The following is a 144,179-nucleotide window of genomic DNA, read 5'->3' on the forward strand; positions in this document are numbered from 1 at the left end:
CCTTCCTTCCACTGCATGAATATTTCATATGAAATTATACTGGAGCACCATAAATTGTAATTTTACTTGGATGACTTGAAGAAGACAAATTAACTGATGAGCTGAATGTAAAAGGGGAGGGATTGGAGCCAGTATTACAAATTATTAAAATATGGCATATCATTACTTAAACTTCTCCATACCAGATTAAATCTAACTCTTGAAAGCCAGATCAAATTTAAATATCCTACAGAACTTCTCTCCAAAATTTAATGATCAAATTTTGGCAAATCTTTTAAAGAAAATAATTTTTTTTAATGCTTTGACGAGTTCTCATATCTACCCTATCACTAGCCTACTCTCAACATATGATCAGTCCAAGAATTCACTCTCTGATTTTCAAGGTTATCTTTGTCTTCCCTGTATGTAATACATTTCTATAATTGGCCATGGAGAATGCAACAAATCAAGAGGAGGAATGGATGCAAACTTTGTTTAAGCAAGCAAGTCAGGACACTCAGGTACCTGACAACCCCATTATCTAAGTGACCGTTTCTATAAATCCACCATATCTGTCTTGCTATTTTTGGAAGGACTTGCTTGTTTCCATGTGTAGAAAGCAAGGATGCCATTATCTCCTACCTCTCTTTGCGGCATGCTGAGAGGAGAAACACAATGGCTAAGCAAGGTCAGTAAGGAGTGGAATGGATTCCTCCATGGATCTAATTTTTGCCTTGTTCCTTGCTGGGATACTTGTTTTGTTTTTTGTCCTTTTCTTTCTTTCTTTCTTTCTTTTTTGTTTGTTTGTTGTTGCTGCCCTAGCCTTGACATAAGGGAGGTCATAATTCTAGCTCCTACCTCATCCTGGTCATGTGACTATGATGTCATGTGTCCTTAGCTTAGTGGATCCCATGTTGCCACCTAAGTGTTAAAAGCTGAGTCCTGGGTCTAGAAAAGCACTGGTCTACACAATAGATGATCCTAAATTATATTTACCCTGGCAGAAGTCATAGTTGAAGAAGAAGAAGAGGAAGAGATTGGATTTATACACTGCCCTTCACTCGGAGTCTCAGAGCAGCTTAGAATCTCCTTCCTCTCCTCTCTCCACAACAGACACCCTGAGAGGTAGGTGGAGCTGAGAGAGCTCTGAGAGAACTGCTTGAAGAGAACTGTGACTGACCCAAGGTCACCCAGCAACAGCATGTGGAGGAGTGGGGAATAAAACCTAATTTTCCAGATTGGACTCCACCACTCTTAATCACTACACCAAACAGGCTCAGTTGTCAAGAAGACTGAGCTGTAGTAATGCAATGAAAATTTATTGAGTCAGAAGACATATTCAGTGAAATGGTTCATGAAGAGTGGTGGTGATGGATGAGGCAGACAGAGAACCGTGGATTGGTAAGAGCCACATTGTGACTTATCATGACTTTCCTAGGCTAGCCTAATCTCATCTGATTTTGGAAGCTAAGCAGGGTTGGCCCTGCTTAGTACTTGGATGGGAGACCACCAGGGAAATCCAGAGTTGCTTCACAAAGGCAGGCAGTGGCAAACCATCTCTAGTTGTGTCTTGCCTTGAAAGCCCTATTGGGTCCACTATAAGTTGCCTATGACTTGTCAGCACTTTCCTCTACCACCATGACTTTTCACTTTAATTCAGCACGGGGAATACACTGAGCAATGCAGATGGAGACCTTGGGACAACATACAGAAGTGTACTATGTATCTATACAGTACTGTCAACTTGCAGTCAACTTATAGTACCCCAGGAAGGAGCTTTCAAGGCAAGTGAGAAGCAGAGGTGGTTCACCATTGCCTTCCTCGGCAGAGTCGTTCTTGGTGGTCCCCCTTCAATACTGATCTTGCTCAGTTTCCAAGATCTGATGAGATGGGGCACCATGCCATCTTTCCTCTCATTTCTAACAGTAGTCTTTTTTTTAACATATTGTGCCCAATATTAATTGTGCATCCTGGTTTGCTTGGTTTGAAGCATTGTAAGTTATGGAAAGGAATGGAGATGGATCAGTCAACTTTGGGTTGCTCTACTCTACAGAGTTCATTTTCAGATTCATACCACATACCTTCTTAGATTCTCCAGGCAGTTAAGTCTGAGCTGAGAAAAAAAGGACCAGAGTCCTGATCAGCTGAGGAAGAGAAGACAAAATCATTTGTGCTAGTTTAGGGAACAGTGTGGTTGACCTTCCTTCAGGATACCCAAGGGTCCTACGACACTACGAATAAAGGTTTTTAATGTGAATTACTGATAGGCTGAAAAACTAATGAAGAGGCCTAGTCTGCTTTATTTTCAGGCTGCTTCACACTACTTCCCCCCATTCAAAAATAAAACCATTCAGTGATATCTTTCTAACGTGTTCTTGCACAACAGAATAGTTGCTTGTATGTTCTTTGAGTACACAACTTGTATGTGCTTTTCCTGTATATAGAGATGATCTTTGTGCAAGAAAAATATGTTCTGATCAGGCCTCCAAGAACTATATTTTGCTCCAAGATACATACAAACAATGTAATTTTCTAAAAATGAACACACACACAGGATGATATACAAACACAGAACAGAAACTGGCAAGTGTGTGGTGTAAGCTGCAATAGCACACCCTGAAGAAATGGCTGTTCTCTTAAATTCCACCACAAAAAGGAATGTACAATGCCACTTTTGGTTTGTTGCTCTTCATATGAAATGTAGCCTGGCTCCAGCATTTAAAAAAAAAGAATGGAGAAATCTCAGAATGTGTTGCCTCGATCACATGGGGTTATTCATGTTTTATTGAATCCAGTCCTAAAACATAAAGCATTAGTTGATTATGTGTAACCAAATGATGTTAGATGTCCATGGGCAATTATAATAAAATATTAAAAGCTGTTTCATAGCCTAGGAGGAAAAAAAAGATAAAAAGATACAACCATATACTTTTGATTTAGTGGCTTCAGTTTCCCTTTTTGGACATTAAAAATGTATATAAGAAATGCCATCTTCATTGCAAGTGGATATGAAACATTTTTTTTTTTTTAAGCAAGAATATCAAGTTAACTGAAATGGGGCTGACTTGCTAAAAGTCACAGGGAGTTTGTACAGCTAAAGCACTGTAGTCTGAATGCAGTGAATCTTTTGAGTCCTCCTTTATTAAAAAAAACCCAGAGATCCTTATTAGAAAAGCATATCACTTTTGGAAATAAATAACTCTGGTGAGGCACTCTCTCAAAAAGATAGGAATGACTTACTTAATAAAGTCTAAATCGTTCCTTGGGTTAGCTAATAGAAGCAGCCGTGGCTAGAAAATTAATCAGTCCCTCCTATTACAGCAAATTGGTGAAGATTCTATTGACATGTCTTCATCTACATGTCTCATCAGAGGTGTCCGTGCCATTTAGCTACAAAACCCTGGAGGGTTTATTCTTCACAGAATCTTATAATACTTCAATTAAGGGACACCAAGCTGCCAGACAGACAGCCGAGTGTTTATTTCTTGATGACTCCTTAAGTTGTGCCACAGGCCTATCATTAAGAGAATATTTTTCACAGCATGTTGCAAAGATCCTCGCACCATTAAAAGGAATTGAAAAAGCATCCAATTTGTTGTTTCCACCTAACACAGATATTTTTCATTGCTGGAACAGCCATTAAAAACAATCTGTTTTATTGCCTTCTGAAAAGATCACAGGAAGTACACACAGTGATTTATTTCAAGGATGACAATAGTATTAAAAGCACCGTGAATCTGAAGGATTTGGAATAAATATCCAGGGAAACAAAACATCAACGAAGTTTGATTTTTATTGGTATTCATTTATCATGTGCCATGCCTGGCCTAGTTTTACTGTCACCCAGGACTGGCCCAAGATGCTCTGTTGCCCGAAGCAGAAAATCCACCTAACCATGCTCCATTGAAATAAATACTTCCCAGGATACCCATTAAAAAAATATGTAGTGTAGCCAGTCTTGGAGGACTATGATCTGAATCCCCACTCAGGCCATGAAGCTTAATAGCTGACCCTAAGAACAGTCATGTTCTCTCAGCTTCACAGGGTCATGTGAGGGAAAATGTGATAACTCCATCCATGTGTACCAACTTGAGCTCTTTGAGAATAAGGATGCATAGAAATGTGCAACCTTTTTCCCATATGTGGAATAAATGTATATACATACATGCACACACATAAATCAACACTGGGGGAAATTCTCCCATTAAAGCACCAATGAAACGAACGTATTTCAAAGAGAGCTGCGCAGAAGAAGTTCCTCTTGGATTATGCCTGTGGTTCAGTTCTGTTTGCCCTCAACCCTGCTGCTACCTTCCATGGTGCACCTTTCTCTCCAAAGACAGCCACCTACAGCAACCTCTGCTGAAATCCAGTGTAGATGCTGTTGTCCCTAAGGGACATTTCATTTCTTTTTTAAAAAAATCTTTCCAATACATGTTTGAGACAGCAAACAAAATAAAACGATAAATGTAGTTTGGCATGGGGAGAGAATCATGGTTTAATGGGTCAAAATATAGTAATCAATTAAAATAAGACACCAAACAGATAAAAAAAGCAAGCAAGACAGCTTATATATATTCATCAATGGGGACAGGCTGTGGTAATACTGACCTTGATGGACAGATGGTCTGATTCAGTATAAGGCAGCCTCATGTGCTCACTGCACAGAACAATCCAATGCATAAAATAAAAAATCTCCCCAAAAGCTTTCCTAAAAAAGAAATCTCTTATGATTGTGCCATAAAATATAGAACTGAATTCCCTACTGAGCTTCTTGAGACAGAGTGCTTTCCATTATCTTGGTCCCATTGTTGAGAAAGGCCTGATGTGAGGCTCCTAGAGCTATGTCTTCACAAAATGTGGAACAAAGTCTGAGTCCAGTGGCACCTTTAAGACCAAAAAAGGTTTATTCAAGGTATGAGCTGTTGTGTGCAAGCACACTTCCTCAGATATCTGCTTCAGACCAAAACAGCTGCCCACCTGGATCTATTCTCAAAATGTGGTTAGCCTTTCCTAGGGAGGCAATGGAAGCTGCTACAGGAGACCTGAACTCTACTTTGACTTTGGTGTATTAAGCAAAAACATAAGATGAACAGTAATTTACCACAATGTCCATAGGGCAAGCCAGTAGAGTCATTGTGGTTCTGGCATTTAGAGTGCTGGCTCAGGCCTGGAGAGGCTGATTTCAGATCCCAAAGTGTGTATCTGAAGAAATGTGTGCGCATGCACAGGAAAGCTTACACCCAGAGAAAAACTTTGTTGGTCTTAAAGCAGCCCCAGGGCTCAGACTTTGTTTTGAGACACAGTAAGACTCTGCCTTAATTTACCTCACATAACTGTTGTGAAGATAAATTGGAAAAGTGATGTGTGCCACTCTTGAACTTCTCAGAGGAATGGTGGTGGTGAGGGAAATTTAGTAAATAAATAGATAATTATATTAAGCCAATCATCTGGATTGCCCTTCCAAATTGTAAGGACAATCTTACTCATCTGTGCCTGGTCAGAAAGCTGTGGTAGCGGGCAGCTATAAATCCCACTCATCACTTAGCAGGATAGTAGACGAGCAATGTATCAAGTGGTTACTTATCATTTGTGTTCACCTCAGGAAAGATTGAGAAAAGGGTTGTGTACACCTCTAGTTATATGTAGTGCTAATTGTTTGGCTTCCGTGTGACTTTGATTTGCAGTGGACAACCAAATCCTTTAGGCTTAACCAATATACATAGCAGGGTTGGCTCCAGCCTGCTTTTCCACTCAATCTCACCTAATTCCGTTTCTTATTCCCAGTCCCCATTACATAAGAACATAAGAAAAGCCATGTTGGATCAGGCCAGTGGCTCATCTAGTCCAACACTCTGTGTCACACAGTGGCAAAAAAACAAAAAAAAAACCAACCAGGCATCATCAGGAGGCCCATCGGTGGGGCCAGGACACTAGAAGCCCTCCTACTGAGCCCCCCCGCAAGCACCAAGAATACAGAGCATCACTGTCCCAGACAGAGAGTTCCAACAATATGCTGTGGCTCATGGCCACTGATGGACCTCTTACCTTTAGTCAACGTAGGGCCCATGAGTCCCAGCACAGTGTTTTCAATACTCAGAAGCAGGCCCATAGCCAGGATTTTAAAAGTTGGGGGCATGTTAAAAAGTCCGGAGGGGGACTTAGTGGCTCCCCTTCCCTGGCTGCCGTTGCTGTGACTCATGTAAGGCTGCCTTTGAAAACTGTTCAGAAACTTTCTCAAGGTAGCAGCTGAGATGCTGGGGGTTGCCCCCTTCGTCCCCTGTGATTTAAATTGCATGGGTGGGGTACCCAGGAGCAGGGCCCATTAAATGGTGTGGGAGGGGCAGCAGCTGATCCTGAGTATCTCTCCTGTGCAATTTAAATTGTGGAGGGAGGAAGGGGGTGGCCCCCAGCTTCTCAGCTTTCACCCCCAGTGGTGATGGCGGGGGGAGAGAATGTTAGGGGCACCAACTCAGGGGGCAGAGGCCTTTGTAGCTACAGGCATGCTGAGAAGGATTCTCTTCTTTTTTCACCAGAAGAAAAACTGGGATCCAACCCACTGGTTTGTTGATACGAAAAGGTGCTTCACGTTATAACTATAACTACTACAACAATTGCAATATTCTCTCATTAAACTCACTGTAACCAGTGGATGTGATATAGAGAATGAGTACTTGGTTCTCATATAATTTAGAAGATAAAGTTAGGTAGTTCTATGGCTATTTTCTTTGGAAGGGATCCAGAGCACCAAGGGAAGCCCAACACATGGAAGTTTAGTAGACCAGGGGAAGGATGACATGGGGGAAGGGGAAGCCCCTCCCGCTTAAGTTCTGTACATCAAATATTTATACTACAGAAAATGAGACATTAAAAAGACGGCCACCTTATCTACAGTGGAAAAGACCTATCTATATGTACAGTATTCAAAAATTACCATCAGATGAATGTTTGACTCAAAAAATACAATGTGGCTGTAAAGTGCTGTCAGCAAGGGGCTTTCAAAGCAAGCGAGAAGCAGAGGTAGATTGCCATTGCCTTCCTATTCAGAGTCTTCCTTGGTGGTGTCTTTTCCAAGTACTGACTCTGCTTAGCTTCTAACATCTGTCAAGATCAGGCTGTACCAGGCCACCTTAGAACATAAGAAGATTCCTGCTAGATCAGACCAGCATCCTGTCTCACACAGAGATCAACCAGTCCCCCTGGATAGCCAACAACGGGGCATAGAGGTGGAGACCTTTCCATGACATTGCCTCCTGACTCTGGGCCTTTTAAAGCTCCTGGCCCTTTAAAGCTGTTTACTTGTGACCATCGCTACATCTTATGGCAGCGAATCCCACATTTTAATCACTCTCTGTGTAAAGTAATATTTCTTTTTGTCTGTCCTGAACCAACTGTCCATAAGCTTTATTGGATGACCTCAAGTTCTAGTATTTTTGGACTTTTCAGCCTTTCCTCACAGGGAAGATGCTCCAGCCCCTTAATCATCCTGGTTGCTCTTCTCTGTACTTTTCCAGCTCTGCAATGCCCTTTTGGAGATACAATGAACATGACATTCCAAATGAGGCTACACCACAGATCTATACAGGGACATTACAATATTGACTATTTTATTCTCAATCCGCTCCCTAATCATCCATAACATAAAATATGCTTGCACCACTGCAGAGGAAATTTATAGAAACAAACAGTGAAAATATACACAAAAACATTGAAGAATTTCTGAACAAAGTTTTAAGTGTTTTTTAAACAAAGTAACTAAATACAAACAATAGGAAAATATTCCCATAATAATCAGAACATTATTTTGAAATTTCAAAAATGCTGCTCCAAATAAAGAATATAACCGATGGTAAGTATAAAAATATGATGATGCTATATTGGCTGAGGCTCCTCTTCCTCTCCAGTCCCCTGGGGAAAGAAGGAAAGAGCCACAGCATCCTTTGCCCAGTTCCCTGGTTCTCATGGGAGAGATACAAAGAAAACACATTTAAGACCAAAGGGTACTAATGTTTTATGCATGTTTTAAGGGTTTTTTTTTAAAAAAAAATAAAATAAATTGTGTTTATCTGTGTCCTTTATAAAGTTTATATCTTTGCTACCTATTCTTAAATAGGTGCACACATGGCAGACATGGCCCGGCCCAACCCAACATGGCTGGCCCAACAAGATCTTATTTATGTCAGATCCAGCCCTCATAACAAATGGGTTTGACACCACTGACTAAGAAATGGAGGCAAACTGCAGGGACAAAGTCAGCTTGAGGTGCCTAATGATGAGGTTAAGAAATGATAAAACATTAAAATGAACCAAACCAACCAAACAATATGGAAATGTCCCCCAAAATTTATTCATCTTCTATCTCAGCTTTTAAGTAGGAAGAGGTCTGCAATAAAAATTCCCCTAACCTTGTATAAGGAGGCTGTCTAAATTGTGGTGGTAGGCTTGGTGTTCTGTTTTCACAAGAGTATGAGGAAAACTGCAGAATATTCGTAATTATAGTGTCAGCTCTAGACGCTGATCATAGAAATGTTCCTAATATGTAATATTAATATTACAGTGCCATCTGAAGGGGGTCTACTCAGAATCCCATAAAGGTCTATTCCATGGGGCTTAGTCCCAAGAAAATGTTCATAAGATTGCACCATTAACACGGTAAAACTTAGTAGCTGTATGCAAATTCTTATGATGGCAAAAACATTTTGCAGAGGAACTTGCACATTTTAAGCAGACATAAAGAAATCCCTTTTACTAAAGACACAGGTCTTACATTGCTGTTTTATTTCTCATACTAAACATGTGGGAATGTCAGTGTTTATGGTGTTTTTCCTGGGTATGTGCCAACTTAGCATTAATTAAATGTTATTATGATGTTTATGCCATCAGTGACATTTTAAAGGATGCTCTGAAGGTATTATCAAATGGTAGTTACTTCAGCTATCAATATGAAATGTTCACTTTGAATTGTGTTCTCTATAGCCAAGAAAATCCTCCCTTCATGACAGACACCAGCATGGACCTATTGAAGACAGAGCATGAAGTCTCACTCATTTTTAAACATTAAAAAGTAGCTCTAATACTATGATAGTTCCCATTACCCAACATAGGACTGAACTGAATGTTTGTATGTCCTAAAGCCATTTTGATATGCAAAATTACCCATATGCTTCTCATGAAACTAGAGTCATTGTGTTTCATTTTGAGCTAAACCCTTTCCAGTAAACGAATGTGTGTGTTTAGCCTTGTGGGAGTCCCAGAAGACCAGAAAACAACACTGGGGCTCTAGTGAAAAATCTCAGATAATTTTCTTAGATGGTTTGAGTTGCAAGCCAAGCACTTCATGTAGCAACAGTTTAGCTCAAACAACATGTGGTTAAGAGCTCATGAATACAGTGTTTCTAACAGTTTGGGTTCGCTGTTCTTCACTGTTAGTTTTGCAGAGCTGTTTGTATCACATTGCAATTTTTTTTATATTGCAACTTCAAAAGTATTTATTAATGGAAAAGAGTGGAGGTATGATTTTGTCTGATTGTTCCTCTGCGCTGCAGCTGTGCCTGCCACATGGATTCTGTCCACAAAGATACGCAGCCATTGGTATTGCCTTTGCAGGAGTCCTAAACAGCTGCTGGGAAAGGAAGAAAAAGATTCTCATTGCTCTTGTGATGGGTAGGATCCAACCAAGTGTCCTTATGTTATCTCCCCAACCCTCCCCTCATCCAGTCTCACACCCCATGAATCAGTGGCTTCAGAATACATTGTGCTTCTTTAACAGGGTGGCTTTTTACAAGTTCAGGATGACTGTTCCCTTTGGTAAGACTCTCCCACTGCTGAATTGCTTCCTGAATCATGAACAGAGAACCATGGCAAGGGACTATTCACCTATATTTTGAATCTCCTCAGACAAAAGAATAATTGTGTGCCTTTAAACTGCAGCTAATTATGCTTCTCCAAAGGAAGACATAGTAAGAAAGTCTGACTCTCTAATTCTAGAGGACTCAGAAGTGAAGGACCTGCTCCATTATCGCTGAATAAAGAGACCCAGGTAGCAAGACTTAAGAGCTACTTCATTTGTGAAATGTGTATATCTCGCTTAAGGCAGGGCCTATCTTTGAAATCTGAAATCCTACCTGAAATCCAGAAATTATCTACATATGTACCGTATACATGTAGTATCATCCAGCTATGTCTTCCTCCCTCAGTTACAATGGATAAAGCAACAACTACTCCTGAGCATTCACATTGTGCTGCAGAAACATAGAATGGGATTCAGTTAGCTTTTTTTGCTCCCCAGCAAAAAGGGGAGGAATCATCTCTTTTACCCATCCCAAAAAGGCTTTGCTGGGGATAATGGAATAGAAAAAAGCCATGTGAAACAAGAGCTGAAGTAAGGAGAACTGAACAATACTGTAAGAAAAAATTATCTGACTCCCACCAATAATGTGGAACATAGCCCTTTAGCTCCTGTGTGAATATAAACTTATCGGTACCTCAGAATCATGGCAGGGAAGGAAATTCCATATTTTGTAGGTAGTAGCACTGTTGTTTGAGTAGTAAGTACTTACCCAATCGTTTTCCTTATCACTTGTTAATAACTCAGAGTATATTCACAAATACAGTGACTGGACTGGGGCCCAGGTATGCTGTTCCCCTGTCTCCTGTTGACATCACAACTCCATATATGTTGAATAACAAATCATAATTAGAGGATCTGCAATGGGATCTTTCTTTAATTATGATCACATGCACACAGAGGTACAAGAGGCACATAAAACAATAGCTACAGATGGTATTGTTGAATCTATGGATGATGAAACCATTCCAGCATCTGCCATCAATATTTGTTTCTCAGCATTCCCAGCTTGCCCACATAATTTATTTAAAATATTTTATCTTGCTTTTCTCTTCCCCCTAAAGGGGGCCCAAATGGACTCTTAAAATTTCCAGTGATATATAGAACAATTGCAATGGAAATTCCTTTTCATTCTCTACTCCAACTAGTAATGTTGGGTGCATTCCAGGAAAAAAAAAATGACAGTCCCAGGACATCAGAAGAACTTACCAATATATCTCAGTGTTTATAGCTCATGATGGTCAAAGACACCTGGATTCAACTGAACTTATTTCATGAAAAACAACTCATGTATTTCAGAACCCAGTCCCAAATTTCAGAAACCCTGATGTGCTTCCGTTAACACCATCAGAAGAGTTTATGAGAATATAGGTTTTCCAAAGGTTCCTATCCATAATACCCTGACTACTTCTAGGTGCCCTCTGGTTTTGTGGTGGTGGCAGCTGTGACAAATATCTGCAGCAGGAGAGAGATCTGGAGAACTGAACTTCTTCCTTTTATTCTCCCTAGTGTCTTGAAAGTCAGCATCTGAAATGCTATATGTAGTTTTTTTAAGGCACGATAGTCCATAGGATTTCTCAGATTGTTATCTGAGTTGTGAAAGAACGGGGAGGGACGGTGGCTCAGTGATAGAGCATCTGCTTGGTAAGCAGGAGGTCCCAGGTTCAATCCCCGGCATCTCCAACTAAAAAGGGTCCAGGCAAATAGGCATGAAAAACCTCAGCTTGAGACCCTGGAGAGCCACTGCCAGTCTGAGTAGATAATACTGACTTTGATGACCCAGGATCTGATTCAGTATAAGGCGGCTTCATATGTTCATATGTTCAAGGGGATGCTGCTCAGTTTGGGAGACTGAGTTCCTACTTTTCCTCAGTCTTCTCTTCTGAGAGAAACGGTGCTCAACATGGCAAAAATAGAACATATATGGAGGGTATGAAGTTCCAATCTAGGATCAGCATTGGGGTAGTACATAAGCACCTAGTTTCTTTAAATGAAACTAAGTCCTCAGGGCCAGATGAATTGCATCCAAGGGTTCTAAAAGAGCTTGCGGATGTAATTTCTGAGCCTCTGGCTATTATTTTTGAGAATTCTTGGAGAACAGGAGAGGTGCCGGAAGATTGGAGGCGGGCGAATGTTGTCCCCATCTTCAAGAAGGGAAAAAAAGATGATCCAGGTAACTACCGACCTGTCAGCTTGACATCTATACCTAGAAAAGTTTTAGAATAAATCATCAAACAGTTGGTCCTGGAACATTTAGAAAGAATGGATGTGATTAGTAAGAGCCAGCATGGGTTTCTCAAGAACAAGTCATGTCAGACTTACCTGATCTCTTTTTTTGAGAAAGCGACTACCTTGCTGGTTCAGGGGAATGCTGTAGACATTGTTTATCTTGATTTCAGTAAGGTTTTTGATAAGATTAACATAAGAACATAAGAGAAGCCATGTTGGATCAGGCCAACGGCCCATCAAGTCAAACAATCTGTGTCACACAGTGGCAAAAATTTTTATATACACACATACACTGTGGCTAATAGCCACTGATGGACCTGTGCTCCATATTTTTATCTAAACCCTTCTTGAAGGTGGCTATACTTGTGGCCGCCACCACCTCCTGTGGCAGTGAATTCCACATGTTAATCACCCTTTGGGTGAAGAAGTACTTCCTTTTATCTGTTTTAACCTGTCTGCTCAGCAATTTCATCGAATGCCCACGAGTTCTTGTATTGTGAGAAAGGGAGAAAAGTACTTCTTTCTCTACTTTCTCCATCCCATGCATTATCTTGTAAACCTCTATCATGTCACCCCGCAGTCGACGTTTCTCCAAGCTAAAGAGTCCCAAGCGTTTCAACCTTTCTTCATAGGGAAAGTGCTCCAGCCCTTTAATCATTCTAGTTGCCCTTCTCTGGACTTTCTCCAATGCTATAATATCCTTTTTGAGGTGCGGCGACCAGAACTGCACACAGTACTCCAAATGAGACCGCACCATCGATTTATACAGGGGCATTATGATACTGGCTGATTTGTTTTCAATTCCCTTCCTAATAATTCCCAGCATGGCGTTGGCCTTTTTTATTGCAGACGCACACTGTCTTGACATTTTCAGTGAGTTATCTACCACAACCCCAAGATCTCTCTCTTGGTCAGTCTCTGCCAGTTCACACCCCATCAACTTGTATTTGTAGCTGGGATTCTTGGCCCCAATGTGCATTACTTTGCACTTGGCCACATTGAACCGCATCTGCCACGTTGACGCCCACTCACCCAGCCTCAACAGATCTCTTTGGAGTTCCTCACAATCCTCTCTGGTTCTCACCACCCTGAACAATTTAGTGTCATCCGCAAACTTGGCCACTTCACTGCTCACTCCCAACTCTAAATCATTTATGAACAAGTTAAAGAGCATGGGACCCAGTACCGAGCCCTGCGGCACCCCACTGCTTACCGTCCTCCACTGCGAAGACTGCCCATTTATACTGACTCTCTGCTTCCTATTACTAAGCCAGTTTTTGATCCACAAGGGGACCTGTCCTTTTACTCCATGACTCTCAAGTTTTCTAAGGAGCCTTTGATGAGGAACTTTATCAAAAGCTTTCTGGAAGTCAAGGTAAACAACATCTATCGGGTCGCCTTTGTCCACATGTTTGTTCACCCCCTCAAAGAAATGTAACAGGTTAGTGAGGCAAGATCATCCCTTGCAGAACCCATGCTGAGTCTTCCTCAATAACCCGTGTTCATCAATGTGCCTACTCATTCTGTCCTTGATAATGGTTTCTACCAACTTTCCCGGTATTGAAGTCAGACTGACTGGCCTGTAATTTCCCGGATCTCCTCTGGAACCCTTTTTAAAGATGGGGGTGACATTTGCTACCTTCCAGTCATCAGGAACGGAGGCAGATTTCAATGAAAGATTACAGATTTTTGTTAGAAGATCCACAAGTTCAATTTTGAGTTCTTTCAGAACTCTCGGATGTATGCCATCCGGACCCGGTGACTTATTAGTTTTTAATTTGTCTATCAGTTGTAGGACCTCCTCTTTTGTCACCTCAATCTGACTCAGGTCTTTCAACACCCCTTCCAAAATTAGTGGTTCTGGGGAGGGCAAAAAGTTCTCGTCTTCCACAGTGAAGACGGAGGCAAAAAATTCATTTAGCTTCTCAGCCATTTCCCTATCCTCCTTCAGTGATCCTTTTACCCCATGGTCATCCAAGGGCCCCACTGCCTCCCTGGCTGGTTTCCTACTTCTAATATATTTGAAGAAAGTTTTATTGTTGGTCTTTATGTTTTTTGCAATATGCTCCTCATAGTCCCTTTTTGCCTGCCTGATCACAGTCTTGCATTTGATTTGCCACAGCCTGTGTTCCCTTTTACTAATCTCACTTGGACTGGTTTTCCACCGCTTAAAGGAGTCCTTCTTACCTTTTACAGCTTCCATTACTTTGTTTGTTAACCATGCAGGTCTTTTCTTATGCCTGTTTGTGCCTTTCCTAACTTGTGGTATGTATTTTATCTGAGCTTCTAGGATTATAGTTTTAAATAGTGTCCAAGCTTCCCGGAGGGTTTTGACCGTATGTACCTTTCCTTTCAGTTTCCTCCTCACATGCCTCCTCATCTCAGTGTATTTACCCCTTTTAAAGTTAAACGTGGTTGTGGCGGTCTTTTTGGACAACTCCCTATTTATACAAACGGTGAAATCAATAACATTATGGTCACTGCTCCCAAGCGGCGCAATCACTTTTACATCTCTCATCAAGTCTTGGGCATTACTTAGATTACTTAGATTCCACATACTATCCTTGTTGACAAGTTGGTAAAATGTGGTTTAGATCCTGTTACCGTTAGGTGGATCTGCAACTGGTTGACAGATTGCACCCAAAGAGTGCTTGTGAATGGTTCCTCATCCTCTTGGAGAGGAGTAACAAGTGGAGTGCCTCAAGGATCTGTCCTGGGACCTGTTTTGTTCAACATCTTTATCAATGATTTGGATAAAGGAATAGAGGGAATGCTTATTAAATTTACAGATGATACTAAATTGGGAGGGGCTGCAAACACAGAAGACAGAAACAGGATACAGAATGACGTTCAGGTTGGAAAACTGGGCTAAAACCAATAAAATGAATTTTAACAGGGATAGATGTAAAGTTCTGCAATTAGGTAGGAGAAATCCAATACATGGATGGGGGAGACTTGTCTTAGCAGTAGTATGTGCGAAAAGGGTCTAGGGGTCTTAGTGGATCATATGCTGAACATGAGTCAACAATGTGATGCAGTGGCTAAAAAGGCAAATGCAATTTTGGGCTGTATCAACAGAAGTATAGTGTCCAGATCACGTGAAGTGATGGTATCGCTTTACTCTGCTCTGGTAAGACCTCACCTGGAGTATTGTGCTCAGTTTTGGGCACCACATTTTAAGAAGGATATAGACAAGCTGGAACAGGTCCAAAAGAGGGTGACGAAGATGGTGAGGGGTCTGGAGATCAAGTCTTATGAGGAAAGGTTGACGGAGCTGAGGATGTTAAGCCTGGAGAGGAGGCAGCTGAGAGGTGATATGATCACTGTCTTCAAGTACTTGAAGGGCTGTCATTTAGAGGATGGTGTGGAATTGTTTTCTGTGGCCCCAGAAGGTAGGACCAGAACCAGTGGGTTGAAATTAAATCAAAAGAGTTTCTGGCTCAACATTAGGAAGAACTTCCTGACCATTAGAGTGATTCCTCAGTGGAACAGGCTTCCTCGAGAGGTGGTGGGCTCTCCTTCCTTGGAGGTTTTTAAACAGAGGCTAAATGGCCATCTGACAGCAATGAAGATCCTGTGAATTTTGAAGGAGGTGTTTGTGAGTTTCCTGCATTGTGCTGGGGTTGGACTAGATGACCCTAGAGGTCCCTTCAAACTCTATGATTCTATGAGTTTTTCAACTGGACAAATTTGTATTCTGTGAATTCCTTTCCTGAATTTCAGTGGTATTGATACTTCAAGGAGTATCAATGAAACATTGGGTCTGTATTCGAAATTACATCCCTTCTGAAAGATAGTCAGGGTTTTCTTTTCCAAGTAAGAATGAAAAGATAAGCAATGCTATAATGCAGGATATGCTTTCTCCGATCTTGAACCCCAAATATAGTTGTGTGCATACCTCACCTCACAAATTTAGTTTCATTAAATGTCAACTAAGCATCCGAGTTCAGCAGATTCTAATGGCTATAGGAGCACACATGGCATAAAGGTAATAGAGTGAGCACACATGCATTTATTTGTGAAGATCAACTGTTTCTAATGGGAAATGCACATTTACAAGACATGTTTTCATCTGAAAGTCTGTAAAGTAACACTTGTATTATGCTGTGCTGAACCATTTTTTTTTAAATATGAGATATGTGATATGGAATCATTTCATATTTTTAGACCACATCAGGTATTAAAATAACTCAGCAGTTAAAGAGAGAATGATATAATCATATGTAATTCAATGAAACTTACTCCCATCTAAATGTGGATACGATTGCACATGTAAGTATTAGTTCAGATTGTATAAGTACTTGATTCATATGCATGAAAAAATAGACTCCCTCCCCCATTACTGTCTTTCTGTCTCTTTATAAATGCACACTTACTGTAATGTGTGAAGCTTGAAGGGATCTTGTGCAGCAAGCACTTATGTGGAATTTTATCTTCTTCTGGTCCAAACTCCCCCAGCAAAGAACTGAAATGCTTCGACCACCACACTAATGGTACAGTAAATTGCATTTTCTCATTTGGAACAATGTAATAGATTTCTCTACAGAGTGATTTATCATGCAACAATTAGGAGCCCTGGGGAATTAGATGACCATTTAAAATTTTATCAGCTTGTTTCAATAAACTGTTAATGTGACCCTAATGTTTGGGAAGCACTTTAATATAATCAGATTTTAGTTCTTCAATCTACTGACATTAATGGCTAACTCATTAATCACAGGATTTTCACTGAGACCTTCGAGCCTCTGCTAAGTTTAGTAGGCCAGTTCTTTCAAGAGTTTTTTTTTTTAAAGGCAATTTTCCAGAGAGAACAAAAGCATATTCTAACTTTCCCAGCAAAATATTTTTATTTCTTTTTCAGCAGTTGACAGAGTCACTTAGTAATTTGTTAGGGATTTGGGGTGGGGATAAAATACCAACAAAGCCTATATATTTGATAAAACCAGCTCCGTCAGACTTATTCTGGAGCCAAGCAATTAAATAGATAACTTTTAATGTAGCAGTCATCTGTAATAATAAACAAGAAATGTCTAGGTGAGAAGATGGAGGCAATTATGTTGATGCACCATCATTTTCTGAGTATGCAGTGGCTTAAAACAGCCTATTCTAAACATAGAGGCAAAGAACTATCTTTGCTGAGGACACTGAGCATCTTGTGGCTCTATTTACAATTCTCCTTTCCTTCTTTAAAAGAAGAGAAGAAATCACAAAGTTTTATCTTATTTACTTCACTTTGCATTCTCACTGAGACTCAAGGCAGGTTACAAAATATAAAGAAAAATCAATTCAAGCAGACAGCATAAGACATCCAGTAAATGATGCATTACGATTAGTAGTACAGAATTAGAAAACTATTCAAAGAGCAAACTGACTGAGGCACGACTTAAACTTACTGTTCTCTTAAAAAAGCACCCTCTTGGACTTTTCTGTTCTACTTAACTTCAAATTCCTTTATAAAAATGTCCTCCTGAACATTTCTGTTTTGCACTTTCCATGAAATGATAGAACTGTGGAAGCCTTCCTAACTTCCTCAGGCAGGTCATTCCACAAGCTGAAAGTCACTAAAGAATGTGTGTGACATAAAGGCAGGCCTCAGATTCAGCAGCAGCTCACAGGAGCACAGCTCCTGAATCAATCTCCTTTCCTTTGCCATAAACAAGATTTTGATTGAATATGATGGTTCCCACTCTTTCTCCCAACCTACCTTATCCATTGAATAGTAGGTGCAGCTGCATAACAATCCTTGGATTAGGAGAGCGGGCAGCCAGCCAGCCACCAGGGGCCTTGCCAGGCCCCCAGCAGCCCTCATTAACTCCTGGAGAAGCCTGCACCGCCCTTTCTCCACTTCTTATGTGATTTTGAGCAGCGGGTGGCTTGCTGGCCTTTTGACCCACACATGGATCTCTAGCCAGCCTAAGCAGGCCTCTCTCACCTGGGGCTCTCCTTTCTTGCACTGGGTTGCTTTTGACTGGGGGGATATGCTAATGAGTTATGCTAATGAGCTCCATCACCTATTTCTCTACAAAACAACCCCTGCATAAAGGGCTTTGAAGGTGATAGCCAATAGTTTGAACCAAACCAGGTAACTGATCAATTACTAATAGACTGACAGCAGAATGGGTAGGATTTGATGTTCCACCTAGCTCCACATACTGACCAAGCTGCAGCATTCTGTATCAACAGATTTCTGAGTTGATTTTGAGTGCTGAGCCATGTTGAGTGCTTCACTGTAGTCAAGGTTGCACATGACATAAATTCACAAGTTCAGATCAGTTGGGTTAAGGGATGGAACCATCTTCCAGGCTAAATGGCAGCCACATTAACTTGCTTCTCCAGTAGTAATGCTAGGTCCAGTATAATCCCAATACTCTTCTTTCATTTACACCCTTGCTTTCTCTCCAAAGGAGATCCCTAGTGACTTACATAACTCTCTCCTCTATTTTAAACTCACAACAATCCTGTGAGGTACGTTAGGCTGAGACTGTGTGACTGGCCCAAAGTTATGAAGCAACCTTCCATAAAAGAGAAGGGATTTATATCATGGTTTCCCAGATATAGTTCAAACACTACACCACACTGAGTTCTGTGTCAGAGAATAAGAATGAAGAGTGGGTCCCACACAAAGTCAACATCATGAGTTGTGTCACTACTCTTCTGCAACAAGAAATTTTTCTTACTGCTTTACAACTCAATTCATGTGGAAGCAGTTTGCAGTGTCATACAGAATTTTCATCTTACATTTTTGAGCATGTCAGCTAAACTTTTTTGGCAAAGAGGCAGCAGTCACCATTAGCCCGAAGAAATACAGTAATGAGTAGCAATGTATACTTGTCCTTACTTGCCTGTTATTAGTTTTGAGTGGGACAAAAAAAAGTCCATATGCAGTACACGCTAATAACTTTTATTGGCCCTATAAACTTCATGAACAGAGTTGTGCAACCTTAACAACTACCTGCTGCCGTGGCTTTATTAACCATTTCTTGAAGTATATATTTGCATACCTTATTTTCAATACAGCCATCTTACTCCAACAATGGCTAATTTAATACTACATTAGGATATCTGGCTGAAGTCTCCTCATGTCATATGGGTGTGAAAACAAGATCACTGTATTAGTATTGAATGTTTACATATAGAGTGACTCTCTGTAGCTTGACAGCCTTTTAAGCATTCTAATAGAAGCCTTAGATTAATTTGCTTAAGTCTCAGATTCAGGAAGTCCTTTTGTGGTTCAAAGCATAGAACAACCCTTTGTTGAACGATACTATAAAACTGCATTATTCAATTGCAGAGTTATCTGTTCAAACATATCCCTCAAATGTATCAATGCTTGTTAGAATGGGAAACAGGAAAAAAAAATAACTACTACTGCTAATTCATTGGTAGAATTTGGCAGCACACATGCTACAACTGGAATGATACAGAGAGGATACCCCTGTGCAAATGCCTATTGATGCTCCCAGAACTGAGAGTAAATGTTTATTTTTGCCAAAACCCTCCAAACTAGGCTTCCCAAACCTCCCACCCTGGCGGGAGACCCCCGAATTAGAAGCCTCCTCCCCCGATCTCCAAAAGTCCGGAAGCGGGGGGAGGGGGAGAGGGGGAATGCAGGCTCTCCAGGAAGGCTTCACTTCGCTGTTGGAGCTTCGGGATGGAGGATACTATCGGGACAGACTGGAGCTGAGCCACAGGGGTCGCTGTGTGTGGGGAGTCGAAACAATAGGTAAAAGGATTTTCCCTCTCAGAAGTGGACTCGCTCTGAGGCTGAGCGCAGTGTGGGTTTGTTGTTTTTCATCCCACAGGCTCACGTGGCAGCAGCAGTACTTGCCGCGCTTTTTGAAGCCATCGTGCTCGGTGAGGGGAGCGGGGGAGGGTGGCAGGCCCTTGTAACAACTGGGTACCTTAGAAGCCAAGTGCTGGGGGATAAATACTATGGTGCAGGATTAACAGTGGCTGCTGGGCACCTTAGTTCTTGTGTGCTTTGGATACTCAGATTCGGAATGAAATTGAAATGCATTTGCTTGCGGGGAGGGGGACTGCGGGGGGGAGGGGTTGAAGGCAGCTGGCACTCGAGCCGGGGAAAGGGCAGCAGCAGGCTCTCTCGGCAGCATAGCAGCCATGTGCTTTCTGGGGAGGGGTGGGGGCGGAGGAGAACGGGGTTCGCTTCATTCTTGGTCAGGGCTGGGGAAGTGGATGATCCCTTGCAGCTGGGCAACGCAGCCTGGGGGAAAGTAGAGCCGTCTGCATTCATGCTCTTTGGACGTTTTTTGTTTGTTTTACTTTGAAAACTGGCTTTGCCTCCCGATCAGGGCGGGGGAGGTAAAGGATGCTCTCAGGCTGCTGCAGCTACCCACCTTGTTTGGGGGAGAGTGGAGCCGTCTGCATTCATGCTCTGGGGAGGGGTGAGGGGGTTAAATGTCCTGGCTTCAGCTCCCGTTTGAGGTTGGGGGAGAAAGGATGCTCTCAGGCTGCTGGTGGTGGTCAGTTTACTTTGGGAAGAAGTGGAGCCATTTTCATTCATGCTCTTCAGGGGAAAAAGGAAAAGGAAAGGTCCCCTGTGCAAGCACCAGTTGTTTCTGACTCTGGGGTGACGTCGCATCATGACATTTTCACAGCAGACTTTTTACCGGGTGGTTTGCCATTGCCTTCCCCAGTCATCCACCCTTTCCCCCCAACAGGCAGGGGAGGGGGGTTTAAATGCCCTGGCTTCAGCTTCACCTCCCTGCTGTTTGGAGCTGGGGGGGGGGGAAAGAATGCTCTCAGGCTGCTGCTGCTGCCCGGCTTACTTGGGGGAGAGTGGAGGAGCCATCTTCATCCATGCTCTCCAAGAAAGAGGGGGTGGTGGTGGTTAAATGCCCTGGCTTTCATCTTTTATTTGCGATTGGGGTGGGGTGGGGTGGGGTGGGGGGAGGATGCTCTCAGTCTGCTGCCAATAGGCAACTTGATTTGGGGAGAGTGGAGCCATCTACATCCATGCTCTCTAGCTGGGGTGGGGTTTAAACGCCCAGGTTTCACCTCCCATTTGGAGCTGGGGAGATAAGGCTCCTTGCTGCCACTGTCTTTCTCGTCTCAGCTGTCTTCCTGGGACAGGCTAGACCTGTGATTGTCACTGTAGCCCCCATGAAGAGAGAGAGCATTTTGCCCAACGTGGTCATTGCCCCATCTGGACTGGTACCCCAAACTCCCAGTCCCCAACCTGGGCCAGCCACCATTGCATATATCTTCTGTTCCAGTGCAAGGAAGGATGCTTTGGTGAAAGGCAGAAAAGAGAAATAAAATCTATCAGGGAGGGATTCAGAATTTAGGACTGTATGGTGATGCTGATGTTTGTCATTTTTTCCCCTAAGGACACATCTACACAGTAGCATGTGTAGGCTTTTCAGTGTAACCCCACCTATAGTGTAATTCACAATAATGCACAGCATTCAGCATTTTAGGCTTTTATTTAAAAACAGATTTCTAGCCTTCATGGCTGAGAAAAGGTTAACAGGGTATGTTGAAATCTCAGTATTCTTAGTGGTGAAAATGTTGACACCATGATCTATCTGTAGGATAGCTCTTAAACCTGAGGATAGGGGAGATCAGAGGGATTTCCACTTATTAAGATCAAGTACTAAGCCAAATCCTTCCTTTCCCCATGACATACACAGTACAATTCTAAAGAGTGTTACACCCTTTTAAGTTCATTAGTGAATTTAGAAGGGCATAACTCTGCCTGGAATTGCCTTGCATATTAAGCAAAATAAGTAAATAGACTTAGAGTCATAGAATCATAGAATTGGAGGGTACTTCCAAGGTCATCTAGTCCATCCCCTGAACAGTGCAGGAAAATCACAAGTACCTCCCCCTTGCCCTCCTTCTCATGATCTGCCTAAGTACACAGAATCAGCATTGCTGTCAGATGGCCATCTAGTCTTGGCCTGAAAACCTCCAAAGAAGGAGAGCCCACCACCTCCCGAGGAAGCCTGTTCCACGGAGGAACCACTCTAACGATCAGGAAGTTCTTCCTAACATTTAGCAGAAAACTCTTCTGATTTAATTTAAAGGGGCAGCTGAGAGCAGCAGTTGTGGTTGGGTCGCCAGCTTTGATACACTTGGAGATTTGGAGAGTGGACTCAGGCAGGCTGCTTTTAAAGAAAGCATCTTGTATAAAAAACACTTGCAGATGTGTTACTTAGGTCTCTGAATCTTACCCACAAATTTTCAAAAAGACAGTTGTGACCTCTTCTGCACGAAGGTGTGTTTGTGATTTTTGTGGGTTTTGGTGGAGTGTTAAGCCTCAGATTCTTCTGCCTATCTGTGGTGTATTTTGCATTGTGCGAAGGCCTGTGTTGTCTAGTGATCTTTTTCTAGGGCCTAACATGTGGAAGTGACATCACTTGACCTTTGACGTGGAAGTGACATCATAGGAAATGACATCACAAAAACCCTCCTGGCTCCACCCCCAAAGTCTCCTGGCTCCATCCCCAAAGTCCCCAGATATTTCTTGAGTTGGACTTGGCAACCCTACTCCAAACAACAACAGCATTATAAAAGGGGTATCTCTTACAAACTTGCTTATATTTCAGGATATTATAGTAATTACTGAGATCTATTGCACATTTCAGTTCTCTGTAATAGCAATGGAAGAGTTCATTTTGAAAAATAGTCTTTGATTGCTCTGGGTTGCAATCTAAATTATGTAATATAATGTATAAACTATTCACAATACAGTCAGCATTGGTCAATGCTTATTAAATTGTTTATAACACTTGTCCATAAGCTTAATATATTATCCAAGTAATCTATCTAAGAGAAAGATCCAGGTGGGCAGCCATGTTGGTCTGAAGCAGTAGAACAAAGCAGAGTCAAGTAGCACCTTTAAGACCAAGAAAGTTTTATTCAGAATGGAAGCTGGGTTTTCAGGTAGCCGGCTCGAGGTTGATTCAGTCTTCCATCCTTCCGAGGTTGGTAAAATGAGTACCCTGTTTTTGATGGGAAGGAAGTGTAGATGACTGAGGAAGGCAATGGCAAACCACCCTGTAAAAAGTCTGCCGTGAAAACGTTGTGAAAGCAACGTCACCCCAGAGTTGGAAACGACTGGTGCTTGCACAGGGGATCATTCCTTTTCCTTTCCTACATGTTTAAATTAAGCCTCTGAGAACCTTATGCCCTCCTTTTAACCAAGAGCAGACTCTTATTTATTGCAGGATACTTAATGGACATCAATCTGCTATTCTGACATTTATTACTGTTGTTGTTGTTTTAGCCCAGTGGACACAGGCTGGCAGTCACTAGGCCCTGGCTTCTGATTCTTTTAATCTGCTAAGGGACATTTCCATCATTTTGCATGCTGATTCACTGCCTACTTCCTCTATATTTAGGACTGCTTGCCATTCCATCCTACTGTCTGATAAAGTGTGCTTTGAGCACACGAAAGCTTACATTCTGAATAAAACTTTGTTGGTCTTAAAGGTGTTACTTGACTCTGCTTTATCTAAGAGAAAGTATTATATACTGACAAGTCACAAGATATTTTGGGTTCAATGCAAAAAAAGTACTTATTACTATGTATATTAGCAACAATGCATGTACTAGGGTCTGCAGGATCATCTCTCCCAAAACACCCCCCTAGAGAGCTTTTCTCTTCTCAGAACAACGTCTCCTGGTAGTTCCCAATCCATAAGTAGGGTTGCCAGACCCCCAGTCTTCAGGGCTCCAATCTGCCACCCCCAGCTGGCCACAACAGAAAGAAAGAAAAGAAAAAACTCTCCGTGTAAAATGCAATTTTAACTTGTTGTGAATAATAAGTATCAAAATACAAAATAAATAATATCAGTATATATCACCAAGTTAAAACCTCATACGTTTCTCAATGCTCCTACTGTCCTTATGTAAGATGTAATTTGACCTATCAGAAGGACTTTATGCAGCAGGCAGATATAATGTCGGAACAGTTCCGTGATCGAGGATATCCAAATCAAATTATAGAAATGGCAAAGGCAAGAGCAGGACAGAATGATAGAACGCAAATACTAGTAGATAATAAAAGAGAAAGAAAATCTGGAGGTGTTTCATGTGCCTTTAACTTTGATAATAAGTCTTATGAAATAAAGAGAATTATTGAAAGAAACTGGCATTTGGTGCAGGAGGTACTGGGATGTGAGAGTTTTCCTTTTATTGGCTTGAGGAGAACAAAAAGTATTATAAATATGTTGATAAGAGCTGATGCTAAAACTGAAATAGAAAAAGAGATAAATGCACTTAAAGGGCACTTCCCTTGCGGAAGTTGCTCAGTGTGCGATTTGGCTTGGCGCACGAACGAAATAAACTTACCATATTTTAGGAAGAAATTAACATCCTGGACAACCTGTGGAAGCAAAAGGACTGTGTATTTATTAAAATACAAATGTTCCAAATTGTATGTGGGATCCACAATTAGAACTATACGGACTAGAATTTGTGAACATCGGTCTCGATTGAGAAATTTACAAAATGATGTACCTTTAAGTCAGCATTTCGCTGAGGCAAATAATTCTACAGATTTTTCATTTTTGGTGCTAGAAAAATTTGAAGCACACCCTTATGTGAGAATTGACATTCATAAACATCTTTTGAGGTGTGAAAGCTACTGGATACACACTTTAAAAACCATGACGCTGAATGGCTTAAATCAAAGTTTGGACTGGTCTGTGTAGGTTCTGATTTAAATAGGATTGTTATTTTGTACTTGTTTCTTTAAGAGGATACAGCTGAGTAGTTTATGGGATACTCCTTCTGTAGCTATATGAGGATATGGAGTAACCACTGGTGATTAGAGACGGAAGCAGCTGTGGAATTTGTGCGAGGCATTGCCCGTTAGCGTGGAAAGACTGGGTCCCAATTTGTGAATGAACATTGTAATACTGGTAGGTGGATGGTGATGGCAGTCTGTTTGAACATTGTGCTATTGTTATTTGTGTATTTTTTAAATATGTTTTGGAATGTTCTTTTGCATCAGGAGAAGGAGTATGCAGCAATATGTGTTGCAAGTAAGGATTGAGAAAGGTGTGGCCAAAACCTGTTTCCATTTTTTCTTCTCTATGATTCTACATGAGAAACTGAAGATTACATCTGGAACAGATTTCAAAGTACAATGGATTGTTGATGACTGGGACTTTTGTGAATATATATTTTTGTATGCTTTTGTATTCTTTGCATATGTTGAATATTGAATATTACAGTGCATGTGTATGCTACTCGATTCTTAGTATTTTTTGCCATATCTTCATCAAGTATCCTCTGTCGTTACCATATATGTTTGTGGGGGAGGACAGGATAGAAATATCAAGTAATCTATATATCTATCTATCAGTCAGTAATACTGGAAAGTTTCTTATTTATTTATTTATTTTTTATAGTCATTTTGATTTGATATTCAGTTTGATTTTCACCTTGGAGGTTCTGACATAAATTCATTATCCACCAAATTAAAATAGATAGACAGATCTTGGTCCCAAAGTAGACATCTTGATTATGTTAGCGATATCAGATATGAAATTTGGCTGGCAATGAACACAAAAGAACTCAAATTGCAGTGCAATCCATTATGCCAGTTGAGAGATTTGTTTTCATGGGGAATAGTGTAATACTATGCAGTTATTCCAGATTACATAGGATTACACTGTTAGATACTTCTAAGTAACTGCTAACCCTCAAGCTCCAGCCATCTTCTCTTTGCATGCCTTTATCAACCATAAAGGATAAGGTAGCCAATGAATATATAGTTGGATGTATCTCCTGAAGCATTGTGCCAATGAAGAAATTTTTAGCTTCTGTAATTTTTGTTCTTTATATGATTTTAATTTGATTTACCTGTTTGTCTGATTTTATGATGCAACCCACTCTGGGTGGGCTATAAGTCGAATAAAATAAAATAAAAAAACTGAAAATGATCTAAGCAATTATGCTAAAATGTTTCTTCAGATTAGGCCCTATGACGTGTGGTGACAAAAATGGAAGTATACATGTGTCTCGTCCCGCCCGGGTTGGGAATTGCCCAGGAGTCCACCCCCACAACTGACAACCCCGCTCGACACCCCCACGGGCACCCTGGAGGACGGTGGACACCGCAGCGATGGAGCCCCAACCCACCTGCATGTCGGGGAGCCATGGTTCGCCGGTAACGAAGCCCACCCATCCTGACACTGGCTGAGCTTGGCCCAAATCCCATGAGGCGTTGCATGATCCCTATCTCCCAGACGAAGAGCGGGAGGCTGGGAAGCGACAGGATGCCGGGAAGCCGTGAAGGCCTCCAACGCCTGCCATGGCGGCTAATGCCGCCATGGCCCGATCCATGGCCCCAGGCTCAGGTGCCCCAGCAGCCCTAGGGGCAGGCACACCCCAGAATGCCACTCCTTGGTGTCCAGCCTTATGGGGAGGGGCGGGGCTGGCTGGGGAAGGGCCTTGGGAAGGAGGAGGGAGCCCCTGGGAGGATAAAAGGGCAAGCCCACAAAGAGGTGGGGGAGGAAGGGGGCTGATGCTGAGAGAGGGCTGCCTAGCAGAAAAAGAGGGAGAGACTGGAGCCCGAGCACAGCCAGGGAGCGGAGGTAGTGGGTGAAGTAACCGAGCCCCCTCCCAATTCTAAGACTTCTGGGTTAGCTGCCCAGGGGCACTGAAGGACCGAGCTCCTTGGGGGCAACGGCCACGTCAGGGACCCCTGGACAGCCCCAGTGGCCTGACAACATGATAATTTTGTCCATGGAATACCCTGAAAAAATGTGCAGGCCTGTGATAGTTCCAGTATCTGAGGGGAGGGGGGATATAACAATAACAAACAATAATGGAGCCTCTGCCCATTATTTTTGAGAGTTCTTGGAAAACAGGTGAGGTGCCAGAAGATTGGAAGTGGGCAAATGTTATTCCCATCTTCAAGAATGGGGAAAAGGAGGATCCAGATAACTACCAAACTCTCAGCTTTATGTCTATACCTGGAAAAGTTTTAGAACAAATCATCAGTCAGTCCTGGAAATTTAGAAAGGATGGTTTTCCAGCACAGATTTCTCAAGAACAAGTCATGTCAGACTAACCTTCTCTCTCTCTCTTTTGAAAAAGTTACTACCTTGCTGGATCAGGGGGATGCTGTAGACATTGTTTATCTTGATTTCAGTAAAACTTTTGATAAACTTCCACATACTATTATAGTTGACAAGTTGGTAAAATGTGGTTTGGATCCTGTTACTGTTAGGTGGATCTCTAACTGGTTGACAGATCGCACCCAAAGAGGGCTTGTGGATGATTCCTCATCCTCTTAGAGAGGAGTGATAAGTGGATCTGTCCAGGGACCTGTTTTGTTCAACATCTTTATAAATTATTTGGATGAGGGAATAGAGGAAATGCTTAATGAATTTGCAGATGATACTAAATTGGGAGGGGTTGCAAATACAGAAGACAAAGACAGGATACAGGATGATCTTGATAGGCTGGAAAACTGGGCCAAATAACAAAATGAATTTTAACGGGGATAAATAGAAATATCTGCATGTAAAGATTAAGAAGGAGAAATCGAATGAATAATTATAGGGTAGGGGAAACTTGTCTTGGCAATAGTATGTGCAAAACAGATCTAGGGAGTTTAGTGTACTGTACACTGAACATGAATCAGCAGTGTGATGCAGTGGCTAAAAAGGCAAATTCAATTTTGTGCTGTATCAGCAGAAGTATAATGTCCAGATCACATGAAGTTATAACTTATCAGATTGCTTTACTCTGCTCTGTTTAAGCCTCACCTAGAGTATTGTGTTCAGTTTTGGGTGCCACAATTTAAGAAGGATATAGACAAGCTGGAACATGTCCTGAGGAGGGAAACTAAGATGGTGAGGGGTCTGGAGACTAAGTCCTAGGAGTAAAGGTTGAAGGAACAGTATATTTAGTCTGGAGAGGAAACAACTAGGAGGTGATATGGTCACTATCTTGAAGTACTTGAAGGCTGTCATATAGAGGATGGTGCAGAATTGTTTTCTGTGGCCCCAGAAGGTCAGACCAGAACCAATGTGTTGAAATTAACTCAAAAGAATTGTTGGCTAAACATTAGGAAGAACTTTCTGAAAAAGTGGTTCCTCATTGGAACAGGCTTCCTCAGGAGGTGGTGGGCTCTCTTTCATTGGAAGTTTTAAAAAAGAGGCTAGATCACCATCTGACAGCAATGCTAATTCTGTGAATTAGGCAGATCATGAGAAGGAGGGCAGGAAGTGTTGCATTAGTGCTTAGTTCTTGTGGCCCTTTCTGACATGCCCAGGAAAATGCTGTTTGCCACTTTCGGGTTAGTCAGCAATTCTTCTCCAGGCCAGTTTGGCAAGGGATCTAGAAGGTTTTTGCCATCTTCTGGGCATGAAGCAGGGGTCACTGGGGATGTATGTGTGTGTGTGGGAAGTATTTGTGAAGTTCCTGCATTGGGCAGGGGATTGGACTAGATGACCCTGGAGATACCTTCCAATTCTATGATTCGATGATTCAATCCTAAACTCATCCACTTCTAAACTCATCTGAGTCAACAGGTTTAGTATGATATAACTCTGTTTAGAATTGTGCTGCAAATAGTTCTTTTACCATCTAGTCATCTCTACCACATAATCTTTTAAATTAGTTCTGTGCCATGTCTGAGTTCTATAGGCTGGGCTTTGAGCATAAAAGTACACAGCAACTGCAGAAGTTAATGAGAAGATATATGTGAAGGAAGAGATGGACAGTGCTCTGGGGAGTTAGAGGAATATTAATTTAAGCTGCAATTCTTCCACTATTTTGAGGAAAAAAGATATCTCATCTGTAACAGTGGCTTGACTGGGCTTGTTTCAACAGAGGACTGACATGATATATGACTTCAGTGTGATACATGACAGTTTTAGCGCCCATTATCTGCAGTCCATCATGGAATAATGTGTCACATTAGAGGCTAGTACCTTTCTGGTTTGATTTAGATGCCTTCATTTGAAGTTAGTTGACTGTTTTGAACTAGTTTGGTCAAATGGCTCCAGGATTGCACTCCCAGTGATTCTTCCTTGTTGTATGAACAGAACAAAACATTTTGTTCACAGGAGCATGCTATTGATTTGATAGAAAGGAATCAGTTGCCAGGTGTTTTTCAGCAGGGGGCTCATGAAAACATATCATTTTTCTGTATTTATTAGAAGCCATAATAACTAACCGAAGAAAAACTAAATTGGAAGGAGGAGCAAAGAACCCAGGATCACACATCTTGAACACTGATCTAAATAGGATTGATTAACAATGTAAAGGAAATATAGTGGCAAAGCTATATCTACCACAGTTGAAATGCTGTTTTTGTGGTAATCCTCTAGCTGCTCTGAACAGAAACTGAGAATACTCATTAGGTCTCACGTGAAGAATACACACCCATCCCTATAACAGTCATAGATAAATGAACTCCATTATATCTCCAAAATAAGTTGCCTGTTACTTCATAAAACATTTATGTTGGATGAAGGGAACACCTGTTTTAATAAAATATATTTATCGGGGTTACACTTTACAGTTCTATATATGTTCCTGAGCCTGCTTCGGCGGGGGAGGGCGGGATATAAATAAAATTTTACATTACATTACATTACATGTTGTGCTTGTACTGGAGTATATGAGAATAAAGCCATGCAACATGGGATCAGGCATTTCAAATGAGATCAGGCATTTTAAAATTGGAAACAGTGTTTGAAACAGTAATAGGATGTTTGTCAATACACATGTGAAAAGTAACATTACCTTCTTTTCTCATTTGTTCAGATGTAGATGCGTGAAAATTTAGAGTAGTGACATCTAAGGTTAGATGCACGTATTTCTGGACATCATGCTATTGTTGATCTGGCATAATTATTCACATACTGATTGTTTTGTCCACATAAGAAAAATCAGGAAGTGAATGATTATAATAGTACATTCGTGATTAACAGGGAAAATAATTTGGTGCATATTAATTCAGTTTTGAAACAACCACACTGGTAGTTTCCAGGCTCAATTCAATGTACTGGTTCTGAATAACTCCACATGGTTTGTCAGTGGGATATCTTAAGGCCTGTGATTCCATTATAGTTCATATTTTCTGAAGGTTACTGGTTGACAACAAGAGACAGGGTCTTCTCAGTGGTGGCACCAAAGTTGTGGAAAATTCAAAGAAAGCTTTTTTACTTCAATTAACTTTTATTTTTGGTTGGACAGATGCTGTATTTGGTAGGGTTTTTAATTATTTTGTGCTTTTATTATTAACGAGTTTTTGTATATACTCAAAGTCTGGCATATATACATGTTTCAAACAAACAAATATATTTGTTTATTTGGATGGGGACCCTACTGGTTATATTAAAACATTTTTTAATTTTTAAAAATATTAACATGTACAAGGTATCATTTTTATTATGGTACATTGTGGGTTATTTATTATACAGAAATACAAATCTATGCATTTAAGTCTACTGCATCTTAAACTTTTTACACTGAGGTGTATTTGTATTACAACATATCTTTGATAATGTTCTTCCGGTAGTTTCAAGCTTTTAAAAAAAGTATTCACTTAATGTTCACATATCACAAGTAAAATCTGCCCCACTTCTCAAGGAAATGTTAGAATGTTCAAGATCCATGTTCTCAACAAGTAAATAACACATTCTTTGGCTACATTATGGCCAGATTATATCTATTAGTTGCTGCTGTGCTCCATGTAAATCTCCAGATTCCCCTGGGAGATGAGAAAATCATTTCAGACTTCAATAACTAACAATCAGTTATTGCTCTGGGCAATAATAAAGCTGAATGCAATTACCTAAAGTGAAGTTAACAGTGTAACAAATGAAATACAGATTTCTCTCTCTCCTTCCCTCTCTTAAAATAAATGTAGCATCTCCTCATCACACACTACTGCATAGCGTAATAGTGGTTTTAAAAAATGCATTGTTTGAGCATTCTATTTGAGGTTTGAAATATATGTGATTAAAACTTATAGAAAGTTACTTTTTATATCACTTGCATGATTAGCACTGGAGGATGAAGGACTATGGGCTATAAAATTGTAGCAGCAAAAACATTCATTCTAGAAAAGTAGACATTTTTAAAGCTATACAGTTCTGCCCATACCACCTTCCCATAATCATAAAGGCAAAAGAATTTGCAAACAGGCACATGGGAAAAAATATGTCTAGGATTCAAAGCATCATCACTCTGTTTAGCAGTTAAGTGGCTAGCCCCTGTGCAGATGATAAAACTGGAAATGCAGGTCAGCCACTGACATGGTTGGGATCTGTACCTACTCAAAGAATTCCTTAAAATTACAGAACAATATGACTTTCTAAAAGCTGTCCCTCCCAATCCTGGTGAAGATTGAACATGTTCCGGAAAGGACAGATATTTTGATAGTAAAAAGATAAAGGTAGTCCCCTGTGCAAGCATCGAGTCATTACTGACTCATGGGAAGACATCACATCACAGTGTTTTCTTGGCAGACTTTTAGTTATTGGGTGGTTTGCTGTTGTCTTCCCCAGTAATCTACACTTTACCCCCAGGAAACTGGGTGCTCATTTTACCAACCTCAGAAGGATGGAAGAGTAGGCACACCCAAACACCTGCAGGTTCAGCTCACATTGTGACTCTGTGCTCTGATCCCCATAGCTGATCCCCAGGGCAGTAAGTCTCACATGTGGTTAGCTTGAACCAGTCTCCAACCAATAGAGAGTTGCATCGGTGCATATATTGAAAAGCATTAATTTAAACTACTGTACACTGTTTCATTTTGTTCAAATAAAAGAAAATGTTTTTCTTATTGGTTGGTGTCTGTCTCTAGCATATAAATGCAGAATGAAAGCAATTAAAATGTCTAATTTTCATTTTCCCTGACCTATGATGAAGTAACTAGGCAAGAAAATATATATGAAGAAGACAAGATTAGTTTGATGGTGAGATCACAGGTATCAAAGCTGAGGCAACCTGAATAGTCTCTCACTTCTTAGAACTGCTGCCTCCTTGCTCTATCAGGCAGGGTGGTGTGTGTCAATAAATCAGTCACTGAAGCACATCCCAATATTTCTCAGAACTACATGCTCAATCACTCATGCAGTCTGTTACTTGTACTACGGAATTATCCTGGTGGCATGGCAAGACAATTTGTTCAGAAGCTCAGGGCAGCCTGAAGCCACATGGTAAATCAACACTGAAGTAGTTCTAGAGTTGCCTTTTGTGTGTTTTTAAACATCATCTTCTTGGAAAGTCAACATTAGTTCATAAAAGATTAATAATGAAAAATAGTTACACATTCCTTAAACAGCTACATACAAGAAAGTTATTTTAAGATAAGGTTGAAAAAACAAAGTAGTGATAGAGAACTAGATATCCCTAAGTAGTATGGAATATTAGGTTTGGATTCTGGCACCAAAAATTCAAATTCCTGCAATTTGAGTTATGAAACCCACTAGGAGATTTTGTGCAAATCAGTCTCCCTCAGAGTAACCACCTCAATAACCAGGTTGGGTGTTTTTTGTTTTTGTCTTGCGTGCAGTTTTTAATCTTGCCGGTCTATTAATATATTGTTTTTATGCATTTGTAACTTGCTTTGTTATCTAATTTGATCAAGTGAGGAGATGTAAATATTTCAAATAGATAAATTGTCTAAAAACACACTACTCTTGAGCTTTGAAGAAGCAGAGTTGGTTTTATACCATTTTTCACTACCTGAAGGGGTCTTGGAGCAGCTTACAATCACCCTCCTTTCCTCTCTCCACAACAGACACCCTGTGAAATAGGTGGGGCTCAGAGAGCTCTGAGAGAGTTGTGACTGACCCAAGATCACCCAGCTGGATTTATGTGAAGATGTGGGGGATCAAACCTGGTTCTCCAGATTAAGAGTCTTCTGCTCTTAACCACCACACCGCACTGCTTCTCAAGAAACAGAAGAATAGGTCACAACTACAAAGAAACAACAAATGTTGCCACCAAGGTATATAATCTAATATCCTGTTAGGTGCATAATGGTTGTGATAATCTAAAGAAACTTTGTTAAGAATCTTTTATTAATCAGACACTAAACATGTTACTAGCTCTTACAGGCAATAAGCAGGTTGTCTATAGCAAGTATACACAGAATAAATGGAGTGTGAAACTTCCCTGGAATATAGGAGGAAGGTTAAAAAACAATACAAGGGATGCAATATTGACTAGGGGCGTTTTCGCACTGACCTTAATCGGCAGCGACGTCCCTCTTCACCGTGCAGGATCTGTGCGGATTTCGCACCAATTGCTGTGGAGCACCCGGAAGAGCCGCAAAGTCCCGCGGCTTTTGCGGCGCAAATGGAAACTTGTTTTTGGCTGTTTCCATTTGCGCCGCAAAAGCCACGGGACTTTGCGGCTCTTCCGGGTGCTCCGCAGCAATTGGTGCGAAATCCACGCAGATCCTGCGCGGTGAAGAGGGACGTCGCTGCCGATTAAGGTCAGTGCGAAAATGCCCTAGGTTTAACAAAAATTAGATAATATGAGGCAGACACACTACTTCATTAGGTCCCTATCAGCACACATAATATACTTTCATGAAGAAAGTTCTCATTCAGTTCTTGGCAACTCAAGTTAAAAAGAAACAGGCTGTAGGTAATGTGAAGCATTTGAGAACTTGTGAGCCACAGTAGACTACAGTGAGATAGATGGACTGGTAGTCTGACTGTATAATGCCAATTCACCTACACATTAGGAACGCTGGCCAAACCTGTGGCATGGTATCATTTTATTCTGCTCTGGTTATACCTCGAGTATTGTGTTCAGTTTTGGGCACCACAGTTTAAGGATAGAGACAAGCTGGAGTGTCCAGAGAAGGACAACAAAGATGTGAGGAGTCTGGAGACCAAGTCCTTCGAGGAAAGGATGAAGGAGCTGGATATGCTTAGCCTGGAGAATAGATGACTGGGAGGTGATACAATCACTATCTTCAGTTCCTTGAAGGGCTGTCATATAGAGGATGGTGCAAAGTTGTTTTCTTTTGCTCTAGAGCTGTGATGGTGAACCTTTTACAGACCGAATGTCCAAACTACAACCCAAAACTCACTTATTTATCACAAAGTGCCAACACGGCAATTTAACCTGAATACTGAGGTTTTAGTTTAAAAAACAAGCAGCGGGGAGAGCAGAGGAAGAGAAAACGGATGGTGGGGAGAGCAGGAGAGGTGAAAACAGGTGGCGGGGAGAGCAGGGGAAGTGAAAATGGGTGGCGAGGAGAGCAGGGGAAGCGAAAATGGGTGGCATGGATAGCAGGAGAGGCAAAAATGGGCAATGGCGCACGTGCCCACAGAGAGGGCTCTGGGTGCCCACTCTAGAACATGTGCCATAGGTTCACCACCACTGCTCTAGAGGATTGGATGAGAACCAATGTGTTGAAATTAACTCAAAAGAGTTTTTGGCTAAACATTAGGAAGAACTTCCTGATAGAGTGGCTACTCGTTGGAACAGGTTTCCTCAGGAGGTGATGGGCTCTCCTTCTTTGGAGGTTTTTAAACAAAGGCTAGATGGCCATCTGACAGCAATGCTGATTCTGTGAACATAGGCAGATCATGAGATGGAGGGCAGGAAAGATTGCATCAGTGCTTAGTTCTTGTGGTCCTTTCTTACACACCCAGGAAAATGCTGATTACCACTTTGGGACCAGGAAGCAATTTTTCTCCAGACTAGTTTGGCAAGGGATCCTGGAGGGGCCCCCCAATCTTCTGGGCGTGTCACTGGGTGTATGTGGGGAGGAGGTATTTGTGAATTTCCTGCATTGTGCAGGAGGTTGGACTAGATGACCCTGGAGATACCTTCCAACTCCATGATTCTATGGACTGAACGGCTTATGTGCCACTCAAGAGTGCCTGCCTGGTTCAGAAGGAGGATGGAGCTTTGCTTAAGTCAGGTGTTAAGAGGGTTTTTAAACAGGAAGTAAAATTCAACAAAGTTATCAATATGCGTCAAAAATTAGATATTTCAGAGGCATGGCAGCCAGGGAGATCACTGTGCACTGCACTATCTGCAAAGTCAATCTCTGTTTGACTGTCAGCATAAGATGATTTCAAACAATCACCTTGTGGCAGGGAGACAGGGAATGTATAACAGTGATTGTTTGTAGTAAATTTCTCAAACTATAACTTTGCCCTCTGGAGTCAATCCTGGCTAAACTATACCTTTCCTACAAATTCTTTCCACTGACACTACAAGACTTTGAATCTAGCTATAAAATAATGCATTGTAAGTACTAGAGGGAAGAAAGAAGAAAAAGGAAATAAATTACATGCATCTTCCAGTGACGCAAGTCTCATGAAGAATTAACTAGGACAAGCACTTATTCTATCTGGTGCACTGACAATCTGAACAATGCAGACAAATATAATAATTAAAACATAGCTTCATGCTGAGATGAAACTTTCAAGAGTCTCAACTGTGTTGCGCTTATGATTTTTCTGTTTTTGCATTTGGGAGCATAATTATGTCCCTGAAGCATCAGGAGCTAGTGCTTGTCGTCTTCCATTTCCCCTTCCAATAGAAGATTAATTTCTGTATATAGGAATCCACAAGTTGACGCCAGAGCAATAATAATAATTATAGTAAAAACATAAACAAAACCTTTCATTTTTTAAAAGAAAAAATCCAGAAGGCCTAATTGAATGGCACAGTCACATAAATAATGAAAACAATGCATATACTTTAGACAATTAAGGGTAAAGCTGAAAGGTAACATTTAATGAAGTATTGACTCACTGTGTCAACAAAATGATGACAAACATCTATATGGATGATAGCATTTAGTAAAATGCTATACAATCAATATGGAGAAAGTGTATGTGGGGGGGATAGGGTAGGAAGAAGTAGACTTGGTGGCTCAGAGTCTGGATAAAGGAATAGAGAACCTTTTGCTCACCAATCAGAAGCATATGCAACATAGGCTTCCCAATCCCCTGCCCCAGGTGGGGGACCCCACGGTTTGGAGCCTCTTCCCCCGCTCACCAAAAATCCGGAAGCAGGGGGGGGGGAATGGCGGCCATTTTGGTGTCACTATAGGATTTTGTCTCTGTGGTACCAAAAAGACGCCCTAGGAGTTGTCTCTATGGTTCCCTGTGTGGTCCTTGCCGGCGCTGCTCCCAGCCAGCACAAGTCCTTGACTGACGGCAGTTTCTAGTTCTGAGAGGAGTGGGCTTCAGTGGGCTTGCCCGGTCCTCCTCTCTTCAGCAGCCGCATTTCCTGTCCCAGCAGCCCTCATTTGGTGGGCGTCAGGCTTGGGCAAGTTGCTTGGTGGTCATTATTGCTTCCCAAACCCAGCCTGAGGCCTCAGAACAAGCTGAAGCCATAATCTGGAAACAACAGGTAAGGGGTTGTTTTTGCCTCCCAAGAAGGACGTTGGTGTTATTTTTTTTTTTATGCTGCAGGTGGCAGGCCCATGTGGCAGCAGCAGCACATGGCGCACTTTTTGAAGCTGTCATGCTCAGTAGGGGTGGGTGAGTGAGTGAGTGAGTGAGGGTGGCAGGCTCTCACAGCCGTTGGCCAGTTTAAAAACCATGTGCAAGAAAATTGTAAAACATACTTGGGTGTAGGTTGAGGGTGGTGGCAGGCTCTTGTGGCTGCTGGGCACGTTAGATCATGCTTTGGAGATGCGGGGTTTAAATGCCCATTTGCTTGGGGGAAGGGGGAGCATGGGGGGTGGTTAAGGGCAGTCGGCACTTGAGCAAGGATTAAAATACTCTGGGACTCCACAGAAATTGTGTAAGATTTATACTAATAATGTCTAACAAATGTTAGAAATGCACTAAACAGGTTGGTTCTTTTTATCATATGTGGTGGAGCCCCCAGCCTGGAATTGCCCTGGATATCAAGCAAAATAAGTAAATACACTTAGAATAATTGAATCACATAATTGGAAGGTACCTCCAGGATCATCTAGTCCACCCCCCTGAACAATGCAGGAAAATCACAGGTACCTCCCGCTTGCCCTCCTTCTCATGATTTGCATAAGTTCACAGGATCAGCATTGCTGTCAGATGGCCATCTAACTTCTGTTTAAAAACCTCCAGGGAAGGGGAGCCCACCACCTCCCGAGGAAGCCTGTTCCACAGAGGAACTGCTCCATCAGTAAGTTCTTCCTAAAGTTTAGCAGAAAACTCTTCTAATTTATTTTAAAGGGGCAGTTGAGAGTAGCAGTTATAGTTGGGTTGCCACTGCCAACTTTGAGTTGGGATACAGTTTGAACATTGCAGGGTGGACTCAGGCAGGTTGCTTTCAAATAAAGCATCCTGTATAAAAAACACTTGTAGATTTGTTACTTAGGTCTTTGAATCCTAGCCACGAATTTTCAAAAAAGACAGTTGTGACTCTTCATCACCAAGGTATATTTGTGATTTTTGTGGGTTTTGGCGGAGTGTGAAGCCTCAGATTCTTTTACCTTTCTGTTGTGTATTTTGCATAGTGTGAATGCCTGCATTGTCTGGTAATCTTTTTTTATGGCCTAACATGTATACCTTTTTGTTTTTTATTAAAATGTACATTGAATCCTATTAAATATGTTGAATCCTATTCATGTCAATGTAACAGTTCAGTGCATGCTTCTTTCCTACTGAAATCAATGAAAAGGACTTCATTTTTGGTGGGACACAGTTATGCCATGCTTTAGAGTGTTTTTTTGCTAACTTGCCAAGTCATTTGTTCACATGTATGAAGTTTGTTGTTGTTATTCCCTGAGGGAAAGATACTAAAATTTTTAGTTGTGACAGACCTCTGAAGTAAAATTTAACAGTTAACATCCACATTCATATTCAGAATGAACTAATTCTAGGAACAAATGACTCTGTTGATTACACCACACTGACTTGTACAATGTGATATCTACTGGCTGTGTCTATTACACCGTTGCGGCTACACTGTCTCCTGCGGGTTTTTCTTCATGATATTTACACTGTGTTTTAGTGTGCTATACATGTTCAGATTTCTTTAATCCTTATTAAACTACATTGCTTATTGGATTGGATTGAGTTAGAAAGGAGAGCCACAAAAAGAATAAATAAATAGTGATGAACATTTCAGGAATAACTGTTATGTAAGGTCCTGCTACAAGTACATGTGGCAAAACTTCTTTAGCTCTACAGGTGTTTTTCTCTCTCTGAGATATACTTAAATATGATTGACTGTAACCATGGTTGATGATTCTTATGATTTATTTAAGTGCTCAGATCCAAACTGATTCATAGTCACAATATTCCCTACCATATACACACACTCTCTGTTTGTAGTAGTGGCTATTGGATGAATAAACTGGCAGCCAAGATGTTGGTAACAGCAAATGTGCATTCTTCGTTTGCTTTTCCAGTGTTTGTATTTTTTGATATCATGGTATGTGGTCAGTCAGAGTATCCCAAGGAGCACAGAGAAATAAATCATCTCAAAAACTTTGGGAAGGTAAGTTAGAGTTGTATTTTTGATGCAGAATGCAGTGTAAGCAGTTTTAAGGCCCCCTTGGGAAGAAAAGCAATGTACAAATAGTAAATAAATAGAATATTATAAATATTCTGCATGAAATTTAACTGATTTTCTGCATGAAATTTAACTGATTTTTTAAAAAGTCTCATAAGCTATAAATACTCCATACCTTCTGTCTGGAGATTATTACAATTCAGTGTAAATCACTAATGTTCTCTTGCTCCAGTAGCCAGGAGATGATTGCTGGAGTTTCTTATGCAAACTGGCAGCATGTTCAAACAAAGGTTCAAAATCTCAGTCTCCTGTAGTAGCTTGCTGGGAGAGTTTGGGCCAGTCACACACTTTCAGCCTAACCTACCTTGCAGGATGGTTTTAGAGGATTGACTGGAAAGACAGAAATGTGGCAGGAAGCCCACTTGAAACACACACCACCAACATAAACAAACACAAGAGGCAGAAATGATGAGAGGCTAATAGGACAGCAATTATTATTTATGTTGACAGATTTAACATCAGTGGTACTATTAAATATACATTGACTCTACATAGGAGGGAGCTGAACTTGAAAGTCTGACTTGCCTAAGGTTTCCAAGCAAGCACACTCATTTCCAAAGAATGATTTTAAGAAGATAGTTGTTGGTATGATGCTTAGCTCTAGGGATGCCAGCCTCAAGGTGGGACCTGGGGCTCTCCTGAAATTACAACTCATCCAGTCTACAGAAGTCAGTTCCACTGGAGAAAATGGATGCCTTGGAGGATGAGCACTATGATGTGGTACCCCACTGAGGACCCTGTCCTCCTTAGGTTCCACTTCCACATCTCCAGGAATTTCCTAACCTGATAGTAGTTCTGATAGAGAAGAAGAATTCCAGATTTATACCCCACCCTTCTCTCTGAATCAGAGACTCAGAGCGGCTTACAATCTCCCATGTCTTCTCCCCCCACAGCAGACACCCTGTGAGGTGGGTGGGGCTGAGAGACTCCCACAGCAGCTGCTCTTTCAAGGACAACCTCTGCCAGAGCTATGACTGACCCAAGGCCATTCCAGCAGGTGCAAGTGGAGGAGTGGGGAATCAAACCTGGTTCTCACGGATAAGAGTCCACACACTTAACCACTACACCAAACTGGCTCTCAAGTTTTTGAAAGAAGCTACTCAGTACTGGTGTCTGTGTGTCTAAGAGCTACTTAGGCTTGCAATTGTGTGTGACCTGAGAAGAAAGCAGTGACTGAGTCTTAACCAGATTGGGAATGGCTTCAAGTGTTTAAGGGGGAAGCACAAATTTGTTGTGAATTAAGTGATATTACCTAGCAAGCTTCTGTGCTAAAGCAGCCCATGAGAATGGGTAAAGGTGGGGTACAGGGTGCATTTATTGGCAGGTAATTGAAAATATTAAGATGTTAGTGTGCCAGACTAGCATGTGGGAGACCCAGTTTCAAATCTGTACTGCGGCATGAAAAGCTGCTAGGCAACTTTGGGTCAGTCAGACACTCATAGCCTAACCTACCTCCCAGGATGTGAGGATAGACGAGAAGAAAATCATGCAAACCCCTCTGGGTCCCCAGTGGAGATAACGTGAAGTAAATAAAAAACATTGTATTTGTGTGATAAATAGCTGCCAAATTGATGTGTATTTGTTAAGTCCACCTACAAGGCTATCTGTGATTGCTGTTTTTTCCCTCTCCTCTCTTGCAGTACTCAGGGTTGCTTCCCTTCAATATTTTGAGAAGTCATGGCAAGTGGAGAAGGACCATCTGGTAGTAGCGAAGCAAAAGAGAAAAAATACCTTTCAGTTTTTAAAGAGGAATGGCTGAGCGAAAGCCAGTTCAAAAACTGGCTTCGTAAAAAAGACTTAGAAACAGCAGAATGTGTTTGGTGCCACGGCACAATATCTGTGCGTTATGAGGGGAAAGGTGCAATCATAAATCATGCAAAAGGTATGAAGCACAAAGAGGTGGAAAAACAGTACAGACAGACACCAGTACTGAGTAACTGCTTTCAAAAACAAGATTCTTCAGAAGCAAATCAGGTCACTGCAGCTGAAGTGGTTGAAGTATACCACAGTGTTATGCATCGTCATAGTTATGCTAGTCAGGACTGCACAAATAAACTGTTGCCAAAAATGTTGCCTGATTCCAGCATAGCAAAAATATGTCTTGTGGACGGACAAAAGCTACCAGCATTGTGAAGAATGTTTTGGCTCCCAAATCCGTAGAATTGTTGCTGAAGGACCTGAATGCTGCATACTTTTTTTCTATAGGATGTGATGCCTCCAACAAGGGAAACAGGAAATTCTTTCCTGTGACTATTCCTTACTTTTCTGTAACAAAGGGAATAAAAGAAGAATTACTTGATTTCTACAATGACAATGAGGAGACCAGTGAGGCGATTGCAGCACAACTCTGCAATGTGCTGCAGGACAGTGGTCTCAGTTTAGACAAGAGTGTCATCATACGTTGCTGACAATGCAGCAGTGAATTTTGGAAAACACAAGTCAGTGTTCCAAAAACTTAAGCAGCTTAACAATAGGCTGATAGATGTGGGCTGCAATGCCACGTGCTTCACAATTGCCTTAAAACAGGGAAGAGAGCACTGACTTTTAACTTTGAAGTCTTTATCATGCAAATATATAGTGAGTTCTCATGCTCAGCAAAAAGTACAGACTCCCTGAGGTCCTTCTTTGAGTTTGTTGATATAGAATATAGAGATTTGATTTGGCATGGTCCAACACGGTGACTGTCACTTATGCCTGCTGTTGAACAGGTTCTTCAGTGCTGGCCTGCACTGAGGGCATACTTCCTGTCCTGTGGAGAAGAAGAATGTGAAAAAGTTGTTTGGGAAGGATTCATTCAAGAAAAGGAGTCATCTCCTCCTCTATGTTATATGTACTTTCTACACAATTTGATGGCATTGTTCGACCCTGTTTTAAAAAAAATTGGAAAATGCCAATGTTAGCTGCGTTGAACACCACCAAATTCTGAGTGACCTTTGAGAAAAACTTTAAGGGAGGAAAGAGAAACAGTTCTATGGAAGATCTGCAACAACCATCCTACCCAATGTCTCCGCATCTCAAAGGGCAAAATTCCAAAGAGAAGCAGAGCAGACACTCTCAAGTTGCATTGCCTACCTTGAGAAATGGTATGATTTTGAGAATTCAATTTTCAAAGATATGGCATTGTTCTCACTTGACAGTCCTGTGATTTGGGTGGACTTAGAATCTTGTCAAATCCCTTGATTTTGTCAAATCCCTTGATATCATAGTCACTGACAAGTTTTTTGATGATGTCTGCATTGTTGCAAAATGACAAAAAGAGATTTCCTCACAGGAAGAGAGGATAGACCAGAGATGGGTTCAGATCTTTTGGTGCATTCCAGACAGCGGTGTCTGCCATCTGTTGAAGCGGGTCTCTTTTGCACTGTCCATCCCAGTATCCAATGCCTACTCTGAGAGAGTCTTCAGCTTAATGACACAGCTCTGGAGCAAGGAAAGAAATCAGCTGAGTGATAGCCTTGTTACAGCAGAACTTCAGGTGAAGCTAAATTTCAGACTGTCCTGTGAAGAATTCTGCAACTTTATAAAATCAAATCCAGTGTTGTTGAAAGCAGCAAGAAACAAAGATAAATACCACTTTCTTTCCCAAAAGCAGAAAGCAACATAAACATGACGGGTTCTCTTGTTTGATGTGTGCTGTTTGATTGTTTTTTGTTGCTGTAATTGTTAAATGTTTAAAGCACTTTATGTTTCTTAAATTATGACAGTTTCTCTGGTTTTACTCACTTGACATATGCTGGTTGCTTGGTGTGTGTGAGGTTTTTTTTGTAATGGTTAAATGTTTAAATTAAAGGACCTTATGTTTCTTAAAGCTTTTTGTTATTTATGCACTGGAAGGAGACCTAAATGCCTAAAAATAATGTAAAATGGGGGAAAGGTGGGGGTGGGAAGTGATTTATAACAGTGTTTGACTTTTGCAAAAATGGCCATTGCTTCACAGGAACAGGCAGGTTTGGGAGAGTGCCCAGAAAGTGACATCACATGAGGAGGCGGGGTTTTGGTGCTGGAAGTGACATCACAAAAGTCTCCTGGCTCCACCCCCAAAGTCCTCAGATATTTCCTGAGTTGGACTTGGCAACCCTCATGCTACATCAGAAAACAAAGCGATGCCCAGTTAAGGAAATACCTTTCTTCAAATGTCTCCACTTTGTACAGTAAGATAGGTGGCTTCAGGTTTAGAAAACTTCATCTCAAAATTCCCAGTTCTTGGTGCTGGGCTGAATGTTCCCCTTGGGCTTTTAACTGAAGGGCAGTGTGTGTGTGTTTTCATGTGTGTGTGTGAGAGAGAGCCAGAGGACGAGAAAGAGAGCCGTGGCTGGAATTTTAAGCTGAGGTTTTTATTGTTATTCTGCTGAAAATAAATAAATTAATCTTAATTTGTTAGGTTTTGTAATTTCCATTCTATTTTCTTTTATGCTTTTATGATTGTAAACTGCCTCATAACCTGTACAGACTGAAAATGTGGGATCCCCCCCCCCCCCCCCGTTTAGATAAATTCATTTTCTGATGGCTGGTTTGATACTTGTGCATATTTTTGATTTCTATTATGAGGATAGTGCTCAGGAGAAGGGTTGGGCAGATGTTTCCTGCCTCTGAGCATCTGCAGAGTAAGATTCTGAAATTTAGCAGAATCTCCCTACCTGTCCCTTTTCACTTCAAATTTCTCTTTGATCAAAATGGAATTGGTTCAAAACAGGCTTTGAATTCTAAAAGAACAGGAATGGATTGTTGCCTTTAGGGGTAAATTGGGTAAAAAGGAATTGAAACATTTATCTTAACAATGTTAGTGCGTGCCAGGAGTTTGTGCTGCCCCTGTTTTCATATTTATTAACCAGCAGAGTTATAAAGGAAGTGTGATGGCTGATACTATCATCATTGCTTGACCAAGAGCAGACTCATGGCCCAAAATCTCATCTTAGCTAGAACCCTTCCAGGTTGTCTTCAGCAGGTTTTTGCTCTCTTACTTTGTCTCATATTATCTGCAGATACTAAACAGACAGGGCTGAAAGAGACTCCAGATATCCAGGTCTGGATACACTGTATGAAACTTACTTGAAGGTTAAACCGATCTTTTTTGTGAATGGATTTTTTTTTTTAGTGTTGCAGTCCAAAACTGTAATTAACTGTATTCAGGCAACATGTGTTGATGTATTGTTATTTTGTATAAAATTTAGAAAATAATAAACAGACATGGCTCCTGTAAAGTTTACAGTCAACTCAAACCGTACTACACAAATGCACAGTACTATTACTAAATGCAAAGTGTACCATTATATGCCATCGTATGTGGTTAACTGGTAATATGTTAGCTGTGTATTGTACAGACCGAAGGGCAGGGCATATTTCTAGGATGGAAAACCACCGCCTTCCCAAGATTGCCCTGTATGGCGAACTCTCCACCGGCCATCGAAATAGAGGGGCACCAAAGAAGAGGTACAAGGACTCCTTGAAGAAATCCCTTAGCACCTGTCACATCAACCATCACCAGTGGTCTGACCTAGCCTCAGATCGCAAAGCATGGAGGCACACCATCCACCAGGCTGTCTCTTCCTTTGAGAACACACGCATAGCTGGTCTTGAGGACAAAAGGAGATTGAGGAAGAATCGCACTGCTACAGGACCAACCCTAAATCAGACTTTTCCCTGCAGCCGCTGTGGCCGGACCTGCCTGTCCCACATTGGTCTTGTCAGCCACCAGCGAGCCTGCAGCAAACGTGGACTATTGCACCCTTCTTAAATCTTCGTTCGCGAAGCCAAGCCGAGATTGTACAGACCATGTGAGGGGCATGTGTGCACAAAGATACCTTGTGCACACATTCAACAAGACCCCAGGGCACTCCAGGTCAGGGGTGAGCATGGGCTTTTGCCTTCACAATAGCAGCAAAGAGAAGGCACATTTAGTAATGCTTCTGAAGCGTGGGTTCACTGCCTCTGATGATCTTAGCCTTTATCTGTGTGACCTTACCCTGTGGTCTGTTTTATGGTTATGCTATAGAGTGGTAGAGTGCTGGGAGCCAGATTTTATGTAACCATTATTTGTGTGTATACTTTCTAATATGATATAAATTATCACATGCCAGTAATACTCTTCTGCCATCTGTATTGGCTTAACTGGATTTATTGCTAAATACATGGTTTCTATGCAAGAGATTTTAAAGTTGCCATACGTCAGCAAATAATGTCTCAAAGGGAAATTCTAGCATGAAAATACTTATGTGGGAATTCGTAGTCTAACACACTTGAACTCAAGAGGGACTAGAAGTAACTGCGTCCTTACAAAATACAATTATTCTTGTTCAGATATTTACACTTAGTTTCATCTTGCTTTGAAACAATCCTATTGTAATGGGATCACATACATTTCTGACTGGATCCTTCTCCCCATATTTATTCTCTGAATACTAATACAACACACTTGACCTAGAGTTAGGGTTGCCTGCTCTGGGTTGAAAAATACCTGGAGAGTTTGGGGAGGGGAGGTGGAACCTGAAGAGAGCAGCTTTTGGGGAGGGATTTCAACAGGATAGAAACAAAGTCCACCTTTCCAAAGCTGCCATTTTCTCCTGGTGAACTGGTCTTTGTTGTTTGGAGCTCAGTGGTAATAGCAGGCCTCCAGCCACCACCTGGGGGTTGGCAACACTATCTCAAGTCTTTGTCTTCAGTTTGCATTCTCCCACCACCCACCCTCTTGTATGGGCATTTATTTCACATATACCCTGCAATGTTCCCTCTAGGCTGTGGAGTCTTGCGAGCAAAAATCGTGCTTTGTGAGCTACTGCATAAATTATTGTGCGCTGGGGCCATTTTTCCTGAGACAAAAATGTGTGAGCTGGAGGCTAAAAAATTGTGAGCTAGCTAACACTAACTCAGCTTAGAGGGAACACTGATACCCTGCCTTTCTCCCCAGTGGGAACCACAGCAGTTTACATCATTCTCCACTCCTCCAGTTTCTCCTTGCAACATCTTTGTAAGGTAGGTTAGACTGAGACCAATTTCGCACTAGACCTTTAATCCTGGTTTAACTCTGTCCCCAAGATGACATTCTACACTGAAATCATAGAATCATAAAGTCATAGAGTTGGTTTCTCGGATTCTAGTGTAGAATGTCAGTTTGGGGACAGAGTTAAACCAGGGCAAAAGGTCTAATGTGAAATTGGTCGGAGTGTGTGTGTGACTGGCCCAAGGTCACCCAACAACCTTCCCTGGCAGGTGCAGAGGCTTTGAACCCAGCTCTGCAGATCGTAGTCCGTTTCTGGAGCGAAAAGATAAAAGAGGGCTGGAAGGGCAACCGAGGAGAGACAGTCCACCACGTCACGCTGCCAGCTCAACCTGCTGCACCCCGCCCGCGCGGGAAAGAAACGCCGCTTATTCGCCATCTCCATCTGAAGGCTGCGCTACTGCCGGAGGGATGGGCTGCTCCCAAAAGAGGAAGGGAGGGAGTTTCTCAGTTTCTGTGACCCGCCGGCAGTTGGAGGAGAAGGAGGCGGAGCCGTGACTCACTCAGCCGAGTAGGTATCGAGGCGCTACTCTGCGCGGGAGGAGAGGCGGGGAGGGCGCCAAAGAGGAAGACAGGAATTGACCACCTAACACTGTCCCGCTCCCCCCCCCCCCGCGCACGCGCTCGGCCAGCCCAAAGCGAAATGTCAACAGACTAAAAGCCATCCGTGAGGCTGAGGAAGGCCACACTATGCGTGGCATGCTTTGTTTTAGCACCCTGTCTCCCTCCTATTGGTGAGGGTATATGTACGCTTTTGTGATTGGCTGCCGCGTCCTGTCAATCTAAATCGCTTCGAAGGCCGCTCCTATCGTTCTTCGGTGGGAGGATGTTGGTGTAGTTGTAAAGTGGTCGATGTGGCCATCTTGCTTTAGGGCAGATGTATTTGTGAGGGGGAAAGCTTGAACGGTTGGAAAGAGCTGTAGGACACGGAGGAAAAAGACAAGCGAGAGAACTGATTGCGGGTTGGCAAGAGGGTTCCTTTCTTCTGCATATCAGATGGTGTGCAGTGTTCTCCCGAATAAATCTCGTTAGAACTAATTTAGGTCGTTTTTGACGAACAGCAAATCTCAAGTCAAACTGGCAGAAGCTGGTGTGATTCTGGCAATGAACCTATTCCATCGATTTCACAGACCTCTTTCCCTGATTCCTGGTCTCTGATTTGAGATGCTTCCAACCAGTTAGAAGCTTGGTTTAATAACGGAATAATGATTAAATAATAGGGAATGGTGGCGAGAAAAGGAAAGTGTGGATGAGTTTTGCAATGCGCGGTCTGAATTAGATATCCTCCCTGAATAGAGATCGCCCCGTCCCTTTAGCTGATCAAGTGTAGAGCTAATTTATTATTACATATTAACAAATCAAAAACAAAGAAATCTCCCACTGGAGTGGACTGATTCCTTCACATTTTCATAGAAAATCATTGAGTTCTAAATAGTTATATTTCTACCCTGTTTTTCTTCCCAGTGTCCCTTCCCAATAAGCATACTAGGGTTGCCAAGTCCAATTCAAGATATCTGGGGACTTTGGGGGTGGAGCCAGGAGACTTTGGGGGAGGAGCAAGGTTGTGACAAGCATAATTGAACTCCAAAGGGAGTTCTGGCCATCACATTTAAAGGGACCACACACCTTTTAACTGCCTTCCCTCAGTTGGAAATAATGATAAGGGTAGCTTCTTTGGAGCTCATAGAATTGGGCCCCCTGGTCCAATCTTTTTGAAACTTGGAGGGTGTTTTTAGGAGAGGCGCTGAATGCTATGCTGCAAATTTGGTGCCTCTACCTCAAGAAAAAGCACCCCCCAAGCCCCAGAGACCTGTGGATCAATTCTCCATTATACTTTATGGAAATCGGCCTCCATAGGGAATAATGGAATGCCGAGATGTTTCCAACCCCCCCCCCCCTGCTTTCTGATGACCCTGAGGTTGGGGGAGGGCTGCCAAACCGGGGGATCCCCTGTCCCCACCTGGGGATTGGCAACCCTAAAGCATAGTTTCTTTCCTCCATTCTTTTCTCACAACAACTTTGTGAATTCATGGCAGAGTTTGGATTTGAACTTGGGTCTCCATATCCAGCCTGCAGAGGGAGTTCTCCCAGAATTACAACCAATCTTCAGACTACAGAGATCAGTTGCCCTGGAAAAAATGATCACTTCAGAAGGTTGGGTTCTATGACATCGCATCCCCACTGAGCTCCCTCCCCTCCCTACACTGTGCCCCTAGGTTCCTAACCTGGAGCTTGTGATCCCAGCCCAGCATTCTACCCAGTGCACTGGCTGTCATTCAGTGGCATTATCCACCTTTTCTGGATGCCCTTCTTTGCCATGGCCTTCACATCACTAGCCTGAAAGAAAGTTCACACAGATGTCGTAAGTAGTGTTGCTTCATCCCTTCCCTTCCCTGTGCATCTGTGGCTGACTTTCATATTGCTGGATTTAGTCTTGCGCAGACTGGTTTGGCTAGTCAAAAGTATGCATGTTTATCAATGGTCAGTCTGGTGGCAATATCTGAAGATGATCCTGGTGGATATTTAACTGGATGCCCGTGAAGATTAAAACCTAAAAGCAAAGCAGAGCAAAATGGCTTAAATCTGCCACTGAGTATCAACACAATGCCAGGATTGTGGTCTTTTGATGTTTAACAGAGAAATAGGAATGTGCTCATTATGGTAAATTCAAATATTTAAATACCTGAACTGGTTTTATTAAGCTTTAAGTATAAAGCGTGGTGAGACATAATTTCTAAGCTAGGGTGGATATTTCTGGGTGGAGCCTCTATCTGCTCTTTAGATGTTGGAGGTACTGACCATGTTGCTTTCATTTGATTGGTTTGCTTTATCTTGCTTAGCCAAACAAGCAGTACCTCCATGCCCTCGCTTGTTATTGTTGACTGAGTTTATTTGATCTTGGGTTAATTCATTGCACCTTTTAAAGAAGGCATGTTATGTTGAACCCTCTGTGATAAAGCCATACAGAACTCAGGTCAGTACTGTCAAATAAGAGAGCAGTAAAAATGAAGAGCAGAGCAATCTGGGAATTATTATGTAAATGCAACATGTTTCATATTTTATACATGAGAGAAGTCCATCTCTCCTCCAGGGACAGAATAATTTTTGTATTTTAAAATGTTGGTAATGCAAGTGTGCACCATTTAAACAACTCAGAATGAATCTTTAATGATAGGTATTACCATGAATCAATAAGATTCATTCAGGTAAACATACTATACCAATCTCAGTTAGGAATGCCACGCCATGCTGCTTTAGATTACTTCTGTGGTTTATGGAGGGAGAATATTGTCCCAATTGTCCGATTGGGGATTTGGTTACCAAACAATTTGTGAAATGTTTGGCTGTTCCTCCTTTCTCTTTGCAAAGCAGGTGATCCGGGCAAATTGTAAATTGAAAGCAGACGTGCAGCCATTTCCCAACACATTAGCAGAAATTTTAGTGCCGATGATCACAAGACAGTGATAACATTTGCTAGGGTAGAAGTTCTACACAAACCTCGGCCAATTTTATTTCTGATCCAAGCTGTAGCATTTGCTATTTTCATTTTCCTAGCGCTTTCAAGTAAAATATGCCAAATTGTATGTTTGCTTTGTGATGTGGACCAAGAAATCATTAACTTTTACTGTTCTACCTACAGCAGGATTTGAATATGGGCTTGTAGAATTGGCGCCACATACACTATCTAAATATGGGGGCTTGGCTGTTGTTATGGGTTGTTTGATTCCAGATACTATAAAAAAGAAATGTATCACAAATGTGATAACATGTATTGTACCAACTGATCTTTAAAATGTAGAAATTGGCTCTTTGCCAGGCATAGGTGTTTGGTAGAGAATTGGAAGCAGAAGCTGTGTTACAAATGGCTTCACAACGCTTGAGAGATGATGGTGTCTATAAACTCCCAGAACTGATACAGAGAAACACAGTTGAGATGTGTAATAAAGTTCACTGGAAAGGCATTTCTCACTCTCTAGTGCCATGTACATTTCATTGTGGTTGGCTACGATAGATAAGGTAAAACATTAACCAAGCTGAAATATAAATTTAGGAAAGTACCCTATGTGAGGGAAGGTTTAATACTGTGTCCATTCCTGGAACAAAAGTCCCATCTCTGACTTGTATAATGTCTCAGTGAGTGACTTTCATATCTGGTCTTGGGTAGTAGAGTTTATTATCTATAGTTGCTAAGGATTCTGGAGACTATTGTAGGTTTGATGCTGAGTTCATAATAAGTGTAGCCATTGAGCTTTCACTGTCATTCCAGGTGAGCTAAGAATGCATTCCAGAATGTCTCCATTACACTGTAGGAAATAGTGATGGTGCCAAGATGTTTTCCCTTTGCGATCTTGTCAGGGAAGAATCCTTGATTAGCTTCTGAGGAGCCCCCATCCCAAGTTCCTTCAAAGATACTCTGAAATTTTAGTACACTTTTTAATTCTTGCTCTTACCCCAGAGACTCTGGGCTATTCTCCCTTCCCCCTTTTATTGTCACAACAACTCTGTGTGGCTTGTGAGTTTAAGAGGGAGTGCCTGACCTGAAGCTTTGTGGTTGGCTGGGGGTTTGAATCCAGATCCCAGCCAGATATGCTAACCACTGTGTTACAATATATAACCTTGTCTATAAATAACTCAGGATTGTAACTATGAGTAAGTAACATCAGGCATTTCCATATATAAACAAGCCGTAGTCTGAGGAAGATAAAGGTGGTGTTAATCTGCCATACAATAGCTGCTTCTTGGAACAGGCACAGATTTAAATAGAAAGTTCTGGACAGAACTACATGTTACATATAAACTTCCAAGTAATGAACACCCCCTCCTTTTTTTCTTTTGCTGGACTAGCAAGTAAGGTAATGGTTAGAGTGCTTAGGCCTCTCTCTGCTCTATATCACTCCTCTATCCTACTAAGCAACTTCCTCCTGTAGATTTTCAAATGAGAAGGGAGGGAGGACAGTGGATCTAGGGAAAGATTACATTGCACTGCCCTGCTACCCGCTTTCTCTACTCCCAGTTGCGCTTTCTCTAAGAAGCTTTTCCGTTACAAAAGACCATCAAGGCTAGGCTACCGCTGCATACGCTTGTGAGTAATTTTGTGGTTTGTAATTTATATTTAAAATTAAAGAGTGATGATATTTTTTTTTTGCTATATTGCTTTGGAGCCCAAAGTAGATTGCCTTTAGTCTGGTTTGGCAGATCACAGTTTTAGTTATGAGACACTGTTGAGCTAGTTGTGTTTGTAGGAAAGGACATGTATTGTTTTCAATAGGATTGTGATGCTTGAAATAAGAGATAATCCTTTAAAATCAGGCACATCTGGCAGCCCGGTCTGTCGTCTGCAGCAAATCCATCAGCCTTGACTTGGAGAGCTGCCATCAGGCAGTGGTAAACTGAAAAAGCATTCTCAGGCCACACCTGTCTCTCCCATATGCCCCTTCCATACCAAAATTATTTCTCCAAGCATGGCAACAAGTAGGCTTCCATACACCCAGTTGCTAGCGGTTAGCCATCCAGCATAAAGGCTCCTTCTTCCATTTTCTTCATGAGCTTCTGAGGAACTTGGGGGGAAAGGAGGGGCATTCATTCTGTTTTCTGCAAAAGCCCATCTTAAAGTCAGAAAAAAACATTCTTTCCCCATAGCTTATCTGATGTTCATAAAGAATTTGGGAGTCCTCTCCCCTCCCCTCCCATTGCAGAAGCAATGAGGTCCTGTTTGCACTTTTAGACCGATTCCCCACTAGGTTTGTTCCAACGTCAGAGCTCTTTTTCCTCCCATGCTTCTGTCTGATTTCGCATGAGATGCTGTGGGGCTGCAACTTGCCTCACATCTTTCTCGTGGCAAGCAGAAATCAGTTTCCAGAGGACCTTGCTTGCTGCGGGAAAGAGGCGAGGCAAGTCATGGCCCTGTGGCAGCTTGTGTGAAATTGGATGGAAGACCTGGGGGAAAATAACAAGTCTAGTGGGGAATCAGTCTCTAAAGCAGAAAGGGAGGGAAACGACCCCATTCACCATCCAAGTTCTCTGGAGTAAGAAAGATGAAGGCTTTTCATGGTGAACTTCTGCATACGACAGAATCAGAGTACTTAAAAGCATGATGTGAAAGCAGGGGAAAGATCATTCTCTTCTGAGTTCTGGCACCGACGCAGGACTTGGAGGGTAGGGAGAGTCTTGTGATGACCACAATAAATCCAAATGTAGCAAATCCATACATTCTGCACTCAAATGAATCCTCCTTCACCCGTCTCTGATTTGTTGACAAAACCATCATGTGGAAGTTTGTCAAGGAGTTTGCTGAAGCGAAAATACTATTTTGTTGGAAAACTTTGTTACCCATCAGATATTTAGAGCGGAAACTGGTAACTCACTAGCTACGTGCTTAAAAATGTGCCACACAGGCTTGCCAACTTAACATAACATAAGAGAAGCCATGTTGGATCAGGCCAATGGCCCATCCAGTCCAACACTCTGTATCACACAGTGACCAATACACACACACACACACACACACACACACACACTGTGGCTAATAGCCACTGAAGGACCTCTGCTCCATATTTTTATCCAAACCCCTCTTGAAGCTGTCTATGCTTGTAGCCACCACCACCTCCTATGGCAGTGAATTCCACATGTTAATCACCCTTTGGGTGAAGAAATACTTCCTTTTATCCGTTTTAACCTGTCTGCTCAGCAATTTCATTGAATGCCCACGAGTTCTTGTATTGTGAGAAAGGGAGAAAAGGACTTCTTTCTCTACTTTCTCCATCCCATGCATAACTTCTGGTTGGGAAATTTCTGGAGATCTTGGGATAAAGCCTGGGAAAGGTGGGGTTTGGGGAGGGACCTCAATAGGGTATAACGCCACCCTTTAAAGCAGCCATTTTCTCCAGGGGGACTGAAGTAATTCCTGTCCCCATATGGAGGTTGGCAACCCAATACAAGATTGCTCCATGTGCATTGGGAGTCAGTAAATCGTAAAGTCTCTCGGTGTGTAAGTCACTTACCAGATGAAGGGTAAGCGAAAAGCATGGCAGTGTCATATTGCTGAATGACCAGTGGCTTCTTAAGTGGTTAAAGCTGCCATGGGAATAATTTCTAAATACAAAACACATCTGTTCCTGAACATTGCCCGTCAAAGAAAGACGCTAGTTTCTTTGGGTATTTCTCCCCTTTAACCCCTGTGAATAATCACACTGCTTTCTTCTGGATACGTATAATTTGGTGCACTGTGTAATCCATATCTAAATCTCAGCACCCTTTGATGGTCCCTAGATTGTAACACTGTAAAAACCATTAGGGTAACAATGTTTTAGAAGCTTTAGCTGATTTTGAGAATGTGAGATCTCTGACCTTTATCACCGGGGCTTTCATTTACATTCTTCCTTTCTGCATTAAAGGAAATAAATGCATAAGGCGTGTGTGTATTAAGGATTAAAGAGGGAATTGAACCGTTCCCATACCTTGTTTGCTGTTGATATCCTTCATCACTAGGGCAGAGGAAATAATTGCCTCTGTAAGCTTTTGACTTTATACATAGAAGTATGCAGAATTTTTGACATGGTGTAACAGCAGCAGATGCAGTGTAGTTTTCAGTAATGCTCCACATGGCACAGCTTCTGTATTTCTGCTCAGGCTGTTTAGATAATATGATCAGCCTGCTGGATCTGTTATCTCCTGGCATTTATTTCACCAAAGTTGGCCAATGTATAAATCAATGACATCAGCCCAGGATAATCAGAAGATGTGAAACAGGCAAGCCCCACCCCCCACCCGTGGTCTAATGTGTGCTCACGGAGCATGTGGCATGAATGGGTCGCTCTAAAGTTAAAGGTGTAACTGGAATATTTTCTGGCATTGTGGTTATGGTTTGAGTGACAGAGCCTTGCCCAAACAGAAGGAAAGTTGGTGGTAGAAGATGTTGCTAATTGGAGTTGCTAACATGCATGGAAAGCATGCAGTGTGCTCCCATGGTCTGTTGTGCCATGACCCTAAACGTTTGCAATATTATTAAATATTTACATCCTACTTTTCCTCTTGGTTTAAGGTGGCTTACAATAGTAGTTAAAAACATCCCCACATAAAACCTAAGATAAAAAAGCAAACCTCACATCCCTCCCCCCTCCACTTTAGAAAACGCAGCAGCAATACTGATAGGCTCTTAAGTCAGACATACTGAGAAGGTGATGCTGAGGTATGCACTGAAGGCCTATTGTAGGTCAGCGTGAAATAACAAAAACATGTGCTGTTCAATATGTTTACAGTAAAGGCATCTATTAGAGGTTATGAATGCTTGGATCTTAAGAAGGGTGAGTGTGGTCATACTAGAGGAAGGCAGCTAGTTTCTCTGCCTACCTCCTCCCAGTGCAACCGTCTGTGCTCCCCCTCCCCTTGTGCCCCTGCAAGGTTATTTATGCTCAGAAACAGTGTATGTGTATGCAGAACCCATACAAGTGTATGTATAGTTCCCATATCTGCAGTCAGGACCAGAGTATTTCCCAGGGTTCCCAGTGCACAGACAAACTTTCAGCATGCAAGTTCATGTTCACAGATGAGTTATTCATAAATGACTGTCCAGCTTTCCAAAGAAAGATATTGCACCAGAGGTTACTTTGTGCAGATCCCATCAAAGCCCAGAGCTGTTCAGTTTTCTGAAGAACATAAGAAATGGAATCCTAGGCAGAAGCACTCCAGTGTGAGCCCTTGATTTCATTGATCTTAGACTGGAGACATTGTCTAGGATTGCACTAATAGAAACCTAGAAATGTATCATTTCTGTTGAAGATGCATGTAGAGAGTTTTCAATGATAGCAAACTCTTGACTTGCTGCTTGAAAACTTAGCTTGTTGGATTAACAACAGCACATCCCTAATTCTTCTGTGTTGCAAAGAACTGCCTTTCAAGATTTCATTATCTTTACTATCAAAAACATTTGGTATCAATAATTTAAGCATCTTCTGTGCTTGAAGAACCAAAATGCATTATACAAGATCCAGTTTAATTTTCATGAAATTTTGTATGCCTATAGATATTGCTATGTACAGTGGCAGTCCCTTTGGACCTTATTATTCTTATTAATCATTTATATGGGCCCATAAATGTACAAAGCACAGTGCCATGTGTTTTATAGCTCTTATATTCATTTTTATTATTTTAGTCATTCACAATATGTTTCTTTTTATTAATGAAAGGGAATGTGTGATCCCTGAAATAGTGAGAATTAAGCAATAAATTCCCTCAAAATGTAGAAATAATGGATTCTTCATGAGTAGTGAGTTCAAATATATTCTCAGTGAGGCTGCACATAAATTATACAACTTTTTGTAAAGTAATTTGAGAACTATCCTTCAGTTTGTAATGGGGGGAAATTCCATCATTCAAAATAGAGGAACCTCATTGTGTTACATCATTTCTTCTCTATGTTGCACCTCCTTACACTTAAAGTTCACTGGGGCAGATCCAGGGCTTGTGGCATGAGAAATGCGTAGGCTTAGGAGGAGTTTAACCTTAGAAGGCACATTGACCTCCTGCTGTTTTGCAGTGGTTTATGGGTTACAGGCTTTTCATGTTATAAGTCTGTTTAATTTACCAAAGGAGTTCCAACAGAGAATCATCCTCTGTCACTTGATGAGAATAGCAGCCACTGGGTAGGATTCTATGGATCTGTTCTGTCAAACAGATCTGTTCTACACGTCCCTCTGGTGCAAGGTTCCATTCCCTGATTCAAGAAGCTTTTCTGCCAGAGGAAGGTGTTACTGTTAGCGGAACAAATCCAGAGAAACCAACCCTGTGTCTTCAAAGCTCTATGTAGCATTAAGGAGCATATTACGACCACACCCCTGTGTCATGCACAGACAAGTCTTTCTAGGAGGAAGAGCTTTTTAAGGGGCAAATCATGGAGGCTGGATGGGGACCAGTAGGTGGGATTGCTGGTTGAAGCCATGGTGTAGTTAGCTTCACTTCAGACATTTTTGTTACATTGGTATTTGTGGATGCAAGAAAATCATTTTGGGTGCTACCAATTGTAGACAGATAGGTGGATGGTCTTCAGACATGGTTAAGTTACTGGTTTTAACTAGGGCTGCTAAGTACTTGATTGTCTGGTGTAAACAAATCTGCATGCTACTAAAACTGTCAGCGGCAATCCCATTTGGGGAAAGTGACAGAAGTGACACAACCAGTTTAAAAAGCAGATTTATCACAATGTTTAGGCGAGGCCATTTTCATCTTCATCCTCTGTTAGAGCAACTCACCGGAACCAAAATATCTTCAAAAATAAACAACAGACTTTTAGTCCCACTGATTAAAATTGGCTCCAACTGATTAATCAGCTAAAACTTCAGTTGATTACTAATTAAAACTTGCAACTCTACTTTTAAGAAGTATACAGCTTTGAGCATGTTAGGTGCTATAAAAGGAAATTTATGGGGATGTGTGAACCACATGACAGCTTTACTTTGATATGTGCACCTGTATTGGTGCCAGCTATCAGTTCTCAGGATGTGTTCATATGTAACACAGATGCATGTGTAAAGCTCACATGTGATGGCATACCTAGGGCTTTCCCTCTCTGTAGCCACAGGTGCACTTTTTAATACTTTTCTTTCCGTTCTCAAACCCAAGAGAAATTAAGTGTTAGGCTTTGCAGACAAAATTCCCTTTGCAGGAAACTTTGAAGTTCTTTGAAAGGAATCATTGGGGTACAGCGACAACTATAGTAGTCCTGGTTTCAAAGCAATAAGCACCCCTGCCTTTAGATCCTGCCAGCTATAAACTCTTCATGCCAAGTCTAGGACTGTGCCAACTGTTTCCCTGATTTTGCTTCCCTCTGGCAGTTTGTTTCCTGGCTGATGCTCATGTGCCGTTTTTTCCTTCTCTTTCAAGTGTTCATCTAGTGGTTGTGATAATGTGAGGAGATTATGTAGCCATTTGTATTTGGTTATGTGATGATGTCATAGTGCTAACTCAGAATGTAGACAGTGCTTCGTAGATCATATTACCATAACTACGTGTTTGAATGGTCAAACACTTTTATCTCTGTTGACCAGGGCTTTTTTTGAGTAGGAATGTACAGGAGTGCAGTTCCAGTTGGCTTGGTGTCAAGGGGTGTGTCTTAATATGCAAATGAGTTCCTGCTGGACTTTTTCCTGCAAAAAAGCCTTGTGTGAAACAATGGTGACTTCATGGGTGTGGCCTAATATGCAAATGAGTTCCTGCTGGGCTTTTCCTACAAAAAAGTCCTGCTGTTGACAATTCCTCCCCCTCCCACAGTCTCTGGAAGGGGGGGGGGGTGTTTTTGGCATCCACAGAAAGGCTTCTGATGCTTCCTGATATGTCAAGGCATAACCAAAAATGGTGGTTAGCAGCTTGTTTTCCCAAGAATTTCTCTTTCTCTCTCTCAGTACATATACTAAAAGAAAAATGTATAAATAATAAATACTTTCTGCTTTACTTGCTGTCAGTTTGGAGTTTTTAGCAATGAGTACATTGAGAAGAGGGTTGAACGCATTCCTTGTTCAATTAAAAAAAACAATGAAAAGCCCTTTCAGCTTAATAAAGGGCCAAGAGTTTTCTTTTCAATGTACTTGGAGAATCAAAAGCCCTTCCCTCTTACCTGCCCATAGAACACGGGTATGAGGTTTCTACAAAAACCATTCCTGAGTTGAATTCATAAATAATAAATATATTTTCTTATTAATCCATATTTTAGTTTAACTTGAGCTCATAGCAAGTTACTTCCTCAGGGAATGCAGAATTTTTTACAAGGGAAGGTGGATGAGCCACAGCAACCCCCCCCCCCGCCCCCGGGAATTAAATTGTGAAAACAATCTTGGTTTCATACATGCTAATATAGATCTGTTATTCCCTTTCCACATCTATCACAAGACGTTTTAAATTGTGGCTGATCTTTTATGCAAATAGCTGTCTTATTAGACATTGCGGCTGTATGTGCTAATGTCTCTGTGGGTTTCTTGGGAGCTTGCTATCTAACCATCAAAGCCGTTGAAGTGAATGATGATTACGGCAACAGCTTTGAAGAACAAAGAAAAGTCACAGCAATTTTAGAGGTCCTGGTTGCCACAAAATATGTGACAGCTTGAACCACACAGACTTCCGGGAGGGTCTCTGTGGCTTGTATTAACTAGGGCAAACTTGGGGGGGGGAGTGATCCCCCTACCCTGTTTTATGATTTGTCGGCTGTTACCCATAATGCAAGCCTCTTTATATTGCTGACATTTTGTTGCAAAACGTTGCAAGGCTGTTGAAATTGCAAAAGGCAAATAAAAGAAATAGTTTACCCAATAAAATAAACAGTAAGCCATGAAATGGATGTTGGACATAAAAAGTTTACATCATCTGTTCTGCTAGGTTAAATAGTGACTTCAAATATTGTTCCTGTGGCCCTGGCATAAACACAGCATGAAAAACAGCTTCCTTTTCTCTTGTCTGAAATATGATGAAATTAAAGATGGGACAGACAAGAATGATAAAGGCAGCTAGTATTGTTCTCATTGCATCACTTTTATGAGTATGCTCTTATCTATGGTCTGAAGCTGTATAGTTTGTATACCAATGTAATGATTGTGAGTTCCCCCAAAAGAATCTTAGGAACTGTAATGTGATAAATACACTAACAGTCGCCTGCTAGAGATTCCTAGTCCTCGGGACCTCAAAGAATATTTCCCAGGCTTTCTGGAGAAGGGATGATTTTTGAACCAGTTTCCACCTGTAGCATGAATAGGTCTCTGGTGTGTGTGTTTACAAAGTTAAAGGATTAATATAAGAGCTTATAGCTGCCACAGAATCTGCACAGCATAGAGATTATGAAGCATTTTTACTTGGGGACAATTTTAGTACTTTTGCAAATGGTAAGATCCATATTTAGCTTGGGTCTTTCACATCTGGCTTTGAACAGCACGTAGAATACTTTGGTCAATATTGGTGGAGAAGCATTTTCTTTTTGGAATCCTGTAGGGCACTAAGGTGTGCCTAGAGCTGTTCCAGGTGGAGAGCCTGGCAGATCCAAAGCAAAAGAATATTATAGAAATGTCAGTTTAGTTTAGTTTCATAGAATCATAGAGTTGTAAGATACCTACAGGGTCATCTAGTCCACCCGCTGCACAATACAGGAAATTTACAAATACCTCCCCCCCACACTCCAAGTGACCCCTGTTCCGTGCCCAGAAGATGGCAAAAAACCTTTAGGATCCCTGGCCAAACTGACCTGGAGAACGATTGCTTCCTGAGCCCGAAGTGGCAATTAGTATTTCTCTGGGCATGTAGAAAGTGCCTTGAGTACAAGGCACCCAAATGGGAGAGCACTCATAGCTTGATATCCTTAATCCAGGGGAGTGGAAAACAAGGAAGCAAGGTTCCAATGAAGGATCATACATATGTCCTATAAAAGATTAATGAAACCTATGATATGTGAAACAGAGGTGATTTGCATGTAGCTTGGCAAATTATCAACAAAAGAAGTCAGATTCATTGTGCTATGTAAAATTTCATGCATAAGGTAAGGATATGTATCCAGGAATTAACTAAATTAAATCTGAATCAAATATTGTCTTTTTTGTTACAATATCTTTAATATAAACTAATGTGTGATAAAAAGAATAACATTTGGCAATCTTTGGGAATATTTGGATATTTAGAGTTATTCTGGTATATTGCCTTTTTCAAAGGCAGCAGAAGTGGCAGTGAGGGACTTTAGCAGATAGTCTAAGTGATCAGGTCAACTTCTAACCAGAATAATTAGCAGCTGCTAATTGTGGGTCTGATTTGGCTGAAAAGTAGCTTAAAAATCTTGAATAAGTAAAATGCATGCATATTGTGGTATTCTCTGTGATGTATTCATTGTTTAGAGCAATTTTATCTTTTTTCTTATAGAGACCAAGGCAAAATGGGTAGAAAAGATGCTTCTGCTGCAAGAACTCCTGTTGATCAGTACAGAAAACAGATAGGTAAAAATGTACTTTAAATACACTACTCTCTCCTAGTATCTCCCCCCACTTCTCATACTGTGATTGTGATATACATTCCTAGAGAAATATAGTGTGGCTAAAGCAGACTATTCACTGCCTTTTGCCAGTGCTGACAGTGTTCTGAATTCTATCTCTTTTCTTTGGTAATCTCCTCTAGTGTACTAGGAAATCAGCTAAAATGCGATTTGAAGCTCTGCTGCACAACGTGGTTTGTTGTAACTAGGGTAGCTGCATGTAATGCATCTCAATTAAATTAAGCTCTGGTAAGAGTGGCTTACAGATGAACATTAAGAAGACAAACATAATGACTACTGGAGAGTTAAGCAACCTTTAAGGGTGACAGTGATGGAATAGAAATGGATAGGGATGTCAACCCCCAGCTAGGGGCAGGGCATCCCTGAGTTTGGAGCCCCTCCTTCCACTTCAGGCCTATTGGAAAGTGGGGGGGGGGATGGTCACTAGGTGCTCCATTATACCTTACAGAGACCAGTCCCATTAGGGTATAATGGAGAATCAATCTGTAGGCATCTGGGGCTCTGTGGGGGCTGTGTTTTGAGGCAGAGACACCAAATTTTCATCATAGCTGCCAGTGCCTCTCCTTAAGAAAACCCTAAGTTTCAAAAAGATTGGACCATGGAGTCCAGTTCTATGAGACCCAAAAGAAGATGCCCCCATCGTCCATTATTTCCAGTGAAGGGAAGGCATTTAAAAGGAACATGGTCTCTTTAAAAGTGATGGCCAGAACTCAGCTTTGGAGTTCAATCGCACTTCTTCCCTCCCTTCTCCCAGAGGCTTCTGAAAAGCCCCCTGCTGGCTTGTCTGCTTCATCTGGCAACCCTAGAAATCATGGAAGATTTTCTGTTCCTTGGCTCCATCATCAACCAAAAGGGACTGTGACCAAGGCAGCAGGAAAAGAGGAAGACCCAACTCATTTAAGGAAGCCACAGCTGTCAGTTTTCAAGGGCTGAGGAAGGCTGACAAAGACAGGACATTAATTCATAGAGACCCCTTAGGTCAGTAGCAACTTGATGGCCCTGAACACACACACACAAGAGTAGCTTGACAAATGGGGTGTGTGCATACATGCAGAGTTTGGACTTGTAATGGATCAAGCATTGATAGCTTCAGCAAATTTTCCACATTATCTTGTGGCATTGCAAAGGGCCCCAAAGACAGGGAGTTTCATTGTGCAGAAGCTCAACAGTGAAATGAAAACACTGAAATGCAGCAACAGAACCAATTAACATTATGCGAAAAGCTTGTACTGGTCTCTTTAAATCTTCCCTCCAGGAATTACATACATTATACAAACTATCACTGGTTCAAATTCATACAGTAGGCTAAATAATATCAACCAGAGTAACAAACACTGTACATTGCTAGCTTTTCCCTGACAAAAAATTACGTACACCACTTCATGCTTCTTATGAAGTTCATAGGATGCTAGTAGCACAAAAGTTCATCATTAGAGCTGTGGACCAACTTCCAAGGTTGGCTCCAAAACAGAGCAAAGCATTTCTTCTATTCAGAACTAGTGATCAGGTATGTGGAGCAGAAAATACACTGAGCTGGTGTATAGAACAGGACATGCCCCCTCTGGACTGGACAGTTTTGTTTAGCACTTTCTCAGTGTTGGGTTTTAGATTCAAGGAACTTCAATCAGAACCCAATTCAAATACAACAAACTTTAATAAAGCAGACATAGCCTGCTGGAAATCCATCGCATATTTCTCACCAAGGTTCGCCAGGGTTTTCTCCAGGACTGGGAGGCAGAGGCAGGCTGTATCAAGCCACTTTTCTGAATGTCCTCCCTGCCCCAATAGGAGTTGCTAGAAGTCACCATGTTTTACAGGCATGCATATGCACACACACAAATACAAAAATGCTGAGCCACATAAGATTTCTAAGCTGCTTCACTGTAGACCCATTTGCTTAATCTGTATTTCAATGAGAATTGAAATTTGGTCCAGAACCAAACAGATTGTGGAGTGTTTCCTAATGGGTTGAATCTAGTGAATACTCAAGCAAGTGCTTTGCTTCCATTTGTTATGGAGACCGGTGTCAAGTGCTAGATCTTCTTCTTCCTAGGTTTGCCCTTGCTTAAGGCAATAAGAGTTAAAAGGGGGATAAGAATGAATGTTCTTGTGATCCATCTGAAAGAGGAAAGACCTCTAGGTCAGGATGTATTTCACTCATACTTTTGCTTCCCATTTCTCATGTGTGGCAATAAAGTCCCTTTTGAATTTTTTTAGCATGAGAATAGAAGTAATAGAGTCGACACAGACATTTCTTTTATTCAGGGAGTTCACTAATAATAAGATTCAGGCTTTAGAACTATATTTGGCACAGAGTCCATTGCCCTTTCTTCCTCAGTGTGTAGAGGATAATGGATAGGAAGGCTTTCTGCTTGATCAGTCACTGTGCCCTAATTTATTGCAGTAACTGCTCTAATACCTGTTCAGTTATAGCTGTATGATAAGGGATGAGTTAAAACTCATTACGGTTGGGTGGAACTTGGCTCTTTTCTGCTGCTATATCTCATGGTGTCAGATAGCTGAGGAAACTTTGCAAATAGATCCCTAGACTTTCCAGACAATTTCCCTGCATTCTCCCCCAAACATTTCTTTTCACTACCTTGTGGAACAGGTTACATATCCAGCCACCATTACTGTAAGTTATACTTTGATTGGCAAGTTATCTGGTTCCTGGGCAAAGGCTGTAAAGAGGAGAGGTCAGATTGATAAGCTTTCACCCTCCCTCTTCAATGAACTCAAAGCAATCTCTATTTTGTGGTGGTGAAAATAAACCAGAAGTATTAAGTGCACAGGGTTGAATCTGGGTCAGTTTCTGTCAGCACAAAGAAGGGGGTGGTGCTGACTGGCTCCCAACTTTCCATGGTGGGCTTCCAGTTTGTTGCTCATACTGTTCCTAAAAGTCCCCCTTTTCCTTTCAGGAACAGCATTTTAGAGAGCTCAGTGGGAAGAGGTAAGAAAGTTCTAGTGTAGTTATGAACATGAATTCTGTAAACAGAAATTTTGGAGCCAGCTCAGTGCCAGTTTGACTTCTATATTGAGGAAGGCTTCTCTGAATTCTCAGCCTTTTGGGGGGGAGCTGAATAATAGAAAACATTTGGAAGGTATGCCTGCAAAGACTTCAAGGAACAGGAGTGAAATTAACAAGCATCAATTGTGAGGGAAAAGCCCCCTACTTCTCATACATATGGACATCGTGATCACCAGTATGGTTGCCAGGGTGCCTGGAGTTTTGACTCTCACACATCTGCTCTAAGAAGTGGACTTTGCTTACAGTTTCTAAGGCTTATGTGGATACTATCAGCCTCAGATTTGCAGCAGCATTCTACAAATGAGCTGCCAGCTACTCCTTGTGTGCCCAGTCTTGGCCACTGCAGTGGCAGAAGCCACACCACCATGAACTGTACAGGCAAGCAGTTTCTAGCCTGTTTTCCATGAACCAAGGGCTAACGTAGCCATCTTCCTGCCAGACTGGACTTCATTCCTTCATAGTGGAAGGCTCACGTACACACCCTGTGTCACCCTTGGCTCGCAAGCAACCCATCTGCCCCATGAATGGATTAACAGCTCAACTAATGTTCCTGATTGCCGGGCAATACCCTAAACAATAACTCCTGCCCAGAAGATGATGAGAAAAGAGGAAGATCGTCTCCTCCATCAACCAAGTCTTTTGTTTCCACCGGGGATACCTAGGCCAATATCTGATTCCCTATTGTCACCTTCCCAGATAATCCCATTTAACCTCAAGTATCCAGCCATTCCCATTCTCACCCCAGTCTAATACCTTGGAGCCGCCTCAGGCAATATTGCAGCTTGGAAATTTCCAGGTTCACCGGACTAAGGTGAAGTTCATTGGTCAAAGCTGACACCCAATTGGATGTCACCAAAGGACTCACTATTGGCACTGCTAATGTCCAGCCTTCATGGTCATCACAGAGCCTCCCCCTTTCTCCTCCCTCCTCCCTCCCAGCCCCTGAAGGGTCTAAGGGAGTCTATTTAACCTCTGACCCAACTCCACTCATGTGTGCTTCTATCAGCAACCCACATTCCGCTGCATAGATCCATCCCCAATTCTGGCCACAGTTTTGGGTCCATTTCCCCTGTCCTCTGATGTCGCCATTGGAACCTTCCTCAAGACTACGATGGTAAATATTACCCTGTCTGTTTACCCTTATATGTTCCCCTATCAATCTATCTGTGTTTCTTAGGCCTGTGTGAATGTGTGATTGTATTGTATTTTTATCTTGTGTGGAAGAACTATTATTCTAAATATATCACAATTGGTTTTTATTAAATTAGAGTCCTTTTTATTGAGCATTTACCCTCTGGATGGTTGAGCCTGGTATAAATTGGTAAAAAGATTCCTAATGAGCCAGGTGCCCACCTAACTAATTCCCCAACCTCGTTTTGAGGGCATTTGGCTTAACACTATCCCCATCCCAAATTCTTCGCTGTTAAGAAGAAATTGACAAACTTGAATCCTATTGTCAGTTTCATCACAGCCCTTTGTGCAAGCACATGCACACATCTGAGTCATGATAGATGTTGCACATTCAACTCTCTCTTTCTCTCTTGTATTCTGAGCACATGCAAAAACCTGCACATCTGGCCATTCATTCAATCATTAATTAATTAATTAATTAATTCATTGTTGTTGGTAGAAATTAAATTGAGTCACATTAATAAAAAGAGATGTTGCTGCTGCTGTCAAGTCACAGCTGACCTATGGCGACCCCATAGGGTTTTCAAGACCAGAGACATTCAGAGGAGGTTTGCGATGGCCTGCCTCCATGTCATGACTTCCAGTATTCCTCATTGATCTCTCATCCAAATACTAGTCAGGGCAGACCTTTTAAGATCTGCTGAGATTGGGCTATCCAGGCTAGAGTTGTTTGTGGAATTACAGTATCCATGTGCTGAACCAAATCCAAAACGGTTGCTTTGGAATTCATAATACAGTACCATGTTAATAATAATAATAATAATAATAATAATAATAATAATAATAATAATAATAATAATAATAATAATCAATTTTAATTTATATCCTGCCCTCCCCGCCGAAGCAGGCTCAGGGTGGCTTACATGACATAGTACATTGTACCATGATACAACAATAAAATTCAAAGCAATTAGCAATTAAAATACAATTACATAAAAACAACATTTAAATTAATAGTTTAAAATTACAATCTAACATAAGATGTTGCTACAGTCTTGATATGCATATAAACATAGTTTTTATTGTGATGGTGCAATGGTTCCACCTTAAAAGGCCAGCTGAAAGAGGACGGTTTTACAAGACCAATGGAACTGATTAAGACTCCGTAAGGCCCGTACCTCCTCTGGTAGCTGGTTCCACCATTGGGGTGCTGTTACTGAGAAGGCCTGCTCCCTTGTCGCTTTTAGTTTAGCCTCCTTTGGCCTAGGGATTTTCAGCAGATTTTGTGAGCTAGATCTCAGTACTCTCTGGGGAACATATGGGGAGAGACGGTCTCTAAGGTAGGCAGGTCCTCGGCCATATAGGGCTTTAAAGGTGATAACCAGCATCTTGTAACGAACTCAGTACACAATTGGCAGCCAGTGCAGTTCCTGCAGCACAGGCTGTATATGTTCCCGCCTAGGGAGTCCCATTAACAGCCTGGCTGCCGCATTCTGCACTAGCTGCAATTTCCGACTTCGGCACGGGGCAGCCCCATGTAGAGGGCATTACAGTAGTCTAACCTCGAGGTGACTGTTGCATGTATCACTGTTGCCAGGTCGTCACGCTCCAGGAAGGGAGCCACCTGCCTCGCCCACCTAAGATGAAAAAAGGCGGATTTAGCAGTGGCTGCTATCTGGGCTTCCATTGTCAGAGAAGACTCCAGTAGCACCCCCAAGCTCTTGACCCTGAGCACTGCTTCCAGTGGCGCACCATCAAAAGCCGGTAGGGGAATTTCCCCTCCCAGACTGCCACAGCCCAGGCAAAGGACCTCTGTCTTCGATTTAACTTCACTCAGCCTAAGGCAACCTGCCATGGCTTGCAGCGCCAGGTCCAGATTTTTAGGGACATCGTCAGTCTGGCCGTTCATCAATAGATAGAGCTGGGTGTCATCAGCATACTGGTGACAACCCAGCTCATATCTCCGGGCAATCTGGGCAAGGAGGCGCCTGTAGATGTTAAACAACATTGGGAAGAGGACCGCTCCCTGAGCACCCCACAATTAAGTAGGTGTCTCTGGGATAGTTCTCCTCCAATCGCCACCCTTTGTCCCCGACACTTAAGGAAAGAGGAAAGTCACTTCAAGGCCAGCCCCTGAATCCCTGCGTCAGTGAGGCGGTGGGTCAGCAATTGGTGGTCGACCATATTGAACGCAGCCGATAGGTCTAACAACAACAGTACCACCGCTGGAGATCATCCATGAGGGTGACAAGCACTGTCTCCGTCCCATGGCCCGGATGGAAGCCGGACTGGAGTGGATCTAAGGTGGAAGAGTCTTCTTCACAAGTCAAACTGCTGTAGAAAAAAAGCCATTATCAACTTTGTAATCTTTTGCATTAAGGTAAAATGGTTCATTTGTTTATTTGAAATTATTTTTGTATGGATTATTTGTATACTTAGTTTGTATTCTTCTTCATTCAGCCTGTGGAAGCTTCAGAGAAACGGAGGCAGAGAGGCGCTGCCTTCGTAGCTGGTTGCTACTGTTGGCTTTTTTTCTACAGCAGTTTGACTTGTGAAAAAGACTCTACTTTGCCAGCTCTTGGCTGAAACCATTTGGAGGCCTATTGGGCCCAAGAAAGACTGTGCATACTATATAACTTCACCTAATTTTGTCCTTAGAAAGGACTGTGCATATTGTATGACTTCACCTTATGTGCAATTCACTGCTTTAAGTGGTTGTTTATGTTTCCTTTATAAATTTCAATGAAAATTTGTTGATCATATTGGAGGCTGGTTTAGTCACAGAACCCCTAGGGGCTCCTTTGCTACCCACCTGGGGATTGGCAACCCTATTTAAGGCTAAAGAAGCTTTCTTCGAATTCTTCATTGCAGCTGTTCCAGTTAAATGGGTGTGTTGTTTACTGGGGACTCAGTTTGTGAACCTCTCCCCAGATATAACAAATCTTCAGAAGACTGAGATCAGTTCTCCTGGGAAAAAATGGCTGCTTTGGAAGGTGGATTATCTGGCATTATAACCTGTTAAGGTCTTTCTCCTCTCCAAATCCAGCTCTCTCCAAGCATGCTCCCAAATTTCTAGGAATTTTGCAACCCAGAGCTGGCAACGCTATTGGGGACCCTGACTGCTATTATATTTATTATTATCCATGTAAAGACCCTCCCCCACTATGTGCAGCCTCAAAAATAACTACAGCAAACAGTATTGCAGAATTTGGGATTTCAGTCCAATAGCAAGCAATAAATGTTTTAATGATCTGTTTACTGTCAAGAATAAAAGATTTTACCTGGTCCAACTATTTAGCAATGAAGACTTTAGGAAGTAATCTTTAAATGGAATGTATATCTTTCTGGGGATTTTCCCTTTCCATTTCCAATGTTAAAAACCTTGCTTCCTGTTAAAGTGCAAGACAAGAAAGAGAAAAGAGGGATGCAGGGATGATTGATGAAAGAACTTGAATGCGCCCACCAACCACAGTGATATGGCGTTGCTTCTTCTATCATTGTTATGACAGAGGAAGTGGATGCTGCACATGCAGTGTTCTCCCCAGATGGCAGGTGGATGATCAGAATTTCCAGCTGGTAGGTTCTCCTCCATCGCTCCGCTGGAAACAGTCTTCCCCTCTAGAAACAGTATACAATGAGGGCTGTATGTATTCAGCTCTAAACTAAAATGAGGGCATGATCTAGAAACCTTGTAGGCACAGGGTCTGCATATGGAAGAAGTGCCATAGGCTTACCAGGGCCTTGCTTATTTCCCCTTCCTTGGTTGTGTATGCAAGCAGTATGCTGAGGCATTATGAGAGTCAAAGGGTAATATGGAAAGAGGGTGCTTGATACCCCACGTGGAGCCCTTTTGCTGTTATATGTCCATGACCAGGCGTAAAAGAGTAAAAGGGCATATTGTCTGCAAACCTGAGCATTTTCTTGGCATTTGAATATACTCAAAATTCAGAATCAGTGGAACTTTGTAGGAGGAAAGTGATAGGTTTTAGAAGTATTTCAGGCATGTGTGTTATTCTGGTTTATTTTAAAGAGGATAGATGCTATATCCATCTCAGGCAACTGTACAATTCAAAAGAATGAAAGAATACAATCATGAATTAAACAGGTTGTTTCCTTTTGTTGAAGTGAATAGGAAATTCATGCTGAGTGACTGTGGTAGTTATTAACCTTTGTCATGCATCCCTTGAGCTCTCAGCACAAAACAGTAAAACTATCAAAGTGACACAGGTTAAAGAAGCAGAAATGTGCTTGTTTCCAACACAGCACTTTTTAACAGTACAGTATTTTTTAACCTGTCAAATAAATACCTGATTGTCACTCTGCTCTGTCTTAGAATCATATAACACTTATGAATCACTTTGAGTTAAAACCTGGCTGTTGTCTCTTGCTAATATGCTACTTTCCCCCTTGGCTAAAGCCGCCCCAGTCATAAATATTTTATCTGCTGTGGAAAAAGAGCTATTTGTGGAATGGTGGAAATCAGTACAGATGCTGAGAGGAAGCGGAACATCCATTTGGCTGGAGTATTACTATTTATTATAATTATTATTACTTTAGTTTTCTATCCTACCCTCTCTGCAAGCACACTCAGGGCAGCTAACAATCAATTCAAAAACAATTGATGATTATAATTTAAAACATTAAATAGCAATTAAAATACATTTCATGGTGCTGCTCAAAACTTCAGTATAGGTAGAATCATAGCTTTCTTTCTTCTGACAGTGATCCTATAGTGCAGCATCATATGTGAGGGACAGTAGGGATTTCTTCTGCAGGAGGCTGCAGAGTTTAATGAGAAGGCAGGGGGTTAGGGGATGGTGAGGGGCATCACAGAGGCAGGAATATGTATATTATAGAAGGCTTACAGACAACTGGGACTGTGAGCTGTTGTTTGGAATTGGTAGTGAGAACTATGGCTTCCCACTTAGATGATTCACTCACATGCTAAATTTATAAGGGGCCACCCTGTAGTACCCGAATCAGTCCTGAGACAACTACACTCTCATCTATGTAGTATTGGCAATTTTCAGATGAGATTTTCAGATGCCTTTCATAAGACACTATCCATCTGAGCAAGGAGAGATTCCATTTGTTGCTAGGAAGGTTATCATAGACAGCTATACTCCATATATACAGATAGATAGGGTTTGTAGAATCTTTCGGGATCAAGTGCCGTGTTCTATTGGAGAAAGTTTTCCTTCCAGATGTTTCGTTCTCAGCTGCGGAGAACATCCTCAGTGGCGTTGCAGCCGGAGCAGGCGCTCAGACCTTATTGGCTGCTGTGCATTGAGATAGACAGACAGACAGACAGAGAGATAGATAGCCTCTTTACAGTGCAATTCTAAAGAGAGTTACACCAGTCTTTCATTTTAATGGGCTTAGACTGGAGTAAGTCTCTTTAGGATTGTACTGTTAGAGACCAACTTGAGGAAGCACACAAAATAAAACACAATAAAGGTATTCAAAAGTATAAAATTTATCAAAACCCCATAAAACAAGTCAGGGAATAAAATGGCGTAAAATAACATCCCCAAAAGCCTAATAACACATTCTTCAGGCTAGAAGCAGACTTTAAAAACAGCTTTAAAAGATGGTTTCAGAGGGCATCAGTGAAGAAGTAGAAGGAGAAGAAAGAAGAAGAAGAGGAGGAGGAGAAGGAGATTGGATTTATACCCCATGCTTCACTTGGAGTCTCAGAGCAGCTTACAATCTCCCTTGCTTCCTCTCCCCATAACAGACACCCTTTGAGGCAAGTGAGACTGAGAGCTCTCTGAGACTTGCTCTTGAGAGAACAGCTCTGCAATAACTGTGGCTGACCCAAGGTCACACCAGCAGCTGCATGTGGAGAAGTAGGAAATCAAACCTGGTTCTTCCCCTTATACCCCCAAAATCTTGTTTGCTGTCTAAGGTGCTACTGGATTCAAATCTAGCTCTTAAAAAGATGGAATCCCTTAGATAGAAGCCCTCGTAAAAAGAAATGTTTGGGGTGGTGCCTGAAATAGAATAAGGTAGGTGTTAATTGAGCTTTAAGGGGGTGGTCATTCTGTAGGTGAATTGTCACCAGTGAAAAGCCATGTCTCTGACCTCTCCTTTCCAGAGAAAGTAGGGCTCAAGAAGATGATCTTAACTGGCCATACACAGTATCCTTGGATTTAGCTGAATTTACATTGGCTTCATATATTTTGCAAGCCAACTTTTTTGTGGGCTTTGTATATGTACCATGCCACGGACTGAGTTTAATCCCAGAAAGTGAAATCTCTTTGCATTTGTCTGTAAATATTTAATACTAATTTTTTATAAACGAGAAATTGATTTTGAAGTCCGGTAATGTGAGAGACAATTCAAAAGGGATACAACTACAATTGTTTTCCATTGTAATTTATGAAGCTTTTTATAACATGCCATAAGGGAGGTAGTCCTTACAATAAATTATGATATTGAACCAATAATTACATTTAATGCTACATATATGTAGCACCTTGTATCCAATGAACACCAAATGCTATTGATTTCTTGGTTACATTATAGAAAATGAACAGTTGGTGCAACCCGCCTGGATTTCAGTTGGGTCAGTCATCTCTTTTATCGAAAGGAAATGTGATTCACAGTGGAAGGTTTGGGGTTTTTCAAAACTATAGAATAGGAAAAGTGAGCATTACAAAGAGCAAGTACTTTCCCCCAAATGTGATTTGGGGGGGTGGGGGTTTGTCACATGACACCCTTTAGAGGAGTTTTATCCCTTAGTCCAAACAGCCAGAAGGGAGCCTTGCTTCTCATTATACAGTATTGTCTTAGTTTTTCTCTACTCTGCCTGATTTCATTCCTGGATGGATTCCATTAGACTCTCACTCTTTGGCCATCAAGTTGCAGCCAATTTATGATAACCTCATAGGATTTTGAAGGCAAGAAATTATGTATTATTTTTATTGTCCTTCTCAGAAACTTGGCTCATGTTTGCCTGCCTCTGTGTAGCAACCCTAGACTTCCTTGGTGGTCTCCCATCCAAGCACTAACCAATGCCAATGGAACGTGAGTTTAAAGAGGAGGACCATTATTAGAGTGATGAGCAGGATAAAGAGAGGGGAATTCAAAACAACAGTGGTTTGAGAGAAGAAACAGGAAGACTGAGCTAAATAGTATTGCAGCAGAAGATGAATATGACCTTTGGCTGCATTTAAAAAAGAGGTGGCATGTAGATGTTACAGAGATGAAAGCTACAAAGTTTTAGCAATGAAGAAGAAAAACAAGAAGAGGAGTAGGAGTTGGTTTTATACTTGAAGGAGTCTCAGAGCAGCTTATAATCACCTTCTCTTCCTCTCTCCACAACAGACACCCTGTAAGGTAGGTGGGGCTGAGTAGGGATACCAGCCTCTAGTTGGGACCTGGAGATCTCCTGGAATTACAGCTCATTTCCAGATTACAGAGATCAGTTGCCCTGGAGAAAATGGAGGGTGGACTCAATGGCATTGTATCCCACTGAGGTTCCTGTCCTCCCCAAGCTCCATCCCCAAATCTCCAGGAAGTTTCCCAACCTAGATCTGGCAGCCCTATTTCCCATCCCCTGCCAGTGGCCAGGGGGAACCTGGCCACCCTACGGCTGAGAGAGTTCTGAGAGAACAGTGACTGACTCAAGGTCACCCAGCTGGCTTCATGTGGAGGAGTGGAGAATCAAAGCCAGTTTTCCAGATTAGAGTCCACCGCTCTCAACCAATACACCAAGCTGGCTCTCTAGTGAATGTGTGGATAGGAAGTGGGTGAGTCTGATTCCAACTAATGTTTGCCCTGAAACCTGTCTGATTTGGAAAATGTTTCTCTGGTTTATTGCTGAAGAAGAAGATGATGATGAAGAAGAAGATGACTGCAGATTTATAGCCCACCCTTCTCTCTGAATCAGAGACTCAGAGTGGCTTACAATCTCCTATACCTTCCTCCCCCACAGCAGACACCCTGTGAGGTACGTGGGGCTGAGAGAGCTCTCACAGAAGCTGCCCTTTCAGGGACAACTCTTGTGAGAGCTATGGCTAACCCAAGGCCATTCCAGCAGCTACAAGTGGAGGAGCGGGGGAATCAATCCCGGTTTTCTTAGATAAGAGTCCGCACACTTAACCACTACACCAAACTGGCTCTCAGAACACATGAAGCTACCTTAAATTGAGTCAGACCATTGGTCTCTCAAGGTCAGTATTGATTGACAGTCACTCTCCAGGGTCTCCTCAGGAAGGGATCTTTCACATCTTTTGACCCTTTTAACTGATAGCACTAGGGACTGAACTTGAGACAATCAGCATGCAAAGCAGATGTTCTGCTGCTGAGCCCTAGCCCCAGATGCTGTTCCTGACTAGATCATGACCAAGATTTTCTGAATAGAAGACTCAGGGCTTGCTTGGCAAGAATGTTCTCTGACAGTGGAATGATTTCTATATTGCAACTCGCCTAAAGTCATTGAGCACTTCACTATGGGGGTGGAGAAAACCAACCCCCCCAAATAAAATGTTTAACATCCTAGTTTCCACTTTTATGTTTTATTGTAAGGAAATATTGCTCCTTCCAGGAAATTTTGAAATGGTGGCAAGCAAATCCAGAATAGCCTTGATTAAAAGTGCTTTGGAAGGTTAAGATGTTTTATGATGGGTGTTTCAAAACTCATTGAAAAAGCCATCAAGTGCCACCAAAATGAGTGACATATTAACAAAGAAATTAATAAATCTGGGGCAAACTAGAATTATGAGTGGATAAACAACATGTTTTTGGTAGAAAGAAACAGTTTACAGTTATGGGATTTCTTGTTGGAAGAGACAACTTTGTTGCATTATTCCTTTTTGGCTGTATTGGTGTGATTACTTCAAACAGTGACTTCAAACATTTCTCAGTGGTTGCCCCACAGCTGTTAGGATTCCCTCCCTCTAGAGATCTATCTAAAGCTAAATTTAAATGTGTTTCTGGTGAGCCAGAGAGCTTTTCACAATTTTGCATGGGTTCAGCATCTTGTTTAAACCATGCTGCAACACATGCAAAGTAGCAATACAAGCTTAATTACCACACCTGGACAATATTCATGATTTCCGGAGTGCACATTAGGCACATATACCTGTAAAAAGCCATAGACCTCATGATTATTGTGCTGGCATGCTAACTCAGCTTTACCTTAGTCTATAGATGTCAATGTTTCCTCTATCAAGTACATGGCTTGGGGACTGCAGTCCTAAGCACCTTGAAATCTAGCTTAATTTGGTGGGTAATATTTCCCAATACCTTATTTAATTTCACTTGAGGTCCATGAGCCAAAGCTCCAGTTGCTCATAAATATGTAGAGCTTTGACTCTTTAATGTAAGCTGTTATTGGTGTCATTCATTTTTAGTTAAGACCTGTCAGGTGGCATTTATGTTGAGGGGACGTAGTTTAGAATTACAAGTGCCCTAAAGGCTTTGGAGTGCTAAAATTATGATTGATTTGAGAAGATTATTCTTCACCAGTAAATTTAGCAAGAGATAATAGTGACGCACACAAGAAATGCTTTCTTTCCTGTTGATTCTATTAAAGCATTCAGTTTCTTTACAAGCCATTCATTGGCTTTCGTGAGTAGGATCCCACCCTGTTTAGCACTTCGAATATTTACTTCTATCATGGTAGCTAATGAGCTATTTTATGACATGAAGTGAAAGTCTGAGAAAATACTCTTTGTTGACATACTTCATTGGGATGACTGCTGTAACCATTTATGCTGTAGCTAGTAGCATTTTCCTTGTAGTTGTCCTTTATAAATAAAATTGAGTATGGCTAAAAGATAAAGGTGGCCATAACTGCAAGTCACTTCTTTTCCATCAACTCATTTCATGAAACTTATTTCCGTATTACTGTCATTCTCTCATGAGATAGTCACAGAATCTTGAAAGAAAATTGGTTGTCCTCATAGATCTGTCTTCATAAGTTTTGCCCTGAGCATTTCTTTAATAGTTCTCTGGTTCAAAGGCCCTGGCTAGAATCTGCTCTTCTTTAATTAAAAATACACCCTGAACACTAGTAGTTCTCACAGTGATGAAGGATGCTGAGATTACTCATGGAAAGCCATTTTTTTATTTGCTTTAGCTGTCTACTTCAAGCACCCTCACTGTATATGCATTGCAGGTATATGCACTAGCTTGATAGCTCTTTGGAGCATTATTTATTTATTCTTTCAATTTCTGTTCTGCTCTCTTACATTATCATGAGGCTCAGAGTGGATTACACTGTATAGATTGCTGCAGGAATTTTATGTATTCGTTTTTAACTTTTTAATATTTTGTATATCGTCCAGAGTCCTGCAACAGCAGGGATTGGGTGTTTCATAAACTGAATATAATAAATAAGGAGGTGGGGGTGGGTGGGCTCCCTCCGGGTGTCCTGCCCCCCCCCCCCAGGGAAAGTGCATGTGCAATACATCGCCTATCCTTTCCCGGTGTAGTGAACGCTGCGTGGTCACTGTCTGGCTATGCCTGGCAGATGGTCACTGCAATGGCCTCTCCTACATCACTGCATCTGTGGCAACACCTTCTCGCTGGTCCCCCCCGTTTTCACAGAGTTTGCCACGTCATGGTGCGACCGAATGTCCGGTGGTATAACCGGATGGGCAGGTTGGGCTCACCAACCTCGCCAGACAAGAGAAGGAAAACTCTAACATCAAGCCCGGGCAGACAGAGCTTGTTAATGTAACCTCTACCACCTGGAGGACTCGCTGCCGGTGTCCCGGCTTGCTGGACCATGGCAGATGACCCCAAGGTGAAAGGGTGGAGCCAGTACTGCGCACACTGCGCTTCACCTAAAAATTCCTCTGCACAGGCCTGAAGAGTATCCACATCCACAACCCACAACATACCAAGTCCTGCAGCGATGGGCAAGGGGCGAAACGGCAGGTGGAAGATGCCACTGGAAGCCGCAGTCCCGATCCTGCATGTAGGCGGTTCATGGTATTGGTCACTTGATGCTGACCCGGAGAGGAAAGCATTTTTCGGCAGCACCCTGAACGACCAAGCAGCCTTATTTAGGGACAGCACTGCTTGCTCTGTATGGAGAGGGGCCTAGAAAAGGTGGCCTAAACAAAGCTCGTCTCCCTCCCCCCCCCAGTTGGCTAGCCGCGGTCAACGGGCATCCTTACTTGCGGTCGAAAAATAACAACAAAGAAAAGGCATGCACTTGCCTCACAAAGTGTGCAAAGACTAAAGCTTGCGTGTTGGAACATCAGAACCATGCTTGACACAGTAGACAGTGGTCGCCCTGAATGACGCTCTGCTCTAGTTGCCCACGAACTTCTCAGGTTGAATATCGACATAGCAGCTCTCAGTGAGGTCCGTTTCCCTGAGGAAGGTAGTCTTCAAGAACACGGTGCTGGCTATACCCTCTACTGGTCGGGTAAGTCAAAGGCTGAGAGCCGCCTTTCTGGCATTGGCTTCATGGTCAGGAACTCCATTGCCTCTAAAGTCGAAAACCTGCCAACAGGTCACTCAGATCACATCATGTCTATGCGCCTGCCACTTCAAAACAAGCAGCATGCAACACTCTTCAGTGTGTATGCCCCAACCCTTCAAGCAGATCCTGCAGAAAAGAACAAGTTCTATGCTGATCTACGTAACCTCGTACGGAAGACCCCTACAGAGGACAAGGTGATCATCCTTGGCAACTTCAATGCCAGAGTAGGTAAAGACTCGGAAGCCTGGAAAGGAGTACTTAGCAAACACGGCATTGGCAACTGCAATGATAACGGGCGCCTCCTGCTAGAATTCTGCACGGAGCATCAACTCACCATTACCAACACTATCTTCCAGCAGAAGAACAGTCTGAAGACAACCTGGATGCACCCACGGTCCAAGCATTGGCACCTTATTGACTACATTCTGGTGCGCCAGAGAGACCTTCGAGATGTCTTACACACTCGAGTAATGCCCAGTGCAGAATGTCATACGGTCATCATCTTGTATGCTGCAATCTCCGTCTTCACTTTAAATCTACACCCAGAAGAGGCGGTATCCCCTGGAGGAAGTTTCAGGTTGGCAGCCTTCAGTCAGCCGAAGTTAAAGCTGCCTTCCAGGCAAAACTCCAGACAAGAATTGAGGACCCCAGTCGCCTCACAGATCCTTCTCCAGAAGCACTCTGGGAACACCTAAAAACTACCATCCTGTTGACCTCTGAAGAAGTCCTCAGGTTCTCCACAAGGAAGAACAAGGACTGGTTTGATGAGAACAATCAAGAGATCCAAGAATTACTGGCGAAAAAGAGATCTGCCTACCAAGCACATCTTGCTCAGCCCTCCTGTCCCGGGAAAAAAGCAACCTTTCGCGCTGTATGTAGCAACCTTCAGTGCAAGCTTCGAGACATTCAGAACGAGTGGTGGACCAAGCTTGCAGAGAGAACCCAGCTATGTGCAGACACTGGTGATTTAAGAGGGTTCTATGAAGCCCTGAAGGCAGTATATGGTCCATCATATCAGACTCAGAGTCCCCTGTGTGGTGCAGACGGCCAAGTGATCCTCACAGACAAGGCATCCATATTGAACCTGTGGTCGGAGTATTTTCAGGTTCTCTTCAGTGCCAATCGCATAGTTCAAGATTCAGCAATCCATCTCACCCCACTTCAACCAGTGAAAACAGAGTTGGATGAGATCCCCACCCTAGAAGACTGTTAAAGCCATTAAGCAACTGAAAAGTGGCAAGGCAGTGGGAGTTGATGGAATCCCACCAGAGATCTGGAAGCATGGGGGCATAGTACTACATAGCACACTTCACAAACTACTTGTCACCTGCTGGGAACAAGGCAAACTACCACAGAACTTTCGCGATGCAATCATCATTACTCTACATAAGAACAAAGGGGAAAAGTCAAACTGCTCCAACTACCGGGGGATAACCCTGCTCTCCATCGCAGGCAGAATCCTTGCTAGAATACTCCTGAACAGACTGGTGCCCACCATTGCAAAAGAACTCCTCCCAGAGAGCCACTGTGGCTTCAGGGCTAACAGGAGCACCACCGACATAGTATTTGTTCTCAGGCAGCTCCAAGAGAAATGCAGGGAACAGAACAAGGGTCTATATGTGACTTTTGTCGACCTTACCAAAGGTTTTGATATCGTTAGCAGGAACAGGCCTGTGGCAAATCTTGGAACGTTTAGGATGTCCCCCAAGGTTCCTCAGTATGGTCATCCAGCTACATGAAGACCAGAGAGGCCAAGTCAGACACTGCAACGACCTCTCGGAGCCCTTCCCAATAGGCACAGGTGTAAAGCAAGACTGTGTTCTCGCGCCAACTCTCTTTACGATCTTCTTTAGCATGATGCTTTAAAGAGCCGCAGTAGATTTAGATGACAACGATGGTGTCTACATCCGCTATCGCACCAATGGCAGCCTGTTCAACTTGAGGCGGCTAAAGGCCCACTCCAAGACAATGGAAAAACTTATCCGAGAGCTACTGTTTGCTGATGATGCTGCACTTGTCTCCCACTCGGAATCAGCTCTGCAGCATATGACGTCCTGCTTTGCAGAGGCTGCCAAGCTATTCGACCTAGAAGTTAGTCTGAAGAAGACAGAAGTTCTCCACCAGCCTGCACCCCAGGAAGATTATCACCCCCCTTGCATCACTGTGGGTGAATCAGTTTTGAAGACAGTCCAGCAGTTCAGCTACCTGGGGTGCATCATCTCCTCAGACGCCAAGATCGACAAGGAGATTGACAATAGACTGGCAAAGGCAAACCGTGCATTTGGCCGACTGCATAAAAGAGTGTGGAGCAACAAGCATCTGAAAAAAGGCACAAAGATCAATGTTTACAAAGCGGTTGTGATGACAACCCTCATCTACGGCTCCGAATCGTGGGTTTTATACCGTCATCACCTGCGACTCCTTGAGCGCTTTCATCAGCGCTGCCTTCGCACCATTCTCAACATCCACTGGAGTGACTTTGTGACCAACACTGAAGTCCTCAAGCGGGCGGAGGTTACAAGCATCGAGGCATTGTTGTTGAAGACGCAGCTGCGCTGGGCAGGGCATATCTCCAGGATGGAAAACCACCGCCTTCCCAAGATTGCCCTTTATGGCGAACTTTCCACCGGCCATCGAAATAGAGGGGCACCAAAGAAGAGGTACAAGGACTCCTTGAAGAAATCCCTTGGTATCTGTTGCATTAACCATCACCAGTGGTCTGTCCTAGCCTCAGATCGCAAAGCATGAGGCACACCGTCCACCAGGCTGTCTCTTCCTTTGAGAACGCATGCATAGCTGGTCTTGAGGATAAAAGGAGATTGAGGAAAAATCGTACTGCTACAGCACCAATCCCAAATCAGACTTTTCCCTGCAGCCACTGTGGCCGGACCTGCCTGTCCCGTATTGGTCTTGTCAGCCACCAGCGAGCCTGCAGCAGACGTGGACTACGGCACTTTTCTTAAATCTTCGTTCGCGAAGTCAAGCCGAGAGAGAAAGAGATAGGAGATAATAAATAAATATAATGAACAGTTTAAATTACAGTTAAATACAGTACATATAACAAATTCAGGTATGTACAATTAATCTGATGACATATAACAACATTATCACTGCCCCAGGGTGGAAGAGAGGCAGGAAGAACTATATAAATAGGAACTCCCCTAAAGTCACCCATACAGCTGGTGGTTCATCTCCATTTTACAGGACCTGCAGAATTGAACTAAGTCATGCAGAGCCTGGATCTTGCTTGGAAGTGCATTCCACCAAACTGGGGCTACTGCCAAAAAAGGCTCTATCTCTAGTTGACACCAGGCAAATATTCTTTGGCCTTGCTGTGTTGGCTATCCATGTATTGTTATTTGAAAACATAGTGCTCTTTGGGGGGTATGCCAGGAGAGACAGTCCTGAAGATTTGTTGGTTCCAGACTGTGAAGGGCTTTAAAGGTCAAAACCAACATCTTAAACTTGATCCAGTATTTAAATCTAGAGCCAGTGCAGCTGGCATAGCTCTGGTTGGATGTAGACTCTTATAGGGGTTCTTGTAAGGACCTGTGCCATTGCAATGTAGACCAGTTGAAGTTTCCAGGTCAGTGTTAAGGGTAGCTCTATGTAGGGCAAGTTACAGTAATCTAGTATGGAGTTGACCATTGCAAGGATCACAGTGGCTAAATCGGCAAAATATGAAGGTCCCCATAGATAGAAAAATGCAGCTCTGGCCACATTTGTGGTGTAGTGCTCCATTGACAAGGAGGTATGCAGAATCATGTCCAGACTCTTCACTGTTGGTGCTGGTGTTAAAAGAGCATTGTCTAGAGTCAGGAGCTGGATACCGAATCTCATATGTCCCATCCCCAGCCACAATGGATTTTTCAGCCTACTCTGCTATGACAGCCCTGTTCAACTTCCCTCCCTCATAGGCAAGATTTTCCCTCAATTTTTTGCCCTGTCTGCCTTATATGTGTGTTCTTTCCTGAAGTACTCTGGCTGTCCCAACTTGTCAAAGCATAATATTTGGCTATTTGCTCAGCCCAGGAACCTGAGGGAAGGATTGGGAGCTCCTTTAACTTTAATAGCACTTAAGATGTTTTTATATTCCAAATTAGCAAAATATTTTATTCAGGAAAGATCAGGTGAAATCAGGGGTTGAAAATTCTGTGGTAAAAACAGTACATGCATAGACTTTAGTCCTTATGTTTCTGGCTAATAAGAGTTTCTTAGAATCTTTATAACAAAATTTGAATCCAGTGGCACCTTTAAGACCAACAAAGTTTATTCAAGGTATGGTCTTAAAGGTGCCACTGGACTCAAACGTTGTTCTATTGCTTCTGACCAACATGGCTGTCCACCTGGATATAAAATCTTTATATTAGAAGCTTTTGTTCCAGTGTTTTCCAAATGCTCCAGTACACCTTCTTTGAGTATTCTGTGACTCTTTTGGTTTCCAGAAAGGTGGTACCCTCTTCCTAGTACCCAAACCTTTGTCTCGAAGCACTTGTACTCATTTTGAGTTTTTAATTTACTTTTAAGGTCTTTCTAGTTTCTACCCACCCTAAACGAGGTATCTCTGCACTTTTCAGAGATAACTCCTTTCCTTGACCTGAATGGGGGTCTCCATCTAACTACCCACTGTCCTTGCCAACTTTCCCCAGTTCTCCTTTCTGTATTAAACTGCTCTCAGGGATGAATCCCAAAGCTGTCAGTTCTCAACTGTTCTCAGCTAGGGCTGAAATCAGACTGAATTCTCCTCAGCATTCAGTTCAGAAATCTTTTTCTCTGCAGCTGATGCTAATCAACCAGAGTCCTTGGATTAGCCTGTCACTCACAACTTTATATTTCTGTGAAGAACTAATCCTTCACAATCCTTCACCTATTTATACAGCAGTTCTAAGCTTTTAAAAGTGCAGCCCATCACAAGCATCTGCACAGTAGCCCCATGATCAGATGGGTCATGGAGTAAGAAGTGGACAAAAGATGCAGTGTCTTTGTAGTCTGCTACTGCATGTCAGTGGTTTTAGTGACCTCCCCAGAGGATTTGCTGATACACAAGAAGCAGCCCTTAGTGCTCAGATTGATCATATTGGGTCAGCCTCTTGGGTTCCTTTCGTCTGTGTGAGATGTTTGCTTGATGGATTTAAAATTGTAGCTTGCATGAACAGACTTCCAAGTTGAAACTGCAGGGAGAATGGAAATAATTGAAGGTATAGATATTGGTATACTCAAGAAAGTCTTTTATTCAGGCTAAAGAAACCCTTGCTGATAGCATAAAAAGAAACTTATTCACTTTAATGCATCCTTCTTGTTGGCTTAAAACTGAAATATAGTTGCTTGAAAATTAATTTACCTCTCATGAATGAGTGGCTGGATTATCTTTGTAGCATAAAATGTAATGATATGTCAACCCTGAGCTTGGAACACGTTGTGTCTACTGTAAAAAAAGTTGTCCCTGAGCACTTAATGTTGTGTTAAATGATGATGTGTCCTTTGCAAATGTATTATTAGTGTCAAGCTGTTCCATCTCTCAGGATTGAAAAATGGCCAGTGATGTGAGCTGCCATTAAACCTGAATAAAAAAGGAGAGGGACTGTGGGGGGTTTTCATGCTCTCTTTGAATACTTACACTCTGACTGTATTCAATATGTATCAAAATGTTTCTGTTAGCTGAAGACTCCAAAAACATCTTTAATCACAGCAATCCATGTTGTTTTAAAGCAAATTTCTCTTCCCCTTTTATGGGGGAAAAATTCTCTCAGAATGTTAATAGTACAATGCTGTAAAAGACCATTGCAAATGCTTCTTATGCTGTAGTCAGTCTGTTTGCAATTAACATGAACAAAGATGGAGCCTGAGTCTTTAATCTGAAGTGGGGTTTTGTTTGTTGCAAAATTCAGTTGATACTCAGAATAGCTGACAAAGACTTCCTCATCATTTTGCATTAGTACCCACCATTCAACATCAATTAAAGGCATGAGTATATATATTTTACATCATGCAGCCAAGGATTTTGTGACATGATTTCCTTGTTGAGCTTTAGTGGCATTGGGAAGGGGTGGGTGCATGAACTGCCAAACACTTTTTAAAATACTTCTGCTTCTCAGACAACTCTTAGAGTGCCATCCTAAGTAGAGTTCTCAGCCCATGGACTTCAGGGGACTTGATAGGGTGCAACTGTGCTCAGGATGACACTGTTATTCCTTTTAATGCAAAAATGTGTTGACCATAATGTGTGCATTATACCAACAATGAAACATTGTTTACCTGACAAAGAGACCTTTGACTCTCAGAAGCTCATACCCTCCAATTTGTTGGTCTCTAAGATGCTACTGGACTCAGATCTAGGTTTTCTACTACAGACCAACACAGCTAACCTAGGCTGAAAGTATTGTTTAAATGTGTGCATCATACTGATTTGTGATTTGATCACTTTCTAGGCTGGCAGGGAATCAAGTTCAGGTTTGTTTGCTTGCTGATTAAATGCTTCAGTGCTCCTCTGCTTGAGCTGAGTTGTCTGTTGTCACACCAGTCCAGTCCAGCTGAGCACAGAGAACGCTCGGGCAAGAGTTGGTGGAACTATATGCTCTGCGAAGGCCCTACAGCTTTCCTATTCCCCTTCCATGTAGCTTAACTTTATCTCTTCAATAGCACATGTTAAATTACTATACTTGGGGATTAGAAAAGACGAGAAGCTTATTTGAACCTGATAGGCTGGCAGTGGGTGATAATATTGAATTGCACTGAGCACTTTAGTTATAATTTTAAATATTTCCCCCTGTCATTTTAAAATACATGTCAAGGGTGAAGGATGCCTGATTCAAAATGAAGGATACTGTGGACTCTATTACTGTGTAGGACCGGGATGTTCTACAATCAGAGATGTCTTTTATGTGAAGGTAGTTTCAGCTTAGCTCTGGTTCTTCTTGCTGAGACCTTCCATTTAGGGTCTGTGCCCATTAGGAGTCTTAATAAGAATATGGATGAATGGGAATGTAGTCAGCTGTTGTGGGATGGAAGACGTACAGCAGTGTCTGCTAACAAGGATATTTGGCTCATAATGGTTTGGATGCCTCATGGCCTTTTTATTTCAGCATCATTTATTACTGTATTGTTGGAGGTGGGTTGCAAACTATATGAAACATATATAATGTTTTTGTTTTAGTTATTGTGGTACTAGCACAAAAATAATCAGGGCAGCAGTTTCTTGGCAGTTATAAATTGGAGAGAAAGTGCTGAAAGGGATTTTAAATCTGTAATGTTGATTTCTTTTACTATCTGTCAGTTTTTGGCATGCAGTAAATAACTCATTTTCAAATAATTTGCCTATGTAATTAAATTTAGATTGCACATTTCTCATTTCAAATATTTTGACTCTCATTTGCCATTCAATTGTGGCGTAATTGGTGTGGTCTATATAAATGGGCAATAAATTTATAGACTTTTGTTACAAAGATCAGGCAGTGAATGGGACTTGGTAATCATCCCAGGAGGAATTATGATTGAACATGTTTGCGAGAGTTAAAGAAGTGAATTTACTTTTGTTTTTGAATTAAGGACAATTAAAGATTTGCAGGCACCCATAAAAGACAATGAATTCAGGAACAAGTGTAGAAGCGAGTCCATTTGCAGGTGAAAAGAAACGCCTTTGAATCAGAACCAGCTGCATTTTCCATGGAAGAATGTGCTTGCTTGATAGCATAATGCGCTCCTAAGCAGCTTACGCTTTACAGTATTCAGAAAACATCAGTGCATTAATTTTTAAAGTCACAAATGCAGGCGAAGAGCAGCCCTGCCTCATGATGATAATGAGGACGGATATCGGAAAGTCTTTTGGGGGGCAAGGGAGGGGATGAACCAGGAGCTTCTGAAATGTGAACATTCATAAAACAATAACCAGACACTTGTGTGATAATGAACTTGGACAGCAGTGAGAAAAAAGGGCAAAGATGAAGACCCCATTAATGGCTGCAACTCAGAAGCTGAAAAGTACTTGGATACTCTTGGGTTCCTAATGGCATTGACTAAACTTTTGCTAAAATGATAGCATATTTCCAGTAGGGCTTTGCATTCTCCTGATCTCCGGACTGCAGAGAGCAGTTCCTGTGGAGGAAATGGCAGCTTTGTAAGGAGCAGTCTGTGGTACCACACATTCTCTCTGAGCTCCCCCCGCCCCCACAAATCCACCCTTCTCAGAGACCACCACCAAATCTCCAGGAATTTTCTATGCTGGAGTTTGTAACCTTAATGTTCTAGTATATACCCTTGATTTCACACCAGAGCAAATCTAGAGAATTCAGTAAAATGGTAGAATTAAGAATTGCCCAAAGACTTATATTTCTGGATTCTCCTGAGACTGAAGCACATTATTATTATTATTATTATTATTATTATTATTATTATTATTATTATTATTATTATTATTATTATTATTATTATTATTATTATTATTATTCTGCCCCTTCCCCCTTTTGGGGGGCTCAGAGCGGAGTACAACAATTTAAATTAAGATCACAATAAAATCATAATAAAATCAACTTCAGCAATCAGTAAAGCGCAATAGGTTAGTTCAGCATGATGATATGAAGCAAGATGGTATAGCACCACAATACAGTGGTGCAGCGGGCCATAAGGGCGTAGGGGGAGGCCAACCGATCTAATAGGTGGATAGATGCCTGTTGCCTCATCCAAAGACCTGGCAGAACAGCTCCATTTTACAGGCCAACAAGCCAGGTAGGGCCCAGATCTCCATAGGGAGCTGATTCCACCAGGTCGGGGCCAGGACCGAAAAAGCCCTGGCCCTGGTAGAGGCAACATGGGCATCTATTGGGCCAGGAACTATCAGAAGATCCCGGGAGGCTAAACGAAGCAACCTCTGGGGTGTAACTGGAAGGAGATGGTCCCGTAGGTATGTTGGTCCCAGGCCGCGTAAGGCTTTAAAAGTCAAAACTAACACCTTGAAATGGATCCAGTACTCTATAGGTAGCCAGTGCAGGTCGTGGAGCACCGGCCGTATGCTCACCCATATAGGTGATGCTGTCAGGAGGCAAGCTGCTGCATTCTGCACCCACTGCAGTTTGCGGATCAGTTTCAGGGGCAAGCCAGCATAGAACGAGTTACAGTAGTCCAGCCTGGAAGTGACCATTGCATGGATCATTGTAGCCAGGTCTTGGGAGGATAGGTATGGTGCTAGCTGCCTGATCTGCCATAGATGGAAGAAGGCAGATCGTGCAGCTGTTGGGACCTGGACCTCCATGGAAAGGGAGGCATCCAGAATCACTCCCAGACTCTTCACCTGCTGGGCCGGTACCAAAGTGGCATCGCCCAGGGCTGGGAGCTGGATGCATGAACCCACCCCTCCTCAATTCAGGTACAGGACCCCCGTCTTAGTTGGGTTTAACTTCAGTTGACTCTGTTGTAGCCACCCAGCCATGGCTTTTAACATCTCTGACGGGGCGGAAGATGGTCTGCCGTCCATCAACAGGTAGAGCTGGGTGTCATACTGGTGACAACCCAGTCCTAAACCTCAGGCAATCTGGGCAAGGGGGCGCATATAGATGTTAAATAATGTAGGCGAGAGAATAGCTCCCTGCAGCACTCCACATATAAGCGCTGACCTGCCTTGATTCAGGTGTCTTCTTAGGTCGTCTGTGAGAGCGACTAGTACTGTCTCCATCCCATGGCCCGGGCGGAAGCCGGACTGGAATGGGTCCAGGGCAGATGTTTCATCCAGGAAAACCTGCAGCTGCTCCACTACCGCTTTCTCAACTACCTTTCCCAGGAACAGCAGGTTTGAAACTGAGCGGTAGTTAGCTAGGACGCTAGGGTCCAGCTAAGGTTTTTTCAAAAGCGGGCGAATTACATCCTCCTTTAATCTCTCTGGGAATGTCCCACTTGTCAGGGACAGGTTAACAATATCACCCAGAGAGTCCCTGATATCATCCTGGCAAGCCTTCACAAGCCAGAATGGACAAGGGGCAGGTGGTAGACTTCACTGCTGCAAGGATCCTGTCTACATCCTCCAATGCGAGTCGACTGAAGTGGTCCAATATTGGACCATCTGATGGCCACGGGGCTTCCAGTTCACATACTTTATCAACTGTGGCTGGGAGGTCCTGGTGGAGAGTCAAGATTTTATCTGCAAAATACGTCGCAAAAGCCTCATTCAAGAGGTGAGTCTTAAATATGTGCAACCAGACAACAACCACTTTGAAATTTGTCCCTTGTACTGTCCGTAATCATATCACAATCTCAAAGATGATCCATATTAGTTCCAAATAGCAGTTTACGAGCATAACTGGTATACAGTGTCTCATTTTGCTGTCCCTTCTACCCAAGCTTTACAAAGAATAGGAAATAAATTCCAAATGGAAACATTCTCAATGCCATTTCCATCCATGTTGAGAATGTTCTCATTTGGAATTATTTCCTGTTCTGAAGGAAAATGGGGAGATGACAGAGAAGCTGAATAACATTTTTTGATTCTGTGTTCTGTGGAAAGTGTGGGGCATGTACCCATGCCACCATTCCTGTTTTCAAGAAGGGAGTCTGAAGAACTGAGCCACACTAAGGTGATCAGAGATGAAGTTCCAGACCTACTGCGGAGATTAAAAACTGATAAGTCTCCAGGTCCTGATGGCATAAACCTGAGAGTTGTTCAGGAACTGAGATGTGAGATCATTGATAGGGTTGCCAATTCCCAGTTGGGTGCAAGGGATCCCCTGGTTTGGAGGCCCTCCCCCACTTCAGGGTTATCAGAAGGGGGGGATAAAATGTCTACTGGGCACTCCATTATTCCCCATGGAGACTGAGTTCCATAGGGTATAATAGAGAATCTGGGGCTTTTTTTAAGGTAGAGGCACCAAACTTTCAGCATAGCATCTGGTGCCTCTTCTAAACACACACACACATATCCAAGTTTCAAAAATATTGGACCAGGGTGTTCAATTCTATGAGCCCCATCCTCCATTATTTCCAGTGAAGGGAAGGCATTTAAGAGGAGTGTGGTCCCTTGAAATGTGATGACCAGAACTCCCTTTGGAGTTCAGTTGTGCTTATCAGAACCTTGCTCCTGGCTCCACCTCCAAAGTTTCCTGGCCCCACGCCCAAAGGCCCCAGATATTTGCTAGTGAGACCTGGCGACCCTAAGCAGAGATGTTGTTATGTTCACATTTTGAAAAGAATAGAATACCCTGCACAGAATATTACCCTGTGTAGAGGCAAAATAAAGGATTAGTGTAAATACATTATATAGCAATCCCCCTTTCAAATTATTGCCTGGAAAAAACCCTATCCTACATCCTCAAATTATATAAATTAATATTCCATCTAGGGGGTATATTGACTGAATCAGTGTGACCAAAGTATGTATTACTTATATAATCTAGAGATTTCAGGTGGCAACCCTTTGGGCACATATGGCAGTTTTGCAGTACAGGTGGTTATGTTAGGATTTTTTAGAAAGTTCAGCTGTTTAAAGAGATTTTAAAAAAAAATACTAAAATGTGGTTTTCATTACCTAGGACTTAACAGATGTCCTTTGTAAATTTTTACACACAGTTGATTCAGACTTGTATTCTCCAGTATGTACTTTCTCTTCTGGCTATAGCATTTAGCAAGGAGAGCAGTAAATTAATCACAGATGCTTTATTTTGGAGACTTACCAGCTGTAGAGTCATTATTAAAATAGATTGTTTGCAATAAAGGTAGTTTCAGTTGTTAATATCACTTTTTATTTCAATCTGCAAATATTGTCCGTATAATTTGTGCTGAGGTCAGATTTTGGGAAATGGTACAAGAGATCTTGGAATTTGTTTAGGATTTTAGCTGAAATTACTATATGCATTTGCTGATACTTCTGGTAATTGGGTATACTGGGTAGACTTGAAGATGGTCAAAAATCCTTCTAGACTTGATGGTCAAAAATATATATTTGTTGAAACAGAATACATTCCACTGACTGTGCTGATGAAAGCTTTTAACATTCATCTAGAATGTTAGATGTGCACTGAATGCCTACTCAACCCTGTGCCCAAGCTCCTGTCACTCACAATTAAATTGGTGGGCTGGGGAAACAGAGCACTACTGCAGAAGTTATGCCTTCATGGCGTTTTTTTTTCCTTTGGATTTCTTTGTTGATCCACAGAACGTCACTTTTTACAGCCTAGGTCATATACAGCAAACCCTCATGCCATGGAAGGAGAACCTAAATGTTAGTTATTGTGTAACTTAACAACAGCTGCCAAAATTTTTTTATCTTTGTCTCTGAGTAGCTAGGATGATTTCACTTCTGGAGAAAGAGAGTTCTGATTATATAGTGGGGAGATCAGTTCTGCTCTTGGTTCTGAGAATTTAGGACAATCCAAAATATCTGGTCAACAGAGCCAATCTTGTTGCTGCCAGAGTTGAATAGTCTATCTGAGTATGGAATTCCACCGAATCTTCCTAGCGTCACTGCTGAAGGTAGGGCATTCAGGCGCACTAGCATAAAAGCCCTTCTATATTTTAGAATAATTAACTCAGATAATTTGGCATTTTTGTTGGAGAGAGAATACCAGCTGAGAAGGATGAGCACACACTGTGAGCTCTGATCAGCATGCTCTCGTAATTGAAGTCACTAAGACGTCTTCTAGTGAGCTGGGTTAAATACTTGCTCAGCAGAGAGGAGAAATACTTGGCCCTTCCTGTCTGGGAAACCCCAAACGGACTCTGGTGGTCCAGTGCATATCATAAATCATATAGCCAAAGAATTTCTATATAATAAGTATAGAAAAAGTTACTCAACTAGTCACACAGTAAAACTTGATTTGGCTATATGATGGGGGCACTAGAGGACCACTTCACCATACAGCTAGCTGTAGTAGTCTTTGGTGTTTGGCAAGAGCTAGTTTTTAGTTATGTGTTGCTGTCCTCAAACCCATAATCCTGAACACAAACATGAAGAAATCCATATCTTTGTAGCATATGCCAGTTTTCCTTCTTCCTACCCATCACATCTTCTCCTCTCCAAATTACTTATAGCAAAATGTACCCACAGCAATTTAAGGAAAATGCCAAGAAAACAGAATCCTATTATAGATATAAAATGCAAACCATCTTGGCGATGACTTACCTACCCTCTCTTTGGCTGAGCCGCTTGTTGCTCAATCTTGATAGAGAGCAACCCCATTCTCCAGCCCCAGGACAGATGAGGAGTGAACCACTGCTTCATGGAAGAGAGAAATAAAGCCTTCCCTCAATTGGCTGAGGGAGGGAGGAGGAGGAGGGAAAGAGCCAGAGAAAATGTTCCCTTGATTGGCTGAGGGCTCCTCCCCCTCCTCCTTTGAGAAGGGAAAAATCCAGAGAGGGAAAAAATGATGTCCCTTGGCAGCAGACCAACAATGTTTTATTCTAGGTGTAAGCTTTTGTGTGCCTCCAGATATCTTCAGATAGAGAGAGGGAGGAAAGGGGGAGGAAAAACCAGAGAGAGCAAGCCAGGGAGAGAAACACAGACAGAGTGAATGGAGTCCTGTGTTTAAGGCCAACAGCATTTTATTACATATATAGCTTTTGTGTGCCTGCACACTTCTTCACAGAGAGAAACGGGGGGGGGGGGGGGCGGAGAGCCAGAGAGAGATAAAATGGAGTCTAGTGTTTAAGACCAATACTGTTTTATATCAGATGCAAGTGTTTGTGTGCCTGCACACTTCTTTAGAGAGACAGAGGAAGGTGGGGACATCCAGAGACAGCAAACCACAAACACAGGTAGAGAAACCTAACAGCACAGCATGCATTCTTTGTTAATATAAGGGAACAAGAGTCCAGAAGCACTCTTAACAACTAACAGAAGCTGGGGGGGCCTTCCCAAGAGCCTCAGGCTGGCCATTCCATTATGTGGAATCTACCACAGAGCATGTGTGTGGGTGGCCACCATTTTTACCTGTTTGCAGAGTGTCACCCTCAGGGGGATTAGCTTACATGAGTGCAGCTATCATGGCAGAGTGTAGCAGGAGAGGCAATCCTGCAAGTATGCAGCTCCAGTGCCATTAAGGACTTTGTAGGTGATAGAGCCTTAAATGGGTCCTAGTTAGGGTTGCCAAATTTCCGGGCCAGGCGGGGTTTCTCCCACCCTGGAGGTTCCCAACCCACTGGCCCACATTGCAGTGATATCATCGCACCAGCAACGTCACGTGTCGGCTGTTCTAAGAGCTTCTGGGAAAACTCTATGGGTTTCCCGGCTGCTCTAGCAATTTGAGAGGGAAAACTCTATGGTACCTATTGTACCATAAAGTTTTCCCTCCCAAATTGCTAGAGCAGCCAGGAAAACCATAGAGTTTTTCTGGAAGCTCTTAGAACAGTCAATGCACGACGTTGCTGGTGTGATGACATCACTTGTGAATGATATCATCACACCACGCGTGCTCTGTGCATGCAAAAAAGGTCCCCCATCCAGCGCTGCAGGGACTTGGCAACCCTAGGCCTGGTAACTGGTGGATAACCAATGGGCAGTCTGCAGTCTGCAGCAAATTCTGCTTAGTACATAGGAGAGGGGCCATGGCTCAGTAGTAGAAAGGTCCCAGGCTCAATCCCTGGTGTCTCCAGTTAAAGGACCAGGCCAGGGGTGGCCAAACATTTGTTCACAGAGAGAGGGGGGGGGGGTGGCAAAAAGCCAGAGACAGAGAAAATGGAGTCCAGTTTTATATCTCATGTAACAGGAAATCAGATGTAACATGGGCTCTTTCACAAATATTGTGTGGCTCTTGAAGCCCCCATTGTCCCATTGGCCAGCCTGGATAAGGCATTTGTCTCTTTAAAGCTGGCAGCTTGGAGAATGTATTTAAAGTTAAAGTTGTTTTCTTTCCACCTCTACCTCCCCCATCTATTTGCTTTCCTCCCTCCCTCTTTTCCTGTCTTGCTGCTCTCATACATCTGATGTTCATGTTTTGCGGCTCTCAGACATCTGGTGTTTTCTATGTGGTTCTTACATTAAGCAAGTTTGGCCACTCCTGGATGAGGCCATAGGTGAACTGCTGCCAGTCTGCGTAGACAATACTGACCTTGATGGACCAATGATCTGATTCATCATAGGATAGCAGCACCAATCAATGATGCAACATCAAACCATTTGTACAAGTCACACACTCTCATGTGTGTGTCCTCACCCATCACACCACAGGCGGGCAAGCCAATTCAGAGGGCCTATGTTTGAGAATGGTCCCCATAACTGACTGATCTATGAAATACCTATACAAGGCAACTTCATGTGTACCCAATAATATCTGGGTGTTAGAGACTGGAGGGACCAGGGGGAGCAATTACGAGGAGATTTCAAATCAGTGCTCCTGGAGGGTCACGCGATGGCAGCCTTCTCTGCAGCCCAATAGGGCTGATCTTTGACACCTCTGTTACCACCTTCAGGGGAGAGAGCTTTGGATGCCATTTCAAATTTAGGCTAGAGAGGGAGGCCTGGGTTGTCAGTCAATGTGGCACTCACCAGAGCCTCTTTCTAGAACCCATTGTATTTCTCTTCACAATGGGCCTTATTCCTAGCATCTACATAATTCTCTGGGTTTTCTTCAAGTACTATATGGTTCTCCATTTAATCCTGTCTCATCCTTGGAAATAACAGAATGGGAATCACATCTTGGTTGTAGCTTTTGTCTCATTACAGATGCAGCATGATGTTTCAGACTTTCCATCTTAAAGGGAAGCAAACACTTTCCTTGTGTCATTGCCTTAAAGTCTTCTGAATCAGTGTTTAGAATCCCAAGTGGATAAATGTCTATAGTTTGCTTGCAAGTAAAAGTTTTTAGCAGCTGCATGTCTTTCGTTCAAATTGGCTCCACACAGTATTACAAGCTCTGATATATTTTTCAGCCAACTTTTACCCTGGAATGATTTTTTACAAGCATATAAACTCACTCAATGCATAATGGAAATTCTGACAGGTCTTTTACTATTACATAGAAAGTGGTCACATCATAATGATTGGTGGGGAGCAGCCCACATAAGCTTTGTTCTTTTTTTCTACTTTAGCCACTATTGGACTTTTCCTCTGAGGAAATGGCTAACTTTCCCATGCCTTAGACCTACAATGTCAGCCATTCCTGGTGTATCACACAAAACTTCATAGCATTCGTGCCATAGCCTCTCAGTAAAGAAAATATAGTGCATAATTTTAGAGTTTTGGACTGGAAGTAGTTTTAAGAAAATACCTTTTATCTTTAATCCTGGTGGTCAGATGTAACGTACTCGAAGCGGAGACGAGAGTAGGGCAACATAGTTTATTAGGAGCACGTTGCAAGAGAGGGAGCACGCGGGCCGGGCCCCGCTTATGTACATTTACCCGGTTCAGCCTCCTGTACAGGTCAGGCCAATCCTGGCCTGTTAAACTTCCCGCCGTGGATGTAGTAGGCGGGGATTCCGCGCCCCGCGCTAGAGATGCCTGGGATACCCAGCCGCCTCTGCGCGTGGGCGCGTATTTCAGCCAATACATTACACTCCTCCCCCCCTAGTTAACGAACATAGTCTTTAAGATACGCAGGCGGTCGGCTCTCCCTGGTGGACCGTCTGGGAAGGTCCTGTGGGGGGGGCGCTGCTTCCCTGGCGGGCACGTCTGGGGGTTGTGGTGCCGCCAGAGGCGGCGGGTTTGGTTCCTCGGGCCGGTCAGGCTCGGTGGGCCCCTGCACTTCGGGCGGCGGCCCTGCTGTCGTTGGGGGCGCTTCGTCTGGCTGGCCTCTGGTTGGCTCCGCCTCCTCTATGTCTGCCGGGTCCTCGGGCAGCGTCCGGCGGCGTAGCTGGTCGATGTGCCGCCGTAGGACCTGGCCCCCCTCGGTCGATATGTCGTAGTGGCGGGACCCCGTTACTCGTAACACTCTGCCCGCCACCCATTCGGGTCCCCTCGCGTAGTTCCGGGCATAAACTGGGTCGCCTGCGAAGAACCCCCTTGCCGCGTCCCGGACCTCGGGACTTCCGCTGGGGTCAGCGGTCCTGTCGGGGTGTAGTCGGTCCAGCCGTGTTATGAGTTTGCGCCCCATGAGGAGCTCGGCCGGACTGACCCCGGTGGCCGGGTTGGGGGTGACCCGGTTATCGAAAAGGAACGCAGCTAGTCTGTGGTCCCAGTCTCCCTGAACGATGCGGCTTAAGGCTTCCTTGGTTGTGCGGACCATCCGCTCCGCCTGGCCGTTGGTGGCCGGGTGAAAGGGGGCGGAGCGAATGTGTTTAATCAGGTATCTATTGAGGAACCCTTGGAAGTCCGCCGCTGTGAATGCTGTCCCGTTATCTGAGACTATGGTATCCGGAATACCGTGTGTGCACAAGACCCTGCGCAGCGCTTTGATGGCGGCGGCCGCTGAGGTGGACCCTATGGGAATGACCTCCAGCCATTTGGAATAGGCGTCCACAATGATCATGAAGATTTGACCCTGGAATGGCCCCGCAAAATCGATGTGGAGCCTCGACCAGGGCTTCCGGGTGGACTCCCACCGTGTGGCGGGGGCGCTGGGGGGCTCAGGCCTTGACTCCTGACACGTTTGACACCTGCGCACCCACGTCTCAATCTCCCCGTCCATTCCCGGCCACCAGACGTAGCTCCTGGCTAACGCCTTCATTCGGACTATGCCGGGATGGGTCTCGTGTAGGGATTCCAGGACTTGCTTTTGCAGCGGAGGCGGGACCACCACCCTGCTTCCCCATAATAGGCACCCCTTGTGCGCGGCTAGTTCCTCCCTCCTGGTCGTGTATGGTTTGAATTCTTCCCCCATGTTCCCCTCCGGCCAGCCCCTCATCACCCAGTCGAGCACCCTCGCCAGTGTTTTGTGTTTCTGTGTTGCCTTGGCGACCTCCGCCGCATGGAGGGGCTGCTCCGGGAGGCTCTCTATCATCATGACCTGGTGTGCGGGGTCGGGGTCTGGGCCTACTTCTGGGAGCGGCAAGCGGCTGAGCGCGTCCGCATGGCCCATGGCCTTGCCTGCCCTGTGCACCAGTGTGTACGTGTAGGAGTTGAGGAATTGGTTCCACCTCAACACGCGCTGTGAGAGAATTTGGGGGGGTTGCCGGTCAGGGGCCAACAGGCCTAGGAGAGGCTTGTGGTCGGTGGCAATAGTGAACCTCCGCCCGTACAGATATTCGTGGAACTTGCGGACCCCCGCCACGATTGCCAGTGCCTCTTTGTCTATTTGCGCGTAGTTGCGCTCGGCTGGTGTCAGTGTGCGGGAGTAGTATGCGACCGGTACCTCCCTCCCGTCGAATAGTTGGTGCCCCAGGACTGCTCCCACCCCGTATGGCGACGCATCGCATGCCAGGATGACGGGGAGGCCCTCGTCAAAATGGTGGAGCACCGCATTAGACACCAACACATCCTTGACTGCCTGAAACGCGGCCGCTTGGCGTTTGCCCCAAACCCAAGGGGCTTTTTTGTCCAGCAGGCGGTGCAGGGGCTCTGCTAGGGCCGCCTTGTGGGGGAGAAATGAATGGTAAAAGTTAAGCACCCCCAAGAAGCTTTGTAGCTCCGCTTTGCAGGTGGGGGCTGGCGCTTGCACAATGGCTCGGGTCTTCTCTTCCGTTGGGTGGATCCCCGCTGCGTCTACGGCGAACCCCAGGAACTCCACCCGTGGGACCCCCAACAGGCATTTCTCCCTCTTGACTTTGAGCCCCGCTGCCTGGAACCGGCGGAGTACCTCTCTTAGGCGGTTGCCGAATTCTTCGGGGTCCGGGGCGGCGACTAGCACGTCATCAAAAAACGGCTGGACTCCCGGGATCCCTTTCAGGAGAGCGTCCATTATACTCTGGAAGATCCCGGGAGCGACGCTAACCCCGAATTGGAGCCTCCTCACCCTGAAGGCCCCCCTGTGTGTCACTATCGTTTGGGCTTCCGCCGTCTTAGCATCTACCGGGAGCTGTTGGTAGGCCTGTGCCAGGTCCAGCTTCCCGAAGATCTTGGACCCCGCTAGGGCAGCCAGAACGTGGCTTACCACCGGCACTGGGTAGGGGTTATCCTGCAGTGCCTTGTTTATCGTGCATTTATAGTCTGCACAGATCCGCACCTCCCCGTTTGGCTTGATGGGGGTTACGATGGGGGTATCCCAGGTGGCGTAGTCCACAGGCTCCAGGACTCCCTGGGCTGTGAGGCGGTCTAGTTCGGCCTCTATTTTTGGCTTTAAAGCGAACGGGACCCTCCTCGCCTTGAGCCGGATCGGCCGGACCGTGGGGTCTAGCGGTAGGGAGATGGCCGGCCCTTTGTAGCTCCCCAGAGAACCATCGAACACGTCAGGGAACTCTTGGCATATCTCCCCGAACCCCCTGGGTGTTAGGGTTTGCCCCACCCCTTCCACCCGGATCCCCAAGGGTTTGAACCACGCCAGTCCCAGCAGGGTGGCAAGCTGGCGTTTTACCACCAGGATGTCCAGCGGGCCGTAGAAGGACCCCCGCTCGACTTGCACCCGCGCCCACCCCGCGATTTGCACCGGATTCTTCTGAAAGTCCCGGAGTATGAAGTTCGCCGGCCTTATTTGCAGCCGCTGGGGAGGGCACAGCTTCCTCAGGGTTTCCTCCGCTATAATGGAGATGGAGGAACCAGAGTCCACTTCCATTTGGCAGGGGTTCCCCTCGATGAGGACCGCCATTTTGATTTTATCGGGGGTGGATAGGGGCAAGTTCAGTACCTGCAGGGACGTGGAGTCCATGGAGTGGAACTCCGCCAACTCGTGGTGCGTGATCGGCCTCCGGCGGTTGGGCTTGGCTCGGCAAGCCCTCGCAATGTGGCCCGTTTTTCCGCAGCTCCGGCAGTCCCAGGTCCGGTATCGGCAGTCCCGCCTGTCGTGGGGGTCGCCGCAGCTGGCGCACTTGGTGGCCGGGACCCTCTCCGTCGCTGGGGGTCTTTCGGCCGCTCGGGGGCGTTGGGCGGCTCTGCTGGGTGGCCCGGCTGGGCGGCGCAGCTGGTGGGCTTCTTCCTCCTCTGGGCAGTCATGGTCCAGCTCCTCGTGGTGGGCGGCTTCTGTCCGGGCCTTGGGGAAGGTCCTGGAGGTCCTCTCGAACGCCACCGCCTCGCTGAAGGCGCTCTGGAGGGTGAGCTCTTCTTTGGCGAAGAGCTTCTGCTGGAGCCTCTCGTCGCGGAGGCCCCACGTGAATCGGTCGGCCAGGGTGTCTTCCAGCTGGGGGAAGTTGCAGTTCCCGGCGATGTTGTGGAGAGCCGCCAGGTAGTCGGCGGCCGATTCCCCCACGGCCTGGTCCCTTCTGTGGAACAGGAACCGACGGGCCACCCACGAAGGCTGTGGCGAGAAATGGCCGGTGAGGAGCCTGATGATCTCCTCGTAGGACTTCTCCGTGAGGCGGGCGGGAGCCGAGAGACCCTTGGCGATCTCGAACGTGGCTGGCCCGCAGATGCTCAGGAGAACGTCCCTCTTTGAGCCTGCGTCGGTGACCTTGTTGGCCCTTAGGTAGAACTCGACTCGCTCCGCGTAGGACTCCCAGGCCTCGGGATTGGCGGGGTCGAATGTCTCGAGGTAGCCGGTGGTTCCGTTCTGTGTGGCCATGGCGGCGGCGGTCAGGCCTCGTGGTTGCCCTAGATCTCCGTGGTAGCCGCTGAGGCTAAGATCCCACCTTCGTCGCCAGTGTAACGTACTCGAAGCGGAGACGAGAGTAGGGCAACATAGTTTATTAGGAGCACGTTGCAAGAGAGGGAGCACGCGGGCCGGGCCCCGCTTATGTACATTTACCCGGTTCAGCCTCCTGTACAGGTCAGGCCAATCCTGGCCTGTTAAACTTCCCGCCGTGGATGTAGTAGGCGGGGATTCCGCGCCCCGCGCTAGAGATGCCTGGGATACCCAGCCGCCTCTGCGCGTGGGCGCGTATTTCAGCCAATACATTACACAGAGAAAAGACATAAGCATCTAAAACCTTTTCTTAAATAAATGAAAAGTTCATAATTTAACATTATGTCACAGTCAGTTTTAAAATTATAGATATAATATGATTACATGTTTTAAAACTGTGATGATGTGGTGGTGTTGTAGGTAATATTTTGTAATATGAGACCTTGACGACAGTAATTTGTTGTGGTACCTATTACAATTGATTGTACTGTGATGAGATCCCCACCATAGAAGAGACTGTTAAAGCCATCAAGCAACTGAAAAGTGGCAAGGCAGCGGGAGTTGATGGAATCCCACCAGAGATCTGGAAGCATGGGGGCACAGTACTACATAGCACACTTCACAAAGTACTTGTCACCTGCTGGGAACAAGGCAAACTACCACAGGACTTTCACGATGCAATCATCATCACTCTACACAAGAACAAAGGGGAAAAGTCAGACTGCTCCAACTACCGAGGGATAACCCTGCTCTCCATCGCAGGCAAAATCCTTGCCAGAATACTCCTGAACAGACTGGTGCCCACCATTGCAGAAGAATTCCTCCCAGAGAGCCAGTGCGGCTTCAGAGCTAACAGGAGCACCACCGACATGGTATTTGTTCTCAGGCAGCTCCAAGAGAAATGCAGGGAACAGAACAAGGGTCTATATGTGACTTTTGTCGACCTTACCAAAGCTTTTGATACCGTTAGCAGGAACGGCCTGTGGCAAATCTTGGAACGTTTAGGATGTCCCCCAAGGTTCCTCAGCATGATCATCCAGCTACATGAAGACCAGCGAGGCCAAGTCAGACACTGCAACGACCTCTCGGAGCCCTTCCCAATAGGCACAGGTGTAAAGCAAGACTGTGTTCTCGTGCCAACTCTCTTTACAATCTTCTTTAGCATGATGCTTCAAAGAGCCGCAGTAGATCTAGATGATGACGATGGTGTCTACATCCGCTATCGCACCGATGGCAGCCTGTTCAACCTGAGGCGACTAAAGGCTCACTTCAAGACAATAGAAAAACTTATCCGAGAGCTACTGTTTGCTGATGATGCTGCACTCGTCTCCCACTGGGTATCAGCTCTGCAGCATATGACGTCCTGCTTTGCAGAGGCTGCCAAGCTATTCGGCCTAGAAGTTAGTCTGAAGAAGACAGAAGTTCTCCACCAGCCTGCACCCCAGGAAGATTATCACCCTCCCTGCATCACTGTGGGTGAATCAGTTCTGAAGTCAGTCCAGCAGTTCAGCTACCTGGGGTGCATCATCTCCTCAGATGCCAAGATCGACAAGGAGATTGACAACAGGCTGGCAAAGGCAAACCGTGCATTTGGCCGACTGCACAAAAGAGTGTGGAGCAACAAGCATCTGAAAAAAGGCACAAAGATCAATGTTTACAAAGCGGTTGTGATGACAACCCTCATCTACGGCTCCGAATCGTGGGTTTTATAATGTTATCACCTGCGACTCCTTGAGCGCTTTCATCAGTGCTGCCTTCGCACCATCCTCAACATCCACTGGAGTGACTTTGTGACCAACACTGAAGTCCTCAAGAGGGCGGAGGTTACAAGTATCAAAGCACTGCTGTTGAAGACGCAGCTGCGCTGGGCAGGGCATATTTCTAGGATGGAAAACCACCGCCTTCCCAAGATTGCTCTGTATGGCGAACTTTCCACCGGCCATCGAAATAGAGGGGCACCAAAGAAGAGGTACAAGGACTCCTTGAAGAAATCCCTTGGCACCTGTCGCATCAACCATCACCAGTGATCTGACCTAGCCTCAGATCGCAAAGCATGGAGGCACACCATCCACCAGGCTGTCTCTTCCTTTGAGAACGCACGCATAGCTGGTCTTGAGGACAAAAGGAGATTGAGGAAGAATCGCACTGCTATAGCACCAACCCCAAATCAGACTTTTCCCTGCAGCCACTGTGGCCGGACCTGCCTGTCCCGCATTGGTTTTGTCAGCCACCAGCGAGCCTGCAGCAGACGTGGACTACGACACCCTTCTTAAATCCTCGTTCGCGAAGTCAAGCCGAGAGAGAGAGAGAGAGAGAGAGCCATTTCCTATTGGTACAGACCAAAGTATCATTATACCAGGGAATGGTATACAATTTGAAACTGCGTTATGCATAGTACAAACATAAGCCAGTGAATATATAATTATTTTTTAAAAATAAAGCCCTAATCCATAGATTTGCTGATGTTACCCTATACAAAGAATCTGCTCCCCCCCCAACAAGTATCTGTCACTGTGAACCCAGCTATTGATGCTTGAATTCAGTGTCTCCTTCAAAACAGATAGCAATAAGGTCTCTCCATCTCCTGAATCCTCTAATATGCACTGTTGGTACAATAGAACTGTCTGCATGTAGATCATAATTTACCATTCGTAAACATGTTTTCTGCTGGTAAAAGACATGTCCACTGGCAAAAGGGAGGGGTCTCCAATTCCTTCTTCCCACTTCATCCTGAAGTTCTTCCCAGGGCCTCACCAACCACAGGCCAGTGATTTTGAAAAGCACAGGAGGATGCGGGGGGTGGGGGAGGGGAGAAGAGAAAGGTAAGTTTTCTTCCAGGAGCACTTTTATGTTCATATCAGATAGGATTTACCTTACAGAATTTGTAGTTTCTTTGCCATAAACACTGGCCATAAAGTTAGGATAACTACTTTAAAAGTTCCATCACTATAAAGTATAGCTTTCAGCTAATGTAACACTGATAGGCAGGCAGGCATGGCACCATAATGCATCCGTGTGACACAAGGCATGAAAAATGGATACAGGTAAAACAATTTCAACATGGTGAAAACCTATTATTATTAGGTGGGAAGTCCATCTTATTTTTCTAGAACTGAATTTGGGTGAAGGCTAATAACTTTATAAGCAGAAGTGGTACAAATCTACAAAGACTTTTTCCAAAAGTTTATGCTTCACTAATCCTAGCATATTCAGAACTTTCATATCTCTCTCACACAGTCAATTTTATGCAACTTTTTCATAAGAGTTTTCTTTCCCCCTCAAATTTTCTGCATTAGAAATTAGGATTGCCAGGTCCATTCTGGCAACTGGTGGAGGATAGAGGGGTAGGATTTACCAGGAGAAAGAGAAAACCCCAGGCCACATTGCTGGAGTTACAGAGAAAGTGACATCCTCATGCCAGCAGCTACTAGATGACACTCTAATGTTTGGACAAAAACTCTATGATAAAACAGGCTTGTACCATAGAATTTTTGCCCAAATACCAGAGTGTCATACCAAAAGTCGCTGATGTGATGTCAATTTCTGTGTTATGCCACCAATGTGGTCTGGGCCTTTCTACTGGTAAGCCCTCCACTGGCCACCTGATAGGTGTCTGGGGGACAGGGCATGGCTGTGGGGGGCAGATCTGACAGTTTACCTGATATCCACATTTACTCTCTGTGGTTGTTAAGGATTGCTGTTGAATGTTTATGTTTTTTAATGGAAAATCTGGATATGTTACGGACAATAAAATATTTGCCCCATGCATCCATTCTAGTAACTGTTTTCCCCCCTCTTGTGATAGGAAAACAAGATTACAAGAAAACCAGGCCAATGTTAAAAGCTACAAGATTAAAAGCAGAGGCCAAGAAAACCGCACCAGGCATAAAGGTATATCCAGCTGATTGCTTCCACCAACCTCCTATAGATGTTGAGTTTCTTTTCCCCATAGATGTCCTGTGTGAATATTGATCTTTGAGAGATATTGTTTATGACACTTCAAAACCCTAAGTGGAGAGCCAGAATCTAAAATATTCATGACACTTAAAAAAAACCCCAACTTTAATTCACAGCTAAACTGCAGGGCTGTAGTCTACACACAAACCTCCTTGGAGTAAGGCCCATTACATCCTGTGAATGGATGCAATCAGGCTGCAGAGGTCTTGATAAGAAGCAGTTTTGTCTGAACGCTGCCTGTGAAGTACTGTGTCAAGAATTGGGGTTGTTTTTCCCCCTGAAAGCAACAACTGTGTTTTCATAGGTAGCAAATGCTTTAGTGATTTTTGCATGTCATCGGTGACCATGAGGGTGGAATTGTTGTGTATAGATATAAATGTTAAGTGTTAGTTGCATTTTGTCATTAATCCATATATATCTGGGCTATGGTTTTCATCTTGGCATCCAGCACAGAAAATTATTGCCTTCCCTATCAATGGCCCAGCATGGAGGCTGGTGGACTTTAAATTATTTTGAAACTTCCTGTTTTTTGAAGAATAAAGAAGGTATAATTATGAGTTAATATGTGAAGGTAATAAATATTAATATAAAGGTAGATATAGAATATATTGTAGTCACCTTCTCCTTCATGACCCTCTTGTTGAGTTTGGCTGAGCATACATAGTTTGTTTAAACTGCATGCAATATTTTCCCCTCAATTTATTTTTGGCTCAAAATAAATTAACATAAAATCAGCTTAGCATGCCATGCTGAGAGAACAATGCAGATCAGGGTTGGGAGGGGAAGGGGGGTTAGAGAGAGATTCGAAAATGAGCTGTTTGAATTGAAAAGAATTTTCTGTAATGTTCAAAGAAGAACATTTTCTTGTTTCTGGCAGACGAGAAATCAATTTTTCCCCAAGTTATAGCTTATAGCAAATGGCAAGGTATTACTACCAAGCTGTAACAGCTGTTGAGTCACCAGATGATGTATTTGGTTGTCTTCCAGAATTTGCTATTATAATCACGAAACAGTGGTTTCTTTTCACTCTCTGATAGCTGGTCTCGATCAAGCATTGCCATGCAATGCGGTCTGTTTTCACAGCATAATCTCCTCAGTTACTGCTGTGTGTCAGGTTTTAATGAGAAAAAGTAGATTGCCTTTTTTGTCATTTGTTTAAAAGGCAGATTATTAACCTATTGAGCTGAACGGTCTTCTCCTCCCCTTCCTGATGAAATGCTAGTTCTTCTATCAGGGCTCTGCTTGTCCCAGTTCCCTGTAGGAATTTGCTCTGGGTTTTAGCTGGGGACTGAATGGACTATTTATGAGAAGTCTCACCCTGAATTGCCTATCTGAGAAACAAAAATAACTTACCTGCTTCGGTTCTGATGATTGAAAAAAATAAAGCTCAAACATTGGGCATATAAAGGGTGTGTGCAAATAAGTCAAAATCCTTTCAAATGGAGTATATTTTCAAAAGCCACATATTAAGACCAACCAAAATAACTTCAAAACAGCTACAAGCTTTCAAGTTCTCCTAAACTCTTAATCAGGCATTTGAAAAAGGTGAGAGAAAAGACGATTCTTTAGGTATAGACCATGACATTCAGATCTCTTGCCTGTATCCTGTTTAAAATGTCCTGCAGACTTAATAGCAGGCTGGGTGAAAGCTGCAAATTTGCTCAGGTTTTCCCCAGGTTATTTCCCTCCAGTCTGTGGAGGCCCCTTGGCAGTCAAAATTTCAGGAGCCCTCTTGCAAATTATGTTCTAATATTTCCTGCAGGCACCTTCTCTCTCTCTCTCTCTCTCTCTCACACACACACACACACACACACACACACACACACACACACACACACAGCAGCTAAAATAAAGAGTTTTAAGCCTACACATTTGTGATCTCACTGGGGCAATTGGTGAATGTAAGCATCTGTTGTATTTCCGCAACTTCTCCAGACTAACAGAAAATAGAGCACAGCCTAGGGAGGGGGTGGAGTTTTACTCCAAACAAACACTTTCTTCCTTTCTCACACATGCTTCACAGAGCCATGTTGCTCTGCCTGCTCACCTGGCCCATACAGCTCTAGTCAGTGAGATTTAAAGGCACACACCCACACCTTCCAGAGATGATCTTCTTGGGCTTTTGCAAGGCAAGAAAAAGTTTCCCCTTCTCCCCACCCCAAAGTCAGATGAGCAAGCTGTGAAGGTGCAAGCAAATTTTTTTCAACCTCCTAGGCTTTTGCAAGGAAACAGACTGTCTGAACTCCCTGGGCTTCTGCAAGGCAAACACACACTCTGATCTCCTTGGGCTTCTCCCCATGGCCCTGGAGAGTCAAGCCAGCATGGGGCCCCTACAGGCATGGGGGCCCATAGGCCAGTGCCTACTTAGCCTAATTGTTAATCCGACTCTACTTCCAGTTGAAAAATTCTTCTCCGTATTGAAAGTCAGTTTGGTGGAGTGGTGAAGAGTGGTAAATTCTAATCTGGAGAACTGGGTTTGATTCCCCATGCGACATGAAGCTGTTGGGTGACCTTGATCACAGTTGTCTCAGAGTTCTTCTCTCAAGAACAGTTCTCAAAAGAGATGTCTCAGCCCCACCCACCTCATGGGGTGTCTGTTGTGGACAGAGGAAGGGAAAGAGATTGTAAACCACTCTGAGTGAAGGGTGGGGTACCAGTCCAATCTCTTCCTCCTCCCCCCAATGTTAACATAGATTCCAGACAGATATGTTGGTCTAAAGAAAAATCCAAAAACAAAAACCATATAACACATTACATTATGACCAGTTTCCATTGACTGTACCTAGAATATCAATTAAAACTAATCTCCAGTGTCATTAGAATAAGGGCTGTTGTATCTTTCCTCTGCTTTCGACCAATAAGGGACCTGTGTATTGTGCTAGAGAGCCATTGGACTAATCACTGTTTTCTGTACTTGGTACTGAAGACTGCCATTGTGCCACCTTTACAGGAAACCTGGTATCAGCTCCATCTAGTGCCTAAACAAAAGTTCTCAAACAAAGTGCATAAAAGGGCCTCAAGATCATGGTTGAATCACCCTTTCCCCCTTTTCCTTCTAGGCTTGCCACTTCCTGACTGAGATGGGAGATGTCTCACTTCCATTGCCCATTGGTCCTCTTGACAGCCAGCAAGGGAGGGGAGGAGATTGTTGTCAGGTGATGCTGTTATGTTATTTCTGGGAGGAAACTAGAAGTGATGTCACACCTCTCTAGGAATCACCAGAAACTGATGTTAAAATGCTATAGTAAAACTCTTAGCATAGAACCTGCTTCAGCGGGAGAGCGGTATATAAATCAAATAAACATAACATAACAGAATTTCCAGTGATTCCTAGGGAGGTGTGACATCTCTTCTGGGTTTTTCCCATAAGTAATGTAACTACCAAGATCCTGAAGAAAAATATTTCCATACTATTTGGTCTCCTGATGTTTTGGATCCAGGTCATGTTGCAGTACTAAATGCCCCATAAAGTTATGTGATCATGGCAGCTAAACTGCTTGTGCCTCATTCCAGCAGCAGAATTTTTACATGAGCTATCTTATGCAACAAATGATGATCCATCTGTATACAATTTTGCATGCTTTTTACTACACAATAGTGCTATTTGTACAGAAAATTCATCATGTTAAAGAAGCAGTAAATGAAAAGGATTGGGATAGGTGAATGTAATTGGAGCCAAATATGTAGTACCTAATGAAGGTTGTAGTTTATTTTCTAGGCTTAGAAGTGCATCACAGTTTAAGTTCAAGAAACATTGATTTAATTAACCAGTCTTTTAAGTTTATTATTTACCCAGTGATCTAGACTGAGTTTCCACCAGGAGATAGTTTACACTAAGAGCTTATAAAGTTTGTTCTTAAAAAAAATGCAGCACTCCCCCTGCCCTGAAAATTGGCACTAAACTTATCTATTTCAACCCCATTGCGGTACTTCTGATTTCATAAGTGGCATGTTAATTAGTCTATCCTGTCAGATTTTGATTGCCTGTCATTTTCATGCCGGATTGAAAGGAACAAAGTTTCGGTTAGTCGTTTCCATTTAATACTGTGTTAATTTCCCTGAAGAGTGATATTTATCTATGTTGATAATGTCAGCCTAGTAACTTGTAGGCAATAAATACCAGACACTTTTGACTCTGAGTCATGGAAGGATGACTGGAGAATGCATGTGCATTCCTTACAGAATGTGTCCTTACAGAAATCTCTTCATTTCCCTGATTTTCCTGTTAGGCATCTTAGTGAAAATGTCTTTGAAACAATTTTTTGTTACTCAACCAAAATTAGTATAAGTATCATCACTGTGACCATAATTCAGTTCCTCCATATGGAACTTTCCATAAAATGTAAGGATGAACAATATTTGTTGCAGAGAGACTGGAGCATTACCAAAAGTCAGCTTCATCGCAGTTCACCAAGGTGATTTTAATCTAACAAAAAGAATCACAACTTTTCTCAGGCAGTTGCTCTCATGGACAAACATGATAAGTTAATCAGCTGACTGTGGACATAATGGGTAACAATTTTCATAGTCATAAAGCCAAAGTAGATGAGGGGGGAGGTCAGGGATCATTCTGTGTCTTTTAAAGAACAATTTCAGCCATACACAACTCTTCTTCATAACAGAACAGTGTAGGGAGGGCAGATGTGATTTATGGCGCCATCCCAAGCAGAATTATACCTTCTTTAGCCCTTAGACTTCAGTAAATTTAATAGGGTGTAACTCTGTTCAGGAAGCATTGACCATCTTTTTGCTCTCAAATTAATTTAGAAATGACACCCCCCTCCGCATCAAAAAACCATTTTTCATAACCATTTGAAAGGGTGGGGGGGATAAGCTTCTGTCTTTTGTCTTATTAGCCCTTTAAACTGTGTGGGGACATTCATGATTAAACTCTTTCTGAATACTGGCCCTGCAAGGCTAAGTTATAGCTGTAAAAATCACTGATCCCCACCATCCACACCCCCTCCCTCATGTCTCATCTGTTTTTGATGTACAGTGTCATTTGTTAGTATTTCTTGTCTGCCTAATAAGATATGCCACTGTTTCTCAAAACTTTCTGTCTCATACTCTGCCCTGGCTCCAACCTGGTGGAACACTCTGCCAAATAACATCTGTGCACTGCAGGACTTCTTCTTGTTGTTATTTATTTAATTTATACCCTGCCTTATCTCACATGTGGGCTCTGGGCAGCTTACCACATAAAATCCATAAAACAATAAAACAATGGATGGTAACAATAAGTAATAACAGAAAACCCATTCCTCCTCTCAGGTGAATATAGGTACCTCAAGAAATGCCAGAGCTCAAATAATATCTGTAGCAGCAGGGCACTGGGAGAGGGGCCATAGACAGGGGAGGCCAGAATGGTTGAATGATTGAATGTCCACTGCCTCAGCCAAAGGCCTGGTGGAACAGTTCCATTGTACAGACCCTGTGGAGCTGTAGTAAGTCCCACGGGGCCCATCTCAGGTGGAAGCATGTCCCACCAGGTTGGGGCAAGAGTTAGAAAAGCCCTTGCTCTGGTTGAGGCTAAGTGGACATCCCTTGGGATGGGGATCACCAGGAGGTATTAGTAAGAAGAGAGTAAAGCTCTCTGGTGGTTCATATGGGGAGAGGCAGTCCTGCAGGTATGATGGTCCCAGGCTGCATAGGGCCGTGAACTTGAACCAGATCCAGTATTCAATCAGCAGCCAGTGCAGTTGGTACAGCACCGGCTGAACGTTTGCTCACAAAGGCATCACTGTCAGCAGGCATCCTTCCACATTGTGCAGTAGCTGCAATTTCCAGATCAAGCCCAAGGGTAGCCCTGCATAGAGAGAGTTACAGCAATCTAACCTGGAAGCAACCATTGCATGCATCATTGTAGTTAAGTCCGGGGGAGGGGGGGAAGGGGTGAGATAGGGCATCAGTTGCCTGATTATCTGAAGATAATAAAAGGCTGATCTGGCAACCAAAATCACCTGGGCTTCCATAGAAAGCAAGGAGTCCAGCATTACCCTGAGACTCCACCCCTTTGGTGCTGGGACTGGGAGCCTGATCCCCAACCCCAGTCCCCCACACGTCAGATGCAGGACCTTCATCTTCATTGAATTCAACTTCAGCAGGCTTTGTTGTAACCATCCAGCCACAGCTCCTAACACCCTGTCCAGAATGGCTGGGGCAGCATCTGGTTGGCCATCCATCAACGGATAGAGTTGAGTGTCATTGGCATATTAATGACAACCCATCCCAAACCCTGGTCTAACTGGATGAGGGGGCACATGTAGATGTTGAATAACATTGGAGACAGAATCATCCCCTTTGGGACCCTTCATTCAAGCACATAACATGGGGACATCCTATCCCCTAGCATCACCCTCTGTTCCTGACCATGGAGAAAGGAGGAAAGCCGCTGTAAAGCAACATTGGCAGTGTGGTGGGTCAACAAATCATAGTCGACTATGTTGCATGCTGCTGTCAGATCTAAGAACAGCAGTGCCACCAACCCACTTTGATCAGGCACTTCCAGAGTCATTTGTGAGGGTGACCAGCACAGTCTCCACCCCATGGCCAGGGCAGAAGCTGGACTGAAAGGGGTCCAGTGTGAAACGTCATCTTAGAAAACCTAGAGCTACTCAGCCATCACCCTCTGAAGTACTTTACCCATAAAGGAAAGATTCAAAACTGGGCGGTACAGTTACAGTTCTGCAGGGCATGTAAGGCAGAGATGTTCCACCAGGTGTTTGGTTGAAGACAGCAATGTTTCCATCTTGGCACTCCACCTCCCTGCCTTTCCCCATGAGGGAGCAATGCTGTTGGAATTTCAGCACCGTATCTAGCTATGTTTCATTATTTTAATCTGTTTTAATTGATTTTTATATGATTGTGTTGTGCACCTCCCTTTGGGGGGTCTTTTGGGGGAGAGTGGTGGCAGGCAGGCAGGCAGGCAGGACTCCTGAGGAGTTCTGTGTTAATCGGTTGTACCAGAATAAAACAGAAGCCTAGTGGTACCTTACAGACTAACAGACTTTAATTCCGGCATGACCTTTCATGAACCAGAGCTTTGACTCACGAAAGGTAATGTTGAAATAAATGTTGTCAGTCTTTAAGGTGCCACTGAACTTCTGTTTATCTTTCTATGTTCCCTGATCTGCTGCCTAAGTGTGTGCCATGAGATGTGTACATACATGTTGCGGCAGATTCTGGGATACATTTTGAGGCAACAATCTGTTGGGCTGTTGTGTTTGACCCAGGGAAATTAACATGTTTTAAAATGCACGATATTCTTCAGCAACTTATTACAGATTGATAATGATAGGCAAGCTGTCTCTTATTTATTTGTTTATTTAGAAAATTTCTATGCTGCTGCTTCCGAGTCTCTTAGACAAGCTTGTCTGCCTTTTTGATCTCCTCATAGACAAACTCCCAGAAACCTTGTGCAACCCAGTCTGAAAACCTCTGTGGTTAGGAAACTATTTTTGCAGAGTATTTCACAAGTACTCTGTGCAGGGAACTGGATTTTGGAAACCTCCCAGAAGTGCACAACAGCAAAGATGCTTGATCAACCATACCCCAGTTCTGTGCCAGGCTTAGCATAGCGGTATCTGTATAAAGGTGAAATGGACAGAAATGCAGGTGGTGGTTCCACAGTGAACTGAGAATATTGGTAGCCAAGAAGAGTCTGCCCCATACTTTCTCCTTTTGTCAGCATGAGCTCAGCATTTTTTGTTGGGGGGGGGGGGTGTTCTTGCCCACTCTGGAGCAGATGGAGTTTGCAGTTGTGTGTCACTTGTTTATTGCATCCTCTTAAGATGAGTAGCTGGGTGCTCAGGGAGGGGAGGGGGAGGAAGCACTGCTGTAGAATGATACAAGAAAATAAATGAATCCTGTCTTCTGCTGCCCTTGTCTCTTCATAGACAGAAGACTTAAGGTTGCACCCCGCCCCAGTGCTTTCCATAGAATTAGTTCAATGTAATTCTTGTTTTTCCCTTAGACAAAAGCAGAAGAAGGCTTAAAATATATTTTGCATATGTGTCTTGTCTTTCCAAATTAAGATTCGGAAGAAAGTAACTGTAGATTCAGATGATTTTGTATGAAAACGGAAATTGGTGCTGTCTGCCACCAACGGTAGCCAAAAGAAGTCATAATATCTGAAAAGCACATTAGGTGGCACATACTAAATGATGGTTCTAAGATGCTGATAACATAAAATGCATTCATGTAAATGCAAATGAAGAGCATGTTCAAGAGAACCTTATTTTTATTGAAGAGCTGCTGTTTGGTTTTGTTGGTGAAGTTGATGTTAGAATGTTAACTCTTTCCAGGTCTGCGAATGATGCTCTTGGTGTTCTTTCTGACTTGAGTATGTGCAAAACCACTTATGCAGAGAGAATTGACAAGCCCTGTGGGGGGAAAAATCATTAAAACATTTGGAAATAGTAAAATAGGTGCAGGTTATACAGTGTGCATGCACATGTCAGAACTCTTAATCCATGCTATTCAACAGAAGAGGATCTTCTTCCAAGTCGCAAGGGACTCATTTACGCACTTTAGCTTTAGGGTCAAACTTGTTCGTGCCAGGTCACAGCCTTCTAACATTACATCAAACTGTGCAGCTAAAATGGCTTCTAGCTTGAAATAGCTTTTTAAAAGTTGGGCGAACACTGGCTAATTGTGTAGGGACACTAAGGCAAAGCACGCAATGCTTCTGTTGCCAGGTTCCTCATGCAACTCATTCCAAGCAACAAGTTCCATATGTCCTCAAAGGACTTTGATTCCTGTTTGACATGTAGTATGGCAAGCTGCTTTTTAAATGTGTGGAAATGTCAAAAGCAGCTGGTAAATGTAGTGTAAAAAAGCAGGGGGTACACATTATTTTTTTCATGTATTCGCTCTTTGAGTTATAATCCTTTATGGACAGATGACTGAAAACCCTGCAGTGTAATTTCTCCTTTCTTCATTTATGCCTCACTTTCCCCCCCAGTTGGGACCCAAAGTAGTTTACATCTGTGTGTGTCTGTGTGTGCTACGGAGACCCCGTATGGTTTTCAAGGCAAGAGATGTTCAGAGGTGGTTTGCCATTGCCTGCCTCTGCATCATGACACTGGTATTCTTTGGAGGCCTCCCATCCAAATACTAGCCAGGGCTGACTCTGCTTAGTTTACAAGATCTGACAAGATTGGGTTGTCCCAGATTACATCATTGTACACTCCTCCATTTTATCCTTACAACAACTGTGTGAGGTATATTAGGCTGAGACTGTATGATTGGCCCAAGGTCACCCAGCAAGCTTCCATGGCAGAGTGGGTAGTCTTCCCAGTCCCAACACTCTACTCCACCACATTGGATCTTTCTAAGCAGTGCAGCTATCTGCCTAGATCAAATTATTTTTAACTGTGATGCATATTGTCTGTGTGGTTGTAGGTGTTTTCTTTCTATACATAAACTCATGATCCGTAATTTTAAAAAGTGTGACCAGTTTTTGATAAAGGTAGGATATTTTTGAGAGCATTCATGCATAGGGTTGCCATAAGGACTTTTTAAAAGCAGGAACACACAGGAATGCAGTTCTAGCTTGCTTGGCCAGGGCTCCAGCTCAAAAAAAAAAAAAAAAAAGGTCTCTGGCAGAGGGAAGGTAGCCACGCACTCCCGGACTGTGCATTCTGTCTTCTCTGCTGCCTCTAGCGGGCTTGCGAAGAGAGCAAGAAACATGGAGCTGCCAATGAGTGCCCCCTCCTGGGAGAAGCTGGACCTGCCACTGCCTGCTCCACCACATGTGGCTTTCTCTCTCTGGCCATGTTTTGGGAGGCAAAACAAAGTCTCTCATTGGGGTGTGTGAAAACACACTTCCATGAAATGCAGCTGATGGCACTGTACTGTTCTGAGTCAATATGCAGAAAGTAACCTAATGAACTTCCAGTGACATCAGGGGGTGTGGCCTAATATGCAAATAAGTTCCTGCTGGGCTTTTTCTACAAAAAAGCCCTGACCACACAAAATTTTAAACTAGAAAAAATGGATCATAAAGAGGCCTGTATATAGGTCACTGATCATTGAATTGGAATCAGTGCACTGAAGGTGAACCCTATGAATTGATGTCCGCTTGCAGAACATGGCTTTGTTGCCTTTCCCTTCTTGTTGCACCCTCTTATCCCAAAAGCCACTCTTGAGGGAGTGTAGCTGGTTTTGGGTATCAGTGGAAATTATCCCTCTCAATGATTGAGTGGAAGGGCACAAGGGTAGGTGTCGATACAAGCCATTGTCTTGGAAAGTGCAAGTTTTAGGATAATTGAGACATTGAGAGAATTGTGTGGTCCTGTGTTGTGGTTTTCTGTACAACAAAACCCTTATACTTTTGAAAAGTCCGCTATATCTAATGTTTTTGTTATTTTTCCATTGGTACAGGAAGTCAGCCTTGTCCTTGCAGCTATATTGGTCTTTCTGATGGCTTGCTATGCTTTCTTTTATCTGAAACTATCTGAAGAGGTTGACCTTGATCTGGATCAAGATGAAAACTAGCAGATGTATTTTTTTTTCAACTCTCATCGGGGGAAAAGCATCATCTTGACCACTTCAGATTGCAAACAAACTGGCTCTTCACTGAGGTGGACATAACTTGAACCAGTTCCAGCAGTTCAAAGGCCAATACTACTCATGATAATAGCTCAGCCAACCTTAAAGAGTTTTACAAAGAATCACACAGAGCAAACTTCTTCTGCCAGTGAAACTGTATCAGCTTATGGTGACTCTTTTAATATTTGTTTCTCGAGATAACAAATGCTCTATTCCAGAAGAAAATTCGCTGCATTTGTTATGACTGCTGTTTTGAAGGACTTGACTTTCTTGGAATCATCTATGAATTGAATTGATTTTTAAAGGGGAAAAAAAAGAATTAAAAAGATTGCAACATGCCCAAATCACAAAATATATGCAAACCAAAATTACAGAAGAGAATTTTAAAATGCTATTAACAGGCACAATTCCATTAGAAATTGAAGTCCCAATTAACCTCGTATCAGGCTGCCTTAGTTTTGTTTCTGGCTAGAATAAACCTTGTATGTTTCTTTTTTAGTTGTGTAAGACTGCAGTTGTAAAGTACACAGACTCTATATGGTGTGTATGTACACATATGCCATGTCTCTGTGTGTATGTGGGTGCATGTGTACACACACAAGCATATATATAAACACACATATGCACACAGTGTGTGTGTGTGTGTATGTCATTTAGAGTCAACTGTGATCAAAATCTCTGAGTCAAAACAAGCAGTCAAAAGGTGCCAGAACTGTAGATCCAAAAATAACGATGCTGTAATAATTTGAGATTAATAACACATTACCACACAAAAAAAATCACAGCAAAATTCTCTGTTCAGGAAGAACCCCCTTCCTTTTCTGGAGGTGCAAGTTTATTCCAGTTTTCACCCTGGTGCCTTTGTGAGTGTGTATCAGCAGTCTTCTTTTTCATTCCTTGCCAACTGTTCCAGGCACATGTGTTCTGTCAGAAATGGCACCTGGATGACAGAAGCTCCAGCGTTCACATATGCCTCTGAAGCAGAGTTCCTTGCCTCTTGGGCTATCTGAATGAGTGTAAATATAAAGTTCAGTTGATGTTGATTTTAATTAGCACATTACTTCATTAATATAAAGTTGAAATTCTGTTTTAATTATACCATTGCTGGTGCCTGTGATATCAACATGGAAGATACATACTAGAGGCTTTAAAAAAATCTTTTGCAATTAGTCGTTTTTCAGCAAGCAAGCACTCAGTTATAAACCCAGTTTTGTATTGGGCATCATCCCATGTAACTGAGGAGTATCCTGGCTTCATCATATAAGATTTAGGGGCAGGGTATTATAGCAAGATATACAAACTATGCATTGCAAAAGGTAAGTTTTTCCCCTCCCTGTTTCTTTTTTCTTTTTGGGTGGGGGTGGGGGGATGGGTCTTAATAAGTCAATCTTATTGAAGGAAAAACATAACACTGACATTTCTAATGCTATCAAAAATTATTTGACTGCAAATAATACTGGTGAAGTTTCTTTTCCCACAGTTTGGGAGGCTCTTAAAGCCATGGTGTGGAGGAAATTGATTGCATCAGTTTCCACTGATTAATATAAAGTTATATTATAAAGTTATAAAGGCTCCCACTTTCTGGGGAGCCTTCTAAAATGTTGGGTTCTCCCAAATGAACAGTGTTTCTTCTGGCCAAAAGGCTAGCCTCTAGATTTCAATTTTCTTTTGGGTGGTTTGGATCACTGCCCTATTGGCCAGTTGGAGTTAGGGGAGAAAAAGCTGGGGTGTTTTCCCTCTGCCAGCCATAGTGGGAGTATGGTGTTTGTTGCCTAGATTGCCTCCCCACACATTCATACCTGGGAAGGGGAGCATGGCCTGCAGCAGGAGGTGGGCCTCTATGTCTTTCTCCCCCACACACTTGGGGGCAAGTTTCCTAGGGGCAGGGGATGGGTTGTTTGGATGTCCTATCATCTGCTCCAGTTGTCATACTTTTTCTTTGAGATTTTGAACGTGACAGTCTTGCCACATCATATGGCTCTCCATCTCATGGAGTTTCATGTTAATGTCTGCCATAATAATATTCAACAATTCACTGAGGGACCATTTGAAGAAATTCAAGTGAAAGATTCCACTGGTTTCTATGGTGCTATGTGGGTGTTTGAGGACAGAGATGGGAAATAGTCTCCCCCTTTTCAATCAAAAATGTATGAGTTTAAGTATGTAATATAAAAGAATTTGTGATAATGTTTGCTATTTTGCTTTGTCATGATTATTTACTGTATAGATCCAGTGGTGAGCTCAGTCCATCAAATATTGCTGCCATACTTCATTTCGACAGGGAACTAATAAAAGCCCCTGGGCAAGAACAGTGATAAGATGGATCTGATAGAAGTTCCATTGGTACTTGATTGATTGATTGATTGATTGATTGAATTTCTACCCCGCCCTTCCTGTATGTAGGCTCAGGGCAGTTACAACATATAAAAACATTTAAGAATAAACAGTAAAATCAGCTCTACACTCTAAAACCATCTACCTGACCTGTGTCTTATTTTCTCTGTGAGTGTCTTCCAAGTTCTGTCATTGCCTTTTCAAAGTAACAGGGCTACTGGCAGTAGGAGAAGGTAAGGAAAAAGACACTTCTGCCTGCAGAATCTCTGTGGAATCCAACCCAATAAATCTACTGAAATCTTGAAAATTGTTTTAGAATCTTGAACATGATGCTCTTTTATGGACAACAGTACTATTTGTTTTTAATGCTTCCCGTAAAACAAATTGTTCCCAGCTATCAAAAGTTGTTCACGACCAAAGATTTGACTTGCAAAATAACATTCCTAAATCGAAGATAATACAGTGCTGACCAGTTTAGAGAATAAAGAATAATACAGAGAGCCAGTTTGGTGTAGTGGTGAAGTGCGCGGACTCTTATCTGGGAGAACCGGGTTTGATTCCCCACTCCTCCACTTGCACCTGCTGGAATGGCCTTGGGTCAGCCATAGCTCTGGCAGAGGTTGTCCTTGAAAGGGCAGCTGCTGTGAGAGCCCTCTCAGCCCCACCCACCTCACAGGGTGTCTGTTGTGGGGGGAGAAGATATGGGAGATTGTAAGCCGCTCTGAGTCTCTGATTCAGAGAGAAGGGTGGGGTATAAATCTGCAATTCTTCTTCTTCTTCTTCTACATTTGATTGGTAATTTTTTTCTTTGCTTGACATGATAATTAAGACTTAGTTGTGACTATATGGCAATTGATTAAAATTGGTGGAGCTGGAACTGCCACTGTTACTTAAGGATTTTTGTATTAGATTGTGGATTGTCATTTTGGAACTGAAATTTCCCAAATAAAGTAGCCATTATGACATGTACTTTTTTCTCCTTTCAAGAGATTAATGAGCGTACCATGAAAAGACCACTGTCATATTCATATGGTAGATTCAGAACACTTCCATGTGAATTCATGAGATTTGATTGCTTATTGAGAACTGAAGATGTACTTGTACATCTTTGATTCAACTTCCTTTTCCTGAAGAAAATTCATATTCATTAAAAAAAATGCATGAGGATGGACGTGTTTGCGTGATGAACATCCATATCATGACCGATGTTATGGAGTGTGGGAAAGCATTAATGCCTCTACCATGTGAGGACAGTTTAAGCCCAGTATTAGTTTCCTAAGCAAAGTAACATGCTTCATTTTGCTTAGAATGCCACTGTACGTGAGCTGTGTTATTGTTTAACTTAACTCAGAACATCATGTTTTAACAGATACATATGTCTGATAAACTGAGTGCTTGTGTGTGCTACAGGGCTTTTTTTGTAGAAAAAGTCCAGCAGGAACTCGTTTGCATATTAAACCACACCTCCTGACACCAAGCCATCTGGAACTGCATTCCTGCTCAAAAACAGCCCTCTCTCTCTCTGTGTATGAGTATTGTGATATCTGTGTGTTTTCAATAACAATTGATAGCAATATTTTCATTTTTAGTGAAAACTCCAACTGATAGAATGCCAAGATGTTATATACCTCTATCTCTCAAAAAGATGTCTCAGTGTTATTTGTTTTTTTCTTATTTGGATAAATGAGTATGAAGTATGACATTGTAAGAGACTGTCTAATTTTAAAATGGGATGGTCTGGTTAGGATCCTCAATTTAGACAGCACCATTGGTTACTGCTAGTTAGATTCGCAGTATCTGTGAACTACAAGTATTAGGAGCAAATATGTATCTAGGAATATCCCATAACCATCTTCTGAAACTAATGTGCAGTTGTATTAAACTAGTTTTGCATGTTGCATGCAAAAAAATTAGGTTCTTTTTTCCTGTCTTCCCTTTTCAAATAATGTTTAAGTGTCGATGTGGATCCATGTATCCCCATTCTGACCATGTATAGAAATGCTGAAGGTGCAACAGTAAACACAGTATTTAGTATTGAGGTTGCTGAAGTTTGTATTCCTTGGGTTTGGAAGATGAGTTTTAGTTTCAGCATCAGTGTCCTGAGCCAGCTGTTAGGAAATGCTTCTGAATCAAGAAGGTTATGGGTTGGATCCAGAGTACATTTTTTGCTAATGCAAGGGACAGGGTAATTTCTACTAAATTTCTCTTCCAATTTGCCTCTCATGCTGTTCCCGAGGGTCCTCTATCCCCTTGGAGGAGCATTTTGGGAGATCAGTGGGAGGGCAGGAACAGGAAGATGTTGTTCCACTGACAGAAGTGCTTTGTGTGAGAGGAAAATTTAATCTAGATCCATCCCTATCCAGTTGAAGAAGCAGGGGTTAACAGCACTGGGGGAACTGCAATTGTCATGGTCCCTCCCCCACAACCCAGAGTTGCCCTGTACTCTGCAGTGAGATTACATTAAGATTTTTCATGTTAGTAAAATTAATTTCTTTGTGGTTTCACAAGTCAGACACCAGTTGGTTTCGCTTTCCATCTATTAATTCCAAGCGCAGACAAGGTCCTACTGAAAGCTGTCCTTGAAGAAGAGTGGCATTGCTTTGCTTGTAGTAAATCTTTATGATGAACAGATTATTGGATTGAACTATATAACAATAGAACAATGAGTCCAGCAGCACCGTTAAGGCCAGGAAAGGTTTTATTCAACGTATAAGCTTTCATGTGAATACACACTTCTTCAATGAAAAGGAAATTACCAGTCCATACATATAGGTAGAGGAAGGGGGAGTTAATTAGCATACAGCATAATGAAGATGTTTAACAGACTCAAGGACCAAACAGGAATAACAAGCTTAGTTTACATGGTTACCATTTGTTTGGATTTAATTCTTCATGAAATCCTTGTCTTTTATTTATCACATGTGAGGGAGATATGATGTGGCACAGAGGTAAAGAATTGCCAGAGAAGAGCAGCTTGAGAGTGGTGAAGATTAATGAACAGATAAAGACACATATGATTGCCTGCCTTTCCAGAGTAAGCAGCTACCAGCTCATTAAGCCAGTGAGAACTCTTGAGACAGTTGTTACAAACAGCCTGGCTTTGAGCACAAAATGGTGGCATCTCAGTCCACATTTATAACAGCTTCTGACATGACAGTCTGAGAGAAAACCATAAAGAATTGCATATTTTGCAAGAATTGTGTGCATGAAAATACATACCTGAGAAATGGTTTTTTAAGCTCTGAGAAGGAGATTCTTTTCTAAAAGACTTGCCTAATCATGGAGGTGGGGTGTTTCTTTTAAAGTAGACAATAGGTGAGTGCAGAAAAAAAAATCTGTATTTTTTGCATTTGGGTAAATCCTGGAGACTCAAACATCTGAAAAGAATATTAATAAAGTATTTTAATATATATTTTCAGACCAGGAGTATCCAGATATACATCCCTAGTGAAAAGTGCTGTCAAGTCACTGCTGCGGCAGCCCTATAGGGATTTCAGGGCAAGAGACAAACAAAGGTGGTTTACCACTGCCTGGCTCTGGGTACCAACCCTGGACTTCTTTGCTGGTCTCTCCTTCAAGTACTAACCAGGGCTGACCCTGCTTAGCTTCCAAGATCTGATGAGATCAGGATAGCCTAGGTTATCCAGGCCAAGGCTATCTTTTTAATAACCACCAATAAATACATTTTCATTTATCTATGGGCAATACCAGGATAGATCAGCTATTGAAGGAGAGGACGGCGGTTTCCATCAATTTACCCCTCCTATTGCCAACACCCAGTTTGCCCCCCATGCTGTTCATTAAGGTTCTTTGCCTCCTAGAGCAGAATTTGGATGAGACATTGCAGGCTGCTGAAGGAAGGGAGAATAAAGTCCTACTCAATGGGCTTCTTTCCTCTAGTGGTTCTTAGGAGCCAACTCATTCTTTGCAGTCCCTCCAAAGAACTGTCTTGAGGTACCCAGTTTGTCATATTAATATATGATATAACTGTATATGTTTATTATTACAATGCTTTAATATAGCATCATTCCTTACAATCAGGAACCCACAGGTCTTGGAGGATGCATCTAATTTCCCTTTCTTTCCCTTCCTTGAAAACCCCCATCACATGTCCCCCTTTCCTGTCTTCTCTTCTCCTTCTCAGCCACCAGCCAACATACCTTTATCTCCTCCCCATCTTCAGTTTTCTCCACTATCTGTCCCTTGCACTTCCCGTCCTAGAAAACTATGGCACAGTTGTACAGTGCCAGTTGCTAGAGCACGTGCAGTGTGGAACGCCATATTTCCCCTGTATCACCTTCCCTATTCTTTCCATTCACATGGCAGCTTCTATATCCTCACCCATCTCTGCTTTCTTCTCTCCTTCCCCCCACCCAGCAACCTAACTTTTATCTGCTCAGCCCCCATCTTCAGCAATATTATTTATTTACTTCCAGTGTAGCCATCTTTTCCCCACAATGGGAACACAAAGCAGCTTACATAATTTCACTCTTTTCCATATTATCTTCAGAACCACTATATGAGCAGGGTCAGAGGATGGAGGAAGAAAGAGGCAGTTCGCCTGCCCCTGCACCCCCATCCTGAAAGAGGAGAGGGGAGGAGGGAGGAAGAGGATAGCTGACCAATTGACCAAATGCTGCCTACCTCAGCTCTCATGTGGCTTGACCAGACCGCCTGGATGCCATCCTTGCCTCACATGGGGCTCAGCCAGGGCAATTCAGCACCTTCATTGTTTCATGAGGGGCTTGCGCAGGAGAGGCACCTCTCTCCCCTCATGCAGGACTCAGCTGTGCTGAGCTGGGCACCTCTGTCTGCCTTGCCTTGAATAGGGCTCAGGAGAGAACTGGGCATCAGTCCTAGTCTGAAACTCTAACCTGTGGTCACTCAAGTGGGCAGCCGTGTTGGTCTGAAGCAATAGAACAAAGCAGTAGACAAGTGGTACCTTTAACACTAACTTTTATGCAGAATGTAAGCTTTCATATGCTCTTAAGCAGACTTCATCAGACAAAACTGGAATGGCAAGCCATCTTTAAATATAGAGAAAGTGGGCAGTGAGTTGGTATGTAGAGTCATGAGAATGTTTTTAGCAGATTAAAAGAATCACACATTGGGGTCTGTGTTTGTTTGTTTGGTGTTGTTAACTGGGCTGTAACAGCAGTGGAGGGTGATAAAAAGCAGACATGTCATAGGTGTGAAATGCCATAAATCTGGGTGTCATTCCGGCTTCTTAGTTGTGGGTTTAAATGGAGGGCATTAGTATCTCAAGAGGTTATAACATCATATAGTTTGCCATTAGAGAAAAGAATGCATTAAAATATAGTGGAAGATGGGTTAGTATATGTAGTAAGATAAATAGCCAATATCCCTATTTGAGTATGTCAGTGCAAAAAAACAAAATATTCTGATACACTGTTCTAAAAGAGAAATACATTCTATGCCATTAGAAAAAAAGGGTACATTAAAATATAGTGGGAGGTGGGTTAGTATATGTAATGTATAGATATACTACTTTATTATATGTACTAGGAGTAAGGTCTGTTGTGAAAACCCCACCCCTTAAACATCCAGGAATTCCCTAACCTAGAGTTGGCAACCTTCCCTTTATCTGCCCCTCTGACTTTAGCTTTCCATCTTCTTTCTCCTCCCTGCAGCTTCTACATAGGCTGTCTTTCTCCACAAGGGGTGGTGGTAGGGAACCAAAGCATTTAACATCATTCTCTTCTGCCCCCTTTGATCTGAACAACAACCCTGTGAGGCAAGTTACGCTGGAAGTCTGTGACTGGTCTGAAATCAGTCAGTCAGCTTCCACAGTAAGGACCTGGGTCCAGCAGACCCCACTCTGAAACCCTAACTCCTATACCCTCCTCAAGTCCACCACAGAATCCAGGAATTTCCCATCAACATGGAAAAGTACCACTGAAGGCCTCTGGGTGAGTGTCTGCTACCCTTGCTGTCTTCCCACCCACCCAAGTGAAGGCATTCACTCCCCCTCCCCCACCTCAAGGGGAGCTGATCTCTGGCATCTGGAGAGTAGTTGTAATTCTGAGTGATCTCCAGCCCTCACCAGGAGATTGACAACATTGGTTCCCAGGAGGAAATTGTTGGTTTGGAGTCTTTGGCATTGTACCTCTCTGAGGTCTCACTCCTCCTCAAACCCTGCCCTCTCCAGACCTGGCCCCTTAAATCTTCAGAAATTTCCTAACCTGGAGCTGGCAACCCTATCTCCTTCCCTTTATTTGCCCCTCTGACTTCAGCTGTCCATCACCTTTGGCCTCCCTGTAGCCTCTATATAGGAAAATTAGTCTTTCTTCACAGTGGGGGGAGGGACCAAAGCAGTTTACATCATTCTCTCCCTCCATGTGATCTGAACAACAACTCTGTGAGGCAGGTTAGGCTGGGAGTCTGTGACTGGTCTGAAATCAGTCAGTCAGCTTCCACAGCAAGGACCTGGGTCTGGCAGACCCCACTCTGAAGCCCTAACTCCTATGCCCTCCTCAAAGTCCATCACAGAATCTGCAGGAATTTCTTACCAACCTGGAACTGGCAGACCTAGTCAGCACTGGGCCCAATGAGTTCTGTCTCAGAGGCCTGTAGTGAGACCTTTCAGACCAACAGTCTGGCAGCCCTAGTTAGCACTGGGCCCAATGAGTTCTGCCTCAGAGGCCTGTAGTGAGCCTTTCAAACCAACAGTCTTGGCAGCCTTAGTCAGCACTGGGCCCAATGAGTTCTGCCTCAGAGGCTTGTAGTGAGACCTTTCAGACCAACAGTCTATCTCTGACAGACTGTTTAATAGGGAGGAGTTGTCAGCCATTACATCAGCTTATAGCATTCCCCTTTCCTCTCCCCCCCCTTTGATCTGAACAATAACAACCCTGTGAGGCAGGTTAGGATGGTTTGAAATCACCCAGTCAGCTTCTACAGCCTTCACCTGGAGATTGGCAACAGTGGTTCCCTAGGAGAAAGGCCTCCCTCAGAGAGTTTAGGAATTTCTGACCAGTGTGGAGAGGTACCACTAAAGGCCTCTGTGAGAGCGCTCGCCCCCGACTTGTGTCTTCCCACCCACCCAAGTGAAGGCATTCGCTCCCCCCTCTTCAAGGGGAGCTGATCTCTGCCATCTGGAGAGCAGTTGTAACTCTGAGTGATCTCCAGTTCTCACCTGGAGATTGGCAACAGGGCTTCTCCAAGAGAAAAGGCCTTTCCTTCAGAGTCCATTCTGTCATATGAGCCCACTGTAGCCTAATTGGAATAGAAACAGTGAAGAGTATTGGCAGGCGGAAAGGGCCCCTCCCTGCTGTGAATGAACATTCCTTTTGCCTCAGTTGAAGAGAAGGAACCCTACTGTTTTCTCATGAACACAGGCCCATAGCGGAGGGGGGGAGGGTCTGGGCGGCCAGGCACCACAAATCTTCCCCTGTTTTATACCCTCACTCCTCCTTGCCCGCTCAGACGGACTGTCCTGGGCTTCCTACAACAGGCCCTAAGGAGAGGTAGCACTAATCAGTAAGCCCCCTGTCAACAGAGAACTGTCTCCTTTGAAGGTCAGTGAGCTTATGCTGGAATTGTTGCCTGATTGGGCTGACAGTGGGCGGGGAGAGCAGAATCAGCCAATGGCATGGCAGAGACAGTGTGAGCCAATCCTGTGCAAGCCACATCTAACGAGTGAAAATCCTCAGAATTGCCACCATGGTTGGGCTTTTGTATATATAACTGATTACATATAACAGCAGCAGGTTTAGGTGAGTTATAGAACCTGAGTGGTAGCTGGTTGCTCAGTGGTTGCTGCTGGGCCTGTCCCAATGAATCCTCCCCTCAAAAGCCAAAACAGTCCTGAAAAGGTCCCTGCCCCCTCCCCATGTCTTTTACTGATAGAAACCAATGCTAGAACTGGCTGGTAAATTGCTGTTGTTGCCCAGCAATGACCATTGAGGACATCTGCTTCTTAAAGGTACAGGTGCTCTTTTTAATCATTTGGGGATTTTAAACTCTCATCCATTTTTAAAAAAAAAATTTCAGATTTTTCTACACCTCTGGGGCATTTTTTTCAGGTTTGTAGAAAGATCCATCCTGTCCACCCTTCCACTCTCAGAACTGACCAGGTCGAGAATTAGAATATACATGATATTTTGGGGTAGTCCCTTCCCCCTCCTTGTATTCTCCTACCTATTGCTGTTCCCTGTCGCTTCCCACCACCAGGTCTGCTGCAGCTTTCTAACTCTGCCTACCATTGCTGTTGCTGCAATCCTGGCACGGTTCCTGGCCACCCTGCAATGTCATCAGGGAGTTCAGTATGGTTCTTAGCCTCTGCTGCCAAACTGCTTCACCTTCCTTCACGCTGTCAGAAGTACTGCCCCTGGACCCAGCAGAGCTTCCACTCTTGATTGCGAAGCCTGCTAAGCATTCCTGTCTCTCTGCCACAAGATCAATTGATCCAGTGATTAAAGTCCCATTTAATGAATTAAATGTTTGAAATTGTCCCTATAAAAATATTTCATGAATAGGCAAATGGTCATCACTCCTTATGGACCAAAAATGGTCATTCAGATCTTGCATGTAGCAATATCCTTGCAAGAATGTGATACTATATTGCTCAAAATCAGGCCTCGGATTCAGTGGGAGCTCACAGGAGCCCAGCTCCTGAACCTTTCTGAGAGTTCCATCTCCTCCTCCTGAGACTGCTACCTCCTTGTCCATTGAATAGTATGTGCAGCTGCATAACAATCCCTGGATGAGCTCCACCACCTATTTCAACAAAATGTCCCCTGCTCAAAATCAACAGGAAATATTGTTTGAGGGAATATCTGATCGTTGGAGCTAAAGTAACAATAAGAATACTAAAATGGGTTTTCTATTCTGAATATGGTTGAGAATAGTATAATGTGAGCAGATCATGTCTATTTTGCTTCATTGTCACTGATAGGGTAACCTATCTTTTGACAGAGGTAATAGGTTGCAGAATGAAACCTTTCAGTATCCAATTGGCTATTTGAAAAAGACTGCATAAATTGAAGTCTTGGTTTGTAAGTTATGCCTTGCAGAGAAGCTATCCAATGATTACATTTCTCCTAGGCCAATATTAGCAATCAGGCAGGTGGCAACTTTAGTGACCTATCAAAATCTCATGAATGTAAACATTCTTAAGGGATACCTGTACATATCACAGCAATCAGGTCTTAGTGTCTTGTTTCTTTTCTGCAGCAGGGTGAAAGCGGATCTTGCAAAGACCTGCTGTTGAAATTGGCAGAGTAAATGAGACCGCTCACAGTAGCTGATAAGAGAACTAAGTCAAAACAAAGCAGGATTAGAGAACCCAGGCAGACCCCAGTGACCGCCTCCCCCCCCCCCCCCAAGAGCTGCATCTCAATCAGAAGATTCAGGTGGCAAGCATTAAAGGAAATATTCCATTATATTACTATGGTAAGGTATCTAGCAACACTTAAAAATAAATTCATTCAAATTTGCATTTTGAGGAATTCCATTTTCCTGGGTAGATCAGTACAAATTAAAAATAAAGCAGCACAGATTGTATGCTGTCAGACCTGTGTTTGAGACACAAACTGTTCTAGAGATGGATTTCCTCTCTTCTGTTCATTTTATAGTTTCTTGAGTTTGCTTTGCCCTGTATGGCTTCCAGTTCCAGCATGCAAACACACACACACACACAATTTCAGAGTTCACGGCCACTTGTAGGGCGGGGGGAAGATCATGAATAAACTTAGCCTGATAAATTCTTATGCATTAAAAATAAAAGTAACTATTACTCAGCTCTGCTGCATCTCACTGTATATCTGCAAGCTCTCTTTAGAAGCACACCTGTTATTATGTTATGCCTCACTAGCAGAAGCATCTTAATCTCCGAATAAAAGAAGCATTCCATGACATTTCTCCAAGTTTTTAAGTGTTTCAAAAGACAAGACATTACATAGCTGCAAGTTACCATATGGCTGTCTAGAAAGCAGCTTAGATAAAACAGAAATGCCACCCTGCTATGGCAAGCAAATGAGCACATAGAGGATGTATCAGATGGGTACCAATCTACCTATTGGTCCTTGTGAATGGATTTCTTCTCCATTGCCTGTGTGGCATTTTAACCTGGGCTTGCAATATGCAAGTTGCATGATGAGGCATTTGAAGATATTTATGTGAATTCAATAAACATGTGGGCTTGTAAAAAACAGTGTCAAGCATGAATTTTGCATTATAGCTTTATTATCCTGGCAGGTTTTTGAATGCATTTGTAGAACATCATTACATCTGCTGTGCAGAAGACTCTGAGGAAACGGTTACAGGTGTGCCAAACCTGTTGCTTATTATGACTAGATTTGTATTGCTAAGATAATAGTTACAAAAAGGTCCTAGCTGGAAAGCCATTACCTCTTTAACTAAACATGACAGGCAAAACCAGGTGCACAGTGTCAAAGCTGAAAAACTCATTCCGATTCCTGGGAGCAAGTGTTACATTCTAAGTAGCCAGAACCACCTCCTCCTCCTCTTCTTTTTTTTAAGGCATGAGCCATGAAAAGGATGCATGGCGGGGAATCTAATTCCAATTCAATGTGCATATGTCCATGGGTATTGTACAGGAGGAAAGACACCTATTTAACTTTTAGTCACTGAAAGCTGTAGGATTCAAGTTGTGTCCCTGGTAATCTTGCCTAACATTACAAAGTATGCTGAGGTGTGGTGCTCAGCTTGGAAGTGCTCAGCTGCCAGTGAAGCAATTTGTGCTACGAGGTGTATTGCCAGATCTCTGGTATGTCATGGTTCTTCCCTACTTCAGTGGCACCCAAACATTTTAGATAGACTATGTTGGGATCTTCAGCAAGAGCAAGTGATTTTACTTTCAACAGACAAACACTTTCAAATGAACAGTACAATCCTGAACACATGAAACTGCCTCATCCTGAATCAGAACCTTGGTCTATTGAAGTCAGTATTGTCCACTCAGACTGGCAGCGGCTCTCTAGGGCAGGGGCCCTCAAACTTTTTAAATAGGGGGCCAGTTCACTGTCCCTCAGACTGTTGGAGGGCCAGACTGCCGTTACTGTCTGATTTTGCCATAACCCGGCAGGCCGCATAAATTTCCTCAGCAGGCGGCATCTGGCCCGCGGGCCGTAGTTTGAGGACCCCTGCTCTAGGGTCTATGGTGGGAGTCTTTCACATCACCTACTGTCTGGTCCTTTTAACTGGAGATGCTGAGGATTGGACCTAGGACCTTCTGCATGCCAAGCAGATGCTGTACCACTGAGCCACAGCCCCTCCCCATGAACAAAGTTACATCTTTCTATATATCCTAATGTCTTAGAAGGGTGTAACTGTTAATTTGACATTGCAGAGGTCGGTTTTAGACCTGGCTATTTGTGACTCTAGATTACAAATGTCTGCAAAAATAGCAAAAGAAATCAATTCTGGTAAGATTGCAGCTGCCCAAGTCATTAATTAAATAAGAACATAAGAGCTCTGCTGAATCAGACTAGTGGTCCATCTAGTCCAGCATCCTGTCTCATACAGTGGCCAACTAGTTCCTCTGAAGGGTCAACAACAGGGCATAAGAGGCCAAGACCTTCCTCTGATGTTGCCTCCTGGCTCTGGGATTCAGTGTTTATTGCCTCTCAATGTGGAGGTTCCTCTTAGTCACCATGACTAGTGGCCATTGATGGACTTACCCTCCATGAATATATCTAATCCGCTTTTAAAGCTGCGGGCATCACTACATCCTCTGGCAGTGAATTCCGCATTTTAATCACTCTCTGTGTAAATAAGTATTTCCTTTTGTCCATCCTGAACCTACTGCCCATCAGCTTAAAGACAGCAGCATCTAGGAAGCATCTCCTATGCTTAAGCAAACTCCAGTTTCAGATCACTAATCTTAGTCATCTCTGAGCAAATTTGCCAGTAGCAAAACTGAGCTACTACATGACAGATCTATGTTGTATCAGCAACAAAGAAAATAACAGCTTACAAAGTCTACAGTGATTTAGATAGTCTGAATCCTCCCAGACACCAACCCAATGTGATAGATACCTACTTAGGACCAATAGGTCAGTCTCTATGAAAAAGAAGAAATGGATATAAAAAATGGCAACATTTCAGTCTTTCACAGAACTGAGATCCTGAACGTAACCATTGTTCGCCAAGGGTACTTCAGTATGGTGAATTAGCATTTAGGATATGAAGCTTGATTCTATTCATTCAGGCCTCGATCAGGATAATGGTTTACTCTCAAATTACAGGAGGAAAACTGGCTTAGCAAAGCTAGCAAAGTTGTGTTATCACCAGTTATTTCTCTTGTGAATGATCACTGTTCTTATCTTATAAACACTGGCATTTTACTTAGAAATGTCACAGCCTGTATCTTTTGCCCTTAATGGTCCCTGTGTTCACAGATTCCACTCCACCCCCCACTCCCAATTTCAGCTGCCAGAATCTCCAACAAAAATAAAGACAAAATCACAAAGCTCAGAATTCTAAAGGCATGTCATGTATGTGGTAACCCAGTGACTGTAGTCCTTACGGCTAAATTATTTCCTCATTGTGGAAGAAATTAAATGGACAACTGAGGTTCTATGTGGTAATAACTAACCAGTGAAGAAGCCATAAGACTGAACTTGATACACATCCAGCTTTCTTTATACATCTAAGATCCCCTCAGTAGGTTTGAAAATATTTGTTTCATAACAACCAACTACAATTTCTCATTGGATCTAGCCAGTTTTCAACCTGTTTGACCTGTGTTTTATAAAATAACCTTTACTAGCTCAAAGCAAGTTCTCAAACTTATTTGAGGTTGATCTATATCTATTCTATACCTAGATACTTCACTGGCTTCCTCTAAGTTTTCAAATACTTTGAAAATACTTTGGTTTAGAATCTCAGGGGTGGCAAAACCTGTTTAACGTAAGTGACATATAATAAACATCAGATGTTTGAGAGCTGCAAGACATGAATGTCAGGAGTTTGAGAGCCTCAAGACAAGATGGAAGTTAATTAAACAAATGAACATATGAAGCTGCCTTATACTGAATCAGACCCTCGGTCCATCAAAGTCAGTATTGTCTTCTCAGACTGGCAGCGGCTCTCCAGGATCTCAAGCTGAGGTTTTTCACACCTATTTGCCTGGACCCTTTTTTGGAGATGCCAGGGATTGAACCTGGGACCTTCTGCTTCCCAAGCAGATGCTCTACCACTGAGCCACCGTCCACCGTGTAAGAGGGAGGAATAGGTGGGAAGAAAGCAACTTTAACTCTGAATGCATTCTCCAAGCTGCTAGCTGGCTTGGCTTGGAGAAATGATTTAAAGATATAAATGCCTTCTCCAAGCTGCTCAATGAGGTGATGAGGGCTTTGAGAGCCACACAAATGTGTGAAAGAGCCACATGTGACCCTGAGCTGCAGTTTGGCCACCTCTGGTTTATATCCAAGGATGCCCCAGTTGAACTGCAACCCTATAAACTGCATCCTATGAAATTCCTGAACTTTGTGATGACTTTTAGGCTGACAAAAAATGGGGCTGGATGGATACAACAGGGAGAGACTGGAAACATCTGTTCCTTTCCCAAATACCAGAATTCAGGGGGCACCCAATGAAGTTGATGGGCAGAAGATTTAGGACAGACAAAAGGAAATACTTTACTAAGCAAGTGATTAAAATGTAGCATTCAGTGCCAGAGAGCGATGGCCACATGCATAGATGGCTTTAGAAAGGGCCATCATGGCAGACTCATGGAGGATATGTCTATAAGTGGTTACTAGACATAGTGACTAAAGTGAACCTCCACATTAAGAAGTAGTAAGCCTCTGAATAGCAGTGCTAGAAGGCAACATCACGGAAAGACACTAGCATCTATGCCCTTTTGTTAGCCCTAGTAAATGCTAGTTGGTCACTGTGTGAGAGAGGATGCTGGACTACATGGGCCCCCAGGCTGATTCAGCAGGGTTCTTCTTCTGTTCTATGAGAATAAATCTGTTCACAGTTCTTTGGATCTATCCCTTTGCTGAATTTTTTTATTATATTGTTTGCATTAAAATGAAAGGATTTGCTTTAATTTGTCTCTAGGCTTTCAATAACTCTTCCGCCCTGAGCCACTTCGGTGGGAAGGGTGGGATATAAATAAACTTGAACTTCTTTGCATTTTAGTTTTTCATTTTGTTTCATTTTTGCCTTGTGCTTGTTTAGTGTACATATTCTATGACACCTTTTGTATTACAGTTCATATGCATCTTCACTTCTGTTATTGTCATTTTAATCTTACACAGTATTTACAATAAACACTTATTATCATTGTCACATTCTGCTACTCTTGTTTATTAGATATCATTGAGGTCCATTCGCATATGGGGGTGCTTTTTTGTTTTTGTTTTCAGACTAGATCTATACTGGGTTTTGAATTTCAATTCCATTTTCAGTTTGTCATCCTGCTTTTTCAACTCCCCTCCACACTTCTGTTTTGGACTTCCTACTCCCTTGTACACTACATCTGGTGATTCTTTATTTTCAAGCCAATTGTCTATTTCTTTGCACCAAAATTTTCCCAGTTTCTATTTTATTAAAGATAAAGGTAGTTCCCTGTGCAAGCACCAGTTGTTTCTGACTCTGGGGTGACATCACATCACGACGTTTTCACGGCATACTTTTTATGGGGTGGTTTGCCATTGCCTCCCCCAGTCATCTACACTTTCCCCTCCAGCAATCTGGGTACTCATTTTACCTTAGGAATCAATAAGCCAGCAAAATACACACACACACGACACTCATAATGTATATTGTACATATATGGCTAGGACCCTGTTGTAAATCTCTTCTAATGAGGTGTTTCTGCTAGCAGAATGGGGGCTTTGTCACTCCAGTTGCAACCTCCAATCCTCCCTCCTCCAAAATGAACAGGGGTCTGCAGGAACAGCGTAAGCAGTGAATGGGAGATCTACTGTTGATGGGGGGACTTGGTAAAATCATCCCCTTTTAGCAGAAATGTGTCACGGCTGGGGCCGGGTCAGGCAAAGTCCAGAGGCAGTCCGAGGTCTGTAGCCAGTAAGCAGGAGGGTCCGAGGCGCCAAATCCGAATCACTGTAGAAGTATCGCAGGTCTGAGGTCCAGAAGCCGAGGTCAGGGAGTCCAGAAGTCCAAAGCCAAAGTCAGGGAGTCAGGAACCAAAGTCAAGCCGGAGTGGATGCTAAAATGTCAGGGAGATGACTAGTTGCTTCCACAAAGCTTCCTCCCAAAGCCCACAGCTATATAGCCCTCTGCTGGCTGTTGCCCGTTTGGGCTAATTGCTGGCTCAGGGAGGCAGCCAGGATCCTGTTACCACTCAAGCATCCTTGCTCTTAGAAGGGCCAGAATCCTCTCAGAACTCAGGGCTCAGGGAGCGTCTTGCTTGCGAGCGTGCCGCCCTCCTCCGATCCCTGAGGTCCTGCCGGAGGCGGTCACGCACACGAGCCACCCGAGAGGGCGAGGCAGGGGGGCTGGGATCTTCTCCAGCAGGAGGCAGGGGCACTGGTGCAGGTGGCAGGGGCACAGTTTCCTCATCAGACTCAACTTCCTCTGAAGGGTCCCCAGCACCCATGACACTATCCCCCCCCCCAGGGCCCCCCTCCGTCGAGGGACCTGGAAGGTCGGGGTGGTCGTTGTGAAACTGGTGCACCAAGTCCGGGGCATGAAGATTGTCCTCGGGCTCCCAAGACCGGTCTTCTGGGCCGTATCCCTCCCAGTCCACCAGGTACTGGAGGCCTCCACGATGGTACCGGGAGTCCAGGATCTGGCGCACCTCATATTCTTCCTCATCATCCACCAACACCGGTGGTGGCGGCGGTGGGGAAGGAGTCCGAGCTGGGTCAGGGGGTGCAGCCGGAACAAGGAGGGAGCGATGAAACACGGGGTGAATGCGGAGGTGGGGTGGCAACTGGAGCCTGAAGGCGACGGGGTTTATTTGTTCAACGACGGGGTAGGGTCCAATGAACCGTGCATCCAGCTTGTGAGACCGACCAGGCCGGCGCAGGTAGCGAGTTGAGAGCCACACCTGATCCCCCGGCTGCACTGGAGGGCCTTCTTGCCTCTTTCGGTCCGCAGCCCGTTTATATGCCTCCTTGGCTTGCTGTAGCTGCTCTCGGAGCAAGTCTTGGCTGGCACGGAGTTCTTGCAGGTAGGCATCGACGGCGGGGACATTCGTGGGTGGTAGGATCGCTGGGAAGAACCGAGGGTGGTACCCGTAGGTTGCAGCAAACGGGGTCATTTGGGTGGATGAATGGACCGCGTTGTTGTATGCAAACTCCGCTAGGGGCAATAGAGTGGTCCAGTCATCCTGCTGGTAACAGGTGTAACAGCGGAGATATTGCTCTAGCGTGGCATTGGTGCGCTCTGTCTGGCCATCTGTCTGTGGGTGGTAGGCCGAGGACAGGTGCACTCGAGTACCCAGGCTGGAATGGAGGGCTTGCCAGAACCGAGAGGAGAACTGAGGGCCCCGATCGGAGATCAGATGGGCTGGGAGTCCATGCAGACGAAAGATGTGTTGCAGGTAAAGCTGGGCCGTCTCCTGAGCTGTGGGGAGTTTCGGGCACGGAACAAAGTGGGCCATCTTGGTAAATAGGTCGACGACCACCCAGATACAAGTCTGACCCTTGGAGCGTGGAAGTTCCGTGATGAAGTCCATCGAGATGGTATCCCAGGGTCCTGAAGATGTGGGCAAGGGCTGCAGCAACCCTGAGGGTTTGGCTGGGATGTCTTTGGCCCGTCGGCAGACGTCACAGGAGCTGACATAGCGGGCAACATCAGCGCGAACTCGTGGCCACCAGAATTCCCTTGTCAGCAAGTGGGTGGTCTTATGCTGTCCAAAGTGCCCGGCGGGTAACGAGTCGTGGGTCAGGCGTAGCACTTCTGCCCGCAAGGGCCCGGGCGGCACATAGAGGCGTTCGCGGTGTAGCAAGAGGCCGCCTCGAGTCGTGAACTCCCCTTTTGGGTCATCTTGGAGAGCCTGGAGGTGTTGCTGGACCCAGGGATCATTGGCCTGGCTAGCCCGAATGTCCTCCACGAGTGCTGGTGAAGTGGAGGTGGCTGCAAATACTGAGGGCGGCAGGATTGGAGCAGCGGGCGCGGTCTCAGTTGAGGCAGGGGCGTATTCCGGTTTCCGGGAGAGCGCGTCTGCTTTCCGGTTCTGGGTATGGGGGATGTAGGAGATCCGGAAGTCGAAGCGAGAGAAGAATAGGGACCACCGGATCTGGCGCTGGTTGAGACGGCGGGTGGTCTGGAGGTGTTCCAAGTTCCGGTGATCGGTGAGCACTTGAACAGGGTGGCGAGCCCCTTCGAGGTAATGTCGCCAAACCTCAAACGCCGCCTTGATCGCGAGCAACTCCCTCTCCCAGATGGTATAGTTCCTCTCTGCAGCAGTGAGCTGCCGCGAGTAATAGGCGCAGGGCTGTAGTGGCTGGGACGGCTCCTCGCGCTGGGACAGCACTGCTCCCAGGGCCACGTTGGAGGCATCAGCTTCCACCGTAAAGGGAAGCTGGGGGTCGGGGTATCTCAGGAGTGGCCCGGTGGCAAAGCGAGTCTTCAGGGTGGAGAAGGCGTTGTCGGCCTCTGGGGACCAGTGGAAGGGTTCTTTGGGGCGGAGTAGTTGAGTCAGGGGTGTGGTCAGGGATGCGTAGGCCGGGATGAATTGCCGATAGTAGTTGGCAAAACCGAGGAACCGCTGCAGGTCTTTGCGATTCTGAGGAGCCTGCCAGGTCAGGACCGCTTCTACTTTTTTCGGGTCCATGAGGATCCCCTGCGGTGACACGATGTGCCCAAGGAACTCGACGGAGCGCAGGTCGAAGTCGCACTTCTCCAGCTTGGCGTAGAGACCATGGGCTCGTAGGCGCTGCAGGACCTGGCGGACGTGCTCGGCGTGCTGGGCAGGATTGCGGGAGTAAATTAGGATGTCATCCAGGTATATGATCGCGAAGCGGTCGAGCAGGTCCCGGAATATGTCATTCATGAACCTCTGGAAGACAGCGGGGGCATTGGTCAGTCCGAAGGGCATTACCAGGTGCTCGTACTGCCCGTATCGGGTCCCAAACGCGGTCTTCCATTCGTCTCCGGGCCGTATGCGCACCAAATTGTACGCTCCACGGAGGTCCAGCTTGGTGTAGATTTGGGCCCCCTTTAGGCGATCCAAGAGTTCAGGGATCAGTGGTAGAGGGTACCGGTCGCGGATGGTGATCTTGTTCAGGGCCCGGTAGTCATTGCACAGCCGGAGCTCCCCACTTTTCTTCTTCACGAAGAGCACTGGAGCAGATAGGGGAGAGGTTGAGGGTCGGATGAATCCGCGTTTCAGGTTCTTGTCCAGGAAGTCTCGCAGAGCTGCCAACTCCGGCTCCGACATTGGGTACAGACGCCCCACCGGGAGTGGTGCCCCAGGTACCAAATCAATGGCACAGTCGTAGGGCCGGTGAGGGGGAAGCTGATCAGCTCCTGTCTCTTCAAAGACATCAGCAAAGTCCACATACTTCTGAGGGAGCTGAGGACCACCACTCGGGATGCCAGCTGCTAGAGTGGTGGGAGGAGTCAGATGGGGGCATGGGTCTCGGAAGCGTAGTTCCTGCTGGGCCCAGTCCACGATGGGGTTGTGCAGCTTCAGCCAGGAAAGGCCTAGAATCAGCGGGAAGCGAGGCATGCGGGCGACATCAAACCGCAGCTGTTCTTGGTGCTGCTGGACGTGGAAGGTGATGGGACAGGTCTCCTGGGTGACGGGGCCAGAACGGAGGAGGCGCCCGTCAATAGCCTCCACCAGCGACGGAATCCCTTTTGTCTGCACAGGGATCTGGTGCTGCTTCACAAAGGCGGCATCTATAAAACAGTGGGCCGCTCCCGAGTCCAGCATGGCATACACGAACAGCCAGCGTTCGTCAGGCAGACGGAGTTTGACTGGTAGCAGGAATGGCCCTGGGGTATCAGCCCGCTGTTCGGAGGACCCAGCTAGTCGCCCCAGGCTGGGGGGTCCACTTACGCCTGGGGCTGCCCTTTTGGCAGCGGTGGCAGCGAAGGTCCAGGTATCCGATGCTTAGCAGGGCAGCCAGAGGCATAGTGGCCTGCCGTGCCGCAGTAGAGGCACAGATTCTGCGTGCGGCGTCTGGTCTTTTCCTCTGGGGTCAGGCGGGGTCGAGCAGCTCCAAGCTGCATAGGCTCGTCCTTGGTGCTGGTACTAGCTGGGGACGGGCGAGGAGCCAGGTAGCACGGCGCAGGGAGCTGGCGCCCTCTGGTCTTGGCTTGGCGGCGACTTCCCAGGCGGCCATCGATGCGGAGGCAGAGGGTGATAAGTTCTTGGAGCGTGGGTGGCTGCTCCACCCTGGCCAGTTCATCCAGGACCTCCTCTGCCAACCCCTCAGTAAACTGGTCCATCTGGGCAGCCTCATTCCACGCCAAGTCCTGGGTCAGGAGCTTGAATTCAGTGGCATATTGAGCCACCGAGGAGTTGCCTTGTTTCAGTGCCCTGATCTTCCGGTTAGCTGTGGCTGCTTGGACTGGGTTTGAGAAAGCAGCAGACAGGTGGGCCTCAAACCCCTGGTAATCAGTCAGTAGGGGAGAGGACGCGACCAGTAAGGGTGTGGCCCATTTGGCCGCCTGCCCCTTTAACAGACTGATGACGAAACACACCTTGGTTTTGTCATTGAGGAAGTCCCGTGCTCTCAGTTCAAAGTACAGCCGACACTGTGCTAGGAAGGCAGGAAATTCTTCCACGGCACCCCCAAATCTGTCAGGTGGGGGAACTGGGCACTTGGCTGGAGCACTGGCCGCAGGTTGTTGCTGCAAGTGCACTACTGCCTGTGTTAGCTGCTGTACCTGGGCTTGGAGCGCAGCCAGTAGTTCTGTGGTTTCACTTGCTTCAGCATCCATCCTGCGGAGTGGGTGTTTGTCGGTGGAAGCAATCTGTCACGGCTGGGGCCGGGTCAGGCAAAGTCCAGAGGCAGTCCGAGGTCTGTAGCCAGTAAGCAGGAGGGTCCGAGGCGCCAAATCCGAATCACTGTAGAAGTATCGCAGGTCTGAGGTCCAGAAGCCGAGGTCAGGGAGTCCAGAAGTCCAAAGCCAAAGTCAGGGAGTCAGGAACCAAAGTCAAGCCGGAGTGGATGCTAAAATGTCAGGGAGATGACTAGTTGCTTCCACAAAGCTTCCTCCCAAAGCCCACAGCTATATAGCCCTCTGCTGGCTGTTGCCCGTTTGGGCTAATTGCTGGCTCAGGGAGGCAGCCAGGATCCTGTTACCACTCAAGCATCCTTGCTCTTAGAAGGGCCAGAATCCTCTCAGAACTCAGGGCTCAGGGAGCGTCTTGCTTGCGAGCGTGCCGCCCTCCTCCGATCCCTGAGGTCCTGCCGGAGGCGGTCACGCACACGAGCCACCCGAGAGGGCGAGGCAGGGGGGCTGGGATCTTCTCCAGCAGGAGGCAGGGGCACTGGTGCAGGTGGCAGGGGCACAGTTTCCTCATCAGACTCAACTTCCTCTGAAGGGTCCCCAGCACCCATGACAAAATGTACAGGGGGACACAAGCCATAAATACTATTTTAGTAGCTTAAACAATTATGCAATATATGTGTATCTTAGAAATAAATTTACAGACCTAACAGTGAAAGTGAACCAAAACCATTGACAATAATATACATGAAAAATAAATAGAAATGGAATAGAAAATATTTGCTTGTGTCACTTTCCCCCTAGAATTTGGGGACAGGTTCCTTCTGTGATGAGAAGACAAGACTCACTGGAGAAGACAAGCATGCTAAGAAAAGCTGAAGGCAGGAGGAAAAAAGTAAGACCCGATATGAGATAAGGAAGCCACAGCCCTCAGTTTACAAGACCTGACCAAGGCTGTTAAACATAGGATGCTTTGGATGTCGTTAATTCATAGGACCACCATAAGTTGGAAGGGACTTGATAACACATAACACACATACACTTCTCTATGAGTGAGACTGTTTTCATCTGAACCCCACATTGTGATTTCATTTCTCCCTGGCCTATTATGGATGGGTGTTTTCCCTTGCTTTAACTGTGCATGCAAACTGCGTTTTCTTTTTCATTCTGGATTGATTTTCCTCCATTCAGCACTCAGATTGCTTTCTGGTCACTGTTTCCCTTGGTTTTCTGAGAATGCTTTTGTGCCAATTTCCTCCTTGTTTTGCTTCCAAGTAGAAGGCAATTTAAAAAACATACAGATTCCCTCAGATTTCCCCCCACATTTTTGCCGCCCCTTGACGGTCACACCTCTGCCCACATTGAGGTCATACCACTCACTCTGCACCTTCCACCATCTTTCCCCCTTCATTGGTATACAAGCTTCATTTCCCCCTCATTTTATTTTTAATTTTTTTTACAAGAGGCATGAGTCTTGGATCACCAAATTTAAAAAAATTAAAGTGACGTAGGAAGTTTAAAAGGAGCTGCATGAGGTTTAGTTCTATGCTGGTATTGATTTGAAAGGGGAAATGGAGAAAAAGCAAATGGCAGCATCCCCAGTGGACTGGGGGTGGGGTGGTGGGATTCCAGTGCTGCGTGCAAACAAACTAAAAGGGGATCATCAGTGTGAAATAAAATTTACATGAGAGAGAGAGAGACACTGGGATGGGAATCCTGAAGCACTGAAAACATTTTTTCCCTTTAATGCTTTAGAGAACAGAGTTGGGTTGGGGGTTGGCAGTCTTTGGAAGCCTTCATGAACCGTCTAGAAACTGCCAAACTTAAGAATAACTTGGGATCAATCCATTTGGATGACAGAGTGCAATCCACACAGGACAGGCTCTAAAAACCTGCCAAGATCATGACCTGGGTGCAGGATCAAATTAGAGAATCACAAACGGAAAACCACACAAATTTGCAAGGAAGGACAGGAGTGAACGTTACTATGCAGCTGTGCTAGGGCATTGGTGAACCCTCCCCACCCTTATTTCCAATTTAGTGGCACAAGACTAAAAAAGTTCTCTAGAGCTTCTGCCTGTGGACTCCTCCCCCATACAAATTGTGGCCCTGTGCAAAATGTGGTGGAGTTGCAGCCGACTGCACAGGTGCATGTGTATACACACACACGCACTCACACATGTTGTCAATTATCACAGCTTGCAATGCCAGTGGGATCTACTGTGCATTTTGTACAATCAACATGTTCCTCCAAATTATGAGATCATGTGACTCTTTTCCATTTTTCACAGTGGCCAATAACACAGCAGAGAATCCTTTAGTGTTTGGCAGTATGAAAAATGGGGCTTTGCAGCTGCTTGTCAGTTTCAAAAAAAGTCTTGTCAATTTCAACCTCAAGTTTTCCACCTTTGCCTGGGTTCCTTTCTCTTCCAGCTCATTCAGGGAACTAAAGCTAAAATGCATGATCAAAACCTGAACCATAATTAAAATGAAAGCTGCTTGCTGGACACTATTGTGCAGCTGCAATAGGGCAATTGCATTAATTTTTTTAAAAAGAATCTTTGGACACCACCGTTTACATGTCACAATTGACATTTCATGGAAAAGTGCAGCGGCAGAATAAATACACCAGAGGAAAAAGAATGGTGCATAAAGTGGGCACAGAATCTGAAGTCAACATTAAAGGCTTGCTACTCTGAAAATCTGCAGTAAGATGTGCATGCATAAGGGGCCCCTGATGAGAAATAAACCTGAGAGTCTTTATTTTTACACCCTCTTTGATTTCCTTCTGCTAATTTCCACATTTTTAAAAAAAAACACTATGTCTTTCCAATGTCATCTATTTGCTTATTAATTCCAGGTAAATGGCATAAAATTGTGCAAATTGCTTCAAAATTGTATGTGTGTATAAGTGGCATAAAAGAAACAGCAGCAACAGAAGCAAAGCCAACCCAAACCCATGACAACAACAACAACATAAGGAATCAAAACTGGTCTGATCAGTTCCTACCTAGTCCCTTCTAGGTTATTTTCCCTACGGCACACATTTGAGGGAAATAGCTTGCCCATAATTAACATTCCACTCAAGTACCCAGTTCTTAAGTTGTGGAAATGGCTTTAGCCAGAGGAAGCCTATACTTAGGAGAGTTTTCCCTGGATGGTTCCTTTCTAAAGTGGCTCTACAGGAATGCAAACACACAAGAGGTTTTGAGAACAACAAGGTCATAGAAACAATAACTATCACAAAGTGACTGCTAATACTGTATATTTTTCCTCTTTAACTACCATCCACACTGCTGTCCTACTTCTGAATAATACAGCTGTGAAGGTAATTAATTAATGTAGGAATGGGGTTTAATAATAGCACAAGCTCTCTCATTGGTTGCTGGCATCAGCTACCATGCTGATAACAGGTCCCTGCCATTGTTGTCACCTCACTAGAAAATTAGCATTTAATTAACTTAGGGAGCTGTAGAATCATTTTGATGCAAGACTTATTTGTATCTTTCAAAATTAAATGCTCCTTTATAAGACAGGAGAATCCAGATGTGCAGGTTAGTGGCAGAAATTTCTCTGGAGACTGGACAATTGGAATTGTCATTCCAACTAACAGAAGAAGGAAGGTTATTTAAAGCTCATCCTTGCAGGTAGGTGTACACTGGAATGAACAGTATTTTGTTTGGTTTATTTTTTATTTTTTTAAATCTGAATTGTCTTTCATCTAAAAAGCCAGATATAAACTTAGTACAGGAATAAAAATAGTCTGTTCTGAACTGTGAAAATCTAAAGCTCCTGGAGCTCTCTTCAAAGAACCTTAATCTTTCATAGAGTTAACTTGTCTACCTGAAATTAATGACATGGCCTACCTTATGAAAAGGAGTCTGTAGGAACAGGGTCCACAAGAAGAGCCCTGATGGATCAGGTTCACTTCACCCAACAACCTATTTCCAAAAATGGTCACCTGCATTCTTCCAGGAAACTTAGCAAGCAGGACATGAAGGTGTCCAGGATTCCAGGGCCCAACAGCTGAGAGAGCTGGGTCAGATGACAGTAAGCAGAAGCAGAGGCAAGCTGTGGGGCAGGAAATCTTCCTTAGATTTCAGAAACTCAGGCCTGCACTCTTTGCAGCTGAAGACACACCCATTGGAAACTGAGACAAGGCTGCAAGAAAGAGAAAATCTAGGGGATCTCGATATGCTTTCCCATCCAACATGGCATGTCTGTATCTGAGTTTTCACCATGCACTTCTAACTATTCCCCCCCAAAATTCTTCCAATAAGATTACAAATCTTTAGCTTGAATCCAGTCCCATCCCTGAAGACACACAGATCGATTTTCCACTCACCTTACGCTACTCTCACGTTTGTCTTCTCAGTGCAGCTTCCTTCTGATTTCACGTTATCTGCCCCGGGGCTGCAGCAAGTGTTGGCGTTTTCACGCAGCAAACAAAACTGGTTTTTAGCGGTTTCTGTTTGCTGTGCAAAAACACCGATGCTTGTTGCAGCTCTGGGGCAGATAGTGTAAAATCGGAAGGAAGCCCCGCTGAGAAGATGAACACGAGAGAGGCGTAAGGTGAGTGGGAAATCGATCACAGTCCCCCATTTAATGCACTTAAAGGTGCATAAAAGCTGCCTTTCAGACCCCAAACTTTTGTAGCTGGTTTTTAGATCTGAGTCTCCTTCCTCAGCCTGACAGTAGCATACGTCCTTATTTTTGCTGAAATCACTGAACCTCCCCACCTTGAACCTTGCCCTTTGTAGTTGGTTTTCTGTATCCAATCCTGCTTCCCCAACCTTGTGGCTGGTTGACTTTCTAGACCCCCCTCCCCAACTCTTTAAGCTTTCTCCCCCTGTGAAATGTGGAAGTTTATTCAAGGACCTGCTTTTCATCACTCTATCCTGGACTGGACTCTTCTCTCCTAGCCTAACTGCTAGCCAGTCCTCCCTTTTCAGAACTATTTTCTCCCTCTTTTTTTTTTTTTTTTTTTTGGAGTGCTGACTCAAACTTGGGCCCTGGTATACATAGCCAGAAGATCCAAAAATTAATTATCCAATTGATATGTCTTGGGTCTTATAGGTGAAAAGGATGCTTCATACCTTGTAGACCCTAAATGGCTTACAGGGAGCAGGGGGTCACCACAACTTGGCACAGAAGGCAATAACACTTCCCATTATTTGTCCTCAGTATCTGATATACAGAGAGAGGTTACTTCTAAAACTTACTAGTCCCTTTAGATATCATGAGTACCAGTCATAACTATCTCTATTTTTGATGAATTGGTTCACTCTTTTTTAAAGGCATTTATTTGAGCTAATGGTGGCCACCATACCTTTTGAATTCCACAAGTGAAACATTGATTTCATTATGTTGAAGTATTGGGAGAGAAGACCTTTTTAAAATAAAAAGCCTCTCTGCTGAAAATAGAAGCATGTGTTTTGTTCCTCAACAGCCTTTGTATAGATTGTGAAGTGGATTGCCACTTGCTGGGGAGGGAGGGGGGAAATGTCACCAGGACATTACACTGTCACTGAAAGGAATCATGGCTGTGTAGTGAAGGCCTGAGTCCCAAGGGAGTGGCTCATTCCTGCCATTACAGCAAACTGACAGGTAGGGATTGACAGCACCCATCAATCATGCCTTTAACGGCCTGAACTTTTGCCATTCCTCTTCCTGGGAGCAGCAGCCCAGCAGACAAGCTGCGTCGTGCTGTCAATGAGGGAAAAGCCCTCAGTGTCAGAACTTCTCCGGAGGGGGTTCTTTGCTGTTGTTCATTTTTAGCCAAGAGCAGCTGCCCTCTTATTTCTATTATTATTATTTTTAACCTGACCATGAGGTGAATAAATTATGTGGGTAGAGAAAGGGAGTGAATTATAATCAGCCCAGATGTGTTTTAATGTGTACACTTAGTTCACTTGACACTGTGAAATGTTTGTTGTGTGACAGAAGCCAAAGAGGGACAGTCCAATTAAACTGAAGCCCAAGCTTGGTTCAAATTAATGTGCAAAATTCTAACCTCTCTTCTATGGTTCCTGGGCCTCTTTTGCCTCCTTAGAGTCAGCAGGTCCCAGTGCTGTGGTGGCAAAAAAAAAAAGCCTGCTCTATGCACATTTTAAAGGAACAGAAGCCATTTCAGAGGTGAGATGCTGAACCTAGTAGCCTAATACTCTGGCCCATAATCTTTCCATATCTCCTGTACAACATGAGCTATATTTTTGATGACCCTGCAAAGATCCAATACTCACTGTGTGAGGTTTGCTGCAGTTCTGCTTTCTTCCTGGCTTCTCTTATACTGAATGCAGATCTGGGGGGGGGGGGGACGCAGAGGGGGCGCTTGCCCTGGTTGCCGCCAGAGGAGGGGCACCAAATTGGCCGTGGAGTCTATTCTATCGGCCCATAAAATAGAATAGGCCTATAAGGGGGCATCATTTTTAATTCCCCCTCCCTCAAAAAACATGTAGATCTGGTCCTGGCAACACCCTAACTACCGCTTTGTAAGATCTGGCTGAGCTGGGTGCAAGAAAAGGATGAAAGAAAGGCTAGACTAATTAAAGACAATGACCTTGGTTAACATGCTGTTTGCTGGTAGTGTAGCAGCCATCAGTCGGGGCTGCTTATCTTGCTCCACTGCTGGATTAGTTGATGGGTTTAGCATGATCTGTCAGGCAAGTTTGCTTCAGACTTGGCAAAAGGGAAGTCTAGCAACAATAGAGTGCCTTTTCCTGTGCTCAGACTTCCCTGCACCTGTAAGCCAAAATGCCCTCAAAACGAGGATGGGGAATTGTCAGGTGGGCACCTGGCTTAATCAGGATCTTTTACCTGTGTATACAGGATTTCACGTCCAGAAATTAATGCTTAAAAATATTAGGGACTCTAATTAAGTAAAACAATTAAAATTTATTCCAGAAAAATATAGGCTTAGATACAAGATAAAATACTCATAAAATCATATAGTCCTAAGAAAAATAGAGAGAGATATAGAGACAACACATGGGTAGACAAACAGGGTGATAATTATCGATCGTAGTCTTCAAGAAGGCTCCAATGGCGATGATAGAGGACGGGGGAAATGGGACCCTCAACTGGCCAAGAATCGGGGATGGATCTAGACAGCAGAGATAGGGTACTGCTAGATTCACACCTGATTGGAGTTGGGTCAGAGGTTAAATAGACTACCTTAGATCCTCAGAGGTTGGGAGGTATGGGGGAGGAAAAAAGGGAGGGTCTGCAGTGACCATAAGGGCTGGACTTCTGCAGTAGCCAATAGCAGGTCAATTGGTGGCACCTAATTGGGTGCCCATAACTGACCAATGAACAAGCTTGGGCCCAGGTTACCTGATTGGCTGTACGGGTAACCATGGGTCAAGGGGGAGGCTCCAGGATGACAGTTGGGGAGAAGAATAGGAGAGATTACTGGATGGAGGGGTGCTTAAGATTATTAAACTTATCTAAAAAGGTGACTATAGATGGCCAAATTGCTACCTAGGTAACACCCGGTTTGCACAAAGGAACTTGGCTCTGGCTGAAGATGGTCTTCCTCTTCTTTAGTGTTCTTCTTGCCACCAGTCTTTGTCTTGGATTCCGTTGGACAAAGGCTTAGGCGGTCTGGCAGGGTCCACGCCTGGATAAGCTTGATGGCTCCATGAGTGGGTAACATCTATTGCGTATGTGTGATTCCCTTTGTGCTGAAATGGAGTCCTGGCACTGCTGGAAGATAGCTGGTGTTAGCCTCCCAAAGTGGATTCTATGGTTGAGGCTGAAAACCGCATGGCTGTATAGCTCCTAACAGCGCGCTTTCTTCCACTCCAAGCGACTGGAAACCATCCGTTCTCCTTGCTGGCTCTCTTCCAGGGACATGGAGCGCTGTTTTAGCATTGTGGCTGTTAGTACTCATAAGTCCTTTCCAGTCTGGTAGGCAAACCCTCGTCCTTCTGGCAGATGTGTGAGAGCTCTGTCTCCAGGCACTCTGGCAACCAGATGGGTGACTACGATGTTCTGGAAATTAGGGGCATTTCCTTACACACCCCTAGTGGCTGCAGCCAGAACTGCATTAAAAATAAATGGAAAGATGTTTGGCTGGAGGCAGCATGATTGTGGCTTCAAGGGCCCTCCAACTGACTTGGACCCCCCTCCCCAATTTTGTCCCCCTCTGTCAGCAGCTCTGAGGACAGGAGAATCTTGTAACATGCCTGCCAGCTGAAGAAAATCTGGTCTGAGCTTCTTTTTCCTATTATCAATATTTAAGCCTGGGCATGGCCAGAGGTGTAAGCCTTTTGCTAAGAATCAATGGGGTTAAGCAAGTGAATTTCAAGTCCTTCTCTATTGAGTCATTGATGAGCTACTTTATTTGCCAGAATTTTCCTGCTGCGAACATTTGGAGTTGTCTTATATTGAATAGAGCTATTGGTAACTCAGTAGTGTCTATGCTGTCTGTCAGTGCCTCTCCCAGCCCCAGTTTTCCCCACCAGTGCCTACATGAGATGTTTTAACTGGTAATGTTTAAACATGGTAATTTAAACATGGTAATTTAAAAAGAAAAACCCTTCTACCATCCAGTGTTTGTTTAACTAGTCCTTAATGACATCAATGCCTGTTGATCTATTTGGATAGGCAGAGTTCTCACACATGCAAAGTTTTATAAATACTCACTGCAAACCTGTTTGGCAGGCATTTGAGTCACTCAGTGGTAAATCATTGCCCCATATCTGATCATGTGAATCATGACTTGAACATATTTTGGAGAGAAATCCTTAGCATCCCTAATTATTCATTTCTAAACATGCATCAGCAGCAGCTTCCAATGCTGACTGTCTTGTCTGATGAACATTATCTGACCATGCAGACTCAAAGCAAGGAATCAACTTGAAATATTTTTGTTATTAATGAAGAGCCTTAGTATAAATGTTTCCAGATTGCAATATGGTATTAAGGGCAGTGAAAAATGGCATTATGACTCCCTTATTTATGACTAACTACATCATTTATAACAAACGGCTATTATGAATATCATGACCAGGCAAACACCTGTATGATAATTAATGAGCCACACTCCAGAATTTCATCAGATCAATTAATTTGCAAATTAAGTGCTATATGATACCTGTAACGGCATGTATATTTACTGGTGAAGGTGGTTTGTCCACTGTACATGCATTTTTGTAAAACAATTATGTTCTTCAAGGGCAATGGAAAGGTTACACTGCTTTCTTCCATACAAGGATTGCAAGATTACTAGTAACAAGAACAGTTGTGCAGAAGTTGTCAAATGGCTCAGTGTGGGGAAGGTACCATTTGAAAGAATGATGTAATATATAATTTTGAATTTGGAAATAAAAGGGAAGGTCTGGTGCTCTCAGCTGAACCCTTGGAAGTTAAGGTGCTAATTGAAGTGCGAACTCACTGTGGCACTCTAGGACTTAATTGACAACCAAATCTGAAAAATGAGAGAATGAGTATAAATAATGTTTACAGTGTATATTGAAAGAATGAAAAAGCAGAACTCTTTCCACCAGGAAATAATTTTGGGCTCCAATCCTGTGTGATGCAATCCTGTGTAATGTTTGGGTGCTGAATGTTCACTGAAGTCAAAGGCACAATGCCAGCACTGGGGGTCTTACAATGGTGCCGTCTATGGGTAAGATCTGCTTTAGAAAAAAGACTTAAGTAATTCAGAATTCTAAAATCGGAGAAACTCAGAAGAAAGTAAGAAATATCTGTGCATCTCAGTTTCCTCCTTTTCCATTCATCTTGATGAATTTTTTTTTCCAAAATGAGAAAGACTGTACAGTCCCATATATATATATTTTTAAAAAGTTCTAGCTACTTTGTACTATAGAACACGTGATTAAACACACAACTACTTTCAGAAACCATAGTAACTGGGACCAAGGATCTGAAAGCTGATTTCAAGTATGTGCATATGCAATTTTGTTTGGAAGGCATGTGCAATTTTGTTTGAAAAGCCTGCAATCAGTATGCTCTGTTTTGAGATATTAACTTCCTTTAGGATCATTTATTATGTATATGATATATCCATTAACTTAATTTTTTGTGTTTCCCTTTCTCTTGTGTCACATTCATTCATAGCAGAATTATAGTTCTCCTTGGGCTTCCATATTATTGTATTATAATCTTTTACAGTATATTAAAATTACAAATTAAAGGTAGCTTTAATTTAAATTGCATAAAATACCCCAACTTTTATTATATAAGAACTGCCATAGCTAAAACCAAATGGGTGTATAACTCTTGTGGGTCTCAGTTCTGTCCTGAAACTGGGTGAAATGAATGACACAAAGCTTGAATTTTCACACAGAGTAAAGGAATAAAGCTGTGCATAAAATATCCAGGCACTGAACATAAAACACTCCATGTGAAAAAGCAGCTTATTTGATTTCCATTTTTCTTTTAAGGACCAACATTTACACCTGAGAGATCATTAAAAATTATGTCTAAAAATTGCTCAGTAGCAGAGTGTTTTGCTTTCTCCTGTTGGATTTCTGCTTAATGTGCAGTTTCTACTAATATATTTATTTACTCTCAGAGACCTAGAATATATTTTTCTTTGCACCCAATTATATACTTTCTTTGCAGCAAATGAGATATTATGACAGATAAAGCATGTGACCCAAAATGGTATCCCTGTGTTCCTCTCTTCTCCTTAACATACGCTGTCATTTATCTATGACATCATCACATTGTATATGCGTCCTAAAAAAAAAAAAACAGCATCAGGGAAAACAGCATCTTCTACCCTCCTCCCTCCATGCCGTACTCTGAATCTAAATTAGAGGTCTCATGGCTGCAATTTATAATACAAATGCTCAAGAGATCCATTTAAGAATCTCCCAATAGATTGTCTAGTTTGATGTTTCAATATTTGCACTTGCACTTGTCAAGCAGCTTCTAATTTGAAAATATTGCTATTGACATTTATATATATATTTCATCGTAAGGTTTTATGACACTATAGTTGTACAAATCCATAAATTACAGAGCAGTTCTAAACACATTCACACCCTTCTAAACTCACTAACTTCAATGGCTTTAGAAAGGTATAACTTTGTTTAGGATTGCACAAGTAATGTACCCAGTTAGTAATCAAGACTGGAGCCTTGAAAAATCATGTTTGGTTAACTAAATTAAAAGTAATAATGACTGAATAGGAAAACTGTCCAAGTGAAAGTAACCATGCCTTTTCCTCTTCGGTAGCCATGAAATTGCTCTTAGTGGGATTTTACAGGAAATTCCAGAACTATCCCGCAGCTTCAAACACATAATTTCCTCTAATTATGTCCTTAATTTGGTCAGGAGCACAGTTTCCTCTCTATATAAACTTTCTTTTATAGGTTGATCTTTTATTTAATCTTGTGGATCTTCTTACAGTCTCTAATGTACAGCAAATGTTTCTATACTTATAGTAAAAATTATTGCTTCGTTGCCAATTTTTCCTGATTTTTTTCGTGATATAACTTCTACAGTGGTTGTAGGAATAGTGGTAGCCACTTTCACAGTCTGAAACCACAAATTGTTTACTCCAAGGCTTTTTTTTTGTAGCAGGAACTTCCTTTGCATATTAGGCCTCACCCCTGATGTAACCAATCCTCCTGGAGCTTGCAGTAGGCCCTGTACTAAGAGCCCTGTAAACTCTTGGTGAATTGGCTATATCAGAGGTGTTTGGCCTAATATGCAAAGGAGTTCCTGCTGCAAAAAAGAGCCCTGGTTTACTCACCAGTTACAAGCTACAGCACATGCTAAGGCT

At 43.4% G+C, this 144,179-nt stretch overlaps 1 protein-coding gene across 1 annotated transcript; it reads left to right on the top strand.

The window, feature by feature from the left end:
- Positions 1 to 45,929: 45,929 nt before the first annotated feature.
- Positions 45,930 to 112,689, top strand: TRIQK (triple QxxK/R motif containing). Its single transcript, XM_060243510.1, has 4 exons — positions 45,930 to 46,047; positions 59,421 to 59,494; positions 99,516 to 99,601; positions 110,051 to 112,689. The coding sequence occupies exons 2-4, from the start codon at positions 59,434 to 59,436 to the stop codon at positions 110,162 to 110,164; spliced, it is 261 nt and encodes an 86-aa protein (XP_060099493.1). The 5' UTR covers positions 45,930 to 46,047; positions 59,421 to 59,433; the 3' UTR covers positions 110,165 to 112,689.
- The last annotated feature ends 31,490 nt before the right edge of the window (positions 112,690 to 144,179 follow it).

The sequence above is a fragment of the Heteronotia binoei genome, chromosome 7, assembly GCF_032191835.1.
Source record: "Heteronotia binoei isolate CCM8104 ecotype False Entrance Well chromosome 7, APGP_CSIRO_Hbin_v1, whole genome shotgun sequence".
NCBI lineage: Eukaryota > Metazoa > Chordata > Lepidosauria > Squamata > Gekkonidae > Heteronotia > Heteronotia binoei.

Coding starts and splice junctions, on each gene's coding strand:
- TRIQK (XM_060243510.1), top strand. CDS start 59,434: ATGGGTAGAAAAGATGCTTCTGCTGCAAGAACTCCTGTTGATCAGTAC. Junction 59,495..99,515: donor TCAGTACAGAAAACAGATAG/GTAAAAATGTAC, acceptor CTCTTGTGATAG/GAAAACAAGATTACAAGAAA. Junction 99,602..110,050: donor AAACCGCACCAGGCATAAAG/GTATATCCAGCT, acceptor CCATTGGTACAG/GAAGTCAGCCTTGTCCTTGC.